Raw genomic sequence first — 124,692 nt, 5'->3', positions numbered from 1 at the left:
CTATATTTCTGTGTGTGTGTCCTTAATTCCTCTAGTGCCGCTGGGTTAGGGTCTCCACGACCAAGCTGGTCTTGGCAGAATAAAAAATATGATCATTTCAATAGATAGAAAAGCTTTTAACAAAATTCAGTATAATTCATAACAAAAATTCTAACCAAACCAGAAATTAAAGAAAGTGTTTTTATTGGAAGACAATTTTCTATGGATGTCTTTTTTTGGGGGCAATGTTTTAATTCTAGCAAAATATGTAACATAAAATTTTAATCATCTTGAAGTGTACAATTCAGTAACATTAAGTACATTCATGATGTGATGCAACCATCACCAATATCCATTTCCAGAACATTTTCATCATCCCAAACAGAAACTGTATTCATTAAACAGTAACTCTCCATTCCCTGCCCCACCCCTGTAACCTCTTTTTACTGTTTGTCTCCATGAGTGTGCCTATTCTATGTACCTCATTGTACATGCAATCAATCATACAATAATTTCCCTTTTGTGTCTGGCGCATTTTCACTTGGCATAAAATTTTCAGGATTCATCCATGTGGTAGTATGTGTCAAAATTTTATTTCTTTTTAAGGCTGAATAAAACACCATTGTTTGTATACAATATATTTTGTTCATCCATTCCTCTGTTGATGAACATTTGGGTTGTTTTCACCTTTTATCTCTTGTGAATAATGCTGCTATTAACATTGATGTGTAAGTGACTGTTGGAGTCCCTGCTTTCAATTTGTTGGAGATCTATCTAGAAGTAGAATTGCTGGATCACATGGGAATTCTGTGTCTAATTTTCTGAGCAACCACCAAACTGCTTTCCACAGCAGTTAGACCCTTTATATTCCCACGAGCAATGCACAAGTGTTCTACTTTCTCCGTATCCTCTCTAACACTTAATTTCTGTTTTTATGTGTTTTATTTTCATAATAATCATCCTAATGAGTGCAAAGGAGAGTGTCATATTTTTGCATGTCTTGCAAATAGAGGCACTGGCAGTGTTTTTTTTTCCAGACTATCTTTTCAAGGATGTTTGTATAGAGAACAGCCATGAAAAGTAGATATAGTATCTCTCTCCAGAGCAGATGACAAGTTTGTTTGCTGTCCAGTATCATAAAGATAATGGCTTCCTCTGGGGCAAAGGCTGGACAAGTTTGCTTGTACCCTTTGTAAAATATTTGGATTTCCTAAGCAGCCTCCAAGTGGGCTGCTCCGCATAGCCCCAAAGGAGTGATGAGAACCAATGTGATCATGAAGCTGATGTTGCTTGCTGAGCTATAATAAATTCTTTGGTCTTTGACCCAGAAGTCTGATGTCTTTTGCCAGCATCCATGAAACTATTGCAGGCTAGCCTGTTAGCTTGAAAGTAATATAAAAGTTCACACCCTTCACAGTTCCGGACATTCTTCTGCCTGATAAAAGCCATCTATTGAAAATCTATAGTAAACATTATACTGAATGATGAGAGACTGACTCCTCCTTCTCCCAATAATGAACCAGCCGAGTATGTCCATACTCACCCCTTCTATTCAATATTGTTCTGGAGGTCTTTGCCACTGCAATAAGGTCAAAAACTAAAAAAGAAGGAGGAAGAGGAGGAAAAAGAGAAGCAGGAGGGAAAATAAAAGGCATACAGCATGGAAAGGAAGAAATAGAACCATCTTTATTTACAGACACCGTGATTATGTATGTAAAAATTCCTAAGGAATCTATAAAAGGCTATGAGAACTAATAAGTACATTTAGTAATGCCACAAGATACTAGGTCAGTGTTTTAAAAATCAATTGTATTTATATTAGCAACAAACTTCTGGAAAATTAAAATTTAAGAAGCAATACCATTAACAGTAACGTACAAAAAATGAAATACAAAGGGATAAATTTAACAAAATATGTGCAACACATGTACAATGAATGAAAACCACAAAACATTGCTGACAAAACTTTAAAAGATTTAAATCAATGGACAGATAAACACTGTGTCCATGGATTCAAAGACTTAAATATTGTCAAGATGTCAGTTCTTTCCAAATTGATCTATACATTCAATCTCAATCAAGATCCTAGCTGGCTTTTTTTTTTTTTTTAAGAAATTGGCAAGCTGATTTTAAAATTTGTATAGAAATGCAAATGACTTAGAATAGCCAAAAATTTTTTGGAGAAAAGGAAAACAAAATTGGATGACTTATACTACCTGACTTTAAAATTTGCTATAAAGCTACAAAAACCAAACCATATGGTATTGGCATAAATCTAAATATATAGATCAATGGAACAGAATAGTTCAGAAAATAAAAACTCACATATACATAAGCAACTGTTTTTTGACAAGTACCAAGTTAACTCAAAGGATTAAGGATAATTTTTTTTTCAACAAATGGTGCTAGAACAATTAGATATATATCAACAATGAGCCTTGACCGCTACCTCTCACCATACATAAACATTTATTTGAAATCAATCACAGACATATATGTAAAAAAAAAAGCTAACAGTGTAACACTTTTAGAAGAAAACATAAGAGAAAAGCCTTCTAATTTCTAGGCAGGCAAAGATTTATTAGATAGCACACACACACATAAAAATTAAAAATTAGCCAGACATGGTGGTTGTGTACCTATAGTCCCAGCTACTCAGGAGACAAAGGATGTAGTGAGCCGTGATCACACCACTGCACTCCAGCCTGGGTTACATACTGAGACCCCATCTCAAAACAAAACAAAATAACAATTTAAAAAAAAAAAAAAAAAAAGGAAAGGTGAATAAACACATTATGCTGAATTCCTACAATGGAACAAAAAACTTTTAATTTTTTTTCAGAAATAAAAAGAAACAAACTGCTGATACAATGTATATGAAACCAATCTCAAAAGAACACACATATGTGATTCCATTAACATGAAATTTTTAAAAAGACAAATCTAATCCTCTCTATAGTGACAGAAAGCAGATCAGTGATTGCCTAGGACCCGGGCTTGGGTGGGGAGCATTAAGAATCATGCACATACAGCAGAAGGGAGAATAGAAGAGCTTCTTGGTATTCTAATTCAGTGTCGGCAAAACAAAAATAATTTGTCCTGCTTGACCTGTAGAGTAAGAGAAATAATACAAATTTGCTATTAACATGAAAAATTGAAATAAATTGGACAATTTCTATTACTTTCAGAGCTGATGGTTGAATAAAAAAACCTTCAAGTCATACTAATGGCTCCCATGTAGAATAGAGATGGATTAAAACGTGGCTGGGTATGATGGCTCATGCCTGTAATCCCAGCATTTTGGGAGGCCGAGGTGGGTGGATCACCTGAGGTCAGGAGTTGAAGAGCAGCCTGGCCAACAGGGCGATACTCCATCTCTACGAAAAATACAAAAATTAGCTGGGCGTGGTGGCGTGCACCTGTAATCCCAGCTACTTGGGAGGCTGAGACAGGAGAATTGCTTTAACCTGGGAAGCAGAGGTTGTGGTGAGCCAAGATTGCGCCATTGCACTCCAGCTTGGGGGACAGAGCGAGACCCCATCTCAATAAATAAATAAATAAGAAAAAGAAAGAAATATTAAAAGGTGAGGAGGGTTGGGTGGATGTGGGGAATCAGTCACTAGAAGTTTAATGGCCTTTTTAAAAAAAAACTTCATTAAGAATATTAATGGAATGTAGGCTGGGTGTAGTGACTCACACCTGTAATCCCACCACTTTGAAAGGTCAAGGCAGAAGGATCACCTGAAGTCAGGAGTTTGAAACCAGCCCGGCCAACATGGTGAAATCCCATCTCTACCAAAAATACAAAAATTAGCCAGGCATGGTGGCAGGCACCTGTAGTCCCAGCTACTCGGGAGGCTGAGGCAGGAGAATCGCTTGAATCCGAGAGATGGAGGTTGCAGTGAGCTGAGATCATGCCACAGCACTCCAGCCTGGGTGAGAGAGAGAGACTCCATCTCCAAAAAAAAAAAAAAAAAAAAAAGAGAGAGAGAATAAATGGAATGGAATGGAAGAATGAGTACTACTTACTGAGTATTTACCACTTGCCACTTGCCAAGCAGGGCAATCACCAAGCCAAGCATTTATATATTGTTTGTTATTTCATTTAATCCTCACATTGACACTATGAAGTTAATGAGGTAAATGTTACCATTTATAGATGAAGAAACGCAGACTCGAGGAGTTTCAACTGCCCATGGTTACACTAGTTAGTAAATGATTTAAAAAAACAAGTCTGATTCCAGAATTTGTGCCTTAATTACCAGGCTTTACTGCCTCTGGGTTATAGGAATATACAAGCATGAGAACAAATTTGGCCATTGATTAATTTGCTAAACAAATCAGCAGGAAGCACTTTTTGTTGTTGTTGTTGTAGAGATGGGGTCTCCCTCTGTCACCCAGGCTGAGTGCAGTGGTGCAATGTTGGCTCACTGCAACCTCCACCTCCCACATTCAAGCAATTCTCATGCCTCAGCCTCCCAGGTAGCTGAGACTACAGGCACACACCACCATGCCTGGCTTTCTTTCTTTGTTTTTTGTTTGTTTGTTTGTTTTTTGTATTTTTAGTATAGACAGGGTTTCTCCATTTTGGCCAGGCTGGTCTCAAACTCCTGGCCTCAAGTGATCCATCTGCCTCGGCCTCCCAAAGCGCTGGGATTATAGGCATGAGCTACCGCACCCGGCCAGAACACAAAGCACTTTTTTTTTCTTTTTGAGATGGAGTTTCACTCTTGCTGCCCAGGCTGGAGTGCGATGGTGCGATCTCGCTCGGCTCACCACAACCTCCTGCCTCCCAGGTTCAAGGGATTCTCCCGCCTCAGCTCCCCGAGTAGCTGGGATTACAGGCATACACCACCACGCCCGGCTAGTTTTCTTGTATTTTTAGTAGAGACGGGGTTTCTCCATGTTGGTCAGACTGGTCTCGAATTCCTGACCTCAGGTGATCCGCCTGCCTTAGCTCCCAAAGTGCTGGGATTACAGGCGTGATGTGCCTGTAATCGCGTGATGTGCCACCACGCCCAGCACATGAAGCACTTATTAAAGCCCCACCACTGTATTGGGCCTTGGCAGTTGGTAGTGAACAAAACAGACAAGTCTCTGCCCTCGTGGAGCTTGTATTCTAGTGGGAGGATAACAGACAAAATAAGAAATTGAAATAAAATATCAGAAGTCATAAATGCTATGAAGAAAACTAAGGTGAGGAAAAGGAAGTAGAATCAGGGTGACAGTTGCTATTTTAGATGAGTTGGGCATCTGAGCAGAGCAGGGAATGGAATGATGTGCAGAAGCCTGTCTGCCAGTATCTAGAGGAGGAGCCTCTAGGCAGGAACCAGGGAAGGTAAAGGAAATGCAGCCCTTTGATGTATTTACAGGAGCTGCAAGAGTAGGAGCTACTGCACCCAGAGGAAACTGCGAAGGAAAGACTGGTAGGAGATGACAACTGAGAAACATTCAGGTTCCAGGGACCATGTCATGTGTGGAGCTCTGCAGGGGCTGTGGTAAGAACTTAGAACCTAAGATTAGGGGAGCAAGGAAACAAATGTACATTTCAAAGAGTCACTATTGTGTCATGAGATTCGAAGATTGCTCATAGCAAATCTTAAACACAAAATCTTGGTCAAATACCTTCTGACAAAACAGTATATCCTATGTACTATAATCTGTTACAGTTACCCTTCAAGCCAAAATAACTCCTACATCACGAAACATATAATCCAGAAAACTAAGAAAGAAGGAGTTGTTTCTCTAAACTGGTATCCATATTACTGCACCTTATTTAATTATTTACTTATTTTTTTTTAGAGATAGGGTCTTGCCATGTTACCCAGGCTGAAATTCAGGGGCATGATCATAGTTCACTGTAACCTCACACTCCTGAGTTCATGCAATCCTCCCACCTCAGTCTCCTGAGTAGTTAGGCCTACAGGCATGCATTGCCATGCCTTGCTAATTTCTTTTTTATTTTCTTTTTTATTTTGTAGAGATGGGATCTCTCTGTATTGTCCAGGCTGGTCTTGAACTCCTAGCCTCAAGCGATCCTCCTGCCCTGGCCTCCCAAAGATTACTTTACTTTATTAACAAATGGTTTTATAAGGTAAAATCTTACCTATTCTCATTTGTATAAAGGTCAGCCTACATTATTGAAAAGTATATTAAAATATATACTTACTGCTTTTAAATGTAATTGGAACTAAACCATCCAAGTTTTTTAGGACATTAAGGGAACAGAGAAGAGTAACGTTATAATTAGCCTATCTGATAGATTTCATTAAGCAATTCAAGCATTCTCTTGAGGTCTTGCTTACAGTATTGCATCTCTTAATAAGTAGAGTAAAAGTAAGTAAGAAGCTGAATCTTGACCAAATTATAATACTATCAATTCTACAACAACATAAGTTAGCTGAAACACTTACTAATCTTTCAAGTAACTGCCAGCCAGCACACACTTTAAGAACTCAGATGTTTTGGTGTCTTTCTAATCAAATGAACAAGAAGCAGTAGGAAGTTTTCAGTAGGAAAACTTCCCCTCACATCATATTGATTTAATTTAAAGGACTCCCACTCACTTTCTGCCTTCACTTGCACACCATTCTGAATTTTTATATTTTAAAATATAAATTTTTTCTCGAATGAAAATATTTGATGGTAATTCTGTGTTTCCTTGTAATTTGATTCTGTGTAACTACTATCTTTCCCTTCTTTTAAATGAATTTTCCCCAGGAAATGTATGGTCAGCTTTAATTCACTTTAAGAACAATCGTTGATTATTCAAATGAGAAATTGCAATGTTTAAATACTTTCAGCCAGCTGTTGGAAGAGGCAATGGTGTACTGACACATTTCAGCTGATATACTACAGGCTCTTTATCAGCGGAGGTAAAAGCATGGCCATATATAATTCATTAGTATTCTCTCTCTCTCTCTAATTGCTTTCTAGTAGAATTGCAGAAAGGAATTCTCACTCTCTTCTGTTTCCCTTGGGGGTTTGCCTTTGTTACGACTCAACTATAAGCTTTATATGGAGTTGCAGCTTTTGAAATAGAGCATTAATTGGAAGCAATTATTCAATTATAGCAGCTGTGGCTATGCTGTATCCTGAATATTTACCAAGAAAAGAAAGCATTTAACAGATGATTTAATATAGCAGCTTGGCAATAATGAACCTGCAACCAACACTGCAATTGCATAACTAATATCTTCAATGGCTGAAATATTCAAGAGTACATGGTATAAATTTAAAAATAAAATAAGACTATCAGGCTTAATTTTCGAAGCACTGCAAAATGTGTGAAGTCAATTCAAAAGTAATCAAAGAACTTATGTTTGTTTATTATCTAAAAATGTGTGAGATTTCTCCAACTGCTTGATTTTAAAAGTAGATATGTTTTCAATTTTAATCGATTTTTTTTTCTTTTACTCTTTCGATGCCTCATGTATGTACTCTGAAGTCTTATTATAAGGCTGCCCTTGAAATTGATGCTTTGGAACCACTTTAGGTACTTCTCAGATAAGCACCAAGAAGAACCTGCCCTGTGTGAAATTCCACTCTGTAACCAATGGTGTGATAATGAGCTGCCAGCTAGTCATTTTCTGCCTGTAATCTATTCAGCTTCTCGAGTGCTGACCAAGTGCTTGGCAGGGAATGGCTTTGGCTGGGCTAGGATTGATTAAATGGATGTGAAGACAATCCATATGCTGTCAAAAAATATTTTTATGGGCAAAAATCCACTACTAATACCTGCATTATTGGTTCTGAAAGAAATGGAGAAAATGTTTCATCAAATTTATTAGCTCTACGTTGAAACGAAACAAAGGAACCGAAACACTTTGCTACCAACTCTTGAGTCATCTTATTGGTGCTGTCTTGACAAAGAGATGCCATTCTTTTATTTGCTATGATGTCACCTTTGTCCAATCATAACCTTCCTTATGAGAGTAGGATAACTCTGGAGACAAGGTGAGTGACAGCAGCAAGCAACGCAGCAGTCACTAGGCAACAAGATCCAGCCTTTAGCGGAAGAGAATCTTAAAACATTTAACCCTCACACTGTCTGGGTGTCTCATTGCTGAAATGGCAGTAATCTCTGGACAAAAGCCTAATGTGAATAGGCAGCTTGTTTCTAAAGCCATGTTTTTTCAGGCACTGTGAGGAAACTTCCTTCTTAGACTAAGAACATTACTCAGTTTGAAAAGATTGGTAGAGTTAGAAATCTTTAAAACTGCTTTTTCACAGGGTCACAGTTTAAGCCACATGAGGATCCCCCCAGTGTGTTTAGAACTGTTATTCAATTGCTCCCCATAAGGCAGGCTGCCGCACAGGTCTTGTAGTCTGTGCTCTGCACAAAGTCACACTATAGAAGGGGTGAGTGGGACTGAAATCAGCCTGTGCCCCCTTGCCAAGACATACCCTTGCTAGGGCAGTGTGGAGAAGGGTGTCTTTATCTAATTGGTTGCCCTGATGGGGCACCACTTTGTAATTTGTCTGCCTGGAGGAGGCGCTTTTTCCTAATTTGCACAAAATTGCTCTGCGAGCTCTTAGGTGGGGGGCACTGCAAATACATCTTGTGTCCCCCACTAGTCAAAAGCTCTCCAAGATTGTCTCTCCTGTTTCACTGGACTCTTGATGTAGAATTTAGCACAGGCTGGACAGACCCAGGTGTGGACTGGTGGTGGTGTTTCCAAACTGGATTTCCACAATTGCCTCATTCAGATTGTTTTGGTTTGTTTCCAGAAAAAAAAAATGTCACTTAAAATTTTTCTCATGAAGCAAATGTTTTGTCGGTTTTTGAGAGCTAATAGTTTAATATTATTTTCTGCCCCCAAACAGTTACACAGTGTAATGATTTTCTTAAGATAAACCCTTCTGTTTTTTAGTCAGATCAAAAAGTGATTTACAGGCATTTATTAAGTGGGCTTTTTCAGAACAGTGGATACCATGTTTCTCTAACAGTGTCTGGCATAGAGTAAGTGCACATATCTCTTTGCATGAGTGCATTAATCAATTGATTAATTAATTAACAGTATTCACTTGGTGGAATCCAATAGTAGAGTTGCATAATACTTTGGAATTATTAGAAAACCTACAGGGTTTTTCGGTTTCTTGTTTTTGAGAAAAGGTCTCATTCTGTTGCCTAGGCCGGAGTGCCGCGGCATGATCATAGCCCACTGCAGCCTTAAACTCCTGGGCTTGAGCAATCCTTGCCCTTAACCTCCAAAGCATCTAGGACTACAGGCATGTGCCACCATGCCCAGCTAATTTTTGTAGAGATGTGGTCTTACTATATTGCCCAGGCTAGTCTCAAACTCTTCACCGCAAATCATCCTCTTTCCTCAACCTCCCAAAATGTTGGGATTAAAGACATGAGCCACTGTACCTAGCCAAGAAACCTCACAGGTTATCCAGTACAACAGTTGTTATGCAGTTGAGGAAACTGAGACCCAAATAACTAACCAGTTCGTATATCTAGTTAAAAGCATAGCCAAGTGTCCCTATAATTAGCACAATGTGGAGACTAATTTAGATTGTAATCATGTAGAGAGCAAAGATCATTTCCATTGACTTTGCTATCTGCCTAACCTATAGTATCATTAAACCTGTATTCAGTGTTGGTGCCAATACAGTTCATGACTATAATGAGTTTGCAAAAATAAAAATTGGATCCTGTTCAGAAATAACCATGCCATGGTTGGCTCATTGTGACCACTTTTCTTCTGGAATAGAAAAATCTCATATTATAGTGATTATTGCTTTGCAACCTGTATTTTGTTCTGTCACTGAAAGTTTTTACAATCTAATTAAGGAGACAGGACTAACACAAGATAAATTAGAGAAAATACAGCCAAAGACTTACTAAACCAGCCATTTTACATCTTACCCTCACAAAGGGCAGATCCAGCATATCAAACCAGTTTTCTTATTCTGAAACATTTTTATCCTGAAACCAATACTTCCCAAACTTGTCCTTCATATTTTTCATACTGTCGCCTGTGCTATTTCTTTAATATTTTGTTTAGATTGACCCACTTTTATCTTAGTGTTATTCTAAGTCATAATACTCCTTAATATGTATAACAAATACATATTTTTCCCAATGTACATGAATATATCTAAAAATGTTTATTTGTGTGCCTTCAGCAGTACAGGGTCACTCCTTGGGAAACAGCAGACTACACAGTGCTTTTAAATGTGCAATGACATTAAACATTATTGAGTGCCAAGCAATACCATGCATTTTCCAAAAAGGAGGAAAGCCAGTACTGACTTATAACTGATTTAATTTGACCCTAACAAGATCTTCATGAAATTTGTTAGATATCACAGTCTTATGTTCAAATTTAGCTGCTAGTTCAAGCTTTGTCATTAAATGGCATGATCTGGTATCCTTCTGTTTCCTCATAAGTCAAAGAGAAGATTGGATTAGACAAATTCTGAAGGCCAACATTATAGGAGCTCAAATCATCTGCATTACTTACTTGTCTCTCCAGTTAGACAAAGGATCCCTGTATGCTGAGAGATCCCCATGCAGGAACTTAAAATGTGATGGAAACACAGTGGCCATAGTAAATGTGAATATGCTAAAGTTCCTATTAACGACTTTCAAATGATTTCTTTAAAGACCAAAATTAGGTATGTTGTTAACAAGACATATTTAAACAAAATGAAAAACACTAAAAATAAAAATAATGGACTAGACAAACATAGTAAACAAGCCTCCCCCTGGAAAAAATAAAGGTGGTAAAATTAATATCAGACAAAACAGCATCTAAGGCAAAAAGTTAGAATAAGAAGGGGTATTTCTTTAGAATAAGAAGGAGTATTTCTTTTTTTTCTTTTTCTTTTCTTTTTTTTTTTTTTTTTTTGAGACTGTCTCACTGTCTCCAAGGCTGGATCTCGGCACACTGCAACCTCTGCCTCCCAGGTTCAAGCGATTCTGGTGCCGAGTAGCTGGGACTACAGGCGCGTACCCAACATGCCAGCTAATTTTTTGTGTTTTTAGTAGAGATGGGGTTTCACCATGCTGGCCAGGCTGGTCTTGAACTCCTGACCTCAGGTGATCCGCCCACCTTGGCCTCCCAAAGTGCTTGGATTACAGGCATGAGCCACCGCACCTGGCCAGGAAGGATATTTTATTTTGACAAAAGTATAGTCCATGTAGAAGATGTTATAATAGTTGTGAATATTTATAGACAAAACAATTAAAGTAAAAATTGTTAGAAATACATAGAAAATTTGACTAAATCGCAATTAGAATGGAAATGTTAATAAATCTTCTTCTGGATTTACAGAATACATAGAGCAAAATAAGATAGAGTCTGAATTATGTATATACTTAGTAAGCTTGAAAATATATATATTCTTGTCAAACAAATATTTGAAAAGGTAAAAATTACACCTTTTTTACTGTCACATTCTCTGACTGTAGTGAAATAAAACATGAAATCAATAAGAAAAGGCAAGTTTCCCTCCCACCCAATTACATTACTTGGCAATATTCATACAAATTTAAGTCAAAGAGGAAATCAAAACTGAAATTATAGATAATTTAGACATTAACAAATGAAAATATACAGTAAAAGATATTAATATATTCAGGGGAAAATCCATAAAGTTAAATGCATTTATTAATGAACATGAAATGTTGAAATACTTGAAAGAAAGTAGAAGGAACAACAAAATAATATGAAGGAGAAATTAAGAATTAATGAAAGGATCAAAGCAGAATCTAATTTATTAGAAAAAGAAAAACAGGCTTCATATATAAAACCAGGAGTTGTTAGTCCGAAAAACAATGAAATAGAGAAACTTCTTACAAGTGTGATTATGAGAAACCACAAATACACAATGATAGAAGTGGAAAGGGAGTGTAATGATAGGCACAACAGAATTTTTGTTGCAAGAATGTGTGTAGTTTTACGCTGATAAATCTGAACATTTAGATAAAATGAAAAATTTAATAGAAAAATTGAAAATCCAAACAGACCAATTACCATAGACAAATGAAAAAGTTTGTCAAACACCTACTACTTCCATTCCCAGCAAAACACCAGTCCAGGGACTTCACAGTGAATACTACCAGTTTTTTCTAGGAGTTTCTCTCTTGTTTCAGCTGTTCCAAAGAATAGGGAAGGAAGGAAGGAAGGAGAGTGTCTTAGTTTATTTTATAAAGTTATAAACACCTGTTACCAAAACCAACAAAACATCACAAAAATGCTACAGATCAATCTCTAGAACTGGCCTTTTTCACGTATGAAACTGGCATGGCCAATGTAACTTAACACTGGCTCCATGTTGGCACGTGTACACAATGGTACAACCTTTGTGTCAATGAAATTGAGTGTTCACATTTAACCTAGAAATTCAATTTAAAGGAGTTTATCCCAAGAAAATAATAAGGCAAATGTGCAAAAACACATAAATATTTTAAAAGTTCATTGCAACATCCGTGATCTGTTAAGTGCAAAAGGAGATTTTAAACAGAATGTGTAGCACTTACCTATTTGTTTAGCAAAAATCTAACAAATATGTGTGTTTATACATGAAGAAGTCATGTTCTAATTCCTGGAACCTATGAATGTGTTACCATTATATGGCAAAGAGGAAAAGAAGGTAGCAAATGAAACTGTTAGCTAATCAATGAACTTTAAGAAAATTATCCTGGATTATCTGGGTGGGCCAGATGTAATCACAAGGTCCTTAAATGTGAAAGAGTGGGGCAGGAGAGGGAAAGCCAGAGTGGTGTTATATGAGGAAGACTAACTCTGGCATTGCTGGCTTGAAGATGAGCCAACACAGCCTCTAGAAGCCGAAAAGGGAAAGGAAACACATTTCCTCTTACAGACTCCAGAAGGAACACAACAGCCTCGCCAACACCTTGATTTCAACCCAGTGAGACCCCTTTCAGACTTCTCACTTCCCAGTAATAAATTTATGTTGTTTTTAAGTCATTAAGTTTGTGATAATTTGTTATAGCAGCAATAGGAAGCTAATATGATAAATGCCTTGACTTCTTAGTAAGAAAACACATTTTCTAAGATTTCCTCCAAGGGTATCCTGGAAGTATGGGACAGGATCACTTCTTGAGTGGTATTCTAAACGTTTTTCCAGTAGAGTTAATGCAAAAGGTAAACACATATTATCTGTAATCACCTATTTCAGGGATCTTAAAATGATAGTATGGCATCAAAAGAAATTATTTGCATGTTGAACTTTTCATTTTTCCCTATTTTCCAAAATTAATAACATTTTGCATCAGCCAACGACACAGGTTGAAACCTTCCCCTTTTGCCAGCGGTAATTGGAACCCAGGTCCTGGCTGCCTGAATGTCCCTAAGTTCCCAGTCTTGGAGGGATTTTTTTTTTTTTTTAATGAAATGGGGTCTCGCTCTGTTGCCCCGGTTGGAGTGCAGTGGCACGATCTCGGCTCACTGCAAGCTCAGCCTCCCGGGTTCACGCCATTCTCCTGCTTCAGCCTCCCGAGTAGGTGGGACTACAGGCGCCCGCCACCAGGCCCGACTAATTTTTTTTTTTTTTTTGTATTTTGAGTAGAGATGGTGTTTCACAGCATTAGCCAGGATGGTCTCCATCTCCTGACCTCGGAATCCGCCCGCCTCGGCCTCCCAAAGTGCTGGGATTACAGGCTTCAGCCACTGCGCCCGGCCGGATCATCTTTTTTAAGTGAAATTGTTAGTATTGAAGTAGAATTGGGCTGGGCGTGGTGGCTTATGTCTGTAATCTCAGCACTTGGGGAGGCAAAGGAGGGTGGATCACCTGAGGTCAGGAATTCAACATCAGCCTGGCCAACATGGTGAAACCCTGTCTTTACTAAAAATACAAAAATTAGCCGGGCAGTAGTGGCATGTGCCTGTAATCCCAGCTGAGGCAGGAGAATCATTTGAGCCTGGGAGGTGGAGGGTGCAGTGAGCCGAGATCACACCACTGCACTCAACAGAGTGAGAACTTGTCTCAAAAAAAAAAAAAAAAAAGAAAAAAGAAAAAGAAAAAAGAAAAAAAGAAAAGAAGTAGAAAGTAGAATTGATTTCACTTCTCTTGAATATATGATGGTAAATCAACATCATTGCCAATATTTCCAGGGATTCTGAGCCCACAGGGTTGAGTAAAGATGCTTTTATTTTTGCTAGAGGTACTGATGATCAAATTTCCACTGATTTTTCTTGATCTCCACTCTGCATTTTGCCTCTCATCTCTGTTCACCATTTTTTATACCTTGTTACTCAATTAGATATTTTCCTTTCCAATCTCTTCACTCTCCCAAATACTACTATGACTTACGGCAATGGCCATAGCAGGCTTTATTAAACGTTTAGAGCAATGGAGGGTTGCACTGCATAACACAGACAATCACTTCTTAACATTGTATATTAGAATTCCTTACTTTTAAATGTGTGTTGGCCATTTTCAGGACCGGGGAACAACATCACTTTGACTTGGGCTCCAGCCTCCTGCTACGATGCTGGGTCTTCTCTCTTCTTCCCTTGATTGCTCCTTTCCTCTTTAGTTCAAAGTTCTCCAAACCTCAAATTACTGCTCATTTCTCAGGGAGAACAGTTTACTTTCATCTCTGTCCCAACTTAGGTCACCCAGCTACTTTACAAGAACCTTATTTTATTTTATTTTATTTTTTGAGACAGCGTCCGGCTCTCCATCACCCAGGCTGGAATGCAGTGGCACAATTTCAGCTCACTGCAACCTCCATCTCCCAGGCTCAAGCAATCCTCCCACCTCAGTCTCCCAAGCAGCTGAGACTCCAGGCAGCCACCACCACGCACAGCTAGCTTTTGTATATTGAGTAGAGATGGGGTCTCACTATGTTGCCCAGGCTGGTCTCAAACTTCTGGGTTCAAAGTGATCCACCTGCCTCAGCCTCCCAAAGTGCTGAGATTACAGGCATGAGGCACTCTGCCTGGCCAGCCTTTTTTGTTTTGTTTTGTTTTGTTTTGTTTTGACACGGAGTCTTGCTCTTGTTGCCCAGGCAGGAGTACAATGGCATGATCTCAGCTCACCACAGCCTCCGCCTCCCCGGTTCAAGCAATTCTCCTGGCTCAGCCTCCCAAGTAGCTGGGATTACAGGCATCCGCCACCATGCCCGGCTAATTTTGTATTTTTAGTAGAGACAGGGTTTCTCTATGTTGCTCAGGCTGGTCTAGAACTCCCGACCTCAGGTGATCCACCCACCTCGGCCTCCCAAAGTGCTGGGATTACAGATGTGAGCCACTGTGCCCAGCCCAGCCTTATCTTTTTAATAAAACTTTTTGAAGAACAGATGTTCCAAGACAAGACATTTCTTCCTGAGGGAATTTTGTTTCATCAGCTTGCTGCAACAGTTGTTCTTCTCTCCCTACCCAAGTAATTTAGTAATTTTAAATTTCTTTTTTTTTTTTTTTTTTTTTTGAGACGGAGTCTCGCTCTGTAGCCCAGGCTGGAGTGCAGTGGCCGGATCTCAGCTCACTGCAAGCTCCGCCTCCCGGGTTCACGCCATTCTCCGGCCTCAGCCTCCAGAGTAGCTGGGACTACAGGCGCCCGCCACCTCGCCCGGCTAGTTTTTTGTATTTCTTAGTAGAGACGGGGTTTCACCGTGTTAGCCAGGATGGTCTCGATCTCCTGACCTTGTGATCCACCCGTCTCGGCCTCCGAAAGTGCTGGGATTACAGGCTTGAGCCACCGCGCCCGGCCAAAATTTCTTAACATTTATACTAAATGTCTATTTCATAGTATATGGAACGTATCTCAATTTTTGAAGTAAAACAAGAAATTAAAAAGAAAAAACAATCCCTCCTGGGCTGGGGCTATTTCATACTACAGCCCCAGGCCCCAAAGGAGGCATGTGTACCTTCACTCCCTTTCCTGGTTAGGGGTACTTAAGTGGAAGCTTCAGAAGCACTGGTCTCTTTCTGTTTCACTTTTTCATAATAAAAGTTTTCAAGTGAATGCAAAAGTAAGTACAAAAAGATAATACATTTTTATGTATTTATAACTCAGTTTCAATAATTATTAACATATGGCCAATGTTATCTCAAACAAATCCCCCTCATTCTCCACGCTCTCTCCCACTAGATCATTTTGCAGTGAATTCCAGATGTTATATTCTGTCCATAAATACTTCATTATTTATATCTAGAAGATAAAGACACGGGACCCTAATTGTCCCATGAAAGTCATTTGACAGTTGTTGAGAAGCACTGTTTTCAGGCATTATGCCCTCTTACAATCCGAAAATGCATACATTTATTAGATCCTTTCATGGGAGTAGTTGGCACTCAGTGATGAAAAAGAGATATTGTTCGAAGACTAGTTCAGCTTTGCTTATTTTATTTTTTTCTTTTTCTGGAGCAAGACATCTCCAGAATAGTCTATTCTCCAGACTAGCTGAATGACATTTTAATTTGCTCCATGAGCAGTCTCAGCCTTACAAACAACCAACGAATGACTTAATCATACACAAGGCTTCCTCCACACCTGGACCCTCTGTTGCCGAACAGGGGAGGTTTTAGAGAATCTGTGCGTTCAGGAGCCAAAGGAGAGAGAGTTGTGCAAAGGAAGGCCAGCCAGGGGGATGGACCCTCCAGAGAGGGATGACTACTACCAAGTCAAGGCTTCCTCACTACCTGAACTGCCCAGCTACTGTGCACCAGAAATCAAGTGATTCTACCCAGTGAAATGCAGTCACTGTTTGCTGTGAGCCCCCACGGGACAGACGCTTGTCTTGCTGACCTTTGTATCTCCGGCGCCTAGCTCCAAGTCTAGCAAACTGTGGACTCTTAGGAGACTGAGGCTCCAAGTTCAGACTAGTATCTTCCTGAAACTGGCAGAATCAGGTACACTGGGGGAACTGGGTGCCTTGATGGTGAGGAGGACGTGGTAGCAAGGGTGGGCAATTTGAATTGCGCAGGCCTGGGGAGTACGGCCCAGAGAGGCACCTCACAGCTCCAGCTCTTTGTGGCGAGGCAGTTAGAGGTGAAATATTGATGCAAAGTGAATGGTCAGAGGGATTTGCTGACAATGTTTGCCTGTTTTAAAGATGTGCCCTGATTTGGCTAATTTCCGGACACAGAAATTTTTTCTTTATTCTCTCGCGCCTTATTTCAAATGTATGCTGTATGGTCTTTTGTTGTTAAATAGGCTGTTTAGGGATGGCCCAGGAACTGCCAGAATCAGGGTTGGTGGGCCAAACTGGAGAAGGCAAAAGCTGGGAATCCAGCCTGACATGCCAGATATGCGGGGGGAGTTAGTTGAGAATCCTCTGAATGACAGTTAGAGGCCTTTCTTTCTCATATAGAAATTTAGATGAATGTGCTATACTTCTAAAGTTCATGCCATTAAATAAGGTAATTCTAATACGGGTCCCAGGGCTAAAAAAAAAAAAAAGCAAACAAAAATACCTTGGAGGAATGTAGCCTTTGCATCTTCGGGGATTGGTGCAGGACTTAACACATAGTAGGTGCTCAATAAATATTTGTTGAAGGGACAAAAGGGTAAAATTAAAGAATAGACACAGAAATGCATTTCAGTTCTCAAAGCTTTTGTTACATGGCAGATTTGCCTGTATTTGGCTATATTTGCTGCAGTCACATGAACCAGTGAACAGAAGGTGGTTTGAAGTCTTGTGAGCTCTTTTAAGCAGCCAATAGATATGTAAAATAGCACTCGTCCAAACTAATCCCAGAGAAAGCCTTGCAATGAAAATATCATGGTAGGGTAATACACTGTTTAAGGACACGTTTGGGTGGATTAAGTCTAAAATATTCTTCAGATTTATTTATTTATTTATTGAGATGAAGTCTCACTCTTGTCACCCAGGCTGGAATGCAGTGCTGCGACCTCGGGTCACTGCAACCTCTGCCTCCCAGGTTCAAGTGATTCTCCTGCCTCAGCCTCCCAAGTAGCTGGGATTACAGGCACCTGCCATCACATCCAGCTAATTTTTGTATTTTTAGTAGAGATGGGGTTTCCCCTTGTTGGCCAGGCTAGTCTTGAACTCCTGACCTCAGGTGATTCACTCACCTGGGACTCCCAAACTGCTGGGATTACAGGCGTGAGCCACCATGCCAGGCCTATTCTTCAGTTTTATTAATTTTAGTCTGGTTGACTAAGGTTTCTTAGAAGTGAACCTTATAAGGAAAGTAAAAAAATAAATGCATAAAACAAAAACCTAATGTGCCAAAATGTATGGGATGCAGCTAAAGCAGTGTTTGGGGCGGGAGCAGGGGGAAATGTATAGCTAAAAGCCTATATTAGAAAAGAAGAAAGATCTCAAATCAGTAACCTAATCTTCCATCTTAAAAAACTAGAAAAAGAAGAGCAAACTAAACTCAAAGCAAATAGAAGATGGGTAATCATCATGATAACAAGGGAAACAAATAGAATAGAAAAACAATAGAGAAAAGTAATGAAACCAAAAGTTGGTTATTTAAAAAGATCAAAAAAATGGGTAAACCTTTAGCTCTCGTGATCAATGACTAGAGAGAGAGAGAGAGAGAGAGAAAAGACACAAATTACTGAAATCACGAATGAAAGTGGAGACATCACTCCCAACTTACAGAAATTAAAAGAATTCTAGAGGAATACTGTGAACAACAGTATGCCAATAAACTAGTTAACATCGGGAAACATTCCTAGAAAGATATGAATTACTGCAACTGACTCACGAAGAAATAAAAAATATACGTGGGGACATGAACATTGTTTTCTGGAAGATTATTTGCCCTTTAAGAATTATTTTTCTTCTAACACATGTGCAATGCAGGTAAAGAAATGAAGTACAGATAAACAAAAAAGAGGAAATAACTTCATGACCAAAGGTAAGTACCCTGATAACTTTTTTTTTTTAAGAGGCTGAAGTGCAGTGGCACAATCACAGCTCTCTGAAGCCTTGAACTCCTGGGTTCAAGCAATCCTCCTGCCACAGCCTCCCGAATAGTTGGGACTACAGGTGTGCCCCACTACGCCCAGCTAATTTATTTTTATTTTTTGTACAGATGGAGTCTTACTATGTTGCCTAGACTGGTTTGAAATTTGTGGCCTCAAGTGATCCTCCTGCCTTGGCCTCGCGAAACACTGGGATTACAGGTGCAAGCACCCAGCCTACTGACAACATTTTGAAATGAAACCTGCAAATATGTGAACCTGTAAATGTATATAACAGAGTGCTAAAATTGGACTCTTCTCACTTACTTTTGGTAAAAGCTCTAAAGGCTGATAACAATACAATAGACACCCAAAGATTCCCACATCCTAAATATCCAAATTGGGTGCCTATTCCTCCTATGTAACCTATGTAGAGCGGACTTGAGAGATTATGAAACTGATTCTGCAGGAAATAAGCAGTCAGTGAAAAGTGAGGGCTGAAGCATTAGTGAGTGAGGATTTCATGGACAGCCTGTGAGTGAGCTGGGTCCCATCTTCCTCCCAGGGGAAGAGGAGGGAATGCATGCCCTCATCCCAAGCCAGTGAGAGGGCCTTCCAAAGACCCCCTTAGAGAGCTTCACATGGGCTCCCTGAAGTTTGGGGACTGGTGTCTGCCTTTTGCCAAGAGAAGCTAACAGGTGAGACTGTGGCTGGAACTAAATGGGGGTGGCAACAAAGAGATAGAAGTGGCTGACAAAGATGCATGAGTTTTACTGGGAAGCCAGGCAGACCTGGGGAGGGAGCTGGCCTGGGTTGTTTTAAAGGAGAACCGCACAAGAGGACTCCTGAGGAGAGGGTAAAGGGCCAAAACAAGAGGGTTAATGTAAGGGATGCTGCTGGAAAGCCTGGGCTGAGGGGAGAAGTGGAAGCTTCCAGCTGGAGGAGAGACAGCCTCCTCCATAAAGGATTTTGGGGACAACTTGCAAAACCACCTGCCAGAGAAAGAGCCTGCAAAGGTGCCTCTGTCACACCCTCAGGAACCAATGGTGGCTCAGGACAGTGCCTGCCAGGAAAGATGGCGTCCTTCGCCCCATCCCCATCCTCAGGGACCCACCTTGAGGGGCCAGAGACCGAAGGGAAGAGGACAAGCCGTGAGGGGGAGGATGGCAACCACTAACCCTAACTCCCAACTTCTTCAGCTTGCAAGCTTGAAGTAGGTTGGCCTGGAGGAGGAGAGTCCCTTTCAGTTGCAAGCGGTTCAGATTGGGCTGGACATTTTAATGACTGAAGACAGTCCAGCTGACTGAAAGGGACCAGAAGGCTCTGAGATCTGCCTGAGATTTCATCCAGGGGCAGGAAAAGGGCAAATCCCGAGAGTGAATTTGAAATAAATGTAGGAGAAAGGAAATCGTTGCTTTATTATTGCATTTGTGCTTGTCTTGTTCAACAAAGTAGTAACAAATATTTTTTAAAAGGTGTGTTTGTTTGTTTTTGTTTATTTTGAGACAGGGACATTCTGTCACCCAGGCTGGAGTGTAGTGGTGCAATCTCAGCTCACTGCAGCCTCGGCCTCCCAGGCTCAGGTGATCCTCCCACCTCAGCCTCCTGAGTAGCTGGGACTACAGGCGCCTGCCACCACACCTAGCTAGTTTTTATATTTTTAGTAGAAATGGGTCTCGCTAATGTTGCCCAGGCTGGTCTCAAACTTCTGGGCTGGAAGTGATCTGCCATCTTTGGCCCCTCAAAGTGCTGGGTTTACAGGCATGAGCCACGGTGCCTGGCCTAGAAAATATTTTTAAACAAGTTTCTAATCCTACTGGGTTCTTATGTAAATAAAATGACTTAGCATATGTAGCGCTCCTGGCACGATGTTTGGCACATAATAAATGCTCCATAAGTGTTAGTATTATTATTACTACTACTGTTTTGTAATCTGCCTTTTTTCACTTAATATACCCTCAATATATTTTTATGTCAATAAGTACACTTATAGCAGATAACTAGAACATGAGTTCCACACCATTCCGTTTACTAATATATCCTTCTATTTACAACAGTGCTTGGCACATAGCAGGTAATCAATGAACAGTTGTTAAATGAATCATTTCAAGTGGATGCAATGTGGTGCTGTATGGAATGTACAATATTTATTGATTGATTGGTTATTTTTGGTTAGAATATGTTGGAAACAACCACATCAACGTGGATTCCAATCTTTCATTATTATAAACCAGACTCTCACAAACATCCTTATTTTTGCATCTTTATGTATATGCTTAATTGTTTTCTTGGTATAAATTCTTAGGGGAGGAAGTGCTAGGTCGAAAGGTATGAACATTTTATTCAAACTTGGAAAATTGTCGCCAAATTGTCCTCCAGAGGGATTTTGAGGTTAAGGAAGAAATAGAAATTTATTAAGTATAGAGGTTATTTTTATTATCTTGGCATATCTCTGGATATTTCCCAGTTCCAAGAGTTTGGCATGGCTTTAGCCCAAAAAGGATTTCTGCAAGAAAATCCTTGCAGAAATAAAATAAAAACATATTTCAGTAACTTTTTCTAGGGCATAGTTGATGGGATAAAATGGAAGGGAAAACAGAGCATTCAGCAACAGAAGCAGCTGTGAGTAACTCCTCAGCCTAAGAAACCTTAGCTCTGAAAAGAACAGAGTCCTCTCCTGGCATCACAGAGAAGAATTACAAGTCAAAATACAACTATTTATTGAGCACTTACTAGGTATGGCACTGTGCGGCTGTCATGGACAGACAGTGCTTGCCATATTCCTCCCTCTCCCTCTGCACTGACTTCAGAGTGCACTGGCCTGTGTTCCCACTCTCTCCCCTTGCCCCATGCCTGGACTGTAAGCTCTCCAGAAAAGGGAACTTGTTGGTTTCATCTTGCATCCCTGGCATGCAGCATTATATGTTTGCAAAACTGAACAGAACTACCCTAGGAGAACTCTAAAAGGATTGGTGCAAACTCTGGAAAACACACAAACTTATATGCATATGAATGACGAAAGTAAAAAGTGTGGGAGTCTAAAACACTGCCATCTTGATTTCTCACACAAGAGACTGAAGCAATTTGGGGGATTTTGAGCCCCTTATCCTCAGATGGGCCTGCTGTCCCAAGATTTAGTTTAGTACCAGGATCTAGTCACCATGGATAATGGTGACCAGATCCTTCCCTCTGCTTCCTTGCATAAAACAGCAGCCTAAGATTGAAGCCCACGTGAGCTTGAGCCCATAACTCAAGCAACCCAAAAGACTGCCTACCTCTCTTAGAACCTGTGAGTTGAATCTGTATTTGGGGGCTGCAGGAGGTTCCCCAGACATTGTCAGTGGGTGAAACAATGTGGTAGGGATGGCTAGCTGCCTACCCAAAATCCCTTCACTTTGGCTTTCTCGCTATAGAGACCAATATTATTAGAGACAGCAAAGCGTCTAACTAAAAACTTCTATTTCAAGGCTTGTTTTGAGGACAGGGATGGCCAATGAGATATAAAGAGAGTTGTTGGTGGGGTTTCCAGGGATACTCCTAAAGGAGGTTTATTCATCTACTAGGTGGCTTTGCTCTTCCTGCCTTCCTCCTTTTTTACTTCTTCCTACCTAGATCACAGATGCAATGGTTGGAGCTTTAGCAACCATTCTGTTACCAGGGATTTGAAGATGGAAATCAATGCTAAATAGGGGTGTTAAAGCAGAAAAGATAGGAGGCTTGGAAAAACCAAGCTAAGACTGCTAACTGCCAAGTTTATCTTATTTGAGAGAGAAACAAACTCCTGTCTTGTTTAAGCTATTGTCAGTTGAGGACTCTGTAGTAATGACCCAAGGTAATTGCTAATGAATGGCTTTCTATGGGTTGAAGGACACTGTACTAAGGGCACTTTGGAATCTTTTTTAGAGAGATTGCATTTTTGGTTGTCACAATGAATGGGAAAACTACTTGGATTTAACAGATGAGAGCCTAGGAGGTTCCGTCCCAGATGTTCATGTGGATTCAAAGCAACAACAAAATGTTTATAATCAATTACCTGTGCCTTGAACCTAACTATATTTTCCATGTAAAAACAACATATTTTTTTGCAAGGATTCAGACGTACCTAATTTTCCATGAATTTAACTGTCACGTAAAACAAATAAATCTTGAACTTTGCTTTTTGGACCTTTACTAGGATTTGTTCACTATTTACAGAGTTATATCACCACTGGCAACACTAGCTGTATTCAGTATAACACACCTGTATTAATCTGTGTTTATAGTTGTCCTGTTTATGGTGGATGTATGAATAAGTATCTTCTGCGGTAGCTGGTTCTAAGCATTTCTGTATTGAAATACATATTACTTGATTTTAAATTACCTCCCTTTTATTTCTCCTTTGCATCTTTCCAGGGAAAGCCTTATGCTGATTTTCTTTTTGAGAAGGTATGTGTAGGTAGATTATATTATCTATAAATTTAATTTCAGGATCGTAATAGTTGCCCTACAAATTTAGCAGGGAGAGCGCTTTGCTCTTGACCATGCCTGTTGTCCTAACTGATACCGATGAATAAACACTCAGCCCTTTGTCTGCCTTCTTTGCTTTAGTGCTAAGAGGCAGAAAGGACTGACAATAGCGAGCTAAGCATTTGGGGTCTGTATTTCAAACAAAACAGGAGTGATTTTAAATTCATCTGTGGCAAGCCTGGGTTTGGACACAAATGCAAAAGATGCCTCCTATGCAATGTCATTGGAGAGCTAATTCTCTCTGAGGGTTAAGTATTAATCCAAGATCTTCCATGAACTATTCTGTACACATTAGTTTATTAGAGGACACAGATTGGGATAGGACTCTCTGTTGATATGGGGGAGGCAGGGCCGACACAGCTCTGGAACTCCAGGGGCTCAGAAAGGGAAAGAGGGGGAGGTGAAGAAACCACACTGGCCATCTGGGGGTAGGAAGGAGTGCCAGGGGAAGCAGCATGCACAGGGCCACTGAGAGGACCTGAGGCCAGTGATGCCAACCTCACCGTTTGCCTTGGTCAGCTCGCTGGGGTGACTGAATTAACCACATCTCTCTCTCCTTAATTGGAGCAGATAATTGGCAAGCTGGCTTTGTGCACAGGAAGTGTGTTCAGATAGATTTGGCGGAGTGTGACAGGAAGAATGGGGACCACCTGATTTCATCTTGTGCCAAGGAGGGCGACACAAAGCGGCAGTGTCTCCTATGGAGCCTGGCCCAGGCAGAGCAATGGGGGCAGAGAGCCCTGTGCAAACCCATAGGCCGGTGCTCCCTTCAGGAACCTCAGCTGGCTGGGCTGAACGGGGAGGATGCTGGAGCAGCTGACGCCCAGGAGCCCTGGGGCGGGCTCTGTGATTCAGCTGCTTTGTGACTTTGGCCATGTAATTTAACCTCTCTGTCGGTTTCCTCATCTGCAGAACAATTGAAAAAGAAATGTTATAACGCCTTTAAGATTATGTCACTCCACGCCATGCAACCTACAGATGCTGCCTGAACGCCTCCTCTGTGGGTAGAGCTGCTCTGGGAGCTCTGCCGACTTCCTGGTGATCCCTTGTAGGAGTGAGAGGAGTGTAAAACACAAATATAAACAATAAACAAATCACTGCAGGACCATTTAAATCTTCACCTTCTCCCCAGATAAGTCTTCAGCACTTTCACGTCAGGTTGGAATATATGGCCAAACCTCCTCCCCCAGCCCTTTGCCCAACTCTTTTTCAGAGATACCCTCAGGAGAGGGACTGTTTAGAGATAGTTGTTGCCAGGGTGACAGAAACCAAACACTGACAGAAGTGTCACTATTTCTAAGGATATGTTGAATGAAGTGCTCGCCTGATGACCCACCCCATGACTGCCAGAGGCTCTTTTCCAACCACTTTTTGGAATCTTTATCTTAGGAAACCCTTTGTTGTTGTGAAATGATCTCAGGTCCAGAAAGGAAGTGAGGGTCAGTCAGCAACGCAATCGCAACCCCCCAGCGTACACATGCCCGTACTTGCACACAAACAGCAGTGTGGAATAGCAACTGTTTTTGAAGGACTCATCTTCATTTGCCCCTGGCTTAGAGTCGGTCTGTGAGGGCTGTTTCCTGGGGATTTCCACCTGAACTGCAAAGAGCCCTGGCCCCCGCTCATGCCATGTGAGGGACAGAGACAGCTGTATTTCTTGTGTGACTTTCTCTGTGTGACAAGAGGTAGATGAAGGGAGTCAAGGACAGAGCAAGTCTCTCTACAATCCTGAGCATCAACATAGCAACGGAAGCATTTTGTAACTTGTGTTCCTAAGGGTAAGTTTAGGACAAATTACCAAAGCGCATAGAATACACATTTGTAACTGACATTATTATTATTTTGCTTTTAGCTCAAGATTTATTCTTCATGATCTAGCAGTTATTCAAATGAGGATTTTCTTTTAGTAAAATCATTTGGCTTAGAGCTATCCATCTATTAATATTACCATTTATTACAAACGTTTGAATGCAGACATGCATTTGTATTTTTTTAAATTAATCTTAGTTATCATGGATAGTTGGGTTTGAATTACAGACATTTGCAAGCTCATAAAAACTGTAAGGGGGATAAGTTCATAAAATTTATTTTGCAGATAAATAAACTGTAAGAATCATCAAATATCTCCAAAGGTAAAATGAATCAGGGTGTCACATGTCATTCTCATGACCAGCTTGTTAATCGGAGATTCCATAATTACATTCTCACTGAGCTGTTGTTGTTGTGAGGCTTCAATAAGAATAGCAAGTTCTTGGTGCCCAGTATGCATCTAATAAATGAGAGTTGTTATTAATATGTTTAATCCTCAAAAACAGACATACCTACAAAGACATGCACACACACACACACTTCTGGTCCTTTTACAGGAATTCCGTCTTTGGTGGAGACAGATGGATATCCCCTTCAGACTCTGAGCATGAGCACTGAGTATCTATTCTTTGCTTTTTTGGAGCCTGGGTCACCTGAATACAATAAATGTCCCTGAGATCCTCTGTGAGTTCAGCCCTGGCTAGGTCAGCCCTGAACACACGCTACCAGGCTAACTGGGAAAACAAAACATCTAAGTATGAAAAACATCCGAAGACTGCATCTCAGTAAGTAATAACTATTCTGTGGCATAGGTGGGGTTTGAACTTCAAGATCCACCTGGAATACAATTGCAAGTGCTGTGCAGAAAGACTCTGTGGAGCCAGGCGCGGTGGCTCATGCCTATAATCCCAGAACTTCGGGAGGCCGAGGCAGGCAGATCACTTGAGCTCAGGAGTTCAAGACCAGCCTGTGAAATATGGCGAAACCCCATCTCCACAAAAAAAATTAAACAGTAGCCAGACATGGTGGTGCACGCCTGTCATCCCACCTGCTTAGAAGGCTGAGGTAAGAGGATCACCTGAGCCCAGGATGTGGAGGCTGCAGTGAGCCATGATTGTGCCACTGCATTCCAGTCTGAGCAGCAGAGTGAGACCCTATCTCAAAAAATAAAAATAAAATAAAATAAAAAATTCTTCCTCCTGGCCCTGGAGGAGGAATATCTTCAAAACTGCCTGGAAGTTCGGGCTCCTGTCTGGGGTACACCTGAACAGGACCCTCTTTTCCAACCCTGTCTGCTGCCTCTGCCCACCTAACTGGTTCAACAGCCACACTCCTCATTTCTGTCCCCAAATAGAATGTGTGCTTACGGGTGTGGCTTTTCACATGCTGTACCCTGTGCCTAGAATGCCTTTCCTCCCATTTCTCCTAAAACTGCTATCAAAGCTTGGAGCCACCCTGAATTGCTCTCCTCTCATACCCCACATCCTGTGTGCCAAGACATCCAGGTGGGTTTCTATATGCTGCCTTCAGAAAACACCTAGAATCTGCCTTTGAGTCACCATATTAGTAGTGAATACCTAATCTCTGAACGTGTCCTCTCTTACCTGAAACACTGCAAGAACGTCCTAAATGTTCCCTGCCTCTGCCCTTGCTTCCCTGGCCCGGTCTACTCTCAACACAGCAACCAGAGTGATCTCTTTGCAACACAGTCAGATCATGTCATATCTCTGCTCAGAACTCTCTAAAGCAGAGGTGGGCTGGAATGGCAAGCACTGGTTAGTGAGGGCCAATCCTGCACATCGCTTCCCTACTCTGTGGTCAGGAATGCCACACTCATGGCTTGAAATAGGCCAAGGTGGGATATTTACACCACAGAAATTGGCAAATGCTACAAAGCAGGGTTTTTTTTTTTTTTAATACTTTAAGTTCTAGGGTACATGTGCATAACGTGCAGGTTTGTTACATATGTATACTTGTGCCACGTTGGTGTCCTGTACCCATCAACTCATCAGCACCCATCAACTTGTCATTTACATTAGGTATAACTCCCAATGCAATCCCTCCCCCCTCCCCCCTGTTTTTTTTTTTTAGACCTAGTTTGCCAGCATATCGCTGCTCCTATGATGGGGCATTTCTCTCAGAACCAAAGTCCAAGTCTTTAAAACTCCCCACAAGGCCCTCTGCAATCTGACCTTATCTCCTCCTTCCCTGCCCTCTGCTCCAGTCACACTGACCTTGCTGTTCTTCAAACATGCCAGCACATTGTGGCGATGGGGATTTTTGCCCTGGCTGCTCCCCATGTCTGGATCACTGTCCCTAGATAACCATACCTGGGCTCTGCTTATTTCTTCTCTTACGGTAAGTTCTTGCTCAAACGTCACCTTCTCCATGAGGCTTACCTGACCACCTCCCCAAAAATACTAACCCCTCTCCAACTCTCCTGTCCTCCTTACGCCGTTCTGTTTTCCCCTACGGCATTCTAACCTGCTATCGAATGCGCTTACTTACTTATTCTGTTTTTTATTAATATTTATGCTCGGCACCCCCACCGCCACCCCACTAGAATGCCACCTCCATGTTTTCTTTCCCTGATGCATTCCAGCACCTATAACTGCCTGGCACCCAGAAGGCATTCAGTAAGCATTTATTAGCTGACCAGCTAACCTGATCTTCAAATGCCCACCTGCTCTGTAAATCTTCCCTAGACTTAGCACCTTCCTATCTTCCTCCTCTCCATCCCCAGAAGGTCCAGGCTCTTGTCCCCCTGTGTTAGTGGAGCCCTCTTTGTACGTGAAGCTGCTAAATTGCTTCTGTTGCGCCATAAAGTTTTTCTTACTAACTGCCTCCCCCATCAGCTGGCTGTGTCTGAGCTCTTAAAAGGCATCTCCAGCACCTATCCCAGTGCCTGGCACATGCACCGCCCCATCGGTCTGTTAAATGAACACATAAATGTATAGATGAACAGTAGCCAGAATTTAATTTTTCACATTGATTCCTTTTCTCCTCCAGAGGCCCCCTCTGGTGACAGCTCTGCTAGGAAGGCCTACAGCAGGGAGGGACTGGGAGATATCATAGAGGGAGGCAAAAGGGGTGCTTCTGGACTCCATGCTCTGAGCAGTCTGGTTGTGACTATCATGCTTCTGACACTTCTCTGCTCAGCCCTTACTCCTGCCTTTCATAAGCTCTGATCTCCCTTGATCCCAGGCTAGGGTCAGCTTTATGCACAGGGAAAGGAGACTGCTGATGGTGGTGTGATGCCAAGGGCTTCAGGAAGGTTCCTCATTCTCAAATACTTTATTTTCCCTTGTGCCACTTTCCTTGGTGTCTTCTTGGAAAGCAAAGTCTCAGCTACCTGGTTCACTGCTTGAGGTCGTGATAGATGTGTGGAGTATTTTCAGTTTTTCAAAAGGTTTTATGGAAATGCTGTCATTTCTGTGTTGCTCAGAGTCTAGTGGAGGAGTCAGAAGCATGGGGTTATGGTTGTGGCAGAAGCCTCCAAGGAAAAACTCAGGATGCAGGAAGAATGCCTGAGGGGAGGCCTTTGGCTGGGAGCATGGAGGGGTCCAGGAGATGAACTCTTCAGGCAGAGCCAACAGCACCTCGGTGAGCACAGGGCAGTCGGGACCCAGAGGGCTGGAGGGCAGTGAACGCGGACAGCACAGAGTGGCACTGAGGAGGGAGGGCCTGATTGTGTAGGCCCCCTAGGCCATGACAGGGCATCTGCTTTTTACTGGAGGCCACAGGGAGCCATCCGAAGCTGCCTCCTCTAAAGGATTTTCTCGAGCGGGAAGCAGCAGGATCAGATCTGCAATTGAGAGAAACCCTCCCTCTCTCATCCTCCCCCTTAAGCCCTGTGTCCTCTGAAGGCCTGGCTCATGGAGCAGGAAGGTGGCCTGGAGCCCAGCATACACTCAGTGCATGGCCGGAGGGAATGGGAGGCCCAGGGGTGTGCAGGAGAATGGGCGCCGGAGCCTGCAGAGCGCCTGGCAGTTTAGAGCGGTCCTGCCATCTTCGGGGTCCTCCCTGCCACAGAGGCTTCTGAAGGTCGAGGCCCCTCGTCTGTCCCCAGTGACACCCCTGTCCACACGGGCCAGCTCACTCCTGCTCTGCCAGCCAGGCCTACTCAGGACAAAGAAGGGGCCGTGCCCCTGCAGAGAGGGGTGACTCGACTCCCTTCCCAGCCATCAAGTGAGGAGGAAGGGTCCACACCCAGAGCTAAACCCCAGGGGAAGACAGGATGTCCCAACACATCCTGTAGAAGCACCTAGTCATCTTCCAGTTACTAATTTGCCTTACTTGTTCTGTTCAAACAGGGTAATTGTTTCCCCAAAAAGACTCGGGTATAGTGGAATGAGGTCACCAGAGACCTGCCTAAACAATGACAAACACGGGTCCTGGGCGCGCCGAAACCCTAGTAACCAGTTACTCAGACTGCGGGGCTGATTTTATCTTTCCTGAAGCAGCCGCAGAGCAAATTCAGTGAGGGCGCGCCCCCTGGTGGTGATATGAGGTTCTACCAGGCAGAAAGGACCGTTCTGGGGAGCGATTCCTCTGGGTAGAACGGAGAACGGGAGGAGGAGGAGGTTTCCGGACGTTCTCAGCGGCACATATTCATAGTTAATACTCAATAAATACTGATTTGTTGATTGAAATATGAAATAAAAGTGATTAATATAACCATTAGTAATCAAGGTCTTGGAATGTGAGAATTTTAATAAAAGGTAAATCATCAGCCAAGGCAGGAAGAAAGCAGGGAGAGTTGGTCTGATAAGAGAAACAACTTTGAGAGCGTCCATATACTTTCTGCTTTGACACTGTGGGTATTATATACTCTCTTTGTTTACCTAAGGCAGCCTATCTTTTTATTTTGAAAATTTTCAAATATATACAAAACAGTGAAAATAACTATAAATCCCCGTATACCTACCACCCAAGTTCTGGAATATCAAGTTTTTGTCACTCTTGCTTTATGTATCCGATTTTATTTTATTTTGAGACAGAGTTTTGCTCTTGTCCCCCAGGCTGGAGTGCAATGGCGTGATCTCGACTCACTGTAACCTCCGCCTCCCAGGTTCAAGAGATTCTCCCTCTTCAGTCTCCTAAGTAGCTGGGACTACAGGTGCATGCCAGTCTTGTATTTTTAGTAGAGACAGAGTTTCTCCATGTTGGCCAGGCTGGTCTTGAACTCCTGACCTCAAGTGATCTGCTCACCTCGGCCTCCCAAAGCGCTGGGATTACAGGCGTGAACCACCATGCCAGGCCGGCATTTTCTTACACAGCCACATGCCATTATTTCATCAAAAACATTTTATAATTCCTTGGAGTCATCTAGATCAAGCTTGTCCAACTCGTGGCCTGCCAGCCACATGCAGCCCAGGACGGCTTTGAATGCAGCTTGATGGAAATTTGTAAACTTTCTTAAGACATCATGAGATTTTTTGGTGTGATTTTTCTTTTATCAGCTCATCAGCTATCATATTAGTGTATTTTATGTGTGGTAAAAGAATTCTTCTTCCAATGTGGCCCAGGGAAGCCAAAAGATTGGACACCCCTGATCTAAATGACCATATAAAGAGTCTACATTTAGGCTTTCTTGAAAACTTATTGCAGTTATCTGGTTGTTAGGTCTCTCTCTTTTTCTCTCCCTCTCTCTCTCTCTCTCTCTCTCTCTCTCTCTCTCTCTCTCTCTCCCCACCTCCCATTCCTTGTCCTTCCCCTTCCTCCCACACTGACTTATCCTTACATATAGTGAAATGCACAGGTACTAAGCACACAATTCAATGAGTGTTGACAAACGCACACACCTGGTAACCCACACCCTCATCAAGATAGCCAACATTCCCACCACCTCAGAAAGTTACCACCTGCACATTGGCAGCAACCTGTGTCCTCACCCCCCAACCACTTCTCTGATTTCTTTCACCATGGATAAGTTTTGCCTGTTCTAAAATTTTACATTAAATGCACACTTGCAGTATGTAGTCTTTTTGAGTATGGCTCTTGTGCTCAGCATGATATTCTTGAGGTTCATCTGTGTCGTTACTGAGGTGCATTCCATTGCTTGCATTTACTACAATTTGTTTATGCATTCTCCTCTTACTGAGCATCTAGATTGTTTCCAATTTGGGCTATTATGAATAAAGCTGCCATAAATATTTTTGCATAAATCTTTTTATGGACATATGTTTTCAGAGTGTATACTTATGTTCAACTTTATGAGAAAACCTTGTCTCATCCAAAGCGCTTCTTGGTCTCCCTTTTTGTTCAGTTGTCCAACAGTTCAATATTCTGCACATGCCCATCAGCTTCCTTGTGGTATCACTTACCTGGTCCCTCCTCTGATTTCTAGATTTTGTTTGTTTGTTTTTTTGTTTTTTAGAGACATGATCTCACTCAGTCACCCAGGCTGGAATGCAGTGGTACAATCATAGCTTACTGCAGGTTTAGACTCTCCTGAGCTCAAGTCATCCTCCTACCTTAGCCTCCCAAGTAGGTAAAACTACAGGTGTATGCCGCCATGCCCAGCTAAGTTACAGAAAAAGGTTCTTTTTTGTAGAGATGGGGTCTCGCTATGTTGTCCAGACTGGTCTTGAACTCCTGGCCTCAAGCAATCCTCCTGCCTCAGCCTCCCAAAGTGCTGGATTACAGGCATGAGCCACTGAGCCTAGTCAAAATTCTGAAGGAAAATGCTGGAGTTTTTATAAACTGGAAAGTTGGATCTAAAACCTGGAAGAGGGAGGCAGAGGTTGCAGCCAGCTGAGATCGCATCACTGCACTCTAGCCTGGGTGATGGAGTGAGACTCTGTCTCAAAAAATAAAATAAAATAAAATAAAACCTGGAGAAGATTCATGTTAGTCACTCTGGCAAGAATGACTCAGAAGTGATGCTATGTAGTTTATTCTGCATCTCATCAGAAAGCACGTAAGTGGCACGCTTGCCCCAGTTGCAGTTAAGACAATAAGACTGATCAGTAGATCTAAGGAGTGGAGGCCTGATTCCTCTGTACCCTGCATTGACCTCTCATCTTTTGGCTTCAGATGATCTTTGCTTTGAATCAATTCCTTTGTTAAGAATTACAAAATGGTGGTTTTTAAAATTCTGTCATCCCTCCACTTTTTTTTTTTGGAATTTTTCCGTGAAGAAGCTTCCTTTATCAACTTTCCCTCGTTGTCATTTGGCAAAGGCAGGAAAATGTGTAACTATTTGTCTTCAATTGCATGTGCCACTAGCAGTTTTAATTCACTAGCAATTTTAATTGCTAGTGAAAATTTTTAATCTGGATTATTGATTGTTAGAAACTTTCTAAAAGCTAAGACAAGAAAAGCTCTCATAATGAAGCATTATTCAAAATGTAAATATGAGAGCTCCCTCATCTTGCTTTAAGAAAAAGATACATAATACAGAAAAACACTGATGTATCAATGGACTTGGATCCACTCTGGGCTAAGCAGTTGTAACTGTAATGATAATAACGACTAACATTTAGGGAACATTTCTTATTGATTTAAATTAATTAATAATTAAATTGAATGAATGTTTATGATAACAGTTATTGAGAAGATAAAAGTGCTAGTCTAGAGGGTTTTAATCAAGTTAGATTTAACTTTTCCCCTTGAGGAAATCATGGATTCGTTTCATTTAGTTGACATTTATTGAGCGTTCACTTCGTTGGTAAAACAAAGATGAATTAGACTTAGACACTATGAGGCCTCGAGGGACCTAGTAGATGAATTTTGTCTCAGTGGTTCCTGGGACTTGCTTTGGCCAGATATTTATGGTCTTTGTTGTGATATGTACAAAGAACACCCTGAAGCTCTTGGCAACACCCCAAGGTCAGATATCACCTGCCCTATATGCGGGTGACAAATAACCGGCTCTGGGATGGGGGAAGGGAGAAGGTTTGATTGGTATCATTTGCCTATTTCCATGGTGCAAATACTCCCACCATGGCCTGTTTCAAGCTGCCAAAATGATGTCACTGAATGCAGAGTTGCAAAGATATGCATAGCACACCATTATATAGTATTTCCACTACACAGATGCAATAGAGGTAAATGACTTCACAAGCACAGATAATGATTAAATAGAGTAAAATAAGGAACAGATGAGCTTTGAGTATTTATTATCTTTGTAATACAACTTAATTGTAAGTTTATATAATTTAAGTTTTAATGATGACTATGTTTAACAAGTGGTTTGCACGATCTCGGAAAATTTAACGATTAGCTCTAGAGAGCCAGTATGTATGAGCCTGCTCCAGCACACCACTGCTTACACTCATGCAGTAGTACAAGAGAGACACTGTAATATACTCAAGGAGCTGGGGACTTGGAACAATGTGGCTGGGATGACACTCTGAGTGGGGATGGTCAGTGGCCTTAGGGCATGGTAGAAGAGAGGAGCTGGGTACAGTAATATGGGTTATTTCCTTGTCTCTTCTGTGGGGGTTATTTAGTTTCCATCTACTGGTGTAACAAATTATTCCAAACTTAGTGCTTTAAAACAATGCAAGTTTATTATCTCACAGTACTGGAGGTCAGAAGTCAGACAGGGTTCTCAATGGGCTAGCATTAATGTGTTTGCAGGGCTATGTTGAAGGCTCTGAGGGAGAATCCTCCTTTTCCTTACTTTTATCAGCTTCTAGAAGCCACCCACATTCCTTGGCTTGTGCTCTCTTTACTCCATCTTCAATGTTGGTAAAAAATTAGCAACATTGGTCAAGTCCTTTCCCATTGCCATCTCTTTGATTTTCAATTTGGAGAGCTGATTAGCAACCTTAACTCCATGTGCAAACTTAACTCCCCTTTGCCATGTAACCTGACACATTTTTAGGTTCCAGAGACTAGAATGTGGCTATCTTTGAGAAGCCATTATTCTTCCTAACACAGGGGTGCTGACAGATATCTCCAGCTGGCTCTGCACACACTGTACTCTGGGAGAACCTTCTGGAGAAGGTGCTTGGAGCCCTAGAAGGTAAGATACAATGAGAATCCCATGGAAGCTGTTGATTTGCCTTGGGTAATCAGCAGGTATAAAAAAGTGTTAGGAAGAAAATAAATAGCAGGCAGAGAGAGAGAGAGAGAGAGAGAGATGGAGAAGTATTTTAGTAGATGGTAAGGGAAGGTCTCTCTGAAGTGTTGATATGTGAGCTAAGACCTGCCATGCCAAGATCTGGGAAAGGCCCGGCGAAGTATAGTGGCACCAAGGAAGTGCTGGTTGGGGCTGGAGTTTAACTGCCTTAATCATCCTGAATAAGTAAAGCAATGTGTTTACTATGCACTCAACTTTTAAGCTATGTCTGCCACCTCATTTCCTCTTCCAACCAGGTCTATCCTGTTAAATCTCTCCTAATAGAAATTGTGGCATGCCACTGGAGAAAAATGAGTACAAAGTTTCTGAAGATTGGCATGTTTGAAGAACAGAAAAAAAGAGCAGTGGAGATGAAGGCTAATAGCTTGTTATAATAATGGCACACAGAGAATCATGCTTCCCTATGTCCATGCCCCTGTACAATTGATGTTCTGCTCTTTCTGTCAAGAGGTATTATCTGTTTTTCCACCCCCTTAAATCTGGGTTGGCCTTGTGACTTGCTGGTTCAGTAGAAAATAGCAACAGTGGTAGTGTACAATTCCAGAGCCTAGACCTTAAGAGGCCTCGGGGCTTTGCTATCATCACCCTCTTTGAACCCTACCATGCCACGAAGAAGCTCTGTCTAGCCCACTGGAGAATAGGCAGACACAAGGAGAATAACTGAGGAACCCAGCCAATAGCGAACACCAACTGCTTCACATACGCATGAGGCTGTTTAGGCCTTCCAGCCATAGGTGCACCATCAAGATGGCTGTAGCTGTGTGAGTGCTTTTAGGTGAGGCCAGCAGAAAAACCTACAGAATCACAGGAAATAATAAAGCATTGCTGTTTTAAATCACTATGTTTTTTTGGTGGGGGGGTTGTTATGCAGCAATAGATAACTGTTACATGAAATGGGGAGGTCTGAGGGACCAGATCACATAAAGGTTTATTAGCCATGGTAGGGAACTTGAATTTTATTCTAAGTACTCTGAGGAATCATGGGGTTTTAAGAAGGAGAGTAACATCCTTTAAAAGATCATCCTGGGCTGGGCACGGTGGCTCACGCCTGTAATCCCAGCACTTTGGGAGGCTGGGGTGGGCTGATCACTTGAGGTCAGAAGTTCGAGACCAACCTGGCTAACATGGCAAAACTCTGTCTCTACTAAAAATACAAAAAATTAGCCTGGCATGGTCGCAGGTGCCTGTAATCCCAGCTGCTTTGGATGCTGACGCAGGAGAATCACTTGAACCCAGGAGGTGGAGGTTGCAGTGAGCTGAGATTGTGCCACTGCACTCCAGCCTGGGTGACAGCAAGACTCTCAAAAAAAATAAAAAATAAAAGCTGGGTGTGGTGGCTCACACCCGTAGTCCCAGCACTTTGGGAGACTGAGGCAGATGGATCACCTGAGGTCAGGAGTTCGAGATCAGCCTGGCTAACGTGGTAAAACTCTGTCTCTACTAAAAATACAAAAACTAGTCAGGTGTGGTGGCACGTGCCTGTAGTCCCAGCTACTCGGGAGCCTGAGGAAGGAGAATTGCTTGAACCCAGGAGGTGGAGCCTGCAGTGAGCCGAGATCGCGCCACTGCACTCTAGCCTGGGTGACAAAGTGAGACTTTGTCTCAAACAAACAAACAAACAAAAGATAATTCTTGGGTCTATGTGGAGAAAGGATTGTAGTTGAGCAAGAATAGAAGCAGGGAGACGAGTCAGAAGGCTTTTTCAGGCACGCAGACAAGAGATGATAGCATTGGAGGTAGAGAACAGTGGACAGATTTGGGTCCTGCTAATGGACTGGCTTAGGAAAGAAATAGTGACTAACAATCTTCTTCTTTGAAATTCAGAGCTATATAAATAAATGTGCTTTGGACTGGGCGTGGTGGCTCATGCCTGTAATCCCAACACTTTGGGAGGCTGAGGTGAGAGGATCACTTGAGCCCAGGAGTTTGAGACCAGCCTGGCCAACATAGTGAGACCCTGTCTCCACAAAAAGTAAAAAGAAAAAAATTGTCAGATGTGGTGATGTGTGCCTGTAGTCTCAGCTACTCCTCAAGAGGCTGAGGCAAGAGGATCACTTCAGCATGGGAGGTCGAGGCTGCAGTGCGCTGTGATCGTACTACTGCACTCCAACCTGGGTGACAGAACAAGACCCTGCCCCAAATAAATAAAGAAATACATGTACTTTGCATTGTCTTTTCTTCCTTTGGTGGACAGGGCAGTGCTTGACAAGTGACAGTAAAGAGACAGAAGCTTGGAAGCCCGATGAGCACTGAAGTTATGTTTTGAGATGCGGTCAACATTAACAAAAACTTTTTTTTTTGAGAGAGAGAGAGAGAGAGAGATTCATTCTGTCACCCAGGCTGGATAGAATGCAGTAGTGTGATCTCGGCTCACTGCAACCTCCACCTCCTGGGTTCAAGCAATTCCCCTGCCTCAGCCTCCCGAGTAGCTGGGATTACAGGTATGTGCCACACTCCTGGCTAATTTTTGTATTGTTAATAGAGATGAGGTTTCACCACGTTGGCCAGGCTGGTCTCAAACTCCTGACCTCAAGTGATCCACTTGCTTCGGCCTAACAAAGTGCTGGGATAACAGGTGTGAGTCACTGCGCCCCTCCAACAAAAAGTTCAAAATAAATTAAGTTAAAAAGCAATTGTCTTGTAAATGCTTTGCTCTGAAGGATCTGATAGGCAAAAGACACCGATGGGCTCATGGACAGTACCACTGCCCCAGTAGATTGGGAAACCAGAGCCTTGGGAAGTGAAAGCCATGAAAGTATGGGGGGGGGGGGGAACACAGAGGAAGAAGATGAAGGGGAGAGAGATCAGAAGGAGAAGGTGAAACTGGAAACCCATTCAGAAGTGGGTAGAAACACAATGGGAAAAGTAAGACCACCACCCTGGGTTTGTGGGAGTGTCATGTGGCTGCTTTCTTTCTGATGATGGACCGCCCTGTACCCTTCCAGATGCTGCAGGCACATTTGGGGGCTTGCTCAGGCATCCCTGAGTGTAGAGGGCTAAATAAGATGCAGTCCTAGATGAGCATGGTGGCTCATGCCTGTAATCCCCCCAGGGAGGCCAAGGTGGGAGGATCACTTGAACCCAGGAGTTTGAGACCAGCGAGGGGCAACATAGTGAGATCTCGTCTCTACCAAAACAAAAGACAAAAATAAATAGCCAGGCATGATGACACATGCCTGTAGTCCTAGCTACACAGGAGGCGGAGGTGGGAGGATCGCTTGAGCCTGGGCAGTCAAGGCTGCAGTGAGCTGAGATCACACTACTGCACTCCAGCCTGGGCAACACAGCAAAACTGTCTCCAAAAAAAAGATACTTCTCATTACTTCTCATGCTAAGATTCTTGAAGTTTAGGCGAGGGCACATGACTAAACATGGTATAATAGGCATTTAAATGTAAATAATGGTCCACATTTTTAAAGTGCTAAAGTGCCAAATGATCTCCAAAAACGGGGAGGAGATAATGTTTGAGAAGGAGTTGTGGAGGTGACAGGGAACAGGGAAGAGGGTGTGTGCAAAGACACAGGGGGTGCTGGAGAAGCTGGTTGAAAATCAGAACTATTGAAGCTGAGTGCAGGAAGCAGGGTGGGGTCCAAGAATTCGGGTCTTTTCCCCTGGGAATAGAAACTTGTTTTTAATCTATGAAGCTAGTAACCTGTGGCAAGAAAGGGGATGGACTGGAATCAGGGAGCATGGTTGGAAGGCCGTTTCTAAGTAGACCAGCAGCCTCAGATGAGGCTCATCATTGCTACTATTTGCAGAGCTGTGGAGTAAGGCAGTACCACCCTGCACCTAAAGGGCTACTTACAGAGTCCAAAAGACCTGTGCCCTCACTCTGCCTCTTTATGTGATACTGGCAAGGAAGAAAATAGTGACATTTGTAGTAGAATAAGAAGATACACCGTAGACAATGGTAAAGCATCTTTAAAGACTGAAGACACAAGTGGGTGGGTGATGAGAAATTGCTGAGTGGGTACAATGTATGTCATTCGGGTGACGGATACACTGAAAGCTCAGACTTCGCCACTACACAATATATCCATCTAACAAAATTTCACTTGTACCCCTTATATTTATACAAATTTTTAAAAATCAGAAAACAACCCTGAGGACATAAACACGCACATGAAAGTATATTCAATGTATGCACTAGCATGTTCATCGCAGCATCATTCACAGTGGCAACGAAATGGAATCAACCCAGGTGCCCATCAGTAGTGGGCTGGATAAAGACAGTATGGTACATATACACCATGGAATGTTACCAGCCATAAAAAGGAATAAAATCTTGTTCTTTGCAGCAACAGGCATGCAGCTGGAGGCCATTATCCTAAGCGAATTAAAGCAGAAAGAGAAAACCAAATACCGCACGTTCTCATTTATAAGTGGGAGCTAAACATTGGGTACACATGGACACAAAGATAGGAACAATAGAGGCTGGAGACTATAATATCGAGGAGGAAGGGAGGAGGGCAAGCTTTGAAAAACCACATACTGCGTACTATGCTTACTGGGTAACAGGTTCAATCATACTTCAAACCTCAGCATCACGCAATATACCCTGTAACAAACCTGCACATGTATGGCCTGAATACAAAATAAAAGTTGAAAATTTTTAAAAAGCATGTTCAATATTACTAATTTTCAGGGAAATGCAAATCAAAACCACAATGAGAAAGCACGTCTCACCCTCTAGTTCAGCTACTATTAAGAAAATTAAAAAGCATGTTCAGTATCACTAATCATTAAGGAAACGCACATCAAAAACCAGTAAGAAAACACTTCTCACCCAATCGGTTGGCTATAATGTGAACAGACAAACAAAAAAAGATAGCTAAAGAAAGTAACGAGTGTTAGTAAGGATGTGGAGAAACTGGAACCCTTGTACATTCCTGGTGGGATGTGCAGCCACTGTGGGAAACGGCATGATGGTTCCCCCAAAAAAAGAAAAAGAAAATTAAACATAAAATTACTATATGACTTTGCAATTTCACTTCTCGGTATATCCCCAAAACAACTGAACATTCTCGGTATATCCCCAAAACAACTGAACATTCTCGGTATATCCCCAAAACAACTGAACACAGGAACTTGAACAGATATTTGTACACCCATGTTGATAAAAGCATTAGTCCTCATATCCAAAAGTTGTAAAAAAAAACCGAATGTTCATCAATGAATGGATAAACAAACATGGTATATACATACAATGGAATATTATTCATCTTTAAAAAGGAAAGAAATTCTGACACATACTATGACAGGGCTGAACTTTAACGACAATATGCTCAGTGAAATAAGCCAGACACAAAAGGACAAAACATTATATGAGTTCACTTATATGAGGTCCTAGAATAATGAAATTCATAGAGACAGAAAGTAGAAGAGTGGTTGCAAGGGGCAGGGGGCAGGAGGATGACGAGTTTTCATTTCAGGGATATGGAGTTTCAGTTTGGGAAGATAAAAAAGTCCTGGATGGATGGTGGTGATTGCACTACGATATGAATGTACTTGATGCTATGGAACCATACACTTAAAAATTGTTAAAATGGTAAAATTTATGTTATATATTTCAACATACACATACGAACCCCCTTCTATACACACACATAAACTGAGGACTATCCCCTACCTCCCCACTCTCAAGGGCCAAACTTAACAATCCAATACATTATACCCTCCTATATCTGATCTGGTCACTCATTGCTCCTCAATACACATCTTTTGTTTTACAGCCAGTAAGTAGAAAGAACAAAATCAGAGTTTAAGAGCCTAACAATGGAAAAAGGGAAGACATGACTCATGCTTAAGAAAAGAGAACTCTTTAATATCTAATTTTAATTCAAGATTAATATCTATTGGGTGTTGAACTATATAACAAACAGAGTGACTCTCCAAAAGAAAACGGTGTGAATTTGGGAATAGAACATTGCAGTATGGCTGGGCGAGGTGGCTCAAGCCTGTAATCCCAGCACTTTGGGAGGCCGAGACGGGCGAATCATGAGGTCAGGAGATCGAGACCATCCTGGCTAATACGGTGAAACCCCGTCTCTACTAAAAATACAAAAAAAAAAAAAAACTAGCCGGGCGACGTGGCGGGCGCCTGTAGTCCCAGCCACTCGGGAGGCTGAGGCAGGAGAATGGCGTAAACCCGGGAGGCGGAGCTTGCAGTGAGCTGAGATCTGGCCACTGCACTCCAGCCTGGGCGACAGAGCGAGACTCCGTCTCAAAAAAAAAAAAAAAAAAAAAGAACATTGCAGTGGGAATACGGAAGAATGCCATAGTTAACTATGTGTGTGTTCAGGGAGGTAAAGGAAGACAAAGGTTTTTAAAAGAAGAAAATGAGAAAGATTACACAGTTGTTTCAAGAAAATTATCTTTGGCTACAAAGATCAGTAACAAGGATAACGCCCTAACGCCAGTCCAGGTTTGGACAGACAGTTGCCGGGCAGCTGTCCCCACAGAACTATTTTTTGTTTAATGTTGCGATGGCATCTGTGTAAGGTCGTGGTTTTTCCAGAGTCTTTTTTGCTACCAGGTATACAAGTGTGAGAACCCTCTTTTCAAGGCCTCCCCGGTCTTTCTTTGTTAAGATTTTTTGTTTTTAAGTACTAGTGACTCTATTTTGATTGTGACAACATTCACATAGGTTATCAAGATTATCAAGATTAACATGTTTCTAGTATGTGCCCTTAATATAATATATTGAAAATTATACTTTATCTGTTTTTCCTCCCAAAAATTCGGCCCCAGTAATCATAGGGAAACATTAGCCAAATCCCAACTGAGGCATGCTGTACAAAATACCTGACCAATATTCCTAAAAACTATCCAGGTCAGCAAAAATAAGGAGAGTCTGGGAAACTGTCATGGCCAAGAAGAGAAAAAAGATGTCAGAAAAAAAACAACAAAAACACCTTAGGGAATATGAATAAAGTATGCACTTTAGTTAATAATTATGTAAAAACGGGGGCGCTCGGGCTGGGCGTGGTAGCTCACGCCTATAATCCCAGCACTTTGGGAGGCCGAGGTGGGCTGATCACTTGAGGTCACGAGTTTGAGACCAACCTGACCAAATGGTGAAACGCCATCTGTACAAAAAAAACAAAACAAAAAAATTAGCTGGGTGTGGTGGTGGGTGCCTGTAATCCCAGCTACTCAGGAGACTTACTTGAACCCAGGAGGTGAAGGCTGCACTGAGCTGAGATGGCGCCACCGCACTCCAGCCTGGGCAACAGAGCCAGACTTCCATCAATAAAAAAGTGCCAGGGGAGCTCTTTTCTCTTAGAGATGTATACTGAAATATTTAAGCATAAAATAATGTCTGAGATTTATTTCAGATGAATCAAGTCGGGTGAGAGAACGTGGATGGAGTTATAGACCTAAAGTTGGGAACTGCTGAGACTGGGTAATGGGTACATGGGGTTCACTACACTCTTATTTTTATTTTTGCACATCTTTTAAAACTGTCCATGATAAAAAGTCATAAACTTAAAAAAATCTAGTATGCTAATTTATATAAATCTGGGTGCTGTAGGTGGCTATTTCCTGTCATTATATAGGGAGGCAGGAAAAAAAAACAGTTTTGGGAGAAGAGAATAAATAAGAATGAAGCAGAGATAGAAGGAGAGAAGTGGAGAGAGATGAAGTTCGAGCTGTAAAATGTCACTGTGTCTGCTTCCCACCCACTCCCTGAGACCCTGCTCTTGGATTTTGTGAGCAAAAAAAGTACTGGATACTTTCATCAGCCCCCACCCTGATCCCCCGATCCCCTCCAAACAACTCCAATGCTATGTGTTTGTGAAGGTACAAGTTCAAACAAATACTGAGAAATATAAGGCTCGCTTTGGCACTTCACCCCAGTCTAGAACTCATTCTTCTTCTTTTTTAAGCTAAAGAGTAAAGGGTTTCCCACATGGGGGCACTTAGCCTAACTTAGGGAAAGTACAATCTGCAGTAGAGGTGGAGGACCTGGGTCCTGGTTTCGGTTCTGCTGTGCCGCCATGTGACTCTGGACAAGATACGTCGGGACTCTGTGCTTGCTCAGTTGGTCTTCTGTGTTGCTGTAACTGAGATAGGAAAAGCACTGGGGTAAAGTCAAAAAAAAAAAAAAGCTGCAAAACTTCAAAGTACTGAATTCCTATTTTTAGTAGGACTCCTCAAAGTTGCAAATCATCAGAATTTGTTCAGATTTTTGCCTCAGAGAGCACTTATTAAACCTGAACTTTGGAGCTAGTTGCTCAAGAGAAAATCACGTGAAGGAAAGTTCTTTTCTTCCTTGCCCACCCCTCTCCTCTTTTCCTTTCAATTTAAGATAAGAGTGACATGCATTTTTGCACTGGATTAAAAACAAAAATAACAACAAGGACAGTGTGTTGTCATAAAAAGCCCACCAGGTGCCTTCCTTAAATCTTCCCCTACGTCCTTCCATATATACATCTTAGTTGTTCGTTAGCCCAGTAATCAAGTATGGTAATCAGCCATGGTGACTGTAAAACCAGGCCAGAGAAAATCTTCGCTTAGTTATTTTAGTGACTGTTTGGGGAAGTGCTAGTGGGGCTAACTGGTCTTCCAATATTACTGTAGTAGCGGCCACATTCAGCAAGTTACTATGAAGTAGAATGCATGATTTAAAGGAAGTGGAGAGAGCCCTGAAACTTGAAAAAAGCTCTTGATTTTCAAGTGTGCGCAAACATGGAAAATGTATCCCACAGCCAAGATAGTAAACACACGACTCTACTGATGGCATAATCAATCATTGTTTGTGTGACCAAGGGAAGTTCCACACTGTTCTCGATCTATACACAACTGGATCTCATTACTTATAGTAGTTGTACTCTATTTAATCGCAGCAAACATTGAATCAGCAAATCACATTACTCCTAAGGAAAATACAGGGTTAAGTTCCTGTGACCCTCTGGTCATAGCATTTTCGTCAGCCGATCAATATATAACTTTGTTTTATGTGTGTTTCTGTTTAAAGATACCTTACTAATATATATTAATTCATTAACATCAAACAGCACTATAACTCATGCCTGAATAAAACTTATCATACATCTGTATTTTCTCCATAAGGCACACCACAGCCTTTTGGTGCTTAGGAATACTGGACGGCACTTCAGCACTTTGCTTGCAGGTCATTTTAAACAGCAAAATCACCAACAGAAATGCAAAAAACATGATCAGTAAAAGGATCACACATTTACAATATGAGAGCTAAAACAAGAAAGTGAGCATCGTCTTCTCTGACCGCAGCTGGGAATGTGGGCTTCCAGTGACTCAAATCTTTTCCCTGCTCTGTGCATGTCTACAAATGACCATGAAAGTACTGTGAGTATTGATTCGGGGGTTACAAATAAATTTTAGCTAGTAGGCAAATTCGCAGATACAGAGTCCATAAATAATAAGGATTGACTGCAAACACTACATACCAGAGCCTGCTGTAAGTTGGCAAAATCCCATTTTTTGCCCCCATTATGTGAATTTTTAGGGATGTGAGGGGTTAAGTGTGCAATGTATTCAAATATGAGTCACTCACTGTTAGATTGGATAGATTATGTAGAAAATGGTATTGCATTTAAAATAGTCCTCAATTAAGAGTTCAAGACCAGCCTGGCCAACATGGTAAAACTCCATCTCTACTAAAAAAATAATAATAATAAAATAAAATAAATTTGCTAGGCCTGGTGGTGCACACCCATAATTCCAGCTACTCAGGAAGCTGAGGCACGAGAATTGCTTGAACCCAGGAGGTGGACGCTGCAGTGAGCTGAGACTGCATCACTGCACTCCAGCCTGGGTAATGGAGTGAAACTGTATATAAAATAAAATAAAATAAAATAATAAAATAGTCCTCAAATCAGGAGCTATTCTTTCATCTTAAAGACTTGATACCCGTCCTCCAAATCATGGGTTCCCAAGCTTCACTCAGTATCTCACTTTTCATCTTTGTATCAGCCATTATCTACGATAATAAAATAGGTATGTACCCTTCGACTATTATGCAGTTTTCATTCTACCCACCCACCTGCCACATGGCTCAAAAGTATCCAATCTTTGTGGTATGGAACATCCTCCACATAAAAGTGAGGTAGCCTTTCAGACAGGACCTGGATGGTTCCCATCTTAGTCCCCTTTTCTGCCCCAGGGCCCAACTTAATCTTGCACAGTCTCCTACATGAGAGCTGGCAAGCTCTGTTCTCCATCACTATCCCTCCATGATGCATAAGGAACCAAGTCCTGTTTTATGCCAGATCTATTGTTCAGGGTGATATACGAACAACACAAGCAAAACTTTTTTCTTGCTCATGCTGTGTGACCACAATTGATTCATATTATGCTTAGGTATGCAGAGAAAATGCAGCCTCTCCTTTCTCTGTGACAGATCTAGCCTTCCTCAAAAGTCTATACTTCACTGGAAGGGCAACGGCTAACTCAGTTAATACCATCCTAGTCTCTTCAGTGAAAACAGTTTTCTTTTGGTTTACAACAGTTCCTTCTTTCATGAATGCTCATTTGTTCTGAGTTGTCTTCACCCTCTCGCCTCCCAAGATGGCTTCTAGGTATGTGCCTTCAAGGGAAGGGCAGGGAACCTTGATCTGCATCATGCGGGGCCTGATGCTGCCTTCTGACCCTTGCTGGCCTCTGTGGTGGTGCGTTCCTTGCTTACCCTGGTGGCATCTGCCACAGAAATGTTCGTTCAGGGAAAGAGTGATCTAGTCTGTCTTGGCTTGGTCAGCACCTAGGGGTCCTCCTAGCTGACTTGCCTGCCTGTGTAACTAAAACCTCAAGCTAGATCTGACTGTTCCAGGGATAGGCACCTGGCTGAAGCAGGGCCAATCAGAGACCCTCCCTGAAATTTTTTCAAACTGGAGCTAAGCAATCTGGTTCTTCTCTGGAGGGAATGGAAGCAAAACTATGAGATGGAAGGCTCAGTGCAGTGGGCAACTATGCTTGCTGCCCTGTAGAAGTTGATATAGGCCTGCAAGAAGAGACAGAGAATGTGAGAGCTGAAGAAACATTCAGACTTCTGGTCTAGGCTGTGTCTGAGGTCCTGTATCTCCTAATTTCTTTCTGTTTTTCTGCGAAATAGCCACACATCCTTCCAGTAAATTCCCTGAATCCAAGCTAATTTGAGTTCAGCTGCTGACACTTGCAACTGAAATTTTAAAAACCCAAGCAGTATGTTTTTAAATGACTTAATGACCATTCTAGCACTTGTGTATTTATAATTCCCATCAACCTTCCTTTACACCATTCCCCAAAGTATACTATGTTTATAGGTTGGAAATTATTGCTGGCAAACATGAGACAATTGAGATTTTTAAAAATTTCATTGGCCAGGTGCGGAGGCTCACGCCTGTAATCCCAGCACTTTGGGAGGCCAAAGCAGGCAGATCACAAGATCAGGAGTTCAAGACCAGCCTGGCCAATATGGTGAAACCCATCCCTACTAAAAATACAAAAATTAGCTGGGTGCGGTCGCAGATGCCTGTAGTCCCAGCTACTTGGGAGGCTGAGGCAGGAGAATCACTTGAACCCAGAGGCGGAGGTTGCAGTGAGCAGAGACTGCGCCACTGCACTCCAACCTGGGCGACAGAGTGAGACTCTGTCTCAAAAAAAAAAAAAAAAAAAAATATATATATATATAGTGAAATGTAATACCAATACAAAAAACTGCACAGAACATATATGTAACTTGCAAGGAATCATCATGAGGTTAACACAGCCGTGTCATTATTACACAGGTAAGAAATAGAACACTGCCTATACCCTTGAAGACCATCTCATTCCCCATACAAATAGTTACCATTTCCTCCTCCCCAAAAGTAATTATGCTCCTGACTTTTATGGTTATCACTTCCTTACTTTTCTGTTTTATCACCCAAGCATGCATACTTGAACCTTTACTTGAGTTCTACCATTCTTTGAACACTATGTAAACAAAATCATACAATGTAATTTGTTTTCAAAGATCAGACTTTTGCTTTGGATTATTTGAGACTTATCTAAAATTTACTGTAGCTGTAGGTCAGTCTTTTTTGTTGCTGTTTAGTATTCCATAACATGAATGGTCATTTACCTATCCATTTTGTTGATAGACATTTGGAGGTTTTTTTGTGCATTTTTGGCTATTATGAATAATGCTGCTGTGAATATTCTTGGTGAATACACGCACATTTTTACTGGCCATTTACATAAGAGTAGAATTGCTAGGTCATGAGTATGTATCTTTTCTCTTCTTTTTTGAGACACAGTCTCACTCCTGTTGCTCAGGCTGGAGTGCAATGGCGCCACCTTGGCTCACTGCAATCTCTGCCTTCAGAGTTCAAGCGATTCTCCTGCCTCAGGCTCCTGAGTAGCTGAGATTACAGGTGCACGCCACCATGCCCAGCTAATTTTTTGTATTTTCAGTAGAGATGGGGTTTCACAATGTTGGCCAGGCTGGTCTCGAACTCCTGACCTCAGGTGATCCACCCGTCTTGGCCTCCCAAACTGCTGGGATAACAGGTGTAAGTCACCACGCCCAGCAGTGTCTTTTTAAATAGGTAGATAACACTGATTATTTTTTGTAACTGACTGTTCCAGTTTACATTCCTACCAGCATTTTATGAGTTTCTCTTGTTTCATATCCCCACTAACACTTGTCTTTTTAATTTTAGCCATTTTTGTGTGTGTGCTGTGGTGTATCACTGTGGTTTGAATTTCACTTCTTCCTTATTATTAATGGAACTGAATACTCTATTGCCTGTTTATTGGCCACTTGTCTACCTCCCTTTTTGAAGCCCATTCTATAGGCTCTCACGATTCTCTTCTCCTCTGGAAGCCTCTTGGCCATTTTTCTATTTGTTTGCCTTGTTTCCTTAATGATTTGTAAGAGCTCTTTATATATTTGGATAAGAGACCTTTCTACATTGGATATACATATAGAAAACATCTTTCGCCCTGTGGCTTGTCTTTTCACTCGCTTAATGGTGTCTTTTCAGTAAGAGATTCTTAATTTAAATGTATTCAGATTTATCAATTGGGAGTTTAAAACAATGCATCTGATAGAGCAACTGGATTCAGTAGTGCAAAATAAAATTCTAAATTCAGCAAAATGAACTTATACAGACTCTCTGGCTAACACTGCACATTCTTTCCTTGGAATGTCATTTCTGGAATGGCAATTTTTTTTTTTTTTTTGAGACTTGAGTCTTGCTGTGTCATCCAGGCCGGAGTGCGGTGGTGCCATCTCGGTTCACTACAACCTCAACCTCCTGGGTTCAAGCAATTCTCCTGCCTCAGCCTCCCAAGTAGCTGGGATTACAGGCGCCTGCTACCACGCCAGACTCATTTTTTGTGTTTTTTGTAGAGACAGGGTTACACCATGTTGGCCAGGCTGGTCTTCAACTCCCAACCTTAGGTGATCCGCCCACCTTGGCCTCCGAAAGTGCTGGGATTACAGGCGTGAGCCACAGCGCCCAGCCAGCAATTTTTTAAATAATAAAAAATTCCATTATTTTACATAGCATTGAGATACACTTACAATATTTAATTCTGCCTCTTGGTGGTGCCATAGAAAACTAAGAGTAATAATTTTTAAAATTATTGTTCTGAAAGTTTGCTAGACAGTGGGATCTGACTATGAGCAAATTGAAAACTATGAACATTTTTAAAAAGTTTGTAATTCTCTTACACACTACAATGGCTGAAAATTCACTATAAAATTCCTGGCTAATAGTCAAATAAAAATAGCATTAATACTTTTTTACTTATGGAAATTTTCAAGCATTCTAAAGTGCCAATATAATATTCCTCTACCTATTACCTAGATAATAAACGTTAAAATGTTGTTATACTTACTTTAAAAAATTAAAGAAATAAGGAGAAAGTTTATGCTCCCCTCATCTCCTTTCCCCTTTTCTCACTAAAGGCAACTACTATCCAGAATTTGATGTGTTCCCTTCCAGTTTTTGTTTCTGTATTTTTAGTACATGTGTCCATTAACAACAAAAATGTTACTTTGTATTTTAAAAAGTATCCTTTCATACTATAGTATACTGCAATGTGCTTTTTACATTTGACATGGTTTGCCATGTTTATATACACATATATAGATCTAGGTTATTAATTTTAACTGCCACATTGTAATTTATGGCAAACATATACCCTGTATTTACTAATTTCTCTATTAATGAACATTGTAATGCTGCAACGCATACAATACCTAGAACAGTATCTTTAAAACATTTAAATGAAGGAGGCAGGCTTTTAATTCAAGCAATATCCGCATAAAATTTCTCAGGCAGACTATTTTTGCTTCAATTTTTTTTTTTCGCTGTTCATATCTACTCTGCGTGCATAGAACGAATAAATACCTGGAATTTCCTAAAGGTCTTTTACTCAGTCCCCAGAAAAAAGCTCTGATGTGGTATGTGTAATGGGGGAGGAGTGGGCGGATGAGGTGGGTAGAGACGGACACAAAGAAATGTCAATGACAATATACAGGACAGTGAAAGTTTGGAGCCGGGGCCAGTGGCAGCGGCAAAAGTTACCAATTTGGGGGAGGTCTGAGAGTTTACAGTGCAGGTGCTATAATATGCGGATAACAAAATAGCCGAATACACAAATCTTTCCATGCTTGTGAAAGACGTAACGATCTAGCGACAGACGGTTGCCATGGAAACCCGGGGCTGCGGGGAGTCGGCCAGAATTCTTGATGCGCTTAGAATGTTTCTTCTTCCGGCCCTCTGCTCTTCGCAATTATCGTCCCTCTCCTAGGTCCTACGCCCATTTTATAGGCTCTCATGATTCTCTTCCCCTCTTGATTCTCTCGTTGTGCGTTCCAGGTCGCCATCTTGGACCATGCGTCAAGATGGCGCCCCATGGTCCCAGAGGTACAGCCCAGGCATGCCGGTGACGCTACGCACGCACGTATTCGGGTGCGAAGGGTGGGGCAGTGACGCCAGACGTCGCCCCGCCCTCTGTAGTCGCTCCGCCCCCGGCCCCACTCCGCCTTCCTCCCACCCCGCGAACCCGGAAGTGGAGGAGGAGGCGCGGCGGCGGCGGTGGCCAAGCAGGCAGAGACTCCCTGAGCCGTTCCCGGGAGCGTGTCTGGGTTTGGGGGCGGGAGACAGGCTGAGCCGCCTGGGCGGCCTGGCCTGTACGGGGAGGGGGAGGCCATGGCCTCGGCTGAGTTGCAGGGGAAGTACCAGAAGCTGGCTCAGGAGTACTCGAAGGTACCCATCGTGGTCTGGGAGTAGGGGGTCCCCCGCCCTGCGGCCTCGGGTTGCCGTGGCAGCGACTTGTCGGGACCGAAGGGTACTGCGGGAGGGGCACGCGAGCGCGCCCCACCTTTCCCCTCCGCCGCCTCCGTCCACCATTACGGTGCCTCCACCTGCAGCTCCTAGGAGATGGGGCCGGGCGGTGTCTGCGTCCGTGAGCGTTTCTGCAGGAAGGAGCTGGAGTTTGATTCTTGCTTTTCACTGAAGTAGCAGGCTTGGGACTGGGATGTCAGAAATTCTGGCTTCTTGCCTCTAATGCTGGCCGAGAAGGGAAGGGAAAGGTGTGGACCACTCCTCCCCTCGCTGATTCCTCAATTTTCTCAGCCTAGGGATGGGGAAGATCAACCCTTCTCCCCACCCACAGGGATGATATGAGGTTAAAGAGATTTATCTTCCCCCGAATCAATTCGAGAGGGTGGAGACATTCGGGTAAACTGCTTCACTAGGGATGAGTGGTTATGAATGTATTCACTGCTTTGGCAAGAGGTTGTCAGGAATGATTTTGAAAGCTTGAGTGCTACGGCTCTATTCTTGTCCCTCGGTCACCTGGAATGGGGTAGACACCGAGCAGGTGCTCAATACATGTTAAGCAACATGGGGACCTGCCCCTTTGTCGTGTTTATGGCATCAGTCTCTTAAATGATAGAACCCTTTCCTTGGAAAAGGATGCTGCAGTTTCTGGGTAGGGTGTTTCTAGTTTAAGAATATTTTAATGAAGTTATTAAGGCAGAATTTTACATCTTTGGAAATTGATTCAACAATCATTAAGCTTAGTTTTCCGTGATCTCGGCATTCATGGAGTCAATGGGAAGATAGTAATCCCTTTTTGCAATTTGGAGAAACTGAGACACATTTTATACCTTAGGATTTCATTCAACAAATAGCAAGATGAAATATTCTTTGAAAAATAAAACCAGTGCCTAAACATACACACTTAAGTCCTCACCATCAAATAGGAATATTTTGAGATACTATACTTATTTCAGTGATGCTACCATTAGCAAAACTTTGTTGCATTTCCATTTGAAATTGTCTTAACAGCCTGTGGCACGATGTTAGTGATGGCAAGTCTTCATTTTTTGAAGGAGTATTTCCTTGCTTGAAGGGCCAGAAGTTGTTTGGAACAAATCCATGTGATGAAGGGAGGTGGGTGGAGGTTGGCAATGCTCAAATTTGGCTCTACTATTTTTGGTTGAAAATGTTTCATGATCAACACCTGTGAAAAGAAGGAAAAAAATAAGAAAATGTTTCGTGAGCATAAAGGGAGGGGACTGATTTTCTTCTCCAGAGAGCCAGCAAGCTCAGAAGGCCATTCCAAATGGCAAGAGGGGCGTTCGAAAAATGTTTTGAGTAGGGATTACATTGCTGAAATAATTGTATAGCCTCCCAAAGTAATAAAAACTGAAAAGTTTTTGGATATGTAAGCTTGTTCAACACACAATATGTGTCCCCTGTGAGCAGTCTGCCAGGGTCTGTTGAGTGAGGCAGGGTTCCAGCTTAACAAGTCACCTTTAATGGAGTATTCTAACGTAGTACATAGTTATGATATAGTATGACAAGTGTCAGTTCAGTGGGACTACCAAAGACATTGGGTAAACGTTGAGGTTATAGTGAGGATTAGAGAAGAGGAAATGAGGGAGTGGCAGCTTTCCAGGCAAAGGGAACAGTCCATGTTTGCTGGTATGAAAGTTCATTAAGATTAATCTTAATGAGCCTTCACACGGCAGAGAGTGGTGAAATGAGGTTGGAGAGATAATTTGGACCCCATCGTGAAAGGTTGTGAATGTCAAGTAAGAAGAGTGAACTTTACCTTTTGAGTAATGGAGAGACGCCAAAGGTTAAGCAGGGGAGTGACGTTACTTTTAGGACACTGATAACTGTGAAGGATGGATTGAAATAGGGAAAGATTGGTGGGGAAAAGAGCAGACAGTAGACTGTTGAAATAGATTTTGGGAGAGTAATGTAGGTTTGTATAAAGTTAATGACTTCTGGGCTGTAGAGAAGGGGCTTGATTCAGGAATTATGGTTAAAAAATGCTTTTCAGCTTTCCTTTTTTTTGAGTGCCTGCTATGTGCATGGCACTAATGAAAGATATAAGGCATTCATCCTTGCGTCTCTTTCATTTTGGGACTTGGTGAGTGTGGGAAGACTCAGAGTTGTCCCTGCAGTTCTGAGCCACTGACACAGTGAGGGCCAGTGGGAAGAAGAGCCCCTTCAGAGTGAAGGGCTATAAGGGAGGTTAGATACAGTCTAGGAATTTTAGGGTTGGAAGGCACACTAAATTTGTTATTCACGTATGAGGTGATGTTGGAAGTAATGACTGAAACTTTCTAATGGAGATGGACTGACTAAAAGTCAGGACAAAGGCTAGCACTTTTGGAGTAAGTCCCATCACGATGGACTTTGAGAGTTAATTAGGGTGGAAATTGGGAAACACCTGTGGGAAGGATGTGCCTGGAGGAGGAAGAGATGCTAAGGAGACTGTAGGAGGCCTGCCAGACTTAGGGTCATCTCCCCTATTGGACCATCCCAGTTTTCATTCTTTTAATTGCAATGTGATGGGAATTTTCAGAACACAAGAGAACAGATCCTGAAAAAAAAAAAGATTTCTTGTGCTTTTGATTCCCTGTCAATTCTAGTAGCAGGCAATTTCTGGATAAGATCTGTGCTCTCTCCAGCCCTGTGCCTAAGGGTATTCTGCCTTTTTATTACCTTCCCTGGTACAAGTATCGTGGGCTGATGTTGAAATCCAGTTGCATAATTTTTCTGCCTTATTTAGGATACAAAGGAAAAAGATGTCCTCTTAATCTGTAGAAGGAAGCCCATCAAGAGAGCAGCAAGCATGATCTCTAAGCCAAGGACACTGGCAGAGTCTTACTCTTCTTTAATGCAGATTTCAGCCTTTGTTCCAGGAAAGGTCCCACCACTCAAAATCTTTCCTCTTGAAAAGGAAGAAAAAAAAAAAAAAAAGAAACAAATAGTGGTCTGAGGAGCTCCCATTACAGAGTGTCCAGTTAGATAAAAGATGAACTGTGGAGGTCAAAGCAGATGAGAATTGCTGAGGCAAACAGGTTGCTAAAAGAAAGTGTTATGGAAAGGTTAGTAAAAAGGGAGTTTAAGACCCAATGGTTTGGGCAATTAGAGGGTCATTTGAAGTTTTTAAAATTTCAGGTTCAATCGAGTTTTGGGAGAGAGAATGAATGTATGTAGAGGTTGGTTTTCAGAGGTGTGTGAAGTTAATAAATAACAGATGCAAGTTACCTCCTTGAGATGTGAGGGAAAGTTAATCAAGACCTCACTTGCTACGTTATGGATTAAGGATGAACAACCATTTCTGACTTGCTGTTTCTTCCGTGACCTGCTCAGCTTCTGATGCTCTGTTGTATCTCATTGTGGAGAAGAGAGGCAAAAAGTGCTCAGTTCTGGCTCATTTGATTTCAGCCTGCTTTCTTTATGGGAGCACTCTTGCCTGGCACCGTGGTATGTGTGTAAGCAAGTTTCAAGTTCTAACTGTCTTCCCAATGTTTGTGTTACCCTGGGTCAGTGATTCTCAAAGTGTGGGACCTGAAACAACATCATCTGGGAGTGGGTTTGAAATGTAAATTCTTGGGTCCACCCTGCACTACTGCATCTGAAGCTAGCAGTGAGACCCAGCAATCTGTGTTGTAACAAACCTATCCAGTGATTGGATTCATGCTAACATTTGAAAATCATTGCTCAAGGAATGGTATTGGGAGAGTAGCCTTGGCAGAAATAAAGATAATCTTTTTAAAGATTTTTTTTTTTGTTTTTTTGAGACAGTGGATGCCAGCAGGAAAGCTAAACATCCATTATTTCTCTACAGTTTACTTTGCAATTGATGCTTCCTTTACTTGCAAAGGGGATTGCCTTTGGGAACTTTTTAGACTTCTACTCTTAGTACACAGCTCCTCATATTGAGAAAGGATCAGTTTTGATCCAGCATGTTTGCTCTCCAGATAACAGGATTTGGCAGTACCTGATTTATCACCCACTTTTATAGACTCAGGAGCTGGATAGGATTCAAATTGAGTATGAGCTTTTTTTTTTTTTTTTTGACCCTGATGTGTAGGTAGAATTCACTAGTAAAGTTGGATTGGAAAACAGGTTTGTGTTCAGTGCTATCCAATGGAAGTTTCCAAGAGAATGAAAATGTTCTGTATCTGTGCTGTCCAGCAGGGTAACCACTAGCCATGCATGGCTGTTGAGTGCTTGAAACATAGCTAGTGTGTGACTGAGGAACTGAATTTTAGGTTTTATTTAATTTGAATAATTTAATTTAAATAGCCACATGTAGCTATTGAGTACTCTGTTGGACAGTGCTAGCTTAGACCCTGGGTCTGTGCATCACAGACATAAATGTCTAAATTACTCACTTGAAGACCTTGTTAAACTGCAGATTCTGGGTTAGTAGGTCTGGGGTGGGGCCTGAGATTCTGCTTCCAGGTGATAGTATTGCAGCTGTCCAAAACCACACTTGGGACAAGGCCCTGGAAAGACAAGGGGCAACCTCCTCTTCCTCTTTAGTTTAACTGATCTACTCACCGGTTCACGGAGGGTCAGCTAAACTGCAAGGCTTGGGGTTTTGTCCTAGTGAGTTTCCCTGCATGGGAGCAGGAGCAGGAGAAAGGATGCCATTTGAGGCAGATGTGAGTTTTTTCCTGCCTCAGTGACAAAGTAACCCCAGCTACTGCATAATATGTAGCCTGCACATACTTCATCCCTGTCCTGGAATAGGAACGAGTAAGTAGGCAGAAAGAAAGACTAAGTAGGATTCCCAGTAATTTGGAATACTTAAAATGTTAGAACTGGAAGGAGTTTTAGGGGTCATCCAGGCCAGATACTGCGGCTGGGGTCTGCACATGACTTCAGTATTCTGAAGCTTTGAATCAGGGTTTTAGTGTGGCGTGGGGTTGTCTTGCACACATCACTGTATATTCAAGAAAAGACTGTATGTTTAAAGGTTTATTTTATAGGGTTATAAAATATGTATAAATGTAAAAAAAAAAAAAAGTCCATTGCATGAAGACGGTCATGTAAAAGTGGTTCTAACACAGAAGATTTTGAGATTAGCTGAGAAAATGCATATGAGTGGTTCATCTCACTTTCTCCACAAATTCTTCCAACATTTTGTGATTGAAGGTAATAAATCCCCAATCTTGGGCCATTTAGCCTGTCACATATTGTCAGAGTGGCATGAGAGAAGTGATGGTGAGCTTACCACCACTCTCTGTCCTAGGAGAAACAGCTGTGTGATAGGCCTGACTGAAGCTGGGCTATTCCAGAATGAGAGTTATAGAGAGCAGGTCTGGGCACTGGTCATTAGAGAGTTAGGCTCAAGCCTTTTAAGGATTCTTGGTGTCCAATAGGACCATGAGGTTCACATTATTTGGAGAGTCTTCAAAGAGAACTGTTAAAGTAATGGCAATCTCTTATATAATGTATTACATTTAAACACCGTTATATGTGGTATAACTTATTTATTTGATTTGATTAATTTGATTAATCAAATTAACTGATCTGATTAATTAACTAAAAATTTATTGAGTTCCTTCTCTATCCATAGCATTGATCTTTCATTGCAGGCAGGAAATACAAGGAAGTATACTGTAGTCTTTACCATGGAGAACAGTTTAAGTTGGCAGGTGGGAAATGAATACAGAAATTGATTGATTGATTGATTGATTTGCTTTGTCTCCCAGGCTGGAGTGCAGTGGTGTGATCTTGGCTCACTGCAACCTCTGTCTCCTGGGTTCAAGCAATTCTCCTGCCTCAGCCTCCCGAGTAGCTGGGATTACAGGCGCCTGCCACCGTGCCTGGCTAATTTTTGTATTTTTAATAGATACGGGGTTTTGCCATGTTGGCTAGGCTGGTTTTGAACTCCTGACCTCAGGTGATCTGCCCACCTTGGCCTCCCAAAGTGCTGTGATTACAGGCGTGAGCCACCGCGCCCAGCCTATACAGAAATATGTATATTAGTAAAATGTAAACTTTACTGATTTTAGAAGTGAAATTAAAACTGAATAGTTTAATAAGAGATGTTTTGTTGTTAGTAAGTGCCAAAGGAACTGAGGCACAGACTCTCTGTGGGCCATAGGGAGTCAGGGAGTGATTAGGAAAAATTATGGAGGACGTAGGGCCAGAGGTAAAAAGCAGGATCCTAGAGAACAGGTGGGATTTGGTTGGCCAAACTGAGGAAGGGCTGTGCTTTCAAAGTAAGGGTAAAATGAATCAGAAGATTACAAAACAAGGAAATGTGAGATTTAAAAGGATTAAGAGGGATTCAGAGGTACTCTTCCCCCACTGAATGGCACAGAAGAGCTTGGTGCACAGCTGTTGAAAATAAGCTCTATCATCTGCCAGAGAGTTTTTCTGAGACTTCAGGGCAATTGTTTCTCAGTTATGTCATATGCATTGGAGTCTCCATTCTGGACTCCTAGAGGCAGTAGTGACCATCTGGTAATCTTATACCTACATCTGAAAGAGAAACAGCATTCATTTGCCTCCCCTCTGTGGTGAATACTGGTGCAGAGAAAAGATAAGATTCTAAAAGACCAGGCTGGCTGGATGTGGTGACTCACACCTGTAATCCCAGCACTTTGGGAGGCTGAGGCAGGCAGATCACTTGAGGCCAGGAGTTCAAGACCAGCCTGGCCAACATGGTGAAGCCCTGTCTCTGCTAAAAATAAAAAAATTAGCCGGGTGAGGTGGTGCATGTCTATAATCCCAGCTTCTCGGGAGGCTGAGGCAGGAGAATCGCTTGAACCCGAGAGGTGGAGGCTGCAGTGAGCTGAGATCACACCACTACACTTCAGCCTGGGCAACAGAGTGAGAGTCAGTCTCAAAATAAATAAATAAATAAATAAGTAATTTTTAAAAATCAGGCTAATAGCCGGGCGCGGTGGCTCACGCCTGTAATCCCAGCACTTTGGGAGGCCGAGACGGGCGGATCACAAGGTCAGGAGATCGAGACCATCCTGGCTAACACGGTGAAACCCCGTCTCTACTAAAAAATACAAAAAAACTAGCCGGGCGTGGTGGCGGGTACCTGTAGTCCCAGCTACTCGGGAGGCTGAGGCAGGAGAATGGCGTGAACCCGAGAGGAGGAGCTTGCAGTGAGCTGAGATCCGGCCACTGCACTCCAGCCTGGGTGACAGAGCAAGACTCCGTCTCAAAAAAAAAAAAAAAAAAAAAAAAAAATCAGGCTAATAAGAGCAGCTCAGCATTTTATAAGCTACTCATTCAGTAATGCAGTAGGAGTGGCAGAAGTGATGCTGAAATGCAGAAAAACGTCAAATGCCACAAAGAGTAGTTAAAATGGCAGTAGAGTATGCAAGCTTATCATCTTCCTCCATTTCTACCTACTAAGTAATAGAAAGGTGTTTCAGATAACAGTTTCTTAAAAAGCTGCATTGTCTGTTAAATGGTTTCATTGAAACCGTGTTTGAGTTACCAGTTTAGCAAAAAATATTTTCCAAAGGAAAATCCTAATTTTTTTTGTTATAATCAGTTATATTAAATTCCTAACAGCAATAGCTTGAAAGTTTCATTTTGCTTTTTAACAAAGCAGTCTGTTCAGTTTGCTTTAAATACTCTTCAGTGTGCCTTAGGAATGAAAGATGAGGTTATTTTTCTTAAAATTAATTGCTGTCGTTCTGGTCCTACAGGAAATTATCAGTTCAGTGAACTTCAAGCTTCGTTCTTAGTCCTTGAAGTAGTCATTAGGAGCTTCTAAATACCACACAATGAAGACATGTAAGAGATTACAGATTGCAGCTAAGACAGGGATATGAAATAAAATCTAAAGACTTTAGATTTATGAAATAAAATCTAAAGACTAGGTTTATAAAATAAAATCTAAAGACTTTAGGTTTATAAAATAAAATCTAAAGACTTACTAGAACACTGCTTCATGGAAATCAACATTAAAGTGGTATTTCTCTCTTTTGAACTTCTAGAGCAGAGGTTACCAAACTCTGTAAGAGGCCACACAGTAAATGTTTTAGGCTTGAGGCTATGTGGTTTCTGTTGCAGCTACTCATGTCTTCCATTGTACCTCAAAAGCAACCATAGACAGTATGTAAATGAATGAATATGGCTGTGTTCCAATAAAACTTTAAAAATAGCATGCCAGTTTGGCCCTCAGACCTTAGTTGGCCAACCCAAGTAGAAGAGAATTTAATATCTTCTACTTTTTTTTTTCAAGCAGGAAATACTAGTATTGCTAGTTATCTTTTAATATTTTATCTTCCCTTTTAAAGTGTAAGTTCTTTGAAAATAGAGACCACATATTTTACATCTCTCCCCCATATCAATCAAGGTGTACAATGACTTACACCAGGCAAACTATAATAAAGGTATCTGTTGTCATTTTGAATCTGTTCTAATCATAAGTGTTCTGTTTCCATTTGTGGAGCATTTTATAGTTTAGAAAGTGCTTTGACATAGGTTTCTTATCTGGTTCTCACAGTAGCCTCAGAAGAAGGAAGATGGGGTAAATGAATTTACCCATTCTATAGACCATATAGCTGAAGCTCAGAAAGGTTAGGTGAATTTACCAAGTTTATATCGTCTAATAAATGGCAGAGCAAAGATTTGGATCTGCTTTCTATTGTAATGAACTGTCATCTCTAACTTTCTAAAAATAGAAGAATCTCATCTTTTTAGTCTGTCTTTTGCTTAAAGTGTTGAATATCCTGCAGTATTCTTGCATTTTATCTCAGAATCTTAGCTAAATTTTCCATTGAGTTTTAAATACTCAGTTTAAGATTTAGCATGCAAATATGCCTGTTCTTTTGGCACAGAAAAGGGTCGTTTCTGTTCTCTGTTCTCAGGAGACAGATCTCAGTTATGCAGAATTAGAAAGATTTTTAAAATTTTTTTATTTTTAATTTTAGAAATAGATTTTTTTTTTTTAAAGCTCATATAGAAGTATGTCTCATTCTTTCAGTTTCTCAGAGAAGAACCTGGTCTTTCATGATATCTGCACTGAGCCCTGGGAATATTAGTCTGTAAACCTCTTGCTTCAGCTGCAGTCAACTTGTATATTTATACTTAAGTGCTCTATGTTCTTTTTGCTGAGAATATTTTCCTCTTACTACAGAAGTAAATTTTATCTTTTAAAACCCTGTCAGTGGTGGTTGTATAGATGCATACATAAGTAAAAATGCATTTAGCTGCATAATTTCTGATTTGTATACTTTATTTAAAATAACGTTGTTTCTCAATATTTAATGATTAACTGTGAAAAAAAGCCCAAGTTTTACCTCTTTCGCGAAAGGCATCTCTCACCTCTCCAGCTCACTGCTTTTTTCACTTACATGTAGTTTTGTGAAATAGCCAGTGTTGTCTAATTGGCATTATGACTTTGGAGTCCAAACTGGTAGAGTCTGAATCTCAGCATTGCTAATTAACTTCTCTGTGCCTCAGTTTCCTCATCTGTAAAATGGAGGTAATTAGAGTACCCACTTCATAGGATTGTGAGGATTAGATGAAGTAATACATGAAAGTACTTAGGACGGTGCCTGGTTTGTAGTGAGCATTCAAATGTAAGTGGGTATTATTATTAACTTCTGAATGGAGCCTGCTTCTTAGTTGCTTTTGTATACTGCCCCAGCTGATGCCTGAAGCCATTGTCGATGATGACATTTGCATGTCTAATATTAGGCACAGTCTCCTGCTGGGTATGGTGATGCCCCAACATTTTTATTTTCTGTGGAATTCTTACTTAATAATTAGTCCAGTTGTATGTATTTTACAAATGAATTGTGTGTCAGAATTTCAAGGAACATGGCATATTCAGTACCCTATTATTTATTGTATTAGTTTTTATTTAGGGATGGGACTTGGTTTTATAGAAAGAATGACACACTAGAATTTAGGAGACTGGATTGTAGTCCCAGTTTTGCCATTGATTTTTGTTATGTCATTGGGCAACTCAGCCTGTGTGTCCTTATCTGTAAAATGGTGAATTATTCTATCTACTACCCTCTTTGGGTCTAATACTTTTTTGTTCTCATATATTTGTGAGAAGCTACTTAGTTACTCAGTGTAACGTAATGTTGCCTGTAAAATTGATGTGATTTCCTTGATATAACCAATTGCTTTATATGAAAAATTAATTATTGCTTTCTCTGTTTTCAGCTTCGGGCTCAGAATCAGGTTCTGAAAAAAGGTGTTGTGGATGAACAAGCAAATTCTGCAGCTTTAAAGGTGGGCAACAGGATATTTGTGTTGTGAGGGTTGTTAGCATTTGGTGTTGCTCAAAACAGGTTCATTGGGTTTTCTGGGTTAAAGTTCCAACTCTGACACTGATTCACTAGGGATAAGGGACAGTAATACAGTTTTTTGTGGTTAATTTTCCTACTTGCTTAGGTAAGAATATGAGGTACTTTACTTTCCTTAGCTAAAAATTATAAAAAAGATATGTGACTTTGTCTAGTGCCTTACTCCTGTGCCTCAAGGCCTTCAGTTAGCTCAGTTTATCTGGATTATTGAGGCTTCTTATCAGTTGTCATCAGACAGCTCTCTGAGGGAGGCTATGTCGTATTCCTATTTGAATCCCTCTCACTCAGCAGAAGGGAGGTCTCTAATAAGTAGATTCCATTGTGTGAATCATTTAGTCCCTAAATCTTGCCTTTAGTTGAGCTATTTAATAGTAATTACCTGTGTTAATCAGGATACTCTGAGCGATACATTTTACCGTCAGCACTTTTGTCAACTGAGGGGAGAAATATGATAGACGAAGGCATTTGTTTCTGCCTCATTTCTAGTAGGCATGTAGTAAATATTGCTTAGTGATATTTTTAAATGGATAAATTAATCCTAGGATTTGGATTTCTTCTTGGCCAAGTTTCAGTTAAATATACTGTCTAGCTCACTCTTTTGCTCTTTCCCTTTCTTGCTCCCTCTGCTCTCTTTAGACAGATGGGATTAGGATTCTTCTTACTCCCATCTCTTTCTGGAGAAGCCCCTGATCAGTAATATGTCTAAGGTGGCTCCACTTAGGCAACTAAGCCACAGAAATTGTCGTTTTACGTAGCCAGTTGTTGGATCCTATAGGAGAGAAATCTGTCTCTGAGTGTCTCCTCCTTAGGTGCGGTTAGCACAGTCTCAGGGCTGAGATGGTTCTGAACACCCCACCCATACTTCCAGGCTCTCTGCACCCAAGCCAAGATGATTAAAACAGAGGCTTTATAGTCAGGATTTATTAGTCAAGTTATTATTTTACCAAAATTGTTGAAGAAATGATCATTATATCTCCCAATAATATTTAAACTTATTGCTGGGGAAGGTCTTTCCTAGTTTGTCCTAGTAGCCTGCACTGGTGTTTCATACCCTCCTGTTGCTGGTTGTGTTTGATTAACTCTGTGATGGCAGCAATGGTAGGAACAGTGGTAGGAGTGGTGACAGCTGGTTCTATTGATTGAGCACTCACTATATACCAGGCATTGTGCTAAGTACATTATATCCATTACCTCATTTAGTGTTCACAACAACCCTATGAGGTCAGATAACATTATCATCCCCATTACAGAAACTGGAGTTTAACAAAAGGCTGGGATAGATGTTTTCTGAAATTAATGATTGGCTAATGGAGTTGGAGCGTTAGTTCATTTTAAGAACTAGAAGCATAATTGTATATTATAATTATAAGAATATAAATTATGAGAAAAAATAAATTATTTTTTATTTTAATATTTATTACAGTAGTCATTGTAATTATAGTACACCAAGTGACAATATGCCAGTTTGCTAGACAGGAATATTAGGATGTCCTGTGTTACAGTAGGCTTTTAATTTTATTACTGGGTTTACCCCTTCAGTGAGGTATAATCAGTGTTCATTGATTTGAAGTTTTAAAATTTGAAAGACATGATGGTTTGGACATGGGCTCGGCCTAAATTTACCTTTGAGCTACAAGTGAAAATTAAGGTTTTACTAAACAAATGTAGGAAAAAAATGATTTTCTCCTTAACAGGAGCATATTCTATCCCTCTAGCACTGTTCTCAACATGCAGGTAATGTCAATAGAGTGTAGACACTAGTCTGTGGTTTTTAGGTTGCTGTTCCTTTTTTTTTTTTTTTGAGACAGAGTTTTACTCTGTCACCCAGACTGGAGTGCAGTGGCACGATCTCAGCTCACTGCAACTTCTGCCTCCCTGGTTTGAGCGATTCTTGTGCCTCAGCCTCCTGAGTCACTGGGATCACAGGCATGTACCACCCTGCCTGGCTAATTTTTGTATTTTTAGTAGAGTCGGAGTTTTGTCATGTTGGCCAAGCCAGTTTCAAACTCCTGACCTCAAGTGATCCGCGCACCTCAACCTCCCAAAGTTCTGGGATTATAGATATGAGCCACTGCACCTGGCCTAGGTTGGTGTTTCAATATAGTTAAATCATCTGTTCATTAAAGCATGACCTTCATGTTTTATAATTGTTTCAGTGACACTGGTAAACATACAGTTCTTTATTTTTTTATTTTTTATTTTTTTAAATAGAGATGAGGTCTCACTATGTTTCTCAGGCTGGTCTCCAACTTCTGGGCTTAAGCAGTCCTCCTGTCTTGGCCTCCCAAAGTGCTGCGATTACAGGCATAAGCCACCGTGCCAGTCCAGTTCTTTAAATATACAGTATTATATGGCCATCTGTGTTTGATAATCAGTGAATAAAAAGTTGTCAGAACATTGTAAGTAAAATATAGTTAGAATAATTCTTTTAAAAAATAGAGTAAAAGTAAATATTTCTTATTAGTTTCCCATTTTCTTACCCCATTATGGCATAAACAGAACAAAGTGGTCAGCAGAGGGTGTGTCAAAAAGGTTAGAAGAATATTTTAGATTTTGTTTCTATTGTCATTTAGCTTTAAAGTGAATTATTGTAGGACAGCATCTGAAAATATTTTTGGTATGATACTGATTTTTATCTTTGATATGTCAGAATAGTTGAAGAAAAATTAAGTGTGTTGCAAAGACTTTATTTTGACTAATTTAAATTTAGGGAGGATTTACAGAAAAACTGGAATACAGATATATTTCTTCCCATTCTTGTTCACTGAAGGGAATCATCAGTAAATCGGAGGTTCTTTTTAAATACCCAAGTTCGGCCAGGCACGGTGGCTCGTGCCTGGAAACCCAGCACTTTGGGAGGCCGAGGTGGGTGGATCACCTGAGGTCGGGAGTTTGAGACCAGCCTGGCCAACATGGCGAAACCCTGTCTCTACTAAAAATACAAAAAAGTTAGCCAGCCGTGGTGGTGTGCGCCTGAAGTCCCAGCCACTTGGGAGGCTGAGGCAGGAGAATCACTTAAACTCGGGTGGCAGAGGTTGCAGTGAACTGAGATTGTGCCACTGCGCTCTAGCCTGGGCAATAGAGCGAGACTCTGTCTCAATAATAATAATAATAATAATAATAATAAATAAGTAATGTCTAAGTTTATAAACTTGTAGCCTCAATCTTTGTGTCTGTTCACTGTCACAGGATGTTTAGTTGATCATGATCTGTTACTTTAGTATAGTTGCTCTTATTTTTATGTTTACTTGGTTTAGCCAAAAGATTATCTTTTCACAAAGTGCTAAAAACTTAAGAACTGAAATGATGTATATACAACCTGAATTTCCTAAAGCAAGAGGTTTTGATTATATTTTGGTGAAACAAAAATAATTTTTAATAAAATTTCTAAACCTTACAGCTAAACTGTGAGGACCAATCTGTTTTCACTTTGATATAGGAGCAACTGAAAATGAAAGATCAGTCATTGAGAAAACTACAACAGGAAATGGACAGTTTGACATTTCGAAATCTGCAGCTTGCCAAGAGGGTAGAACTACTTCAAGATGAACTAGCTCTAAGTGAACCACGAGGCAAGAAAAACAAGGTAGGTTCAAATACAGGCAAGTTAGTGTAACCTTGTCATTAGTAACTGACACCTACAGGGCATCCTGGTTTTAACAGAAGACCCCACTGCTGAATTATTTGTTTGTTTGTTTGTTTGAGATAGGATCTTGCTCTACCACCCAGGCTGGAGTGCTGTGGTATGATCTTGGCTTGCTGCAACCTCTGCTCCCAGGCTCAGTGATCCCTCCATCTCCGCTCCCAGAGTGGCTGGGACTGTAGGTGTGCACAACCATGACCGGCTAATTTTTGTAATAGAGATGGGGTCTCACTATGTTGCCCAGGCTGGCCTTGAACTTCTGGACTCAAGCGATCCACCTGCCTTGGCCTCCCGAAGTGCTAGGATTACAGGTGTGAGTCATCATGCCTGGCCCTGATTTTTTTTTTTTTTTTTTTGAGACAGAGTTTCACTATTGTTGCCCAGGCTGGAGTGCGATGGCACGATCTTAGTTCACCACAGTCTCCGCCTCCTGGGTTCAAGTGATTCTCCTGCCTCAACCTCCCAAGTAGCTGGGATTACAGGCATGTGCCACTCCCAGCTAATTTTGTATTTTTAGTATAGACAGAGTTTCTCCATGTTGGTCAGTCTGGTCTCGAACTCCCGACCTCAGGTGATCTGCCCGCCTTGGCCTCCCAAAGTACTGGGATTACAGGCATGAGCCACCATGCCGGGCCCTAGCCCTGAATTTTTAATGTTCCATTATTACACCTGGATATTAGGTTGAGAAAGCAGACATTTATTATTAATAAATATTAAATGTTAGAAACATTTTTATATGATAGTCAATTTTAAATAATTTATTAGGAGCAAATATACATAGTTGGTTAGTGACCGAGAAGAGACAATGGAATATCTTACATTGCTAAAATTGTTGATGTCTTTTGGTTTTACCAGGTTGCCATTAATCCAAGGTTGAGCAAATAGAATGAGGGAGATTGTCAGTGTTACTACTCTTATGAAAGTAGCAGTTGAAACACTCATACCTTAGGTTTGTAAGTTTACTGCAGATGTAATTTCTTAGCATTTATTCTTATGAGGCCAGTTTGGTGTTCTCGTCTTGAGGTTTAGAGATGAGTTTTTTTCCCTTATGGTTTTATATGGTGAGGCAAGATTGTTATTGCTCTAAGGTGGATAATCTGGTACTTTTGAACGCTGTGATTAAGAGGTTGCTGCCTTTTTTTTTTTTTTTTTTTTAAGGGGTAGAGGTACTGATTGAGTCTTTAAGTCTTGTATGTATATAGACTAACACTCCACAAATGTATGTATTGAGGCAGTAACAGTAGAATGGGTAGAAGGGAAGGAGAAGGCACACAGTGACTCTGAAGGAGTGCAGTATGGCCAGAAGAGCACAGGCTTCAGATTGAAGCCCAGGCTTGAATTCTTTGGTTGCCTTTAATAAATCTATGATTTTCGGCACAATTTTTAACCTTGTAATCTTAGTTTCTCCATCAGCAAAGTGACAATGAGCCTTTGAGGTTTGTTGTGAGGATTCTATGGGATCATGTAAAAGTGCCTAGAGCCATATTTCCCATGTAATGAGCAGTTGCCATAGTTATATGTTAATAGTTTTCCTATATACATTTTCCTACATAGAATAATTCGCTAGAGTGTTAGTGTTCAAATAAAGGAGGCAACAGAGAGGGTATAACACATATGTGTTAGAATCACTCGGGAAACTTTTTCAAGATACACGTGCCAGGCCGGGCACAGTGGCTCATGCCTGTAATCCCAGCACTTTGGGAAGCTGAGGCAGGTGGATCACGAGGTCAGAAGTTCGAGACCAGCCTGGCCAGCATGGTGAAACACTGTCTCTACTGAAAATACAAAAAATTAGCCCAGCATGGTGGCGGCGCGGCTATAATCCCAGCTACTCAGGAGGCTGAGGTGGGAGAATTGCTTGAATCCAGGAGGCGGAGGTTGCAGTGAGCCAAGATCATACCATTGCACTCCAGCCTGGGCGACAGAGCAAGACTCCATCTCAAGAGAAAAAAAAAAAAGATGTACATGCCCTGGAAATTCTGAAAGACCCTTGGGGACACAATAGTTATTTGTACTTCAAACATGTTCTTCAGATTCTTAATATCCCTGCCTAGGACTGTTGAGCAGAGGTTTGGGTGTGATACTTGAGAATTAATTTTAATTAAAGCTCATCAAATTTGGAAGCACTGAGGACCCCGAATATGTCATTCTGCAGTGTTCCTTATGCACTTGTTGTTTTTCAAACATGATGGATATTTAATTTCTTTTTATATGGCTACTCCATTTTCAAAGGGCTTTTAAATCACTGATTCAAATTAGATTAGTAGATGACTTCATTTTAAGTGAGAAGTGAGACTACAAAAAAAGCAGAGAAAGGGTGGTGACTGATGTCTGAACACAGTTTCATTGTTAGGCTGTTCCTTGAATAGTCTCAGTTCTATGTATTACATGAAAACAAATGCTTATTATTAGATCTTTTAAATAGTGCTATTCTTCTATGTAGAATGAGTTCATATTAGTAAAAAATTAAAAGAAAGGGATTTTTAAATAATCTTTGAGAATTTTCCTATTCATTTATAATAGCTTTATTTTATATTTTTTTAACTTAGAAATTTGTATGAACTTTTGTATAAACTTACCTTTGTGGATGCTGTTACAAAATTTATTACAATTTCTTATGGAGTTTAGCAACTCCGACTCATGAAATTGCTGTAACTCTGATTTCCCAAACCAAAAGATCAAATTGAAATTATATTTATGAGCTTATTTTATATTGCTGGAGCTTTGTAGGTCTGCTCCGTCCTCCAACAGAACTACTCATGAATTCATCTGCAAAGAATAGTAAGCCTTATCTGTTCTTTTCTCTCTCTTTTTAAAGCTTTCCTGCTCATTACAATATTTGCAGTTTCAACTTGTGTCACATAGGAAAAGTTAAATGATGAACTGTATACCTTTTGCAGGATTGTTTGAGAATGGTGAACACGTAGAAGAGACAAGCTTCTAAGGTGATAGAGAATCTGTGTACCTTAGGATGTTTCTCTAAAGGATGAAAGTTATGTGGACATAACTTATTCTTTCCATCAGAAAAGTGGAGAATCTTCTTCTCAGTTGAGTCAAGAACAGAAGACTGTCTTTGATGAAGATCTGCAGAAGAAGATCGAAGAGAATGAACGGTTGCATATACAAGTGAGAAAATCTGGTTTTCCATATGAATTAAAAAATAGGTCTGTGATCTGTTAATGTGGAAAAGCGAATGCAGCTGGAGTGTTTCGTGTCTGCGTGGGTGTTTTAATGTCTTCTGTGATCTTCAAGTATATATGTCAGTGTCACTTATTCATTTCTTAAATATCACACAATCTTAATGTGGATGTGCTTTGAAGTATATTCATTTGTTCAGAAGACAGCAGAATGGCTTTATAATTTAACAGTGCAAAAGTATACTGAGCATTATTCATTTTATATAGGAAGTGATTACATGTATCATTTAAATGGGAACTTACCAATAAGTGGCGTTTGCTTTTTTCCATCCCCGCCCCCCCCCTTTTTTTTTAACTGATGTTTAGGTCTTTAATTTACTGGTGTTTAGTTGGTTTTTATCCCTACTCCTGTTAAACTGTAAGGTCTCTGAGGGTATGAACCATGTATGTTCTCTGTGTCCAATCCCTGGACAGTGTCTTACTTATGTCAGGTGCTCAGATATTTATGGAATGTTGGAAAGTTGGTGCCTGCCCCCAAACCATTGAGCATATTCTAAGATTCATAGTGGGCCGGGCGCAGTGACTTACGCCTGTAATCCCAGCACTTTGGGAGGCCAAGGCGGCCGGATCATGAGGTCAGGAGATCGAGACCATCCTGGCTAACATGGTGAAACCCCGTATCTACTAAAAATACAAAAAATTAGCTGGGTGTGGTGGCAGGCGCCTGTAGTCCCAGCTACTTGGGAGGCTGAGGCAGGAAAATGGCGTAACCCAGGAGGCAGAGCTTGCAGTGAGCCGAGATTGAGCCACAGCACTCCAGCCTGGGCAGCAGGGTGAGGCTCTGTGTCAAAAAAAAAAAAAAAAAAAAAAAAGATTTGTGGTGTAGTGTATCCAACTATAACCTCCTGATTTTTTTTTTTTTTTTTTTTGGTCAAATGGTAGGAAACACACTTTTCAGTCTTTAAATGTTAATAAAGTTTTTGACCTCAGTGTATTTTATATCTAAGTATTCATAATTCCTTATTAGTGTTGGACTCTAATTACAGGAAAGAGCTTTACCTGTTTTAGGAATAACACCTGTTTTAATTTTGATTATTTTATGTGAAAGTTAGCTTAGTAGAAAAGTTATACTCTGATCAATTGAATTCTATGTATGCCAGACATTGTTTAAAATAGAAATTCATGAGACTAAGAGGTAGGAGGTGCAGGCTTTAGAGTAGGTTTCCTGTGTTCACATCTAAGTTCTACTATATTTTAGCTGTGAGACATTAGACTAGTTATGTAACTCGTTTAAGCTTGAGTTTCCATATCTGTAAAGAGGAATAACAGTAGCTACTTCTGATATACTGTGAGGATTTAATGAGATAATGCCTGTGTGGGTTTAACATAGTCAGTGTATGGAACCATATGGAAGTTGCTCAGTGAATAGTCACTGCTGTTATTTTTCTCATTTATGTATATTAGGATATTGTGAGAAGAGAAAATGGTCTTCTCTTTTTAGTTTTTTGAAGCTGATGAGCAGCACAAGCATGTGGAAGCAGAGCTGAGGAGTCGGCTGGCCACTCTGGAGACAGAGGCAGCCCAGCACCAAGCTGTGGTTGACGGTCTCACCCGGAAGTACATGGAAACCATTGAGAAGCTGCAGAATGACAAGGCTAAACTAGAAGTAAGCCCCATTGTGAGAGCACACTAAAAAATAATTACGACTTTTATATTAATAAATTGTCTGTGCACTTAGAGTTAGTCATTTCTGGTGAGACTATTGCCTGCAAGGTCTTACTAAGTGTGTTCCTGTCTGTAGCCTGAGCCATCTACTTTTCTTTTTCTTCTGAAATTCAGGTAAAATCTCAGACTCTAGAAAAGGAAGCCAAGGAATGTCGACTTCGAACGGAAGAATGGTATGTGGAAACTTGAATTCCAAGAGGGTTCTGAAGCAAGACTCAGAAGACATGAATTTTGGTTGTAGCAGCTCCTCTGTCCTGTCTTACATTTAAAAGGAGGAAATGGGAGTCATCTCCAGGGTCCTTTTCATTTCTGGGATCTCCGGGGCCCTAGGCGTTCTTGATAGGGTGGCCTGTGTATTAGTCCTCAGCCTGCAAGGGTTTGGGGCTGTGGCAGATAGTGTTCTGGAGCTCCTGTACTGAAGACTGGAGACTTTCTGTTTGAAACTACTCTAAACAGAAGGGGCCTCTGATAGTCCCAGGAAGGAAAACTGATAATCACCATATCAGTCTTTTAATGGTACATTTTGAATAAAAAAGAGGTTACATGATCTAATTTGGAGAGATATAAATCTTAAAATCAAAATATTAGTAATGTATGGTAAAGGTATACTCTAACGTTTATTTGATAATAATATTGTAGTTTTTAATAGGATCAACTAAGTGAATTTCTCTGATCAATTTTATTGCATTGTTAGAATTACATGCATGATTTAGATGTGTACCTGTGTGCATAATTGAACCAAACCCAGAAATTACCAGCTTTTGAGTTCAAGGGGAAAAGAAGGCTAATGTAATATGTACTTTAAAAAAGAGTCTACAGTGATACTAGGGTGAATACTTACGTGTTGTAATGAGAACATTTGTGACTTTGAAGTGGCTCTAAGATTACTTTGAGCTTGGGGAAATAAATGTAAGGTTGGCTAAGACACTGGAACCATGATAAATTCCTCCAGACTTCCACATCATTCTCCAGAAGTCCCTGGAACTTGAGAAGCCAGGTTAGCATTTTTGTTATCGTCATCTTTTAACAACTCTCTGCCAAGAGTATCCCAAATGTCAGGTGCAGTTCTCTGGAAGTCTACTACCAGCTGTTGAGGTAACAGATAAATGGGGATTCACTCAGTGATTGGTGATAATGTGGTTTTGTATTTTTTTCTTGCAGTCAATTACAGTTAAAGAATCTTCATGAAGATTTGTCAGGTAGATTAGAGGAATCCTTATCAATCATCAATGAAAAAGTACCTTTTAACGATACAAGTAGGTATTATATATAGTTTTCCATTATTTGTAACTTTGAATCTCTCTGTGGTAGCCAACTAATTAAAATTTCTGATCTTTTGGGCAAAAAATTTAATTGGCCCAACAGAGGATTGCTTTCTTTTTGTTCATTTGATCAGCTGTGGCAATCATATTTAACAAGAAGATTTTAAATTGTCATATAACTACTCCACAGCCGGTCTGCTTGGAAGAAGCCCAAATCCACATTTTTTGATTGCATGTATTTAGCATTTCCCAAGGTAAAAAAACAACCTGCACATAAAATAGTTGAATATTTGTACAAGAAAAATTGTTGATTGGGGCAGGGGAAATGAGGCTTGGCGGTGGGAGTTAAATCTTTTCAAAGTGATGTCTTACCCTTGGTCAATTCCCAGCGATAGCTAGGAAGCTAACTTGGTTAAGCCTTGCTTCCTGTGCACCCTGGGAATGGTTTGGTAATTTACATTCCCAAGAGCAGCGAAAAAGAAGTTAAAAAATACTACTTTACTTGTGTAATAGGTGCCAAATTTGCAGCCTTTAGGTAAGAAGTCAAAACCTCAAAAGCAAAGAAAATATTTGCTTGTTTGGATTTTGAAATTTACATTCAAATTGATGCACATTTCTTTTTTCTGTAATCACATGATTGAAATTAATATTTTACTTCCCCTAAATTTGTTTAGGGAAGACCCAAAAAAAGAGGAAAAAAAAAAAGAAAAATAGCAGTTCGATTTAGGATTAAAATCAGCCCATGTCATCATTATATCAAAAATTTAAACTCCCCCTTGAAAACAACACCTGTTTCTAGCTTCTACATTAATGTAAATACTACTGGATTCACTGGATTTGAAACTGTGGCGTTATATTTTCCCTTTAAGCCTTGTCTCAATCATTAGGTTCTAATAATTTCCTTCTGAATCATGGATTTATCCTTCCTTTTGTAATACTAGTTGTCACCCTGTTTTAGGTCCCTTTCATGTCACATGTGGATTATTACTTTTAGTCCTGAAATATTTAAAGATCATTTGCCGAGTGCCTAGACAAGTCCGTAGCTGGTGGTGTGGTGTGGGGAAGCCTTCCCAGAGGAAGGGTGCTTTGAGCTGGGCCTGGATGTGTGAGCAGGTTTTACTGGGCAGAGATAAGGGTAAAATCTAAGGAATTACTTGAAGTATGGTATATAGGACAAAAGGTGTCATCATGCCCTCAGGAGCAGTAATCCAGTATCACAGGAGGCTTAGGGTGGGTGGGATGTGCAGGGCAATGACATGTTAAGTTCTGAAAGGTATGGTGGGACTGGACCCTAGTGTTCTGGTCTAAGGACTGGGAACTTAATTCATAAGGCCATGGGGTTGTTGGAGAAGTTTTTGAGCCAGGGAACATCATGTTGCTATATGTGTACTCACAAGGTTAATCTGGCAACAGAGTGTAGATTGCCTTGGAGTGGGACAAGGGAGTCAAAGACTATTGTGATGATAGTTCTGGTGTGCTATTATGGAGGCTTAGCCTGGGTTGTTAGGGAGACGTGGAAGATCTTGTGGAAGGAGAGGGAACAGATTGGTCCTTTCAAGGAGACAAGGGAGAAGGAGGCAGTGATGGGGAAGATGGTGATGCAGTTGACTGAAAGAAAAGAGGTAGACAGGAACAGGTTTGTGGGAGAGACGAGGTTAACTTTGTTGTTGTTTAATGTTCTGACAGATGGGTTCATATGTATCTATATAACTGTTGATGTATGCCTTTCTAAATGAAAGACTAGACTTCAGGAGAGAAACTGATGTCAACACTATTGGGCTGGAGAAGCCCTCATGTTGGGAGTGGTGGGTGCACAGTGCAGTCAGGCTTGTGTAGGGTCCTTGGTGAGTTCTCCATCCCAGTGATCAGGAGGCGGAGAGGAGCTGTGGAAACGGGGTGAGGTAGAAGCCGGAGAAGGGAGTTTCAGCAGTTTCAGCCTGATGGTGCAGGTCATTCTGCACATTGCTGTAGAGAGGTCAGAGGGTGATGCAGCAAGGCGACTGGGTTTGGTGACTGGATTTTGTGGCCTCGAGAGGACTAGTATACTTTGCGAGGAGCGCTTCTATGCAGGGTGTAGGTTGACACTAGATTGCCAGGACAGGGAGTTGAGGTGAGTGGGTGCTGAGGAAACAGGCAGAGCAATGCTATTTTTTGAGCAGTGGGAATGAAGGAAATGGAGAAGCATGAGAGCCTGACAGGCAAAGTGAAAGAAAAGGCTGCGTGTGCTGGGGACAGGAGTCAGGGCAGAGAATTAAGTGTGATTAGTAATGGAAGAGACTCACTGTGGAGACAGAGTTAAGTGAGCTGCAGCAAATGCTTTATTTGTAATGAGGAGATACTGAAGATAGAAGCAGGGAGTGATTATGTCCTAAGGTCCTGAGGGGATCAGAAGCAGAAGGGCCCAGGAGAACGGTTAGCTGAGGAAAGGATATGCAAGCAGTAGACCAAGGTGGAGGGTGGGGAGTGTAAGAACTCTTTTGCTTTGGCTGTGATTTTTTTTGGTAGAGTAGGGAGAGGCTATCCTGTCCATTGGGTAGCAGGGAGTAGAGGAGGAATGATATTAGGAGCTTAAAACAGAAAAGGTTTGGGATAGATGTCATGGGAAATAAAATAGGCACACGGCAATGAAATTGTGGATTACTGAGTAGAGTTGAAGCCCCCTGGAGTTAAGCAGAGTAAGTTGTAGTGGACCTTACTTGGGATTTGTGTTAGCAAAAGCGTTGTTGAAATAATGGACCAGGCTGGGAAGCAAAACAAGCAAGGCTGAAAGATGGCTGATAGAAGTGTCCTGAGGTGTTGGTGGACAGGAGACCAAGCTGGTAATGCATAGCCCAGTGAGTAGCAATGGAGACATAAGAGGGAACTGTGTGAGTATGCCACAGGAACATTCCGAATCATATTTTTGGCACTGGGGTCATTCTGACTGAGAACCTGGGCAGAGAAGGGCAGGTTTGAGTGGCTGAAGGGATGAGTAGAGATGAGGAAAGATGCAGCTCATTAAGGAGGAGGTTGAGGAAGGTATGGCTAGGTGTGAGGAAGCTACCAGAGGTTAGCGACAGACCAGGATAGAGAGGAAGACTGAGAAAGATAGTGATGCCATCCAGGAAAGTTAGGATTGAGTCATTGAGATCCACAGTGGCAGACAGTGATAGATTTTTCCGGTAGTGTAGTGTCAGGAAAACAGTGGTATTTTTTGCTGATGAGTGTGGTGGCTTTGTGGAGGGTTATTTTAGAAGGGAGAATGACTGAAAACAGCAAGAACATCATGAGCCTTTCTAAGTAGTCTTGATAAGCCCGAAAGCAGTGTTTGAAATGATTTCTTAGAAATGGAAACACCGGATTTGTTTGGGTTTTTTTAAGCCTGAAGTTAAAAAAAGATGGGAAGTATTACTTTATCTGAGAAACCACTGATTCTATGTAAATTCTGTTATTCTGTATTGTTCATTATTTTAAATTCTTATGCAAAGCTGATTTTGCTTCAGAGCATTCATTATATTGCATTTAAGCTATTTTCTGGTATATGTGAAATGAGAGACTTAATGTACATTATTTTTCTTTTGTAGAATATAGTCAGTATAACGCTCTGAACGTTCCACTCCACAATAGGAGACACCAGGTAAAGAATGAAGTACATGTTTTTATTTTCAGTTATGTATACATCAAACTTTCCAGAAACAAGAATTAGTTGTTTGGACCTCTGTTTAGTGCATTCAGTCATTGCGTTTAACTGTTGCTTTACGTGTTTCTCATACATTTATTCAAATGTAGCTTGCTTTTTATTACATTCATAAGTAAAACAGATTTTTGCTCTCTTGTCTGATAACATTAGAAATAAGTAATGAGATGCATTAATGGTTTGAGCCATACTTTCTTGTAGGTTGGTACACCTATATTATACTTAAGTGTTCTGGGTTAAGTACAGGAGGTGTATTTGCCAAACTGGTGGCTTTCTAATTTAGTTAGATAGGAATATTAAAATTCAAGTGGGAGCAGATGAATTTAAATTAAGGAATAATCACACTAGGATTCAAATGTTTTCTCCAGAAGAGACTCAATAAAGTTCTTTTAGGATAATAATTTGAGAGTTGGCCTTAACTGTGTATTTTTCATTTTAAAGCTGAAGATGCGAGATATTGCTGGGCAGGCCCTGGCTTTTGTTCAGGATCTTGTGACGGCTCTTCTAAACTTTCATACCTACACAGAACAGAGGATTCAGATTTTTCCTGTTGATTCTGCCATCGACACTATATCTCCATTGAATCAGAAGGTAAATTTAATTCAGAATACATTTTGTTTGCCCTGAAAAAAATAGGGAGATATTATTTGTTTTCGGACCTCTTCTGTGCACCATCCAAGAACTGCAAAGGACATGAAAAAAACCCAAAGTCATAGTTTTTACTCTCAAAATAAAATATGGCAAAAATGGAGATTCTTAAGAAATTACATGCTAGGGAAGTGTATTAGTCCGTTTTCACACTGCTGATAAAGACATACCGGAGACTGAGCAATTTACAAAAGAAAGAGGTTTATTAGACTTAACAGTTCCACATGGCTGGGAAGGCCTCACAATCAAGGCAAGGAGGAGCAAGTCACATCTTTCGTGGATGGCGGCAGGCAAAAAGAGAGCTTGTGCAGGGAAACTCCCATTTTTAAAACCATCAGATCTCATGAGACCCATTATCTATTGTGAGAACAGTGCAGGGAAGACCCACCGCCATGATTCAGTCGTCTCCCACTGGGTCCCTCCCATAATGTGGGAACTATGGGAGCTAGAAGATGAGATTTGGGTAGGGACATAGAGACAAACCATTATCAGGGAGGTTTTTTTTTCCTTTCCTTTTTTTTTTTTTTTTTTTTTTTATTGAGGCAGAGTCTTGCTCTGTCACCCAGGCTGGGGTGCAACAGTGTGATCTTGGTTCACTGCAGCCTCCGCCTCCTGGACTCAAGTGATCCTGCCACTTCAGCCTCCCAACTAGCTGGGACTACAGGCGTGCACCACCACACTGGCTAATTTTTTTTTTTCTTTTTTTCCCTATTTTTAGTAGAGCCAGGGTTTTGCCATGTTGGCCAGGCTGGTCTCAAACTCCTGACCTCAAGTGATCCGCCTGCCTCAGCCTCCCAAAGTGCTGGGATTACAGGTGTAAGCCACTGTGCCTGGCCTTAGGGAAGTTTTTAAAAGACCTCATTGTGAGCGAGTGAGTGGTATGGCCAGTAAGTGGTATGAGATCACCAGGGAATGGAAGTCGCTGTAGGCGGTTCTGTCTGGGAAAGATTCTTTGGGGATTTGAATGGGTCTTGAAAAATTAGCAAGGTTTGAATAGGGGAGGGGAGAAGTGGGATACGCTTTTTCCCCCGGAAGAGAATGACATGAACGAAATCATGGAGCAGGAAAGCATAGGGAGTGTGGGTGTTGGGAACAGGGGAGGCATGCGGAGGGAATAATGAGCAAACTGTCTTGACTGGAATGTGAAGTCCTCGGAAAGGGAGGAATGGGAAGTAAGGTTGAAAGAGAAAAAATGGCTCCAGATTCTAAAAGGCCTCTAAGGGCAGGCCAAGACATAGACCTTTACTTTGTTTGTAGGATTGAGGCCTCTATAGCTTTTTGATCGGGGGTGACATAAAAGTGCCATTTTATTGTTGGAAAAATTAATTTGCTGGCATTTCTCTCCCCGATGTAGTATAACTTTCATCATTGGGCATGTTTAGGAGTAAAACAACCTGTGTGGTATAGTTGACCTTTTTCCTTCCTGCTGAGTTATGGAGTGGGAGACAAACTGCTTATCCAGTTGAGCTTGGGGGGCATTTTCAGGGTTTGTGAAGTTCAGACAGGGTTTAAAAATGTCACTTCCTTCAGTCTATGTGCTTTTTTTTAGCCATTAGATTTTGCTTCTTTTTTCTCCCCTGCTAATTCTAAAAAACAATAAAAGGTAGCTTACAAAATTTCATTTAACTGAAAAGGATAAAATAAATGTTGTGAGTATATTAGCTATGTATTGCTATGTAATAAATTACCCCAAAACTTAGTAGTTTAAAACAACAAACATTTACTATCTCACGGTGGCTGCGGGTCAAGAATGGAGGAGCTAGTTAGCTGGCTCATGATCTCTCATGAGATTTCAGTCAGGATGTCACTGGAGCTGGGGGATTTGCATCCCAGGTGGCCCACTCACATGCCTGCTGAGTTAGTGCTAGTTGTTGGCTGGGAACCTCAGTTTCTTATTGCCTGGCTCTTTGAGTGTCCTCATAAATGGCAGCTAGCATTTCTCATAGCGAGCGATCTAAGAGCAAGGTGGAAGCCACAGTGCCTTTTATGACATAGCCTGGGTAGTCACACATCATCACTTCTCCAGTATCGTATTGGTCACACAGACCAGACCACCTTGAAACAATGTGAGATGGTAGTACACAAAACCAAAAATACCAGGAAGTGGGGACAATTGAGACCATCTTAGAAGCTGACTCTCACAGGGTGGAAATTGAGGGAAATTGCTATACATGTGTGCTCTAAGTGCCTCATGATGTGGCAGTCTGAAATGTGAGTCATGCCGTTCGTCCTATGTAACCTCATTCTTATTCCCTGCTTCTTTTGTGCATCATGCAGTATTTTCAGGGTTTGAATAGTGTTTATGTCTGTGGTTCCCAAGACTTGGACTTAGGAGTCAGACTTCCTGGGTTCCCAGTCCATTTCTGCCACTTTCTCAGTTATGTCCTCTTGGGAAATAAACTTACTGTCTCTGCACTTCAGTTTTCTCATCTTTAAAATGGGAGATTGAATACCTGCCTCACAGGTAAGCGTATTTGAGGATTTGATAAGATAATACATGTAAAACACTAAAAACAGTGCGTGGTGTGTAGTACTAGCACCCAATAAAGATTTGGTCTTAGGATCATCATCGTTATGCTTTACACATAGGAAGCCATCAGTAGGTGCTTGGCTTTCATGTTTTGGTCTGACTCTACACATCTATTGAAGTTTGTAAAAATTAAACAGTGGGCCTTTGAAATGTTCTTTAATATCACTGTGGGAGAAAGCTTTCAGAAGACCTGGATAGGGAAGACAGTACTGCAACAATTTAATGTAGTTATGCTTTCTTTTATACTTCCTGTAATATTAAAAAATTTTTTCTGACCAGACACAGTAGCTCACACCTGTAATCCTAGTACTTTGGGTGGCTGAGGCGGGTGGATTGCTTGACCTCAGGAGTTCAAGACCAGCCTGGGCAACATGGTGAAACCCCATCTCTACAAAAAAATACAAAAATTACCCAGGTGTGGTGACTTGTACCTATAGTCCCAGCTACTTGGTGGGCTGAGGTGGGAGGATCCCTTGAGCCCAGGAGGTAGAGGTTGCAGTGAGCCAAGATCGTGCCACTGCATTCCAACTTGGGCAACAGAGTGAGACCCTGTCTAAAGAAAGAAAAAATAACGTGTGTGTGTATATATATGTGTGTGTGTGTGTGTGTGTGTATGTAAAAGTCCATCTTCACGCTGCAGATAAAGACTTGAAAGACATATCCAAGACTGAGAAGAAAAAGATTTAATTGGACTTATAGTTCCACATGGCTGGGGAGGCCTCAGAATCATGGTGGGAGCAAAAGGCACTTCCTACGTGATGGCGGCAAGAGAAAAATGAAGAAGCAAAAGCGGAAACCCCTGATAAACATGTCAGATCTTGTGAGACTTACTCACTATCGTGAGACTTACTCACTATCATGAGACTAGCCCAGGAAAGACTGGCCCCCATGATTCAGTTACCTCCCGCTGGATACCTCCCACAACATTAGGAATTCTGGGAGATACAATTGAAGTTGAGATTTGGGGGGGGACACAGCCAAACCATATCAATATATTGAATAGTGTATACACACACACACACACACACACACACACGCTAACCAGTGTTGGATAGTATATTCCATCCAATACTGGTTCTTTGTCCATTATTGGAATTTTATTTTAGCTTGTTGCCATGTTATACCCACATAGTGAGAATCAAATATATTAATCTTAATTTGTTTGAAACATTTCATTACTTTGAATAATTCATATATTTCTCAATACTTTACCTTTGGTGCTTTGACCTATAACATCCTATGTGATTTTTCTAATAAGTCTATATTATTGAAGGAGTTTCAGAAACCATTTGTTAAAAGACAACTGGAGTGCTTAAACCTGTTCATAGCATCATAAAATAGACTTTTAGACTTGTAAGCTTAGAGTGCATTGTGTTATACAGCTCTAAAGATTGAAGCCCAGAGAGATTAAGTAAGTTACCCAGGGCCATGTATCTGTGTAGTTTGTAGTGGATGGGGTCAGTTGAATCACATTTCTGCAAAATAAGATCTTATATTTCTATACTGAGAAATTGAAATTTGAGCTATTATATAATATTAGATAGTTGAGATATTTAATAAATGAAAATAATCTTTTTGCCTATAAATTTTCCAAATGCCTATAGGATTTTTTTCTGAAGCTATTCTTCATACTGAATTAGTCCCTTATAAATATTAAGGTTATCAGTGACAGTTATAAAAAGTTTTTAAGCTGGGCATGTTGGCTCACACCTGTGATCCCAGCACTTTGGGAGGCTGAGGTGGGTGGATCACCTGAGGTCAGGAGTTCAAGACCAGCCTGGCCATCATGGTGAAACCCCATCTCTACTAAAAATACAAAAATTAGCTGGGCGTAGTGGTGCGCATCTGTAGTCCCAGCTACTTGGGACGCTGAGGCAGGAGAATTGCTTGAGAACCCGGGAGGTGGAGGTTGCAGTGAGCCAAGATCCCACCACTGCACTCCAGCTTGGGGGACAGAGTGAGACTCTGTCTCAAAAAAAAAAAAAAGTTTCTATATCCTCATTTTGATAATTACATCCTTGGAATTTGTTAACCCCAAATATTGTATAAATTTAAAATAAGCTGTCCTCAGTAGGCTTGTTTTTTAAAAATTGGGTATACAACACAAACATTTTTGTCATACAGTCTTGATTTTCAAGTCTTTTTTGTTTGTTTGTTTTTATACTGGGACCCCTATGGAGAAGCGGGTGTTCAGGGAAGCTGACCTGTTGGTCCTAGGTTCTAATGCAATATTCCCTCCCTATTTCCTCTGATGCCTGGTTATTAATTGTATCACTCCTCTTCTGGTTCCTCGATTTAGAATGGGATAGGGACTTGGGGGTATCATCTGGGACTATCAGAGGGGAGCATCTGTGTTTGGCTTTTAAGCCAGATTTCCAAAAAAAAGTTTCCAAAATTTGAGCACAGGAGTTTGAGGCTGCAGTGAGCCATTATCAGGTTTATAATTTAGGTTTTTAATTTGGTGGATCCATTTAGAAATGTGTTGATGTTTGTTACTTTCCAGTGATTTAATTCACAATACTTTCCCTCCTATTTAGTTCTCACAATACCTTCATGAAAATGCGTCCTATGTCCGCCCTCTTGAGGAAGGAATGCTTCATTTATTTGAAAGTATCACTGAGGATACTGTGACTGTCTTGGTAATTTTCTTCCTTGTTTTACTTTTGGGAACTGGGAGCTCCTCTTTGTCCAGTAGCACTTTTAACCTTGAAATTATTTTTCTTTTCCAGGAGACAACTGTGAAATTGAAAACTTTTTCAGAACACTTAACCTCCTACATATGTTTTCTTAGGAAGATTCTTCCCTATCAGTTAAAAAGGTAGTTACCCCCAGAGGCCGGGGAACTTGGGAAATTGTGGGTGTAACCTGATCTGGGCTGGCATTAATAAAATAGTAAAATGTGCCTCTTGTCATCTGCCTGACTTTTCTGCTCCACAGTTAATTCGCACTTCTGTGAAAAAGGAAAGCATGGTTGAGCAGCATAAACTTAAATTTAAGAAAGTTGAATTTTAGCCTGTCAGTTATGGATTTTCAGTTGTTCTGTACTGTGGTTACCATTATTATTCTTTTGCAGTTGACATCTAGATGGGCATTAATAATAGTTTCCTTCTACGTTAGGATCTATAAACTTTAGGTTTCTTTGAAATGGCATATTTTCTTGTTTTTGTTATTAGTGACTTGTTATATACTAAAAACCTTATCTACTCTAGCCCTTATAGGATATGTCATTTAGTAACCTTTGATATTCTACCTTGAGTATTTCTAGAAAGGCAGAAAAGATAATACATATTTTTGGAAATTTGATAATATTGCTTGTAAGTTTTGATACTTTTGGTTTAAAACTACCAAGACACCTATTTCATTTAAATCTTTCCATTCTAAGATTTAGCCCTTGTTTAAAAAAAAAAGGTCAGGCACAGTAGCTCATGCCTATAATCCCAGCACTTTGGGAAGCTGAGGTGGGTGGATCACCTGAGGTCAGGAGTTCGAGACCAGCCTGGCCAACTTGGTGAAACCCCATCTCTACCAAAAATACAAAAATTAACTGGGCACTGTGGTGCATCCCTATAGTCCTAGCTACTTGGGAGGCTGAGGCAGGAGAATTGCTTGAACCCGGGAGGCAGAGGTTGCAGTGAGCCAGGATCGCGCGAGTGCACTCCAGCCTAGGCTACAGAGTGAGACTCCATCTCAAAAAAAAAAAAAAAAAAAAATCAAAGAACAATACAACTGGAACATAAGAGAAGTAATATTTTATAATAAAATAAAATTTAGAAAATAAGTAGGTTGGCCAGGTACAGTGGCTCATGCCTGTAGTCCCAGCACTTTGGGAGGCCAAGGAGGGTGGATCACCTGAGGTCAGGAGTTTCAGATCAGCCTTGCCAACATGGCGAAACCCTGTTTCTACTAAAAATATAAAAATTAGCTGGGCGTGGTGGCACACGCCTGTAGTCCCAGCTACTTGGGAAGCTGAGGCAGGAGAATCACTTGAACCTGGGAGGCAGAGGTTGTGGTGAGCCAAAATCACATCACCGCACTCCAGCCTGGGCAACAGACTGAGACTATGTCTCAAAAAAAAAAAAAAAAAAGGTTAATTACTTAAAGATACTGAAAATAGGCCAGCATGGTGGCACATGCCTGTAATCCCAATACCTTGTGAGGTCAAGGCGGGAAGATCACTTGAGGCCAGGAATTTGAGAACAGCCTGGGCAGCATAGGGAGACCTGTCTACTGAAATAAAAAGAAAACTAACTGGAGGTGGTGGCGTGTGCCTGTAGTCCTAGCTACTTAGGAGGCTAAGATGGAAGAATCACTTGAGCCCAGGAGTTTGAGGCTGCAGTGAGCTATTACTCCAGTCTGGGTGATAGAGTCCCTGTCTCTTTAAAAAAAAAAAAGAAAAAATATATAAGTAATTATATCATAGCTTCTTGTAAAACTAAAATAGTAAGCTTAGCGACTCAAACATAAAATTTTGTTAAAAAAATTAATATATATTAAGAGACATCTCTCCTAATTCTAACCTTACAAGGTATTTCAGTAACCAAATTCTATGATTTGTACCTATGATAGGATATTGGGAAATACTGGGAATCAGATAATTATGGCTTAAACTAATCATTATGAACTAATAGTTTTATTTTAGATCTTTATATGTTATAGTTCAGTATAAAGATTTTTTGAAAATCGACTCTAGAAGTTTAATATTAAAGTTGAATGTAACTTTGATTTGGCTTATGTTTAAGAAGAATCTGTTCAAGAACCATTGCACAAGTATTTACTATTTGAAAGAGTTATGAATTTTATCTTGCTTCATTTTTTCCACGATTATATTTTTTAAAACACTGGATGAATTCTTTCTTAAGCTAAGATTTCTACTTTTGGAATGTTCTGCCCCATATGCTTTCAGCCCTGCTTCATGAATTATTAATATTTTTCGGCAATTTTGGGGGCATTGGTTTAAATACCACTGTAATTGACAAGAGGACCTGTTGTTTATCAGTAAATGGGCTTAGAATGGAATGAAGCTATCTGCTGTAAATAAAGTAGAAGAGAAGTTGCAAGGGAGAGGAAATGAATATGATTATGGTTCCTATGTTACCTTTTCCGGCTTTGTCTAAAAACTTTTTTTTTTTTTTGCTTGATTATCTCCACATTTTAAAATGAATAGCTAAGATACCACATTTTTAAAAAACCTTATAATTAAGTTTTCCCAAGTAACTATTTAAAATAAAAAAATGGTAAAATGCATTTTATGAATGTTAAGCATTTACTTTTAAGTTTGAGCCTCTAGATTGTAAATCTGTTTGGCTTTTGAAAAACTGTATATACTGGAAAAGATTTTCTAGATTCTCTTGCTAGTGTAAGTGTTAATAATACCAGTTCCTGTTTAATTCATTTTCTTTAGGAATTTAGTCTGTGAAATTTTTTTCCTGCAAATATTTTAATGATTTTTAACATTTCGAATATTTAAAAATATGGCCGGGCACGGTAGTTCATGCCTGTAATTCCAGCACTTTGGGAAGCTGAGGCGGGCGGATCATCCGAGGTCAGGAGTTCCAGACCAACCTGGCCAACACAGTGAAACCCCATCTCTACTGAAAGTACAAAAATTAGCTGGGCATGGTGGTGGGCACCTGTAATCCCAGCAGCTCAGGAGGCTGAGGCATGAGAATGGCTTGAACCTGGGAGGCGGAGGTTACAGTGAGCCGAGATTGTGCCCCTGTACTCCAGCCTGGTGACAGAGCGAGACTCCGTCTCAAAAAAAAAAAAGAAAAAGAAAATTAAAAATATTCTAATGTTTTGTGCTGCTCTCAGGATGGAAAGATAATGGACATGTGCCATTTTATCTGTTACTCCATTTAATTCTCTCTTATTCCATTGGTATTTGCAGCAAACAGTGTATGTATCATGATGTAAAAAAAATGGAGCCATACAAATGAGATCAAGTTCCTTTTTCTGCAGTTTGTCTCTTTGGATACAGTTATTTGAGAATTCAGTTGACTGCTAATAGCTAATTGAAAATTGTTTGGGTTGCTCACTTCTTGAAAATCTGCCTATTCCTAGTTTAGAAGAAGAATGTGAATCCTCTCTTTGCACATCTGCGTTAAGAGCCAGGAATCTAGAGCTGTCCCAGGACATGAAAAAAATGACAGCTGTGTTTGAGAAGCTGCAGACTTACATAGCTCTTCTTGCCTTGCCAAGTAAGTATGTTTGTTGCTTAGGGGTCAACTTCAAGGACTTAAGAGTACAAGAAGCTGGAAAAGGGAGATGGTTTAGCTAAGTAGAGTGAGAGGAGCATAGGATCTGGTGTCAGGAAAACTTGAATTCAAATACATTTATGACCTTAGGCAAAACTCTTGAGCTCTCTGGACTTCTGGTTTTCCATTTGTATGATGGAGTTAAATGTGGTGATTATTGAGTTAAATTAAGAATGTACGGCGGGGCCAGGTGACTCACACCTGTTATCCCAACACGTTGGGAGGCTAAGGTGGGAGGATTGCTTGAGGTCAGGAGTTCAAGACCAGCCTGGGCAACACAGGGAGACCCCACCTCTACAAAAAATTTAAAAATTATCCAGGTGAGGTGTGGTAGCACTTCCCTGTAGTCCCAGCTACTCTGGAGGCTGAAGTGGGAGGATCACTTGAGCCAAGGAGGTCAAGGCTGCAGTGAGCTATGATCACACCACTGCACTCCAGCCTGGGCAACAAAGCAACACTGTTTCTGAAATAAATAAGTAATAAAAAGAAAGTGTGTAAAATGTCAGGCATTGAACATGCATTAAATATTAATTCCCTTCCCTTCCTTCCTCTTTTTTGTATGGAAAGGAAAAAATCATAAGAATTTTTAGTAGCTTTCCAACAAGTAGCATAGGGGAGCTTTAGTAGTAAAAATGCCATTTGTTCCTGTTTGGCCTAACTTGGAAAAAAAGTATTTTCAGGGCTGGTCGCGGTGGCTCACACCTGTAATCCCAGCACTTTGGGAGGCTGAGGTGGGCAGATCACCTGAAGTTAGAAGTTCGATACCAGCCTGACCAACATGGAGAAACCTTGTCTCTACTAAAAATACAAAATTAGCCGGGCGTGGTGGTGCATGCCTATAATCCCAGCTACTCGGGAGGCTGAGGCAGGAGAATCGCTTGAACCCGGGAGGCAGAGGTTGCAGTGAGGTGAGATTGTGCCATTGCACTCCAGCCTGGGCAGCAATAGCGAAACTCCGTCTCAAAAAAAAAAAAAAAAGTATTTTCGGGTAACTGAATGGAGCTCAGTTTAAATGACATTTTAAAAAATGCCATAATTTTTCTGATACTATGATTTTTTGTTTAACAGCATTATTGTGATGTAATTTACATACCATACAATGTATTAATTTAAAGTTTACAATTCAGTGGTTTTTAGTATATTCACAGGAATGTGCATTGTCACTACAGTAAATTTTGGAACATTTTTATCACCCAAAGAAGAGACCCTGTGTATTTTAGCTATCTCCCTCCTATTCCCCTGTTCCACCTCTCCCTAGCCCGAAAGCCCTAGTAATTTACATTCTGTCTATATATTTGCCAATTCTACCCATTTCATATAAATGGAATAATATAGTATGTAGTCTTTTCTGACTTCTTTCACTTAGCATCATGCTTTTAAAGATTCATAGAAGTTGTAGCATGTATCAGTACTCAATTCCTTTTTATTGCAGAATAATATTACATTTTATGCATATATCACATTTTACTTACCCATTTGTCGTGTAGTGGACATTTGGGTTGTTTCTACCTTTTGGCTATTACAAATAATGATGCTATTGACATTCATGTACAAGTTTCTTTGTGGACATCTCTTTTCATTTCTTTGGGGTGTATAACTAGGAATGGAATTCCTGGGTCATGTGACAACTCTGCTTAACTCTTTGAGGAGCTGCTGGAGTGTTTTCCAAAGTACTGTACCATTTTACATTCCTACCAGCAGTGTTTGAGGGTTCTAATTTCTCCACATCCTCTTCAGTGCTTGTTATTACTTGGTTTTTTTATTTTAGCCATTCTGGTGGATATTAACTGGTATTTCGTTGTGGTTTTCACTTGCATTTCCCTGATTGCAAGTGATGTTGACTATCTTTTAATGTACTTATTGGCCATTTGTATATCTTCTTTGGATAAATGTTTATTGAGATCTTTTCTCCATTTTTCAGTTAGGTTGTCTGTTTATTATTGAGTTGTAAGAGTTCTTTATGTATTATACATACAAGTCCCTTACTGGATATTTGATTTACAATATTTTCTTCCATTTTATAGGTTGTCTTTTAACTTTCTTGATAGTGTCCTTTGAGGAACAAAAGTGTTCAATTTTGATGAAGTCCAATTCTCCATTTTTGTTGTTGTTGTTGTTGCTGATGCTTTTGATGTCATATCTAAGAATCCACTGTCAAATCTGAGGTTATGAAGACTTACCCTATGTTTTCTTCTAAGAGTTTTATAGTTTTAACTCTTACACTTAGGTTTATGATTAATTTTGAGTTATTTATTTATTTATTTGTTTATTTATTTTTAGACAGAGTCTCACTGTGTCACCCAGGCTGGAGTGCAGTGACACACTCTCAGCTCACTGCAAACTCCGCCTCCCAGATTCAAGCAATTCTCCTGCTTCACCCTCCTAAGTAGCTAGGACTATGGGTACGCACCACTGCACCTGGCTAATTTTTGCATTTTTAGTAGAGATGGGGGTCTCACCATATTGGCCAGGCTGGTCTCGAACTCCTAGCCTCAGTTGATCTGCCTGCCTCAGCCTCCCAAAGTGCTGGGATTACAGGTGTGAGCCACCACACCAAGCCTCATTTTGAGTTAATTTTTGTATATGATGCCTGTGGCTATGCAGTTGTCCCAGCACCATTTGTTGAAAAACCTATTCTTTCCTTATTGAATGATCTGGGTACCCTTGTGGAGAATCAGTTGACTGTAGATATATAGATTCTTTTCTGGATTCTCAGGTCTGTTTCATTGATCTGTCCTACACCAGTACCATAATATCTTGATTATTGTTGCTTTATACCAAATTTTGAGATCAGGAAGTGTGAGCCCTCCTACTTTGTTCTTTTTTTCCAAGATTGTTTTGGTTATTTGAGGTCCCTTGCAATCCCGTATGAATTTTAGAATGAGCTTGTGTCGATTTCTACAAAGAAGTCAGTTGGGATTCTGATAGGGATTTGCATTGAACTTGTAGATCATTTTGGAGAGGGTTGTGAGTTGAATTGTGTCCCCCAAAATAATATATGAAGTTCTGTCAGTACCCGTATGTGTGATCTCCTGTGGAAATAGGATCTCTGCAGATGTCATCAAATTAAGATGAGGTCATACTGGATTAAAGAGAGTCCTAAATCCAATGAATGGGATCCTTATAAGGAGAGAGAGATTTGGAGACAGAGACACAAAGAATTTGGGATTTGGAGACAGAGACACAAGGGGGAAGGCCATATGAAGACAGATGCAGGGATTGGAATTATGCTACCACAGCCAAGTAACACCTAGGGCCAACAGAAGCTGGAAGAGGCAAGAAAGAATTCTCCCTTAGCGCCTTTGGGGAGAGTGTGACCTTTGCCAACACCTTGATTTTGGACTTCTGGCCTCTAGAACTGTGAGAGAACAAATTTCTGTTGTTTTAAGTGAACTTGTTTGTGGTACTTCATTAGAGCAGCCCTAGGAAATTAATACAGGGAGTATTGCCATCTAAGCTTAGTCGTCTGATTCATGAACATGGTATGTTTTTCCATTTATGTAGCTCTTTAATTTCTTTAAACACATCTTCTAGTTTTTAGCATATAAGTTTTGTGCCATGATGTTGCTTCTCAGAGGATTCAGCCTTGGGCATGCACACAGTCACCCTGGGATGACGATGGTGGCAGGGCTCTCCTTCATTGTCTCCTTCCTTGATCACACCCAGGTTTAAGCTCTGCTGATTGCTGATTGATTGCTCTCATTTTCAATATGCTGTGGGGCATCAATTGTCTATTCAGGGAATCAATTAAGTTTGGGCTCTTTTATAGATATACTTATAGACCTAGCGTACACCTAGCAGGGATAGTTTTTTGAGATCAGTGTTTGAGCTTCATTCTGACCCCAGGAGGGCTCTTCTTAGCTATTTCTGTTTCTGGTTCTCTCTGGTAAACCAGCCAGCCCACAGTTTAACTTATATCTCTAATAAGTCTATCAATTTCTTCTTCATTGCTTTCACCACAGCTGTAATTTTTTAGAGTACACCCTTAGGCTTGAACTTCTCCACACTCTATTACAAATTAAGTCAGTTCCTTAAGAAGAGATTCAGAGCTCTTGTTCTAAGGCTTGCTTATCTCCTGGGCTAAATCTCTGGGGGCTGGGGACAGTGGTCATACTTTTCTCTAAGTGGCACCCCCTTGTTAGAAACTGAGCACTTAGTGGAGGGGGTAGGCAGCAGCCTCCGGTCTCCTTGGTCTGCCTCTTTCAGGGTGGAACTCCTGTTGATGAGCTGGGGCAAGGGTGATCAGGGCCCCACTTTTCTTGTCAGCACCATGCCCAAGGTAGAGCCTCCATCCTAGGAGTAGGGGCTGGGTGAAAGAAGGGGAACGTTCCCCACCTCTGTCCACACTTGCTCAGAATTCAGCTTCAGTAACAGGTAGCTGGGAGCAAGAGGAGAAATCCAGACCTCTCTAGGAGTTGGGAGAGAGGAAGTCCTGTATTCTTGGTTATACCTGTTGGGAATGGAGTTTCTTTCTCCCTGAGCTGTGGGAGGGAGGTAGTGATTCTTGGTTTAAATACCATAGACTCTCACTGTTATTACTGAGTTGTTACAGATTTTCTTGAGTAAATCATGTGCTGTGTTGCCCTTAGAACCATTTCCAGAGACTTTGTCCTTTTTGCAAATTTTACCAGTTTTGCAGAGGGCAAGCAGGTCCACAGAGCTCCTCATGCTGACATGGCAGAAGCAGAACTCTGTGATATTTGGGTAAGATGTTTTAGCGACGTTCAGCAAATAATGTGTAGGGAATGAAAAATGTCTTGTGTAATAACAAGGTAAAAATTCACAAAGACTTTCGTTTTACAAAGAATCAGGACAGACTTAATCCTGCCTAACAACTGAATTTTGTTTCTCAACTATTAAGAAATATTTGTGGACGTAGGAGATGCAAATCATTTAGATGTGTTTATGTGTATCACCATTATGTCTGAATGTATCTGCCAAGATTTTAAGAGCCATTATTTCTAGCATATGACAAGCAATCTTCATTCTCTATCTTCTCAAAAGTAGAGGGGTACAGTGGGCAGTCCATTTTTCAGAAAAATGCTTAGATTTGTGATTTTGATTTCCTAGGTACAGAGCCAGATGGACTCCTTCGGGCAAACTACAGTTCTGTATTAACAAATGTTGGTGCTGCTCTGCATGGATTTCATGACATTATGAAAGGTAGGCCTTGAAAAAGAATGTAAGCTTAAAACCTTTGCCCGACTTCCTTCGATCTGCCTGAATAGGATTTAAACAAACACTGCCAGGGGTAATAGACCCCAGATAAAGGCTTAGTAGCATTCGGCTTATGTTGAGTGCACAGCTCACTGCCTTCTGCTTTTCCCTTCTGCTTTATTTCTGGAGGTAAACAAAGTGCTGAAGAGAAATCCTTGTGTACTTTAGCCAGAAATACATTACACTGACTTTAGGCAGGTGTGTGAATTGTACGAAACCAGACATGCTGTTCAGAGGCCTTTTGCAAAATACATTGCACTTCTTAGAGCCCAAGCACAAAGGAATTGAGGAAACCAAGGCTTCAAGTCCCCAGAAGGAATACACTAACTTTCCACTATCCTGTGCATTTTAATGTTTTAAATGCCTTTTAAAGTCCTGTCTTGTTGGGCATAGCCATAAGAAAGGAAAGTCTGGTTTTACGTTTTGGTCAGTTTTCAATTGCTTCTGTGCTCCTAAAAATGTAGTCTGCTGAAAGGCCGAGGGGAACCTTTTAAAGCATTTCATATGCTTCTTAGCGTGTGATTCTGAGTCCTGACTGATCTACAACTTTGCAATTGCTTGTAGGTTTTTTTCCCTTCCTTTTCCTTTTAGAGACTGTTGGGGTAGGGAAAGCAGGGGAAGGAGAAGAGGGACAGGAGCAATCATTAAGGACTGTTGGAAATAGTCCAGGTGCCTAGATGATTCATTGTGTTTAGTTAACAATTAGTGACCAATTACTAATTGCACAGAATTTAAAAATTATTTTTAAAAACCTAAAGCTGTGTTTCGTAACATGGAAAAGAGGGATATATTGGGGGACCTGATCTGTGGCACTGGGATTCATTCTTAGTCTCAGCAGTATTACCAAGCACCAGTTTACCATTCACACTAGAGTATGGGCCTTTCTATGGCTTGTATTCAATTATAAGGAACTTTATAATTTTTTTGAGATTGAGTTTCACTTTATTGCCCAGGCTGGAGTACAGTGGTGTGATCTCTGCTCACTGCAGCCTTTGCCTCCTGGGTTCAAGTGATTCTTCTACCTCAGCCTCCTGCGTAGCTGGGATTATAGATGCACACCACCATGCCCGGCTAAGTTTTGTATTTTTGGTAGACATGGGGTTTCGCCATGTTGGCCAGGCTGGTGTTGAACTCCTGACCTCAGGTGACCCACCTGCCTTGGCCACTGTAGTCCCAAAGTGCTGGGACTACAGACATGAGCCACTGTGCCTGACGCCAATTATAAGGAACTTTGAACGTCACTGTATTTACAGAATTAGCCTTGGTTTCAGAAATCACAAGTTGGATAGGCAATATGGGTGGTAGTTAATGATATTCAACTCCCGTCCTATGGAATTTAGTTTGGTCTATAGAAAAATCCAAGAGATGTTGCTTTTTTCCTGTGCGGCTTTTGGTTTGAGGAGCTAAGACTTAGTTGTAGTCCTCTCTTCCAGAATTTTACTTAGCTTAGAACCAGGCCATTGAAACCTCAAGTACCTCTGTAGCTACAAGTTTTTTAGTTTTGTTTTAAAATTTTTCCTCTGCTGGCTGGGTGCAATAGCTGACACTTATAATCCCAGCATTTTGGGAGGCCGAGTGGGAAGATTGCTTGAGCCCAAGAATTTGAGACTAGCCTGGGCAACATAGGGAGACCCTGTCTCTACAAAATGAAACAATAAAGTGAAAAAAAATAAATTTTCCTATGCTAATACAGGTTGAGCATTCTTAATATGATAATCTGAAATCCAAAATGCCTCAAAATCTGAAGCTTTTCAAGTGCCATCATGACACCACAAGTGGAAAATTCCACACTTGCCCTCACGTGACATGATAAAGTTGTAGTCAAAACTTAGTTTCATGCACAAAATTATTAAAAGTATCGTACAAAATTACCTGCAGGCTATATGTATAAGGTATATATGAAACATAAATGAATTTCTTATTTAGACTTGGATCCCATCCCCAAGATACCTTCTTATGTATATGCAAATATTCCAAAATCTGAAGAAATCTGAAGTCCAAAACACTGCTGGTCTTAAGCTTTTTGGATAAGGGATTCTTAATCTATTGGATGATAGGTTGGTCTCAGTGTAAACAGAGGAATTTATAAAAATATGTATCCTACATGGAATTAAAACAGAAGTGGCTTAATTGTTTAACAAGTGGCATTTTGTTTTGTAAAAGAAGAGTATATGTAGTCACTTCCAAATGTTGGAGGAGCTGAGAAACCAAAGAATGAGGCAGACAGATCCACTTCGTTGGTATAGGGTGATTTACTGGGGTAGCTTATAGACAGCAGAATGGTGTTGAGGCAGTCATAAGATAAGAAGGTCTTTGTACTGCAACCTCCCAGACACAGGGCTTATATCTTGAGGGAAAAGTACATGTGCTCTGGAAGGAATGTGTAAGTGGGTATAGCATCACAGCCTATGATTTTTTGTAACAGTATCAAGCGTTGTTTTGGAGGAAACTTATAGTGAATACATGTTTTTATATAAAGAGTAATATATCAACTAGACATTTTGGAGGTATTCCCAGACTCGGGGTTAGCCAGAAGTTATATAGCAGATTAGTATTTAAAAGAAAGACACTGTTTGTTTGGTTTTTTTTTATGATTTCTACTTTATTCTAAAGTGACTATAGTATATTCTGTAGTTGTAGTTATGAAAATATATAGACCAATGTTTCCCAAAGTTTAGTATGTATACACATCATCCAATGACTCTTTTTTCCCCCCCAACTTTTATCTTAAGTTCAGGGGTAAATGTGCAGGATGTGCAGGTTTGTTACATAGTTAAATGTGTGCCATAGTGATTAGCTGCACAGATCATCCCATCCCCTAGACAGTAAGCCCAGCATCCATTTGTCATTCTTCCTGATGCTATCCCTCCCCCCATCCCCCAACCTCCATCAGGCTCCTGTGTGTCTTATTCCCTGGCATGTGTCCATGTGTTCTCATCATTCAGCTTCCATTGACAAGTGAGAACATGCAGTATTTGATTTTCTGTTTCTGCTTTAGTTTGCTGAGGATAATGGCTTCTAGCTCCATCCGTGTACCTGCAAAGGACGTGATCTCATTCCTTTTTATGGCTGCATAGTATTCCGTGGTGTATATGTATTACATTTGCTATAAAATAAAGATACTTTTTTTTGAGATGGGTCTCGCTCTGTCACCCAGGCTGGAGTGCAGTGCTGTGATCTTGGCTCACTGCAACCTTTGCCTGTCAGGTTCAAGCGATTCTCCTGCCTCAGCCTCCTGAGTAGCTGGGACTACAGGTGTGTGTCACCATGCTGACTCATTTTTTTGTATTTTTAATAGAGACGGGATTTCGCCATGTTGACCAGGCTGGTTTCAAACTCCTGACCTCAAGTGATCCGTCTGCCTCGGTCTCTCAAAGTTTTGGGATTATAGGCGTGAGCCACTGCACCTGGCCCAATGTCAAAATCCTAAAATTCACAGGAAACCATAAAAGGGGCCTGAATAGCCAAAGCAAACAGCTCAAACAATAAAGCTGCAGGCATCACATTAACTGACTTGTACTGCTTTATAAAGTCATTTAGCAAAGTAGTGCACATAGTATTTTACTCTTCTCTGCCCTCTTCCTTGTAATGTACAATGAGAAACAGAACAGAGTACACATTGTTCCAACCCAAAGTGCTGGGATTATGGGCGTGAGGTACCGCACTGGCCAAGAGTGTCTTTATTTTAAATTTTAATCCACCGTGTAACTTCTGACTAACCCTGAGTCTGGGAATGCCTCCAAAATGTCAATTTAATATATTACTCTTTCTTATTTTTTATTTTTAAAATTTCTTTTTTTTTTTATGGAGGTGGGGTCCTTCTATGTTTTCCAGGCTGGTCTCAAACTCCTGGACTCAAGTGATCCTTCTGCTTCAGTCTCCCAAAGTGCTGGGATTACAGGCATGAACTACCGTGCCCAGCCTAATTAATGTATTACTCTTTATATAGGAATACCTATTCACTGTAAGATTCCTTCAAAACGAACTTTGACGCTATTACAAATCATAGGCTGTGACTCCTGTAGCCACCCACACATTCCTTCCAGAACACGCAAACTTTTTCCCCAAGATATAAGCCCTGCGTTTGGGGGTTTGCCATGCAGCGATCTGTTTTGCAGCTACCGAAGACCATGCTTCTGTCTGTAAGTTCCTCCTAGTAGATCTTCCTATACCAATAAACTGGATTTGCCTGCCTCGTTCTTTGATTTCTTGGCTCCTTCAGCATTTGGGGGTTGTGTTGCAAATACAGCCCTTTCAAGGAACATATTCTAAATGATAATAGTTTGATCTTTAGTCTCAGAGGTGTAAAGTTGGTAGACTCATGGGAAACGTAAAAGGAAAAATCTATGGTCTAAGCCACATGATTCTTTTGTACATTTTGAAGTTAAAATTTAATGTCAAAAAGCACTCTAAATAATTAAAAATAAACTTTTTTTTTTTTTTTTTAAGACAAAGTCTTGCACTGTTGCCCAGGCTGGACTATAGTGGCATGATCTTGGCTCACTGCAACCTCCCACTCCTGGGTTCAAGCAATTTTTGTGCCTCTGGCACCCAAGTAGCTGGAATTACAGGCACATGCCACTACACCCAGCAATTTTTGCATTTTTAGTAGAGATGGGGTTTTGCCATGTTGGCCAGGCTGGTCTTGAACTCCTGACCTCCAGTGATCTGCCCACCTTGGTCTCCCAAAGTGCTGGATTACAGGCGTGAGCCACTGCATCCTGCCAAGAGTAAACCTTTTGATTGCGAGAATGACTATAATCAAGCTACAATAGCATTGTTCTTAGGATTGTACTTTTTTCATGAGTACCTTAGTTACCATCAACCAAGATTGCTTACCAGCCAAATTGTATTATTATAACATTGTATACTTCCAGTAAAATATTGAGTAAAACTGATGTGTAGAAAAAAAATGTCTGTTAGGGATGAGCAAGTTCTGTATGCAAAAAGCATTCAGTACTTATAGAGTGTTGGTGGGATGTCAATTAGTTCAACCCCTATGGAAAGCAGTATGGAGATTTCTCTCATTTTTAGAATTCTAAAAATAGAATTACCATTCGACCCAGCAATCCCACTACTGGGTATTAACAATCCCACTACTATGTTCACCATTTGGCTGATGGGCTCAATAGAAGTCCAAACCCCAGTATTATACAATACGCCCGCGTAACAAACCTGCATATATACTCCCTGCCTCTAAAATAAAATATAAAAAACATAACAAAAAACATTCAGCATCCTAATTGAATTTTTATACACTTGGACATCTTATGACTATATTGAGGATAATAATTTCTTTTCAAAAATATATTGAATGTAATAGTAATGTGCCAGTTGGTTGGTTCCTTTTCTGTGACAGCTGTACCATAGTAATATAATATGTTAACAATAGGAAAAACTGGCTAACTGGGTATAATGAAACTCCATAAATTTTCTATAAGTCTAAAACTATCCTAAATCAAAGGTGTATTTATACAAGTGTATATAAATATAGGAATATATTAATTATTTTTAAATTCCCTAGTTTTAAAATGTTAGTGAAAATAATCTCATTCATGGACCATAGTAATTTTGAGTTAAAATATCATGATCATTTCAGGTTAAATCTCAAATACTATTTCTTTGCAAATAGTCTTATTTCCTCCATTAATTATCTATAGTCTAAAATCAACTAAATTTCTTGATTCTGAATGAATGATATTCTCTGTGTACAAAATGGCTATAAAAATTTTCATGTTTTGTGATTTACATACATAAATATATATAATTGTATATATTAGCTAATATATACAATTGTATATACAATTAATATATTAACTAATATATGCAATTATATATAATATAATTAATATATATGTGTATATATGTATGCCTCTTCTATGCTTTCCTAACTACAGGCCTTTATTGTAATATCCTTGGACTGGAGACAGTTGCACAGGAAGCCAGGCACTGGAGTATCCAATCCGTATTTGGCTGTGCAGATATTTCTCATTGCTGGTTAGGGTGTGCACTAGAAAACTAGCTATGGTCCAGTAAGGATTGTGAGACATTGTGGTTGTGTTGGCTATTCCTTTCCAGCCTCATGGGTTGTTTATATAAGTACAAGATCATTTCTCATTAATGCCTATTATACTATCAAAACAGTGGTTTTTAGCTGGTAAATACTGGTCAGGATCATTTACCCAATGTTAGAATTAATACTCCGATGAGGAAATCTTGGTAGCTGTAGTAAAGACAACCAAGATGGTGTTCAGAGATCCTTACTTCTCTCTGTTCTTTCCATGTAGATTTGTGACCTAATTGATACTCAGTGCAATCCTGACACTTGCACTTCTTTGTCAAATTTACTTTATAAATTTAGAAGAACAGATGTGAGAAATGAATGGGCTGGTTATCTGTATGTGACTTACATATAGACAATAATGAATTTTCATTTAATTGCTTTTATAGATATTTCCAAACATTATAGTCAAAAAGCTACAATAGAGCATGAACTTCCAACAGCAACACAGAAGCTGATAACAACTAATGACTGTATCCTGTCATCAGTAGTGGCATTAACAAATGGAGCAGGAAAGGTAATTCTTTTCTGGCTTGTATTGATGTTAAAACTCTTAAATATGTGCTTTTTTTCTGAATGACATAGGAAAATGGATCTGTAAAAGGATTTTGGAGTATAAGGGTTTAAGGTAAAATAAAGCTGTCTCCCTTTCCTCTGCTTCCTACCCAGTATTTACTCTGACGTATTATTTTAAGAGTGGGATTTCTCGCCTTGTTGCCAGGCTTGACTTAAACTGCTGGACTCAGGGGAGTCTCCTGGGTGGCGGGGACTATAGGCACATGCACTGCATGCTGCTTCCCTACCTAATGTTTAAAGCAATATGACAGTGACTGTTGAGCATTTGTCTTGAGTGTGTAGATCAGTCCCTGTTTATGTTTTAATGCAGTATTGGATGATTAGAAGATTCTAGGTAGCCTCAACATAGATCCTTGTGTATATGAAGGGTCTGCCACATACAACACTGGGAACATACAAAAAAAGAAAACAAACCCACCACAATATACGTTCCATTAATATTTTGGTTTTTTCCTCCTAGTGTTTTTGTATATATATATTTTTTGGTAATACTTGTGATAATACTACCTCTGTGGTTTTGTATCTTAACAAGCACTTTAAAGTGACTTCAACATGTGTCTTTTTGTTGAACCTTTAGTAGTAGTTCATGATCGTCTGGATCATTAAATACTTAATTTTCGCTGTAAACTGACTAAAGTGCAGTTTCTTTAAGAATCCTTTGATAAGCCAGATGCAGTGGCTAACACCTATAATCCCAGCACTTCGAGAAGCTGAGGCGGGAGTTCAAGCCCAGGAGTTCAAGACTAGCCTGGGCAACATGTCAAGACCTCATCCCTACAAAATTAAAAATTAGCCAAGCATGGTGATGTGCGTCTGTGGTCCCTGCTACTTGATTGACCCAGGAGGTTGAGGCTGCAGTGAGCCGTGTTTGAGCCACCACACTCTAGCCTAGGTGACAGAGCAAGACCCTATCTCCAAAAAAAAAGAATGTTTTGATCATGGATTTTCCTGTTTCAGCAGAAGTTATATTCTCAGAGTATGCGTTCATGTGGCTGTCATCAACAACTTTAATGATTAAGATTTCTCTGAGAATGTCCTACATGTATAAAACCAAAAGGACTGTGTTCAGAACTATCTTAGCCCATTTATTTCAGCAGACTGAGCATGATTTCCAAAGGAAATGCTTATCTCTGTGTCTGTCTTTATATACTATTCTGCTTCTGACAGGTTGACCATAATAGGAACAAATATTCTTCAAGTGATTTACAAGTCAGAAAAGATCATAGATCATGTTAGACATTCCAGTGTCATCTTTTTCAAAGTTGGACTGGTCCTGTGACCACTTGCTATACTGTGGGGTCGTGATTAAAACGTGTTATCTTCAGATTCCGTCAGCTTACAGATCTATGTGGACAGAATTCCTGAGCCACAGGACCATCCCCTCTACCTTCTCTTTCACCTCCTTCATCCACGGCATGCCAGATGCTTTCAGAGGATAATCCTAACTTTGATTCAGTTGAGAAAAATTCTATAAAGAGAGAATGTTGGTATTTTATGAGTCTCTGTGTTTGCCAACTGTTTTGTTTTTTTTTTTGAGACGGAGCCTCACTCTGTTGCCCGGGCTGGAGTGCAGTGGCGCCATCTCAGCTCACTGCAAGCTCCACCTCCCGGGTTCACACCATTCTGCCGCCTCAGCCTTCTGAGTAGCTGGGACTAAAGGCGCCCACCACCGCGCCTGGCTAATTTTGTTTTTGTATTTTTAGTAGAGACGGGGTTTCACTGTGTTAGCCAGGATGGTCTCGATCTCCTGAGAACTCTGAAATAATTAAATACTTGTATATTTCATAGTTTATTTTAGCTTTACTTTGCCTGAAACCATAAAATGTCATCTCAAGGAAAGGTATTTGATCTTCACTCTGGAATTTTAATAAATGGTTTTCAACTAAAATATTTGAACTAATGTTAGTTGGTGTCAGCTTAATACTAAATACTTAGCTGATATGATTTGATTAACCTAATTTTACAGTTCGTAATTTCCTTAAGAACCCAGTAGAATAGTGTAGTATATTCACATTAAAGAAAGTCTGGAAAATGTAGAAATATTAGAAGAAAGAAAATAAACCTCACAATATACTACCATGATCCAAATGCAAACACTGCATGAATCCATGTCATTCACAAGGACTATATAGCTCAAGATTTTTGGAATCCTTACTTTATTGAATTCTACCTAATATAGAATTTCATTTGATACAGTAAAATATCAGTGAAAAATATAACCTTTCAGACCATTAGTAATTAATTTTTGACCAATTTTTGCCAAAGTAGAATACTCTGTTTTACAAATTACTTTTTAAAATTTACCAAACTACAATATTCTTTAATGTATACAAGACTGTAACTTTTCTGGCTAAAGCATTTAGCCAGAATGGGAGGCTCAGGCAAGAAGATTATTTGAGTCCAGGAGGTTGAGGCTGCAGTGAGGCCTCCTACCTCAGTCTCCCAAGTAGCTGGGACCACAGATGCACACCGCCATGCCTGGCTAATTTTTCAATTTTGAAGAGGTGAGGTCTTGCCATATTGCCTAGGCTGGTCTTGGACTCTGGGCTCAAGCAATACCCCCACCTCAGCCTCAAAGTGTTGGGATTACAGGTGTGAGCCAACGCACCTGGTTTATCAAAGGATTCTTAAAGAAACTGCACTTTGGGCTGGGCACAGTGGCTCACGCCTGTAACCCCAGCACTTTGGGAGGCTGAGGTGGGTGGATCACGAAGTCAGGAGATCGAGACCATGGTGTAACCCCGTCTCTACTAAAAATAAAAAAAAATTAGCCGGGTGCGGTGGCAGGTGCCTGTAGTCCCAGCTACTTGGGAGGCTGAGGCCGGAGAATGGTGTGAACCGGGGAGGTGGAGCTTGCAGTGAGCCGAGATCGCGCCACTGCACTGCAGCCTGGGGCGACAGTGTGAGACTCCATCTCAAAAAAAAAAAAAAAAAAGAAAGAAACTGCACGTTGGGCTGGGCACGGTGGCTCACCTGAGGTCAGGAGTTTGAGACCAGCCTGGCCAACATGGTGAAACCCCATCTCTACTAAACACACAAAATTAGGCCAGGTGCGGTGTCTCACGCCTGTAACCCCAGCACTTTGGGAGCCCGAGGCGGGCGGATCACGAGGTCAGGAGTTCAAGACCAGCCTGACCAACATGGTGAAAACCCGTCTCTACTAAAAATACAAAAATTAACTGGGCGTGGTGGTACGCGCCTGTAATCCCAGCTATTGGGCAGCTGAGCCAGGAGAATGGCTTGAACCCAGGAGGTGGAGGTTGCAGTGAGCATAGATTATGCCACTGCCCTCCAGCCTGGATGACAGAGCAAGACTCTGTCTCAAACGAAACGGACAAAAATACAAAAATTACCTGGGTCTGGTGGCAGGCATCTGTAATCCCAGCTACTCAGGTGGCTGAGGCGGGAGAATCAGTCAAACAAACCCAGGAGACGGAGGTGGCAGTGAGCCAAGATCGTGCCACTACACTCCAGCCTGGGCAACAGAGCGAGACACCGACTCAAAAAAAGAAAAAGAAAAAAAAAAAGAAACCACACTTTGGTCAGTTTGTAGTGAAAATTAAGTATTTAATGATCCAGATGATCATGATCTACTATTAAAGGTTCAATGAAAAGACACATGTTGAAGTCACTTTAAAGTACTTGTTAAGATACAAAACCACGGAGGTAGTGTTATCACAAGTATTACCAAACACTATAGATTCAAAATCATGGCTCAGAAAGTTATAGCAATAGATCTTTGTGGCTGCTTACACAGAGTTAACAAATGTTAAATCTGTAAATGACAGTCTACTGAATTTTCAGTCTTTCTTTTCTGTATTTGTAATTTATAAATTGAGATTTATAGAATTAAATTTAAATGGAGGTTACATATTCAAGATACTGTGCTATATCTTCTGTTAGAATATGAAATATTCAAAGTTAAAATACAAATGGAATCTAGAAATCCAAACATGGATATTTTAAGAAGAGCGGCAGAAATCAATGAGGTAAGGAGCTCATGAAAGTCACCTACAGAATCAATGAGTATCAGTCTTGGTTTTCAGGAAGAATAGAAATTGTCTAGAAAAGGACATGTCAGAAATTTGTTCTATTTATACTGGTGTCCTCTTTTTATTATAATCCATTGCCTAGGTATTCTCAAATAAATAAATGTGGGCAAGCCGGGCGCGGTGGCTCACGCCTGTAATCCCAGCACTTTGGGAGGCCAAGGCGGGCGGATCACAAGGTCAGGAGATCGAGACCACGGTGAAACCCCGTCTCTACTAAAAATACAAAAAATGAGCCGGGCGCAGTGGCGGGCGCCTGTAGTCCCAGCTACTCGGGAGGCTGGGGCAGGAGAATGGCGTGAACCCAGGAGGCGGAGCTTGCAGTGAGCCAGGATCACGCCACTGCACTCCAGCTTGGGCGACAGAGCAAGACTCCGTCTCAAAAAAAAAAAAAAAAAAATAAATAAATAAATAAATAAATAAATGTGGGCTTTGGGGCAGGTGTTGGAATTTCATTTCCATTTCCATTCTCAACATCTTTAAACTTTGCTGCAAAAACTATTAGATATATATTTTAGATATATTGTTGGAAAACAAAATCTGTTTTCTTGTCACACTTTGTTTAGATTGCATCCTTCTTCAGCAACAATTTGGACTACTTCATTGCTTCACTGAGCTATGGACCTAAGGCAGCGAGTGGATTCATCAGTCCTCTTTCAGCTGAATGCATGCTACAGTATAAGAAAAAAGCTGCTGCCTATATGAAGTCTTTGAGAAAGGTTTGTTAGCTGCTGTTAATGGTTAAATCACAGGAAACATCAGGAATCATTCTATAGAATGGCAAGAGTTTTTCTGCAGTTTATATTGCTGGCAGCATTTTATACGATATTGGGGTGCAGGTTGTTGGTGGGTGTTGGGGGAGGACTGTGGGGAAGAGGAGGTGACAGGACCCGGACTTTACCTGATAAGCAGCATTGCCTATATTCATAGGCCATGTTGGACTCATGTCCCAAGTGCCTGATAAAGTGCCTGGGGTGAGGTAGCCAGGCAAACAGTAAATACTGAACTTCAGAAACTCTTAAACTTGTGGAAACAGAAAAAAGAGAAATATGTGTGCGACTTTTTTTCTGAATAAGAATATGCGTTTGTTGCAAAAAAAAAAAAAAAAAGAGAAGATACTACAGTACATTAAGAAGAAAATTGTGGTCACCTGTAATCCTACCACCCAACTGTAGCTACACTTGACTTTGTTAGAAAACAATATATTTATATCCAAAAAATGTTAGTATATGTTGTGAGTGCACGTGCACACACATACTATAAAAAGAATGTATTTAGGTGCATGGACTGTTTTAGAATTTTTTTTCTCTTAATGCATTGAGGATATATTTATGTATATCTCAGAAGTGGTATCTATAAAATACATGACTCAAGGGACATCATTAAAAAAGAATAAAAAAATAGGAATAATAAAATATAAAATATAATATAAATTACTATTATATATTTTTATTTTTTAGCTGCTCCTTGCGGAGCAGGGCTAACTTATAGACAGTGCACCCAGAGCTGCCAGTTGTCATCATTATTTATAGTGTTTCCTTCTGTAAATGTATAATTTAATTCATTGCTGGTAGATATTTAAGTTGTTGCCTGTTTTTCACTGTTATAGTGGAGTGCTACAGTGGATATTCTTGCACATGCAATTTGTGCATTTTACTTTTTTCTCATTGCTTTAAACATTTTAACTATGCAGTGCATAAACACGTTCTTATATTAAATTTGATCATTACAGGTAAATTATAATCCCTAATTCCAGTTCCTCTCTAGAGGTAACCATAGTTACCAGTTTGATGTGTAACCTTTCAGGCTCTTTGAGCATTTATAAGCATGCAATCTATAAACAATACACAGAATTTTTCTTCCTTCTTTCCTTCACTTTTCTTTTGTTCTTTTCTCTTTTTTTCTTTTCTTGTCTTTTTTTCTTACCAAATGCATGTTTCATTGTACAATTTGCTTTTTTTCTTTAAAATAATGATTTAGAGACTGTCTCTATCATTACATGTGGTACTCACTATATTCCTTTTAGATATGGCATAGAATTCTATAATATAGAAGTTCCATAGTTTGTTTAGGTTTTCCTTAATTGGTAGGCATTTAGGTTAATTCCACTTTTTTCCGTTACAATAATACTGCAATGGATAGCCTTGTAAATGGTTCCTTGAGCACATGGGTGGAATATGAGAAGTAGAGTGTTGTAGGCCATGTGGCTTGTACATTTTAAGTCTTAATAGTAGTTGCCAGTTGTCCTTCAAAATGGGTACGCTGAAGGATACTTCCCACAGTATAAAAGCTACCTATCTCCCTATGTGAATTGCTGGTTCAAAGTCTGTGAATGTTTCAAATTTTGGCATGTTTTTCCAGACTATACTCCAGGGAGGTTACCTATTTATAGTTTGCCAGTAGTAGAAATATGAATTTAACCCATGCATTTAATATTTGTCCATCTCAGAAGTTTCTTGCTGTTGTTTTGGTTTATGTATCTTTGCTTGTTAATGAGATGGAACATCCTTTCATGGTTGTCACTGAGTTTATTGTAAAAATTCTCTATTCAGGTCATTTACCTATTTTTAAATAAATGTTTCTAATTAGGATTGAAAGAGCTCTCTCTAGATTAAGAATGTTAATTTTGTGTTTATGTGGGAAGTATTTTTCCCTAGTTTGTTGTAGTAGTTTTTCAAAATAGAAGTTTTTATTTTTGTATCATCAAATAGATTTTTTTCTTCATGGTGATCATTCTTAGCCAGGGTTACTTTCCAAGGTAGTCACCTCTATTTTCTTCCAGCATTTTGCAGTCTAAATTTTTACATTTGGACAGGCAGCCTGTAGTAGCTGGAAAAAAATACATAAATAAATAATTTTTTAGATTTGGATCTTTAATTCAACTAGAATTTATTCTGATACAAGATGTCAAAGAAGGATCTACATTATTTTTTTCAATAATTAGCTGGTTGTTTTTGTATCATTTATTTAGTCCATCTTTTCTTCAGTCAGAAATGCAATATTTGCCAGATAATAAATTTTTATGTATGCTTTTGTTTGTTTCTGGATTTTCTATTCTGTTCTTCATCTGTCTATATTGGTGCAAGTCCATATGGTTTTAGTTAGTGTAGCTTATACTGATGCCCCGTGACTTATGATGAGATTACGTCCTGATAAGCCCATTGTATGTTGAAAATATTGCAGCCAGGTGCAGTGGCTTATGCCTGTAATCCCAACACTTTGGGACGCCAAGGTGGGAGGATCACTTGAGCCCAGGAGTTGAAGATCAGCCTGGGTGACATAGGGAGACCTCGTCTCTACAAAAAAAAAAAAAAAAAAAAAAAAAAAATTAGCCTGGCATGGTGGTGCATGCCTGTAGTTCCAGGTACATGCTTGGGAGGCTGGGCTGAGGCAGGAAGAGCCCTTGAATCTGGGAGGTCAAGGCTGCAGTGAGTCGTGATCACAGCACTGCACTCCAGCCCAGGGTGACAAAGTGAGACCTTGTCACAAAAAAAGAAAAAAGTCAAAAATGCATTAAATGTACCTAATCTACCAACCTAGCCTGCCTTAAATGTGCTCAAAACATTTACATTAGCCTACACTTGGGCAAGTCATGTAACATAAAGCCTATTTAATTTTATTTATTTATTTATTTATTTATTTTTGAATCAGAGTCTTGCTCTGTCACCCAGGCTGGAGTGCAATGGCACGACCTTGGCTCACCACAACCTCTACCCCCTGGATTCAAGTGATTCTCCTGCCTTAGCCTCCCACAGGCTCCTGCCACCACGCCTGGCTAATGTTTTTTGTATTTTTAGTAGAGACAGGGTTTCACCATGTTGGTCAGGCTGGTCTCAAACTCCTGACCTTAGGTAATCCACCCGCCTCGGCCTCCCAAAGTGCTGGGATTACAGGCATGAGCCACTGTGTCTGGCCTTATTTATTTATTTTTGAGATGGCATCTCACTCTCTCTGTCACCCAGGCTGGAGTGCAGTGATGCAACCTCTGCTCACTGCAGCCTCTGCCTCCGGGATTCAAAGGATCCTCCTGCCTCAGCCTCCTGAGTAGCTTGGATTACAGGCGCGAGCCACCACACCTGGCCTATTATTTTTCTTTTAAAAAATTATCTTTCTTTTCACATGTACTAAAGAAAATAGTCTACTTTGACATACATCTGAATTTATTGTCATATCTCGTTTAGCATTCTTTGTGTATGTTGGATACAGGGGAGGGGTGATACAGTATTTTTTCTTTAATTCTTATGATGCTTTTTTCATAGCCCCTCTTGGAGTCTGTGCCTTATGAGGAAGCACTGGCAAACCGCCGCATCCTTCTCAGCTCTACTGAAAGTCGAGAAGGCCTTGCACAGCAAGTATGGCACTGGGAAAACCATGGAAATTGTTAAAGAACAGAAATGTTAAATCCCCCAAAGAAAGTTTTTAAGATATGTAGAATGATTCAAAAGTCTGCATAAACATGTGAAATGAATTGTTTAATACGTACTAAAAAGCAAATAGACATAATTTGTTGAAAAACATGTTTACACTCTAAGTCATCTTGATTCAATTGGTGTTATAATTGGAACTAAAGTACTATCAGCATACTTTGGCCATGATGATTAATTCTTTTTTTTAGGTACTAGATTTAAATGTCTGAAATACTAAAGTACAAGAGGGGGCAAGAGCTAGTGACTCTGAGTTATTTTCATTTCTTAAAGGAGCAGGAATGAAAAATTTGCAGTATTTAGTAGTCAGTTGAATTTGGGGAGTGGGTGGGAGTGGGAGGCACCGTCTTTTTCAGAAAAAAAGGAAAAAAAAAATATATGTATATATTTGTCCATGGTTTCTGGCTCATAACTCCCATAGTCCTTGTTGCAGTAAATGGAATCTCTCTCTCTGATCTTCTCTTGCCCTCTTTTTACTTGCCTAAGGCAGGACTCTAATCTGACTATATGGCATTATAGGGCATAAGACCTTCATTCTAGAGGAGGTCTTGCCCCGTACCTTAGAGGAAGAAATGCTGCTGCACAGAGAAGAATCTAAACTGACAGGGCTTATTGGGTTTTGTGGGGTTTTTTTGACATGGAGCCTTGCTGTGTCTCCCAGGCTGGAGTGCAGTGTTGTGATCTCAGCTTGCTGCAACCTCCGCCCCCTGGGTTCAAGCGATTGTCCTACCTCAGCCTTCAGAGTAGCTGGGATTACAGGTGCATACGACCATACCTGGCTAATTTTTGTATTTTTAATATAGACAGGGTTTTGCCACATTGGCCAGGCTGGTCTTGAACTCCTGACCTCAGGTGATCCCCCTGCCTTGGCCTCCCAAAGTGCTGGGATTATAGTCGTGAGCCACTGTGCCCAGCGGGACTTGTTGGATTTAGATCCAGTCACATTTCTTCATGGTTGTCAATTATGCCTATCCAGTTCAGTCTTCATAAAATGCCCAGGAGGGCAGGGTTTGGGAGCTTCTGAATAGCTGAACACATAGAGGCTCTTAGAGGGTGGCATGCCCAGGAAGGGCATGGAAATTCTGCACACCTTCCTCTGCTTCACTCTAAATCTCTTAATCTGTATCCTCAGTAATAAGCCAGTAAACATGTTTCCCTGACTTTTGTGAGCCACTTCAGCAAATTAATCAAACTCAAAGAGGGAGTTCTCAAGGTCCAGACTTGGGACTGCTGTCTGCAGGGGAGGCATTTTTGGGAACTGAGCTCGCAATCTGTGGGATCTAACACTATCTCCATGTAGATAGTGGTGGAATTAAATGGGAGGACATCCAGCTGATGTCCACAATAAAACTGACTACTTGTTTGTTGGTGGGGAAATATCCCCACATATTATGGGGTCACAGAAGTCTCCTGTATTAATTGTTAAAGTGTGAGAACAGAGAAAAAACGATTTGAGAGTTTTTTGTAGCAAAGATTTACCTTAAAAATTACTAGGACCTTAGAAGCCTTCCTCATGCCCATTTCCAGTCACTACTCTCCTCTCTCCCAAAGGTAGGAGAGTAGTGACTGGATACTCCTGATACTGAACTTTTTTATTTTTTATTTTTTTTGCCCGATACTGAACTTTTTATTAAATGCAATTATGCTCTTTCTGATCTGGCTTTTTGCGTTCAGCACAGCATATGGTATTAGGTTGGTGCAAAAGTAATTGCAGTTGTTGATACTACTTTTAAATAAATGGCAAAACTACAATTACTTTTGCACCAACCTATAGTTCTAATTGTCCACAAACATGCCCATTTTTGTATTTATTTTTTCTATTTTAGTTAGGTAGATGGTTGAAGTTGCTGTGCTTTGATAATTAGTGACATTGCATACTTTTTAATTTGCTTATAGTCTTGTTCAAGTCTTTTGTTGGGTTTTTTTTTCTTTTCTTTTTTTTTTCTTTGCCTTTTTCTCTATTGAGTTGTCTATCTTACTGGTTTGCAAGAATTCCTTGTATGTTCTGGTTATTGGATCTCTGTTGGATAAATGCTTTACAGATTCTAATTTGATTTTGAGTTTTCTTTTCACTCGATGTTTTTCAATGAGTAGAGTTTTCTTTTTTTTTGTCTTACTATAGTTTAATTTCTCGATTTATGATTGTGCTTTTTATATCATGTCTAATAAATCTCTCCCTATTCTAGGGTCAAGCTTTATTATTATATTTTTACCTCTGTGGGGTAGTTTTGGTTTACATTCTGTAAAATAGTTTTTGGCCACTAAGTTTTATCTATATTAGTCTCTAAGATACAACACTGTTATTTTTCAAGGTTCAACAGAGTTTGGAAAAGATTTCTAAACTGGAGCAGGAAAAAGAACATTGGATGTTGGAAGCACAATTAGCCAAAATCAAGCTAGAAAAAGAAAACCAGCGAATTGCAGATAAGCTGAAGAATACAAGTAGTGGCCAGCTGGTTGGGCTGGCCCAGGAAAATGCTGCCGTGTCAAATGCTGCTGGCCAGGATGAAGCCACAGCTAAAGCTGTGTCCGAGCCCATTCAGAGCACCAGTCTAGTAAGTGTCTTCTTGGTTGCCCTCAGTTTTCTTTTTAAAATGCTGATTGGTAAGGATCTAATATTCAACATTAACCATTGTCTTAGTTCATTCAGGCTGCTATATCAAAATACCATAAACTGAGCATCTTGTAAACCACAGAAATTTATTTCTCACAGTTCTTGAGGCTGGGAAGTTCAAGATTCAGGTGCTGGGAGATTCACTGTCTGGTTAGGGTCTGTTTCCTGGTTCATAGACAGCAGCCTGTGTGAGATTGTAGGTACTGTCATAACTCCGTTTTATAGTTGAGGAAACCAAGGATCAAAGAGAAATAACTCACATGAAGTCACATACTTGATAAGTGATGTGATGTCTCATCCCATCCTTGCCCTCTTAACCAAGATAGCCTTGTGTCTTACCCATGTCAGAAAACAGATTAGCCAACATAAACTCATTTGTTAGCCGGGTGTGGTAGCCCACACCTGTTGTCCCAGCTACTCCGGAGGCTGAAGCAGGAGGATCTTTTGAGCCCAGGAGTCTAAGGCTGCAGTGAGCTATTATTGTACCACTATACTCCAGCCTGGACAACAGAGTGAGGCCTTGACTCTAAAAACAAAAAACAAAAATAAAAATCAAATAAACTCATTTGCTTACTGCTTGCCTTACTGAGGTGCTGGAATTGGTAACACTGGCATATATATATATTTTTTATAAATTAATGAAAATTTTTTTTTTTTTTTTTTTTTTTTTTTTTTTTTGAGACGGAGTCTCACGCTGTTGCCCAGGCTGGAGTGCAGTGGCGCGATCTCGGCTCACTGCAAGCTCCGCCTCCCGGGTTCCCGCCATTCTCCTGCCTCAGCCTCCTGAGTAGCTGGGACTACAGGCGCCCGCCACTGCGCCCGGCTAATTTTTTGTATTTTTAGTAGAGACGGGGTTTCACTGTGGTCTCGATCTCCTGACCTTGTGATCCGCCCGCCTCGGCCTCCCAAAGTGCTGGGATTACAGGCTTGAGCCACCGCGCCCGGCCAATAAAAATTTTTAAATGTGGATTGCTTCATGAATTTTCATGTCATCCTTGAGCAGGGGCCATGCAAATTTCCATATCGTCCCAATTTTAGTACATGGGCTGCTGAAGCAAGCACAATGCTGGTATATTTGAGTTGTTAATGTCAATTGCTGAAAGTTTAGAATTATCTTTTTATTTGAACATTTTCAGTGGAAAGCCCTATTCTTACATATGTAAGTGAAAACAATTTCTAGGGACATGAAAAATCTTTAGTACTGAACACTATTGGGCCATGAGTGATAATGACCTTAGTTGGGTTTGGTGACTTTAGAAGTTGCTATTTAAATCAACTAGTTAGTGTAGGGGTGGAGAGGACCTGGTACCTTTCCTCTCCATCATAAGGGTCACAGCCAGCACTCCTATAACAAAAGACAGGTTAACTACCAACAACAGATTTCTGCCAAAAATAACCTGGCGTCTTGCCTTGCACACAGTGCGCAACAGAAATAAAAAGAGATGGAGTTTTCTGCTTTCCTTGATGTTTCTACTTTTCAGCCTTTCTTTTAACCCCTATGTCCTTTAAGTGACCTTAAGGGAACTAAGTGTGTGACTGTGTATGTGTGTGTGTCTTTGTGTCTTTTCTGTCTTCTTCCTCTTGGGTGCTGGGAGCAAGTCTGTGCTCATTTCAGTGTTAATTGATTAACAGAGGAAGCTCATCTTACCGGGAGATTACTTTGGTTCAAACACTTTGAGGCAGAGGAAGTAACCTCAGATAGAAACTTATTTCTAACTCTGTAACATTTCAAGAGTAAAATGCTTGTAATTTGTAGCAAGATCTCTAGTATTATAATTTGAATATTCAGCCGTCTATTATATATTATTAAAAAAGACAGCAATAACCTTAAAGTAAAAGCACAAAACAATACACATTTCTGTTTTTTGCTGGAATTGAAAAGCATTGCTTAAATTAATAGAATTTTTAAACATATATTTTAAGTATAAAAATGACATTATCCTGAATAATCAAGCCACCAATGTTATCATTTTTTTCTACTAAATTTCATATACAGTTGAGATTGTACTACATAAAATTTCAAATCTTTTAGCAAAATGTGAAAACATAAACCTCCTGTTATGAGAAACTTAGTATAAACTAACTGATTTCATAGTATTCCATATCTCTTATACCTTAGTTTACCTATGATTAGACATTAGTGACAACTTTTAAATAATGTCTCATTTTTATGTATAAGATTATTTCTGCATGTTAAATGATTACCTCAGGATGTATTCTCAGGGTTGGAATTACTACATCAGAAGGCATGAATATTTTCAAATTCCTTGATCTTTATTACCAAATTATTTTTTAAAAGGACTGTATCAGTTTATACTCTTGTTAGTATCATATGAGAAAATGTTGAAGTAATCTGTGTTAAGAGTTTTCCTTGCATTGCTGGGTGTGGCGGCTCACGCCTGTAATCCTAGCACTTTAGGAGGCCGAGGCAGGAATTCGAAAACAGCCTGGCCAACATGGTGAAACCCCATCTCTACTGAAGATTAAAAAGAAAAAAAAATTAGCTGGGCGTGGTGGTGGGCACCTGTAATTCCAGCTACTCAGGAGGCTGAGGTAAGAGAATTGCTTGAACCCAGGAGGCGGAGGTTGCAGTGAGCTGAGACCGTACCATTGCACTCCAGCCTGGGAGACAGGGTGAGACTCTGTCTCAAAAAAAAAAAAAAAAAAAAAAGCAAAAAGTTTTCCTTGCATTTAAACAATACCATTCCTTTGAAGGACTTGGTGCTGTACCACATTTTCAGATCATAACCCGGGAGTAAGGGGGTGAGGATGAGCAGGTGAAATAGATGTTTCCTTGCAGTTTATTTTTATAAACTACAGTCATATTTGAATATGTAAAATTAAATGACTGGAGTATTATTCCAAGCAATTTTTAACTAAAAGAGAGTAATTGCTACTTCTGCTTCATTGAGTAGAAAAATTATAGCTCTTCTATTTTGAAAGGTCTTATTGAAGACTCTTTTACAGCCAGGTGGGCATAACATTCATTAGTACACATTCAGTTTATATACTCTCAGTGTTGAGAACAGTACTCCAGAGAATACTATTTAGAATACATTAAAACTGTCTGTTGACTGGGCATGGTGGCTCTTACCTGTAATCCCAGCACTTTGGGAGGCTGAGGTGGGCGGATCAGGAGGTCAGGAGTTCAAGACCAGCCTGGCCAACATGGTGAAACCCACCTCTGCTAAAGTTACAAAAAATTAGCTGGGCGTGGTGGCATGCGCCTGTAATCCCAGCTACTGGGAGGCTGAGGCAGGAGAATTGCTTGAACCTGGGAGGTGGAGGTTGCAGTGAGCCTAGATCACACCATTGCACTCCAGCCTGGGCAACAGGGTGAGACTCTGTCTCAAAAGAAACGAAAAAACAAAAAAAACTGTTCATTGAGTATAATCTCTTATTTACAGAATCCATTGACACTGAGTTTCCATTAGTTTCCTTGTCATTGTACCCAAGCACATGCCCCTCCACCTTGAACAATAACCAGAGTTAAGTAATCATGACCATCTGTTTTTGAAGTCTTAAACTATAGAAACAAACTTTTAAAAAATCTAGCAGCACCCAAGCACGGTGACTCATGCCTGTAATCTCAGCTACTCAGGAGGCTGGAGATGGAGGATCTCTTGAGCCCAGGAATTCGATGCTGCTGATTGCACCAATGTAATGCAGCCTGGGCGACAGAGGGAGACCTGTGTTTAAAAAAAATTAGAAAAAAATCTAGCAGCATTTTAATGTGTTTAAAATTACATTTTTGTTTTCATTAATTTACATCTAAAATTTATACTTACTCATGTCATAATAACATTATATCAAAAGTGTATTTATTTCTTCTCTCTCCTTTTGAGCTTTCAACTAGAGTGTTTATTATTTGCATTTTCTGTTTCGAATGTTTAATTATTATAGTCACCGTAAAACTGTCTTTACCCCTTCTTGGCTACTGGTTTGGAAATAGGCGTAGAAATGGCAAGCTGTGGTTAAAAGCTGATCTCCTCTCTCCTGGATGATTTGTTGGGTTTCAGTGAGAATGACTAATCAGCATTTTGATAGAAGATTTAGTGATGATCATTATTGGTTACTGCCTCATGGCAGAAATAGTAAATGCGGTTAGCTATCTTCATGTCCTTGTAGTAAGAGACAGTCCGAGGATGATCTTCTAGTACTGTACCCTCAATGCTCTGTAAAACGGTGTGAACGGAGAGGAGAAAATATTACAAGTGTTTGACCTACTGTGCTTGAAATGTACACATTCTGTTCTAAAAGATTTTTCCCCTTATGTTCTAGATTGGCACTTTAACCAGGACATCGGACAGTGAGGTAACGTGTGCTTGTCATCATGTTGTTTGTTAGTAAATATCTGGCAGCGTGTTTGTCAACAAAGTCCTGTAAAAGCCGTCTTTGTCCAATTGTTGTTGTTGTTTTCTGACACTTCTAGCAAATGTGGAGCCAGTGTTTTCCACCTTCATTGATGGATCCATGTACCTTTTCTCTGGTTCTGTTTTGACAGTCACCAACAAATTATAGCCTGTTTTTATAGTTGCCTTGTTGACTGACTTGCCATGGAGATTTGACAAGGTGTGGCTCCTGCTTGGGTCTTCATTCGCTGGCATGCTACATGAGGCTGAGAGCTGTGTTAGTCCTCGCAGTGGGCAGCCAGGAAAGCAGGGCTTAGCAAGGGCTATCCAGGGCCTTGACTAAGTACAATGTACTTGGTAGCTGTTTCCTGCCCTCAAAGCAAGTGAACCCAGGTCAGATTTGGCCTGTCGGATAGGTTTGCACTTTTGAATTTTGAAATAATCTAAGATGTAACCCTGTCTGTCTGTCTGTCTGTCTGTCTGTCTATCTATCTATCTATCTATCTATCTATCTATCTATCTATCTGGAGACAGAGTCTCATTCTATCGCCCCTGCTGAAGTGCAGTGGCATGATCTCAGCTCATTGCAACCTCTGCCTCCGGGTTCAAGTGATTCTCCTGCCTGAGCCTCCCAGGTAGCTGGGACTTCAGGCGCATGTCACCACACCCAGCTAATTTTTGTACTTTTAGTAGAGACAGGATTTCGCCGTATTGGCCAGGCTGGTCTCAAACTCCTGAGTTCAGGTGATCCACCTGCCTCGGCCTCCAAAAGTGCTGGAATTATAGGTGTGAGCCACTGTGCCCAGCTGCTTTAAGATGTAACTTTATAAATAATTGTTAAATAGCCGGGCGCGGTGGCTCAAGCCTGTAATCCCAGCACTTTGGGAGGCCGAGACGGGCGGATCACGAGGTCAGGAGATCGAGACCATCCTGGCTAACACCGTGAAACCCCGTCTCTACTAAAAAATACAAAAAACTAGCCGGGCGAGGTGGCGGGCGCCTGTAGTCCCAGCTACTCGGGAGGCTGAGGCAGGAGAATGGCGTAAACCCGGGAGGTGGAGCTTGCAGTGAGCTGAGATCCGGCCACTGCACTCCAGCCTGGGCGACAGAGCAGACTCCGTCTCAAAAAAAAATAAATAAATAAATAAATAAATAAATAAATAATTGTTAAATAAACACCAAAGTCATCCAACTGACCACTCAGTATGGCAAACTGGTTAATATAGTTCAAGTAAGCTTGTAGATTCTTTGATTTCTGTATTTATTCTTGTAATATAGATAATCATGAACTTCTGTGTGTGTTTTTAAACTAAACTCAACAGGGTGTCATTGTTTGAGTAACTAGTAGAAATACCAGTCTGGGACAAAGGCCACAAACTCTTCAATATAGAAATAGTTTAATTTATTAGTATGTTTACAAGTATTAGTGTTGTCTTAAGATAATTTTGGAGAAAACAAGAATGTTTGATTTTAGTGGTTCCAATAAATATGCCCCTTTCCCCTGCCCTCTTCCAGTTGGAGGAGGGCATAGGAGTCAGACAGATGGACATTTTGAAAGTCAGGTTTGTGTTTCGCCGGGCGCAGTGGCTCACGCCTGTAATCCCAGCACTTTGGGAGGCCGAGGCAGGTGGATCACGAAGTCAAGCGATCGAGACCATCCTGGCCAACATAGTGAAACCCTGTCTCTACTAAAAATACAAAAATTAGCTGGGCATGGTGGCGCGTGCCCATAATCCCAGCTACTTGGGAGACTGAGGCAGGAGAATCGCTTGAACCCGAGAGGCGGAGGTTGCAGTGAGCCGAGATCATGCCATTGCACTTCAGCCTGGCGACAGAGTGAGACTCCGTGTCAAAAAAAAAAGAAAGTCAGGTTTGTGGCTAATAAAAGCTGGATGGAGGGGCATGGTTCCAGTGGGCTTCTCAATACTTTAGTTCTGTTCTCTTGAAGCCATAACTTCATTCTGAAATAGAAAGGATGCTAAATAAAATAAATTTGAAATATACACTTCCCTGCTATGTCTGAAGTTTCTTTGAGGGGTAGGAGAACAGTGATTCCTCATCAAACTTCAAGTGAAAATGTACAAAATGTCTTTTTTTTTTTCTGGAAATGCTTCATCTCACTAGTACTTGTTTATTTATGTGTATTTGTGTTCTATTTAGGTTCCAGATGTGGAATCTCGTGAAGACTTAATTAAAAATCACTACATGGCAAGGATAGTGGAACTTACGTCTCAGTTGCAGCTGGCTGACAGTAAGTCAGTGCATTTTTATGCTGAGGTGAGTGTAGATTTAGATTGGTGGTTTTTTCCCTAACCCCTGCAGGAATTAGATCACTGTCCTGTTTTCCTACTACTCACTGTAAGAGAGAAGTCAGTTTCCCAAGTAGTTGGGACTACAGGCATGTACCACCACACCTGGCTAATTTTTTGTATTTTTAGTAGAGACGGGGTTTCACCATGTTAGCCAGGGATGGTCTCGATCTCCTGACCTTGTGATCCGCTGGCTTCGGCCTCCCAAAGTGCTGTGATTACAGGCGTGAGCGGAGTTAATATTGACTAGTCTGTATACCAACTAAAAATCTCTATTTCAATAAATATAAGACTGATTTGAGCCAGGCGCGGTGGCTCACACCTGTAATCCCAGCACTTTGGGAGGCTGAGGCAGGCGGATCATGAGGTCAGGAGATCGAGACCATCCTGGCTAACACGGTGAAACCCCGCCTCTACTAAAAACACAAAAAATTAGCCGGGTGTGGTGGCAGGCTCCTGTAGTCCCAGCTACTCGGGAGGCTAAGGCAGGAGAATGGTGTGAACCTGGGAGGCAGAGCTTGCAGTGAGCCGAGATCATGCCACTGTACTCCAGCCTGGGCGACAGAGCAAGACTCCATCTCAAAAAAAAAAAAAAGCCCCCGCCTCCTGGATTCAAGTGATTGTCCTGCCTCAGCCTCCTGAGTAGCTGGGATTACAGGCACCCGCCATCATGCCTGGCTAATTTTTGTATTTTTTTAGTGTGGGGGTTTCACCATGTTGGCCAGGCTGGTCTTGAACTCCTGACCTCAGGTGATCTGCCTGACTCAGCCTCCTGAAGTGCTGGGATTACAGACATGAGCCACCACCCCCGGCCAAGACTCTGCCTTTAAAAAAAAAAAAAAAAGTTATTCCACTATGCAATATCATCTATAAAATTGTACATAATTAATAGAATTGAGGGGGGAAATGAAGATAGAAAGTAGAGATACCAAGGAGTAGGAAACAAATGGTAAGATAGAATGGCTGCTGCTCAACGTGAAAGAATGCCTTCAAGGTCTCTGACTTGAAACTTTATATTGAAAGGTCAGTTATGGATAGCAGATAGATAATTATAATGCTTAAAGTTGTTAAATAAATTGAAAAAGAAAGGAGAAACCTTTTATTGAGACCTGACTTTTTGATTTTCTTTTATACTGGAGTTGAAGAGGTTGATAGGAGGCCAGTTGCTAAAAGTGAAGAGGGGCTTTGCATCTATTTCCTGCTAAAATAAGTCATGTGCTTAGCTCAGTGTTGTTCACAAGCAGCCATCGCATACATGTTTGATAAGCTGATCAGTAGTGACAGCTTGTTGGAATGCAGGAAAGCGGGAGGACAGCAAACTGAATGACTAGCAGTAGAAATGCTGAATCACTAAGCCAGCAGTCCAGCAGGCGTGGATCCTCATTGTTTGATTCTGAGTTAGTGTCTCAGACTCGATTGTCCATTTCACAAGGACCTGTGCCTTGCATGTCTGTCTTCCTCTTCGTCAGGTTCATTGCTGAGCACAGAGTAGATGTTTGGTTAGTAGGAGGCAGTTGATTTGGTTGGCTGAACTGCCCTGAAATTTTGTGAGAAATGAAATGAGTAACTGAGGAATTTTTTTAGGCTGTTTTATTTCCAAGAGATTTGGTTATTTTAGTAAATATCTTCTGTGCAACTGTGATTCAAGAATTTTTAAATTGTCCTACTTTTTCCTTATTGGTAAACAGGAAGTGGTGACCTCCCCCCCCACAAGACTTTACTGCTCTGAGAGCCTTATGATGACATAGCATTTGCTTGTGTCTCAACAGATCCTCCTTGTCAGTAACCTTATCAGAAAGTTTAGTGAACCTTTTAATCTCATACCCTCTTTGAACAATATTGTGAAATAGGATTTTTCTTTTATCGTTTTGATCTGCACACTCTCTGGATAGAGTTGGTTTTGGTAGAACCCCTAAAGAAAGCAGCCTGGAATTTTTGCAATCTTGTGCTCATTTTTTCCCTTGGAAGTAGTGCATAATAAAAGTAAAGCTTTTATTGCTCCTATAATGTGGTCTCTAATGAAGGACTTTTAAAACACAAGAAAAGTACCTTAGGATCCGTAGTGCATGGTCAGGAGCTCCTGATAATTTTTGTAATAATCACTTTTCTTTTTATCTAGTATAAATATAAATGAATCCTAGATAAATGTAGAAAGTTCTTATGTAAAGAACGGGTGCTGTGGCTCATACCTGTAATCCCAGCACTTCAGGAGGCTGAGGTGGGCAGATCACTTGAGGTCAGGGGTTTGAGACCAGCCTGGACAACATAGTGAAACCCGTCTCTACTAAAAATACAAAACTTAGCCGGGGGTGTGGTGCATGCCTGTAATCCCACCTACTTGGGAAGCTGAGGCAGGAGGATCACATGAACCCAGGAGGTGGAGGTTGCAGTGAGCCAAGATCATGCCACTGCACCCCAGCCTGGGCAATGGAGTGAGACTCCGTCTCAAAAAAAAAGAAAAAAGAAAGTTCTTATGTATTATATATAACCACTGGTCATCAGGCTAGAGCGAAGAAAAAAACATTGATCTTAAGGTGGTAGACTTTTTTCCCCTTACTGAAATGACAAAGGTGGGGGCCACTTCTTTCTTACATGTACTCTAATGTGTGATACAATGCCTATAGGTATTCAACAGATTATTTGTGGAATGAATGAGTAACTTTGCCTTTGGGAAGTGTTTTTAACAACCTTTCCTGAAGCACATTTAGTTTTAGAAAATGCTCCCTTAGTAATGGAATGTTTTCTGATTTTACAGTGCCGAGCACTCTCTAAAAGACTGGCCTTGGCTGAAAAGTCTAAGGAAGCATTGACAGAAGAAATGAAACTTGCCAGTCAGAACATCAGCAGACTTCAGGTGAGTTAAGTGTTACCTAAACGGTTTTAATGTGTTTTCATTCAAAGTTCTTTGGTAGCAAAGCAGCATTTCTTTTCCAAAGGCATTTGATCTCTAGATATGCTTTTTAAAATAATCACTGTATTTCTGATTCATTAAAAATAACATCACATGTTAGACAGAAAGTAGTTGTATTGTTTCTCTGACTTGATTCTAATTTTAAATCATTTTATAGTCAGCATTTGCTTAAATAATACTTATTTACCCAGAATCTTTCCTTCCTTGTACATACCCGTCATGGTGAGCTGTAGGCTTGTTCTGTACATATTACTCTGTTCCTTTTCTTTCCTGTGTCATAAAACGGATCTAAACTGAAAGGTGGGGCTATAATATATTCTCTTTTACTCACTGCCTGGTTTTAAATCTTTGTTTTCAGAAAGCCTCTGTTAATAAAAACATGATGCCAGGCAAGGGAAAAACACAGCACTACAGCAACACCCACTTCCTCTTTGCTTCAGATTCGTTTATCAGATTAATTAGGCACACAGGATTAGATTTTAGGCAGCAGGAGAGAGCATGAGAGATGGGAAGAGAGATGAAGGGTGCTTCTTTCAGGGACGGTGCTGCCGGGAGGGCTGTAGGCCATTGAGGCGTAGGATGGAGGCAGTGTGTTGTAGGCCTCACCTGTGGCTCAGCAAAACCTAAGGGAATTTGGAAAGATAATGATGGCTTTTCTTATAATTTTATACCTGGCATAGAAAGAAACCCTTAAATTTTTGCAAAGAAATTACGAACATATTTTGAAGACTGAGAAAAACGTTTTCCCATTTCTTTTAACTTTGTTCTCTTGTTAGGCCTGTGCCTTAACCTTCATGTTAATTGATCAGATAGACCATCTTGATAGGTTGCTTTTCCAGTTAAAAGAATTTTTTAAAAAATTGATGTAAATAGTTGTACGTGTTTTGGGGGGATGTGGTATTTTGATTATTATGATACCTTTGTACAATGTGTAATGATCAAGTCAGGGTAATTTGGATGTCCAGCACCTCAAACATTTATCTTTGTGTTGGGAACATAACAATTCTTCTTTTGTAGCTATTTTGAAATACACAGTAAATTATTGGGAAACTATAATTTCCCTGTTCAATTTTTCTTTTGTGAATTAAAAAAGCTTCAGAGTGGTATGACTAGTGGGATGTTGATTTTTCTCTTTTTCTTTGCTATTTAGGATGAACTGACAACTACCAAGAGGAGTTACGAGGATCAGTTAAGTATGATGAGTGACCACCTGTGCAGCATGAATGAGACATTATCTAAACAGAGAGAAGAGATTGACACACTAAAGATGTCCAGTAAGGTATGTGAGGTTGAGGTGAGGTAGTCTCTCTGTAATATAATATTTAATATGAGGCATTTTATTGTCATGCATTTCAGGAGCAAGAGGACATAAGATTTAAAAGTGTAAAGGCCAGGTGCAGTGGCTGAAGCCTGTAATCCCAGCACTTTGGGAGGCTGAGGTGGGAGGATCCCTTGAGGCCAGGAGTTCGAGAGCGGAGTGGGCAATATAGTGATACTTCATCTCTATAAAAAAAATGAAAAAATTAGCCAAGCATGAGGGTCTGCGCCTATAGTCCCAGCTACTTGGGAGGCTGAGGTGGGAAGATTGCTTGAACCTAGGAGTTTGAGGTTACAGCAAGCTATGATTGTGCCACGGCACTCCAGCCTGTACAACAGAGTGAGACTCTGTCTCTAAAAAAGAAAAAAAAAAGTATCTATAAATAATTTTCTTTAATATCATTTGTCCTTTTTTCCAGAAGTATTAAGTGTCTTTGGCTGAGTTAAAAGCTGAGAAAGTCTGGCCTCTAAGGCTTTAATACTGTATCAGCTGCTTTTTGGCATTTTTGGCATTTCTCCTACTGTTGCGTAAGAGTTAGGGGGACTCACAAAACGCTTGAAGAAAGGGATTGCTCTTCATTTATGTAAGACCTGAAATGGTACTGTTGAAGAGTAAACTTGAGAAAATTTATTCTCATAAATATTCATATAACCTTGGAATGTCTTACCCTTTTAACTAGATTTCCTTTGATTTCCTTTCCCATAATCCCTCTGCTTGCCCAGACTGAGAGAGTAGATGTTGGGTAGTAAGTTGAGGCTGAAATGCAGATCCACATACCGTGTCCATATTACTGTAACAATGTATATACCATTTTGCCATGAAAGGTAAACTTTGGGAGGCCAGGGGCTCACTCAGTTGGCATAATCTCATGTGCTTAGCCCATTTTCATAACAATATTATACCACCACCAGCTGGGATTTACCATCTCCAGCCTGCACTCTTTGAGATCTGCTGCCACCCCTTTTTGATTCAGCAGGCGTTTATTGAGTTCCTGCTGTGTACACTGGGGAGAAATAGAGATGAAGAAACCATGGCTTTATTTTAGCATCTGCTATTGGTGTAAGGACAGGATTTTGTTCATTTAGGGTCTTGGAAAATATATCATGTTACTGCATTAGAATCTGCATTATATGATTTTGTTTATCAACATAGTTTCTTGATATCCATTGATTGTGCTGCTTTGGAGGCTGTCTCTGATGCTTTTCTGGCTGTTTCTGTGATTATTGTTACCACCCAGTATGGTTCTCATTATGGTTCTCCAGTTACTTGTGGTTCAGGAAACTTGAGCTTGGGGGTAAGGGAGTTGGGGGGCTGGTCCTTTTAAGGAAGCCTCCCTTAACCTTTTGGTTTCTTGATATTCCATATTCCAGCAGAGCAATATCTAATTCACAAGTTACATTCTTAGTAGTGGTAGAAAACACACATTGAAGAGGTAGTGTTTTGGGTTTTCTTGTGGTATGTATAATTTGTTTTAGTGTAGTAGTATGAGAAAGTCTGTTTTAGCACCTAAAATTTGAAAAGAAGTAGCAATAATTTTTGAAAACTTTTCAATATCTGGAACTTCAGAAGTATTTGGTTTTGAATTGAGAGGGGTACATGTTGAGTACAGCAAACCTCATTGTCCTGAAGGTAATTGGATTGCAGCTACTTCAGAAATTAGGGAATTTTCAAGTGTCCTCTGACTTTTTTTTTTTTTTTTTCTTTGATGGAGTCTCGCTTTGTCACCCAGGCTGGAGTGCAGTGGCGAGACCTTGGCTCACTGCAACCTCCACCTCCCAGGTTCAAGAGTTTTTCCCACTTCAGCCTCCCTAGTAGCTGGGAGTACAGGCATGCACCACCACACCCAGCTAACTTTTTTTGTATTTTTTTTAACAGTTTCACCATGTTGCTCAGGCTGGTCTCAGACTCCCATGCCCAAGTGATCTACCGGCTGCAGCTTCCCAAAGTGCTGGGATTACAGGCGTGAACCACTGCGCACAGCTTCTTAGAGCTTGTTGATAAAATACCAGCCATTAATAAAACTCTAAGAGACCCTTCTTCAGTTTGAATTGATATCATTAACCTGTCTTTGATCATTCTGTAATCCTATATTTTGCTTTTCCCCCGTTTAGTAATTTACATTACTGTAGCATCATCTTATGGCTGACATTGTCTCCATTGGCTACTAAGTAAACACCTTCAACCATTTGTTTGCTATGATCTTGCTCTTAATGTTTGTATTCTGCAAGCATTTCTTTCATGAAGAAAACGTATTTATGCCTAAGAGTTAAATACAGGCATTTAATTAAAATGTATTCCCAAGAAGGGAGCCTCTCCGGAAAGAAGAAAAATTACACAAAACTAGAAAATCAAATCTCCATATTTGAGGAAATGGAGTAAGTTGTCTTCCCTGATTTGTTCTCAGCCAGTATCCAAGCTGACTTTTGACAGATAATCCGCGCCGTTTGGGTGTTAGTTGGCACATATTCAGAGTTCTTACCTATTAAGACCTTTAAAAGGTGTTTATTTAAACAATGACGAGACATGTTTAGGCTAACTTTTTTTTTCAGCTTCTTGAAATCTTAGACTCTCTTGTCTTTGGAACAAAATGAATGTTTGTAGTTTTGATAAATCCAAGATAGTAGCTTTCTTTTCTCTCTTTATTTCCTGTCCTCAGCCCCGAGAGGGATAGGGTCTGTAGAAGCAGAGAGGAGAGAGAGTATAACAAACTGCTTTGTGATTATTGAATATAAATTAATGCAAGGTTATCAGCTATTCTCCCATTTGGAAGTGTTCCAAAGTGAAATATGGCTTTCAGACAGCTTGGTTTAGAAACTATGTGAGTTATTTTTTTTATGTTTGTGTTCTTATTATTGATATTTTTCTTTGCACAGGGGAATTCTAAAAAGAACAAGAGTCGATAGTTTTCAAATAGCTGGTTGGCGACTGTTCTTTCCAGACCTGCTCCTGCTGCACAGAGCTGCGGGGCTGAGACCACGTCCATGCTGGCTGCCTTCAGGAAGCTGAAGTATTGTCGGACCTAGTAAACTAGTCAGTGTTGGAAATGGCCTTGAAATATTTAAAACATACTTGTAACCAATGAGGCAAATACAGAAGTTGATGTCGGCAGTAATTGGAAAACAATACATATATCATGGATATTGTAGGTTTCCTTATGCTGTTTTTACTGTGCACTTTTTAAAATTAGGTTTTAATTTCAGTATGTAAGAACAACAAATATTTTGTATACTTTCAAACTCAATTATATGGTAATCGATTTGGTATCTATGGAATAGATATATGTTTCTGGAAAAAAAATGCTTAAATTGTCAAACTGTCATTACTTCTTACTATAGTTGAAGGCATTCTCCAGATTCTTTTTAAAAGATTTGTTCATATTTCTCTCTCTCTCTCTCTTTCTTTCTGTCTCTCTGTTTCTCTCCTTTCTCTCTGAGGGGGAGGGAGCCCTGCAAACTTCAGATCCTGTGGGTTTAGTATCATTATCTTCAGCTCTTTGATACCCTGTGTTAGAGTAATAGCTAAAGGAAGTTCATGTCAATAAATTCATACTTATATCACACTTTCAGTCTCTCTATGAAAATTTGATAAAGGAAACTGAACCCTATTAAAGTTGGCTTTTACAAAACATATCAAATACCAACCGACTTAGGTGTAATCCTCTGATTCCTCAAATTGGAATAATTCTACAGTTAATCCTTTAGTAAGGCTGTTGAGTTTTGCCTTGAAAGCTACTTAAAACCACACTTCAAGCAAAAAGCCTGAGCCCTTAAGGCTCCCCTTGGCTTACATCATAAACATTGTGTTGTATCAGTGTCAGGAGTGGCTCTGCCAGCATGAGGCCCTAAATATATTACTCGTTTCTGAACTGCTTACACAGGCCCATTTCACCCATGTCCAGGTCTCCACATTAGCTGAGGGGTTCCTGAAACCCCCTTCTCCTTACCTCTCCACCTGTGGCACCATCTTTCTTGAGGCTACTCTCTAGACAGTTGCGAGTCACCCTCTGAAATGTTTTATTCCGGAGTTTACCTGAGAGCCCATCACCGGCTTCCCTCTGTGCTCAGCACAAAAGCCAACTCCTTGGCCTCTGCCCGAAGTCCTCAGCAGCCCGCCATGCAGAGAGACTCTGGTTATTAGGCCCAGTCCTCACAGTGAAAGCATTCGGATCCTGAGTTGGGGGATCTCTGGGTTGGTTCAGTTCCGTTTTTCCCAGCCCTTCATGTCCCTAGCCTACTTGCCCTTTCTCTTTTCTCTGCCCTGTGCATTGTTAGTTTCTATCAACTCAGCCAGCTCTTTTCACTGCAGCTGTATGTAGACCCCCAAACACTGTGAAGGAAACATCAAAGAGCCATGCTGGGCCTGGCACAGTGGCTGACACATCTAATCCCAGCATTTCGGGAGGCGGAGGCAGGTGGATCACTTGAGGCCAGGAGTTCAAAACCAGCTTGGTCAACATGGTGAAACCCCATCTCTACTAAGACTACAAAAAAATTAGCCAGGTATGGTGGCATGTGCCTGTAGTGCCGGCTGCTTGGGAGACTGAGGCAGGAGAATCACTTGAACCCAGGAGATGGAGGTTGCAGTGAGCTGACATAGCGCCAGTGCACTCCAGCCTCAGTGACAGAGTGAGTGAGACTCTGTCTTAAAAAAAAAGAAGAAAAAAGAGCCATCCTGATTAGCTCTGTCAAGAACTTAGGGTTTTGAGCCCCCGCCAGCCTTTCATTGTTCCAGGACAGTCCTTGGGGTATTTTTAGTCCATTTTTATTCCGAATTTCAATAATGGCTACACCACTTCTCTCCTTAAGGACTGCCCCCTTCAGTCTTAGGATCTGTACCATCTGTACCATCAAAATCACTTCTCAACTGCCCCACTGCTTTGCATATTTACCCATGCTTCCCATTCTCCCCTGCTTCAGAGGCGGAAGCGTCTCTGCTACCCTTAAAGCTAGGGTATTTCTGATGCTCTGAATGCCATGCTTTTTGTAGTGCTTGTTTTTTCACTTTTAGATCTTCAGTGTCTCACTCTACTGATTTTCTCTCCCTCAGCTTCCAAATAGACCGAACTTACCCCATACTTTTTTTTATTAATTGAATTTTTTTGAGACAGGGTCACACTCCGTCACCCAGACTGGAGTGCAGTGGCGTGATCACAGCTCACTGCAGCCCCAACCCCCTGAGCTCAAGCAATCTTCCTGCCTCAGCCTCCCAAGTACCTAGGACTACAGGCATGTGCCACCATTGATACAGTTTGCTGACAGATTTATCTAAGATGGCAACTCCTTTCCCCCGCACTTCTATTACTTTTCTCTGCTTTATTTTACTCCTTAGTACTTATAATCTAACATATGATATATTTTGCTTATGTATCTTATTTATAACCTGTTTCTCCCACTAGATGCAGCTTCAAGAAGTCAGGTGTTTTTGTCTTGCTGCGTTCCCTGTGCTTAGAACACTATCTGGCATCAGTGAATATTTGTTGAATGAATGTTGATTGGACGGGATGTGGGGTGTGAGCGGAAGAGAGGAGTCAAAGATGAAGCCAAACGCTTTGGCCTGAACAAACTTGACTGAGCATGAGGATTGAGGGAGGAACAAGTAGCTTCCACCTGCTTGTAATGGAAGCCAGAGACCTGGAATCACTTTTGATTCCTCTTCACCTCACACATCTCGTTGGTCATCTTATTGAATCTTCCTGTCTTTGCAGTGCCACTCACTTCTGATCTCTCCTTATTCAGCACCTTAAATTGAGTCCTGGATACCAGTTGTCTTCCTGTACTCCAGTCCTTCCACCCCTTCTGCCAGGCCATCTTTCTTTCTTTCTTTCTTTGAGATGGAGTTTCACTCTTGTTGACCAGGCTGCAGTGCAGTGGCGCAATCTCAGCTCACTGCAACCTCCGCCTCCCAGGTTCAAGCAATTCTCCTACCTCAGCCTCCCAAGTAGCCGGAATTACAGGCTCCTGCCACCATGCCTGGGTAATTTTTGTATTTTTAGTAGAGATGGGGTTTCATCATGTTGACCAGACTGGTCTCGAACTCCTGACCTCAGTTGATCCACCTGCCTCGGCCTCCCAAAGTGCTGGGATTACAGGCGTGAGCCACCGCACCTGACTAGGCCATCTTTCTCAAACATATCTCTGCCATAGCCATTCTCCAGATGGAAAGCCTTCACAATGGCTCCTTGTTGTCTGCTGGGCAAAATCTAGTAGTAGTGTGTATGTGACACTTGCTTAGCTTACTTTCTCCTCATTCTCTTCCATATACACAGTGTACCCTCCCTCTACTTTTACTGCTTACAGTAAAAACTCTCAGACCTCTGGATCAGGAAAGTTTCATGTCTCCTGGGCAATGAGCCTGTTTTTCCCTTGGAGACAATGTGAATCTTGGGATTGTTTCCCTATTTGCCTTGGTGGCTGAGAGTCGTATCTCCCACCATCTGTGACAGCTGTCAGAGTTCCCAGACCAGACACCTCCATTGTCTTGCATGGTGTGTGGCCCTATAGGTTCTGAGGCAGTGCTTGTGGACTGCTTGGCCATTTTGTAGGGGACTGTTCCCCTGGGAGCTTTCCTAGGGCTGAGGGATAGGGCAGGACTGTAGAGGGCACAGTTGGATCCCTGGCAAAATTGTGCTCTGCTGACTTAACTTAGGTCTTTGGTCTCTTGGCAGTCACCTCCCAAAGCATATAATAACCACTGTTTATTAATCACTTACCATAAGTTGGGCATAGGTCTGACTTGACATGTATTACTTCATTTAGACTTCCCAGCAAGCATATCTCATACATACTATTCCTATGCCCAGTTTACAGATAGAAAGCCAAGGCTTAGAGGGACTAAGCAACTTTTCCACAGTCACACAGTACCTGTTGGAGCCAGGATTCAAACCCAGCCTAGCCTGACTCAGCTTGGATTATTCACTACTATGCTATGAGCCTTTTAAATTGGGGGTTTTCAACTCCTTCAGGTTCTGTATATTTGGAAGACAAAATACTAAATTTTGGCGGGGTGTAGTGGCTCATGCCTGTAATCCCAGCACTTTCGGAGGCTGGGTCAGGAGGATCACTTGAACCCAGGAGTTTGAGACCAGCCTGGGTAACATAGTGAGACCTCATCTCTACAAAAGTTTTTTAAAAATTAGCTGGGGGTGTTGGTGCACAACTGTAGTCTCAGCTACACGGGGGGCTGAGGCAGGAGGATTTTTTGAGCCCAGGAAGTCAAGGCTGCAGTGAGCCATGTTCACACCAGTGCACTCCATCCTGAGTGACAGAGCAAGACCCTGTCTCAAAAAAAAAAAAAAAAAAGGAAAAAACCTATATTTCTTAGCAACTCCAGCAGTGTTTCATTCAACATCCCCTTTCTACATCTTCACTAAGTGCCCCGTGCCTCCTTTCAGTCAGCTTTTAGTGAACTTCTTGGGCTAATTTAAAGTCCCTGGCATATGGTTTGCCTTTGACATAATTTTTTCCCCGATCCCTCATTTTTATGTACATATTCCTTGTTACACCAGCCTTGCTGAACACCAGATTCTGCATTTTATATATTTATGCCATGATGCCATCCCTTCATTCTGGTCCTCTTTCTGTGTAAATGTCCTTGTTGTTACTGTTTTATTATGGGAATTTTCTAACATGCACAAAAATAGACTCATATAAGCCCTATGTCCCCATCACTCCTTATGAACATTTTGCCAATCTTGTTTTTTCTTTTTTCCACACTTCTTTTTTTTCTGGAGTATTTTAAGGCCATTCTCGGACACTGGGTCATTTCGTCTGTAAATACTTGAGTTCTGCGGGTGTTTGTAAAGATGGGAGCCTGTCTTACCCATGTCACCATTCATTTGGCAAGTGGGTGCCGAGTGCCTGCTGTGTGCTCAGTGCTGAGCAGACTGTGGCATGCACACCAGACGTGCTGACTGCCCTTGAGAAGCGCTTACAGCCTGTTTTTAGTGAGACAAGGGAGTGAACATGCAAATTATAATCACGAACTCATTTGTTCACCCTGTCCTGGGATTATCTCAGAGCACCAAAGAAGAGATAATACATGGTGGCTTTTTGATAGGGCACCATGGCTCACACCTGTAATCCCAGAACTTCGGCAGGCAAAGGCAGGCGGAGCACCTGATCAGGAGTTCGAGACCAGCTTGACCAATATGGTGAAACCCCGTCTTTACTAA

General features: G+C 40.8%; 1 protein-coding gene, 1 long non-coding RNA gene and 1 other non-coding gene across 8 annotated transcripts; 2 read left to right on the top strand and 1 right to left on the bottom strand.

The window, feature by feature from the left end:
* Positions 1-27,257: 27,257 nt before the first annotated feature.
* LOC144333774 (uncharacterized) lies at positions 27,258-37,554 on the top strand. 3 transcript variants are annotated; one of them, XR_013402780.1, is made up of 4 exons: positions 27,258-27,513; positions 28,601-28,758; positions 30,177-34,129; positions 34,511-37,554. It is a non-coding gene; the product is annotated as an uncharacterized LOC144333774 (long non-coding RNA). The 3 variants fall into 3 exon arrangements; XR_013402779.1 differs by having other exon boundaries at positions 34,483-37,554; XR_013402781.1 differs by having other exon boundaries at positions 27,259-27,513; positions 34,045-37,554.
* An 11,756-nt stretch (positions 37,555-49,310) lies between these two features.
* PPP1R21 (protein phosphatase 1 regulatory subunit 21) lies at positions 49,311-120,081 on the top strand. 4 transcript variants are annotated; one of them, XM_015112318.3, is made up of 22 exons: positions 49,311-49,467; positions 59,674-59,742; positions 63,256-63,402; positions 66,484-66,585; positions 68,098-68,262; positions 68,436-68,494; positions 69,483-69,577; positions 73,147-73,199; positions 73,701-73,850; positions 78,975-79,076; positions 79,167-79,255; positions 82,498-82,634; positions 87,762-87,854; positions 94,359-94,486; positions 99,161-99,313; positions 102,854-102,946; positions 105,331-105,573; positions 109,914-109,946; positions 112,145-112,261; positions 115,049-115,147; positions 116,355-116,483; positions 119,396-120,081. In XM_015112318.3, the coding sequence occupies exons 1-22, from the start codon at positions 49,411-49,413 to the stop codon at positions 119,423-119,425; spliced, it is 2,343 nt and encodes a 780-aa protein (XP_014967804.2). In that variant the 5' UTR covers positions 49,311-49,410; the 3' UTR covers positions 119,426-120,081. The 4 variants fall into 4 exon arrangements, with proteins under 4 accessions (XP_014967804.2, XP_014967807.2, XP_077815749.1 ...); XM_015112321.3 differs by having other exon boundaries at positions 63,217-63,402; XM_077959623.1 differs by having other exon boundaries at positions 49,311-49,793.
* Positions 106,591-106,694, bottom strand: LOC114671989 (U6 spliceosomal RNA). The gene has a single exon (XR_003722191.1). It is a non-coding gene; the product is annotated as a U6 spliceosomal RNA (small nuclear RNA).
* Positions 120,082-124,692: the final 4,611 nt, after the last annotated feature.

This window comes from Macaca mulatta, chromosome 13 (genome assembly GCF_049350105.2).
Source record: "Macaca mulatta isolate MMU2019108-1 chromosome 13, T2T-MMU8v2.0, whole genome shotgun sequence".
NCBI classification, from domain to species: domain Eukaryota; kingdom Metazoa; phylum Chordata; class Mammalia; order Primates; family Cercopithecidae; genus Macaca; species Macaca mulatta.
The sequence above is the reverse complement of the archived record's forward strand: the minus strand, read 5'-3'. Positions and strand labels throughout refer to the sequence as shown.

What these genes read in the sequence shown, in the direction of transcription:
- PPP1R21 (XM_015112318.3), top strand. Translation starts at nt 49,411, where the DNA reads ATGGCCTCGGCTGAGTTGCAGGGGAAGTACCAGAAGCTGGCTCAGGAG. An exon ending in ATATGAAGTCTTTGAGAAAG is followed by an intron (nt 99,314 to 102,853) that starts GTTTGTTAGCTG and finishes CTTTTTTCATAG; the next exon opens with CCCCTCTTGGAGTCTGTGCC. An exon ending in AGAACATCAGCAGACTTCAG is followed by an intron (nt 115,148 to 116,354) that starts GTGAGTTAAGTG and finishes TTTGCTATTTAG; the next exon opens with GATGAACTGACAACTACCAA.